The sequence below is a fragment of the Nicotiana sylvestris genome, chromosome 12 (assembly GCF_000393655.2).
Source record: "Nicotiana sylvestris chromosome 12, ASM39365v2, whole genome shotgun sequence".
Lineage (NCBI taxonomy): Eukaryota > Viridiplantae > Streptophyta > Magnoliopsida > Solanales > Solanaceae > Nicotiana > Nicotiana sylvestris.
In genome coordinates this window covers 66,050,333-66,194,511 of record NC_091068.1, presented here as the reverse complement: position 1 = coordinate 66,194,511, position 144,179 = coordinate 66,050,333, and the positions used below count along the sequence as shown (strand labels likewise).

Genomic DNA, 144,179 nt, shown 5'->3' with positions numbered 1-144,179 from the left:
GGCCCATTCCAACAGCGCCTCGCGCACAGACCCTGATGCCAAGCACCAGTGCCCAGCCTCAGGCCAGCACATCAAGTGTCGCGCGCGCCCACAGCAACGCGCGCGCAGACCCTGACCCGCAAGACAAAGATGCTGCCATCGGACTTAGTTTTTCCTTGTAATAATCTAAGTCCTTTTCATTGTAATCATAGGCTAGTTTACATCATTTTCATTTCAGTGTGCTTCTACAGCTTTATTAGGACTAGTCTTGTAATGTTGGTTTATTTTTTTTAAGCATTATTAAGGGGGACCAAACAATCAAACATTTCAATCAGCATTTTCTGGTGTCTCTCCCCCTCGACACCACATCATTGTAATCATCATTTTCAGTCATCAATAAAATCATCATCAGCATTCAAAACCCAATTCTCTCTCAGCTTCCGCAATTGCTCACGACATTGGTTTTCCCGCACGGCACTGACAATCTAGTCTAGCGTGCGGCGAGGACCTCATTGGCGGACAGCAACCGCACTGACATCGGTTGCTTAGCCTTACGTTGCCCTTCCAAAGATCATCAGGAAGGCGTTGCGTAACAGTTGGTATCAGAGCCTAGGCTCGACATCGGACGAGGGAACATTTGCCATCATCACCATTTCTGACCATGGTGAATCATGGGGAGCGTCTAGCATCCCTAGAAGAGACGGTTGACCGATTACGACCCATCGTAGAAACGGTGCCTGATCAAAGCAACAACCTAGTGCAAAGGTTGGACGACCTGGACCGCCGAATGCGGCAGGCCGAAAATGACATTGCAAACATCAGTCGTGACTCCGACGAGGACCGACAAACGGCAGCCATTGAAACTGCCAACATCCATGGCAAATTTGAGGACCTCCAACAGGAGCGTGCCGACGATTTGGCCCATCAGCAACATGAGGCAGACAAACTAACTGCCATGCAGCAAACCATAAACGACTTGACAGACAAGCTCAACGTTGTCAATGCTGCCTTACAGAGCCTACTTCGAGAAGGCGACCATCACATCAGGGGTGCAGCAAACCTCACCCCCATTCCACAAAAGCTTAAGATACCGGAGCCAAAGCCATACGACGGATCCCGGGATGCTAAAGAAGTGGAAAACTTCATCTTCGACATCGAACAATACTTCGATGCCGTGGGCCATTTGGAGGAATCCAAAAAGGTAGCGACTGCTGCCATGTATCTTCAGGGCGATGCCAAACTTTGGTGGCGGGTCAAATACGAAGCCATCAAGGCCGGTGAAGATACTCTTCAGACATGGGACGAATTGAAGGTAGCCATACGCCTGCAGTTCTTTCCCGAAAATGTGGAATACAATGCAAGGAGAAAGCTACGGGACCTCCGCCACACCAGATCAGTGAGGGAGTACGTGCGCGAATTCTCCGCACTCATGCTAAACATACGCGACATGGGGGACAAAGACAAACTCTTCGCATTCATAGAAGGTTTGAAACCTCATGCCCGTATGGAACTACAGCGACAACGGGTAGACACCCTGCCCAAGGCCATTCAAGCTGCAGAATGCCTTGGCGATTATCATTTGGGAACTCAGAACGACAGGCCCCAACCGTCTGTCCGAGGGGGATTCAACGGGCACCATCCCAGCAATAGTGGCCCAAGCAAAAGTGGAGGAGATCGGAGTGCATCCAAAACTAAGACTCCTCCCTCAAACAGCAATAGTGCTGCATCCATCAACAACAATCAGGGGAGAAAGCCTCCATCAGAATGTCATCATTGCGGCGGGGCACATTGGAACAATGAATGCCCAAACATCAAGGTCAATGCTCATCAGACTGTCGAGGATGAGACAGATGCATCAGACACATCCGAAGACGACCAGGTAGGCGCCTTCAATGCAATTGTTGGCTCTATCCCTCATGCCTTAGCGGGGACCAGTGCATGTCCTCCTAAGAAAACATCAGTCCCGATCACCAGGAAAGGGAAAGAAAAGATGGACGAAGGACCTCCTAAGCAAGCGAGGACCCTAATGTTCGTCGAATTGAAAGTGAACGGCAAGCCCCTTCACGCATTGATAGACACGGGTGCCACCCATAACTACTTGTCATCAACGCAAGTAGAGCGCCTAGGTCTTGTGGTACAAAAGAGCAAAGGCCGCGTCAAGGCTATCAACTCACCACCTCAGACATTGGGTGGAACAGCTACAAATGTCCCAGTGAAACTTGGCCCATACAAAGGAAGCATCGACCTGCGCATCGCAATCATAGATGACTTCGACATCATAGTGGGTTTGGAGTTCATGAGGCAAACCAACACCATTCCGGTACCATATGCCAACATGCTCCTGATGATGGGAGAAAAAGGGGCCAAGCCCTGCACCATACCATGCTTTCCCATAAAGATGGCCGCTGAAAACATCTCGGCCATGCAGTTGGAGAAGGTAGTCAACAGACATGAACCCCAGGTTCAGGCTACCCTTCGCAGCAACAATCAGCCATCATGTCATCGGCCTCAAAAGACTGGTGACGCTCATCATCGTGTGAAGACTTGTCAGCCATGCCACAAGGACAAGTCGGATCACTCATCACAGCCGGGACCCTCGCAGCCATTACATGTCCCTCAGAGACCATGGGAAAGTGTTTCCCTCAGATTCATCACGGGATTGCCCCAAGTCGGCAATCTTGCATCCATCATGGTTGTCATAGATCAGTTCTCAGACTATGCAACTTTCATAGCAGCCCCGCAAAACATCTCAGCAGAAGATACAGCTCGACTCTTCTTCTCGCACATTGTCAAACATTGGGGCCTGCCCAAAAACATTGTTAGTAGGCGCGACTCACGCTTCACTAGCAACTTTTGGACCCATCTCTTCAGGTGCTTTGGGTCAACATTGAGTCACAACACAGACATCCATCCACCATCGGATGGCCAGACAGACCGGTTCGATGACATGCTGGAGGAATATCTCCGCAACTTCGCAACCGGATCACAGAAGCATTGGGTGAAGCTCCTGGATGCTGCTCAACTGTGTTTCAATTCTCAAAAGGACCATCATACAAACAAGAGCCCTTTTGAAATTGTTACCGGACAACAACCGCTTCTCCCGCAAACGGTGAATGCCTCAACCATGCCGAAATCTCCTCGAGCTGCCAACTTCTCGAGCGAATGGGAGCGCAACATGGAGATAGTGCGGAGCTATCTCATTAGGGCCCAAGAGCGGGCAAAAAGGTTCACCGAACAAAAGCTTTGCTTTGCCCAACATCAACCAGGGGACGAAGTAATGCTATGCATCCCAAAGCGGTACTTGTTTGCAGAAAGGACCCATGACCCTCGCCTGCAACAAAAATACATCGGGCCCCTGCCCATTGAAAAACGCATTGGGAAGTCCACATACCAGGTCAAAACTCCATCCTGGTGGAAGATCCATCCAGTCTTCCATGTCAGCCGCATGCAATCATTGCTTCGCTACAACAGCAAGCTCAAAGAACAGAGGGGCGCAGACCTCCCATCCAACAACCATCAGAAACATCATCATCATCATCATCATCATAAGGCTCCGAGGACGGCGCCAACTCAGGTGGGGGAGAATGTCATGGGCTGCTTTCCAGACATGCCCCATGACCCCTTGGCCGCGCCCCATGGCGGCCTAGCAAGCCTCACAATGCCTAGCGCCATGGTCGGCCCCGTGGTCTTGGCTGCGCCAAGTGACAAGCGCGCATGTGCCTCTGTCGCCCCACCGATGCCTCTCGCCAGCGCCCAAGGGCTGGCCAATGACAACAGCGCCGCGCGCCCTGACAATGCCGCGCGCGCAGATCCTGATGCCTCGCCAGCGCCCAGCTGCAGGCCCATTCCAACAGCGCCTCGCGCACAGACCCTGATGCCAAGCACCAGTGCCCAGCCTCAGGCCAGCACATCAAGTGTCGCGCGCGCCCACAGCAACGCGCGCGCAGACCCTGACCCGCAAGACAAAGATGCTGCCATCGGACTTAGTTTTTCCTTGTAATAATCTAAGTCCTTTTCATTGTAATCATAGGCTAGTTTACATCATTTTCATTTCAGTGTGTTTCTACAGCTTTATTAGGACTAGTCTTGTAATGTTGGTTTATTTTTTTAAGCATTATTAAGGGGGACCAAACAATCAAACATTTCAATCAGCATTTTCTGGTGTCTCTCCCCTTGACACCACATCATTGTAATCATCATTTTCAGTCATCAATAAAATTATCATCAGCATTCAAAACCCAATTCTCTCTCAGCTTCCGCAATTGCTCACGACATTGGTTTTCCCGCACGGCACTAACAATCTAGTCTAGCGTGCGGCGAGGACCTCATTGGCAGACAACAACCGCACTGACATCGGTTGCTTAGCCTTACGTTGCCCTTCCAAAGATCATCAGGAAGGCGTTGCGTAACAGTACACACTACTCTCCCCAAACCCCACTAGTGAAATTTTACTAGACCGTTATTGTTGTTGTACTATGTGATACGAAATGGGTAAGAGCAGATGAGGGTGGTAGGTCAGGGTCTAGGGGCGGGGTGACGGTGGTGAGGGTAGGGAGTGGCAGGGGGATATGGTGGTGGTGGGATGTGGTGGAAGGTATAGGGGTGGGTAGGTGTGGGTAGGGGTAGGGTGGGATGTATATGGTTGGGAAGGCTGGAAAAGGTTTTCTCTCCTTTTGGTAGAGAAGTTATTTTTCGACAGCTGAAGGAGAATGAGTTCATGGGAAAAATAAATTTCAAAATATTTAAGCCAATCAAAAATGGAAAAATTGAAATTATTCATACCAAGCACACCCTAAGTGTTTCTCTTATTTTGTTTTATATTTATTTGGGTGTTTCCTTCTTTTTTATTTTTTGAAGGGGGAGGGGGAAAGAGATAGGGGTCACACGTAGAGATTGAAGGCCGTAAATTTTTATTCTCCACTAAATCGATCCCTTGGGGCTTGTGCCACAGTTACGAAGCTCCCAAACATGTCAAGAGACTTCAATTCTAAAACATATGTTTTTTTTGTAAATAAAGAATTTATTACCAAATAATGTTATGTACAGAGTTTCAAAACTATAAAAGTAGACAAATTATACCCGCGAGCTGAACATAGTGCCCCAACTGCTAGGTACTTCCTATCTATCTATCTATCTATCTTCTACTTTGCTGCCTATAGATATGAATCTAATTCTTTTTATCTGTTTGCTACTTTTGACTTCTTGTTTTTTCGATAAAATATGTCTTATATTATCAGCCGAAGGATCCCATCAACATTCTTCTTCTTGTCCGGGAACAATTTTGTATTCCTCTCAATCTATATATATATAGTAGACATACCCTGCAAGAGTCATTCTGTAGACCTCTGCAATGGCTTTTTTTCCATTTATTTCTCGGACTATCCATTCAATCTCCTCAATCCCACTTCAATACCGACCTTTGGAATCCCTGCCATTTCAGTAGTCTCTCCCAGATTTCTTTTGACATCCTACATTCAAAAAATAAGTGTGGAATGGTTTCATTTTCTTCATTACACAACTCACATTTTTGGTCTATTGCTTTGCCCCATCTTGCTACCTTATCTTTTATGTGCAACTTCCCTTGGATCGCCAAATTCATTATAAAACTCCACTTGGGAACATCATAGTTGTTGCAAGTTAGACTCTTCCATGGCACCTTTGGGAACTCCCCTCACATCTTATGGTGCATCTTTTTAATAGAGAAGGAGTGTTGGCTCATCAACTCTGTTACCTCCATTCCTGCCCTTTCCAGGTGTGCCTTGGCTTTAAATATTTTGAGTAGTACCCAAGATGCTTGCTTCAATTGGACCTCCCAGATGTTCTTCCCCTTCCCGTAGTATATATGGACCCACCTTACCCATAGTTTATCTTTTTTGGTACATAAATTTCACAGAAGTTTAATTATTGCTGCTTTGTTCCAAGTTTCAATGTGTATTACATTAAAAAAAACATGTTGTTCTGGACCAACAGACCTTTTCCCAAGCCAACAATCCTCTCTTTGATATCTTTGTTGTACCAGTCCAGAAAAAGCTTCTACATGTTTCCTCTATCAGCTTCACAACTTTCTTAGGTAACACAAAGATTTGGAACCAAAACATTTGGACTGAGAATAGCACATTCTTGATCAGTTGAAGTCTTCCGGCATAGGACAAGTATTTTGTGGTCTATGAAGTTATCCTTCCCAATATCTTCTCTATAAGTGGTTGGCATTGTACTAGGGATAGTTTAGAGCTCAGAGGGACCCCCAAGTACCTAATAGGTAACTCCCATTTTGTAAACCCCAGTGTTGTTATAATTTCCTCTTGCACCTCTCTGCTTACCCCTCCAAAATAAATGAAGCTTTTATCTATGTTTGCTATCAGTTCTGAGTATTGTGATAATTCATTAAAATAGTTCATGAGCAATTGAACTAAGATTTCATCTCCCCTGCAGAAGAGAAGTAAATCATCTGCAAAACATAGTTGAATAAGCTGCAGCTTAGAGCATTTATGATGAAAATTAAAATCTGGGGTAGTTTTGTAGTGTCTTGAGTTTTCTATTGAGGTACTCCATGGCAATAACAAAGAGGAATGAGGACAATGGATCCGCCTGCCTTAGTCCCTTCTTGGCTTGAAATGGGGTGTTTGGTGTCCCATTAATGATAACTGAATAAGAGACACTTGTAATACATATCACGATCCATTCTATAAACAACTTTGGGAAGTTCAGAGCATGTAGGATTTGTTCCAAGTAGGGCCATTCCAAGGAGTCATAAGCCTTTTGCATGTCTACATTGATCATACATCGTGGGGACACTCATTTCCTTCCATAACTCGTGACCAATTCATGGCTAATAATAATGTTGTCTAATATAATTCTGCCAGGAACAAAAGCTGATTGGCTTTGGTCTATTATAGTATCCATTACTCCTTGCAGTCTATTTGTAAGAATTTTGGATATCAGTTTATACAAAATTGTGCAGCATAATATGGGCCTAAATTGCTTGATAGTGGAGGGGTTCTTAACTATTGGTATTAATGTAATTGTAGTGCAATTGGCAGACAGATGCATGGTCTTTGTATTAAAGAAGGACAGGACATCATCAATTACCTTATTCCCCATAATGTTCCATGCTTTCTTGAAGAAAAAAGGATTGAAACCATCACGGCGTGGCTAAAACATATGATATTTACAAAGTAAATTGTCAAAATCAGAGTTTCAAGAACAAGAATAGGACAATGGGAATCTTCTTGATAGTGTTCTTCTCGAACTGAAATTTCAAGCTAACACTAATCTTAAATATCCTATGGGTTCTTTGTAGTCTCACAGTGACAAAAAACTCAAAATATTACCACATAGATCTTTCTTTAGGGTAATAACACTTGACATGTCCAAATATATCTCTTCTACTAATTTGACTGATGGAAAAGCAAAAAAACAACTTAGGTGGACCTTTGCATGGATGAATTCCTCTATGGTTAATGACTCCTTCCCGACTGTATTTCAGCGCAAACAGCTGAAATAAAGCTATAACGGAAGGCTCTCATGCTTTAACATAAAGTGTCAGTGACCTTACCAGCAAAAGAACTGAGCACAAGATGCAGACAAAAAGGAAAAAATTAAAATGGAGCAATATCTTCCATGGTAGCTCTTCTAGCAAAGAGAAATCATCCAACATTAATTTTTTGATACTTAGCATAATCTCTTGCAGAAGCTAGCATAAGGGTTCATAACCTACCAGTATACTAGTATCACATGTAGTCTTAAAGCTACTATTACAGATAAACACTAGAAATTTTATTTTTCTGACTATTCAACGCACGAGAATACTCTAGGCAATGCGTTAATTGACTGGAGTTGTTGTGAATAGTTCTAAAAGTATGTATAGAGATATTCTTGTTAGATGAATGATCTTCAACTGCAGGCGCCAGGCGGGTCGTCAAAATTTGAACTTTCAAATGAAATAAAGCTAAGGCAACAGAAATGTGTATATCGTTACGTTGTAATAGACTAGCTGATACTCACGATAAGTTGAGGGACTCATATGAAAGTTAAGTGGGGTTAAGCATTATTTAGTTAGAGGTGGTTAAGTTGGCTCTATAAAAGGACCCACTCACGTGTATCTCATTTTTGAGAATTATCAGACTCATCTTCTCCCTTTCTTCCGATCAATTGCATGTTAGATTAGTCAGTGAATTTTATCGGTGTAGTAGCTTTCGATTGTTACTCTATCAAAGGTATGACAACTCAACAAAGTAATAACGGGGAAACATATAAATTTCGACAACACTACTCCACTCTGCATATAATGATGGTTGGCGTGAGATTCCAAAATGAAAATGCCACAACAATTTCAGCTAAATCGAAGATCTGATTGGTAAGCATCTAACCGTATTGTTGATGTCAAATGGTTTATAGTTTGATGAATGTCACAACCCAAAAATCACCATCCGGTCGTGATGGCGTCTAACTTACTTGCCAGGCAAGCCAAGCAAAACAAAGGCGGAATAGATAATGGAAATAGTACAAGTCTAAAATCAAATGCCATAAATAAACTGCGTCAACAGATAAAATCCTCCATGGAACTAGAAATATGAAATCATGAGCTCTAAAATAGAAGCACAAGTCTAGAAATACAAAATGAAAATAATGTCAGAATAATGACAACAACAACTGAAATGGTACCTCGTCTCTTCGCAACTCACAACAACAATCACAACGGCTCGATCCAATACTTAGATCTGCACAACTAAGTGCAAAGTATAATATGAGTACAACCGACTCCATGTACTCAACAAGTATCATAACTAACCTCGGCGAGGTAATAAAGGAAAGAATTATCAGTATACTCGCTAATAACCTGCTCAATTCATAAATTTCACAAGTACACAGCAGTAATATCATCAAATCATAAAACACAGATAAGTCACCTCGGTGCACAAGAGGTAATGACAAGCACTATATTGACTAACAATCCAACCTATAGAGAAGATATCCATCTATTATCAAGTCTCGGTACACAGGTAGACATATAGAGAATATATATATATATATATGTATATATATATATATATATAATACCCCCACAAATCAAACCAAACAGCATATAGAGAAGATATACATAACGAGGCATGTATTCATTCCAGATCTAGCATATAAAGAAGATATGCTAATAAAATATATATACATCCAAGGAAATTGCAAGTAGAGAAAAAAAATGCAATAACCAAATATTGATTAGTTTTCCCCCATAACGTGTGTATAAACCATCAAGAGAGAAACATGAGAATCTACGCTTGCACAGATAACTCATGTTTTATATATAACAACCACACGGACAACTCGCGTACTATCATAACTCAGAACCGCACAGATCACTCACGTGGTATCAACCTAGTCCATATCATATAAAAAACATATATAAGAATACATGTACATGAAAATGGATATCAAATTACATACTCATGGACTGATATAAGTGACATGCGAAGGTGTAGGCATGTGCAAAGTATACTACCTAGTTCAAATTAGGCGATTGCGCCACAGAAATAGCAATGAGCACCTTTGATCAGGAGATCAACCAATAAATAACCTCTAACATGATTTAATTAGCTCACAAAGGGGTTACAAACATAAGAAACATGATAGCATGAAGCTTAGCAATCAATTCAAGGCATATCATAGTCTAATCGCTATCCCAAGCATGGACGCCACCCATAGCGCGTAGCCAACACTAATAACTCAAGCAACTAGTGTCTTAACCAATTTTAGATAAGATACTTACCTCAAGCAGGCCAATCAATACTATAGAAATTCCTTCCCGCGCGAATCAACCTCTGAACGGCTCGAATCTGACCAAAAATAACTTAATAACATCAACAAAAGACATATGAAACAACCTCAAACAATAAAGCTTGATCTTTAACAAACATACAAAGTCAACCCAAAAGGTCAATCCCGGGCCCGCACCCTCCTCGACAAAACTCAGAATTCCTGAGTGCCCATTCTAGTACGAGTCCAAATATATGTGTTTCAACCAAAGCCGACCTCAAATCGACCCCTAAATCAGCAATTTTCACTCTCCAAAAATCATATCAAAAACCTCAAATTTCTTCTTTAAATCACATAGTCTAGGTATAATAATTCATGGGAAACAAGATCTAACATCAAAATCAAGTGGAGCTTACTTAGCCTTCAATTTGTAGTGAAAAATCCTCCAAAAATTGCGGATAACCGACCTCCACAGCTCCGAATAATGAAAAATAACCAAACCCTCAAATTAAATAATCTGCCATGCATTTGCTGACAAAACACTACTTCTGCTTCTACGAAGAAAATCTCGCTTCTGCGAGTTGAGTCATTCTCCAACCATCCGCATCTGCGGTCCATCGTTATAATAATAGTATAAATTTTGCTAGTCAGTCCTCCAATTTTAAGTTATTATTACATTGCCCACCTAAATAAAAGCTCAAGCCGAATAAGAACCTCGTACAAATCGCCCGCCATTACAGAAACAAAGACAGCTCTCTTCTCTTTCGTTATTTCCAAAGCTTTGTCGAAAACATCGAACTTCTCTTCCCCTCCCCACCCCACCGATCGGCGACCCACAACCACCCGCATTGTGATCTCTCATATACAAAGCAGAACCACTTTTATTGCATTTCATTAATTTCTTGTTTTATTGGAAAATCAATGGCTTTCTCTGCTACAGGATCGGCTCTTAGGGCCCTTAAATCGGAGGGAAGAATCACAACGCCTGAAAACAAAATCTGTAATTTTTTGCAACCATTTAGGCTAATTCAGCTCCAGCCCAGAAATTACTCCAGCTTGCAGTGCAGATCAAACAGCAAAAACTCAATTTCCTCTAGTAATAATATTTCTAAGTTCCATAGATTTTTCTCTTTACTGAGTTTTTTTTATTGGTTGCTTTATATGATTTATATATACACAGATGTCAGACACATACACACGCACATTTGGTTGCCTTTATATGATCTAGTCTCTCACACACACCGAGTCAGAGAGGATCAAGGACAAGATAACATTGAGTTTAACCAAATAAGAAGTGATCGTTCACGAAACATCTGATATGAGTTGTAGCATTTTCTGTAATTAAGTTCTTGAAATAAAGGGAAAGTTGAGATTTTGGACTAGATGTTATATTATGTATATATATATTTTTTTTTTTGCCTCAAGCATTTATCAACTGGAGTGTATGTCATAATGTCTCTGTTTCAATTTAGTACTTGTTATGGGTGTATCAGACGTTTTAAGTAAATGCTAATTTATGCGTATGTTGGAAAGTAGAGAATTCCACCTTAAAAGGAAAGAGCAAGCTCGAGTGGTGGAATACTATACCAGCAAGTATATCGTGAACTATATGGAACGAAAGAAACAGAAGATGTTTTGAAGACTCTGCTAACTCTATCATTGTATACTTTACTTTACTCCTACTGTAGGTTGGAACATGTAAATGAGGCTGAATCAGTGTTAAATGTTAGAAGCCATGCACGATTACTAGGGGCGTACTTTTGATGTTTTGCTTCTGAAAAATTTGTTACCTACAAATTTGCTTTACCTTCTAAAACAAAAAAAAAAAACTAGATAATTTTACTTTATGCAGATTTTATTCATTGCTAATGATTTGTGCAGTTGTAAACGCACAAGCTATCACAGTTGAACAAGCAGCGCCACAAGTCACTTCTAAAACTGAGGCTGCTGTTGTTATTGTTACTGGAGCTTCCAGAGGTATCGGTAAAGCAATTTCATTGGCTCTGGGGAAAGCTGGATGTAAGGTACAAGATATGCTTCACCAAAAATTTCGATCTAAGTTAAATAAAGTTATTCCTACGTGATAGGCCTAATTGGGATTCACATTCTTCTTGAGACTTTTGCTCTGAATTAATTCGATTGTAACTGGTAAAGTCAAGCTGAAGAGCAGAGTCTGAAATGATAAAAAAACTGTAACTGGTTTGTTCAGTAAAATCTACTAAATTTCATATAGTTGGTACTTGGTAAGCATTACCTTTTTTTCTGGAGAGCTTCTTCAAATCATTCTTAGGATGGTTCATATGGAAAAGGTACTTGAACAGATAAGCCGTGAGATTGTAACTACCAAATTATGTGAGCTGAAGCCTGCTGCATTGCTAGGACTAGTTTTCCTTGGGAAGAAATAACATGGCTTTGGTATATGTGGTTCTCTGATAGAAATTTTCATAGACATAGAGTTCATCTTTTCATGTTGCTTTCTCTGCTCCAGATTCATTCTTAACTGCTTCACCATACCTAATGCTTTTATTTAATGTTTGCTTCTGAAAAGGTTGGTCTTGAACTTTTCAGGTTCTTGTTAATTATGCAAGGTCATCAAAGGAGGCTGAAGAAGTTTGTAAAGAGGTGAAGTGCTGCCTCCTAAGTGAATATATTTCCTGATGTGAATGTACTTAATATCACACACCGATAAATACAGTTAGGATTACTGGTGTCTGGTGGTTATCCCCATCTATTGATTGCTGGGGGTTTAACCTTTATCATTGCCAGATTTTGTAGTTGATCTTAACTGTGAGGTTTCTTTCTTAATGGATTAATGGGAGAAATATATGATTTTTATGGATTATGCTTTCAATAGATTGAGGCATGTGGTGGACAGGCTCTTAGTTTTGGCGGAGATGTTTCCAAGGAAGCAGATGTGGAAGCTATGATAAAAACTGTGAGCATATTCAAATGTTGCTTATTGTTTGGAAAATCCAAGTTCTCATTTTGGTTTTGTGAAATTTCTGCAGGCAGTTGATGCATGGGGAACTGTTGATGTTTTGATAAATAATGCAGGTTATTAAAAAGACTCTCCTCTTAGTATATCAGTTCCTATCCTGTAAAACCTCTCTGATAATTTGGTTTCAGGTATTACAAGAGATGGATTATTGATGAGAATGACTACTAAACAGTGGCAAGAGGTTATTGATCTAAATCTAACTGGCGTATACCTTTGTACCCAGGTACCTTTTAGATTATTGACCATTCGCTTTGATAGATTTCAAATTTTAGATTGTGAATCTAACCATCTGTCTATCTATAGGCGGCAGCCAAGATTATGATGAAGAAGAAAAAGGTACTTTTATTCATGTGATGTGAAGCTCTTTGTATGAAACATAATTCAGTAAGGCATTGAGAATGGTCTTATGAGTCATCTGCAAAACCATTTATTTTCCTCAAAATTCGATCTCCAGCACTAATATCACTCGTCTTATGTGAACAGGGTAAGATAATCAATATAGCATCAGTAGTTGGCCTGGTTGGCAATTTTGGGCAAGCTAACTATAGTGCAGCAAAGGCTGGTGTTATTGGCCTGACTAAAACTGTGGCCAAGGAATATGCAAGTAGAAATATTAATGTATGTTGTTGAGACATGCTTAACTTCAGGTTACATTAGTTAGTCTCTGTTTTAATCTAATAAGTCCTCCCGAATAACAGGTGAATGCTGTTGCCCCTGGGTTCATTGCATCTGATATGACTGCTAAGCTAGGGGATGACATCGAGAAAAAGATTTTGGGGCAAGTCCCATTAGGTCAGATCTCTCTCCATGTATATAGCTACTATCTCAGGATAAATTGTTGTTGTTATCATAAATCATGCTTCAATTGACAAAGGGAAAACGAGATGGCGTACAAGGAGTGGTTCCAAGGCATCCTCTCTAGAGTCCAATTAAAGGTCTTGGGATTTTATAAATGGTTTTTTGAGCTTGAGCACTTCTGCAGGGCGAGAGATGCATAAGACAGCACCCAGGGGCAGAGCTAGGAATCAGTAAGGGGGTTCAATTGAAACCCCTTCATCGAAAAATTATATCGTGCAAATAGTACAAAAGCGAACTCATTTTTAGTATATATAAACTGTTGAATCCCCTTGACATAAGGGAAGACTCTAGTGTGTAATGGGGTTCAAAAGATGCTTTAGGTCACAAGTTCAAATCCAAATTATGTCATTCTAATTTTTTTTTTTAATACCTTCAGATGACGTCGAGCTACCTCCAGACGCTTGCGTCACCTTGATTGAATGTGCTCCTAATGAAAACTTAGGTCTTCAATATGAGAGGTTACCTGCCTCACATGTGTTGATCATTGATGAGGAAAAAGAAATACAGTCCTTTACGGATTTCATGATAACATTGGTTAGCTTAGTAATGTGGCTTTGTGTACTAGAGCTCATTCCTACAATTAATATTATGGTGCTACATTCAATTTATCCCAGAATTTATGTGAGAAACTGTGACATCAGTCTTCTAAATTGAAATCAATTTCTCAAATTGTACGAAATCATCTTGAAGTCCATGCAGACCTAGCAAAATTAGGGCACAACGGAAGAAAAAGATCTATGCAGGCAATATCAGTTAGTTGGGATTAAATTTTAGTCATGTTAGTACATTTACTTTAGATCCTATTTTAGGAGTCTTTTAGTCCTATCGAAAATATAGAGAAATTCTAGTAACTTTCATTTTTTGTATAATATATGACCGAGATGACTTTAAATGGAGTGACATGGTCAGTGAGGATTCATATAGTCGACCTGGACGTGCTTGGGGTAAAGCCGTTGCATTATACAAATTAATGCATAAACTTTGAGCTTGACTGCTGTTATTTAATCCCCTCAAGAGTTGATCTTGTTCTTATTTATGATTCTTAAATATGTTTCCAGGAAGGTATGGTCAACCAGAAGAAGTTGCTGGACTGGTGGAATTCTTGGCCATTAATCCAGCAGCAAATTATATGACTGGCCAGGTTTTACATTTTATAGCATTTACCACCTTGTTTATGTTACAAAAAATGCAATGTTTGAGGATCTTATTGTTTCAATTATATGTTCTTGCAGGTTTTAACTATTGATGGTGGTATGGTGATGTGATGTAAGAGGTCTTTGGAAAAGTACAACAATTTCATACTTCTTCTGTTTTTCAGCCAAATGAAGACTAATTACAGTTTTAGGCAAATGAACCAAGAATATTTTGAAATAAATTAATATTGGTTTTGAAATAGCCTTCTTCAGCTATGTGTACTGAAAATGATTGCTGTTGGAACAGTTCTTTATGTAGCTGACATCTGAACTGTCTTTAGTTCAAGTGTCATTTTAAAACACAAAATTATATCTGCCTAATACTGACAACTGATGATGGGCGTATTTGTGTATGTTTTGATATTATCTTACTCGTATAATTGTCATTTTATAATGATTATGCTGTTATTTGGTGAATTAAGGAGATTAAGATATGAAATAGAAGGAATTTGCTAAAAGTTGAAGAAGTCACGCCACTGAAGGTTGAAAATTATACTATGGTGAGAAGTTACAATATAGCATAAAGACAAAATAACATGAAATGAAAGTACAAAGAAGGAAATTACGTGGGAGTTAGGCCAACATCTCGCTACAGCAAAGAAAGCATTAAACATTTGGAATACATGGAGCAGGTGAAAGTGTTTCCTTGCGTCAGCACGGGGTCCTATTTCGAAGTTATTTCTTCTCTATTTTTGGGACTTAATTATTTCGTCCAGGTTTTTTTTCTACACTTATAAATAATTATTAAAAATGATTTTTATACAATTTTTGACGAAGGGAAAGCACAGAGCCGTCGTGGAGGCTGGGTTTCACCTTTTCTTCCACCAAACTTTATAATTTTTATGCCCCTAGTCCTTTGTATGATTTGTTGTTTGGTTACCATGTCTATGTGGAGCTAAACTTCACGTATGATTTGTTGTTTGGTTACCATGTCTATGTGGAGCTAAACTTCACGTTCTAGGGTTGTGGTTCTTCCATGACTATTGTTACTGGAATATTGATTTTGATTCTTGATTTATCATATCTGTTTATTTATTCAATCATGCACTTAATTATTTGATTATTTGATCACCAATTAAATACTATTTACGAGTATAGAATTGAACTCGAAAATGGGAATTCTAGATTGCATCTATGATTGAGTAGATCAAGTTCTAGAACCCGGGCATCGGGAATGGATTCGCGGTTAGAATAAACATATGTTAATTGTCTTGCTTGGTTATTATACGGGAATCATAAATGCATTCTTGGTGATTCTAACTATATAGACATATATATGTTAGATTAGCTTGAATAGGCGAGTAAGAGACTGACAGATTCTTATGAGCAATATTATTTAACCCCGTCCACCACTAAACCAGATAAATTAATTAGTCAATTCAATTGAAAAATACGATAGGATTGTTCGATAGCACATTAACCCTAGATCGTTTTCATTGCATTGATAACATAAAGGTTGATGTTTGTACTTAAGGGGGCGATAAGCAAGGTTATGTGTCGAAATCCCCATGGACAAGCCAATTAAACCTTCTATTTTAATTGGATCCCACAAGTAGGATATCTGTTCCGAGGGAGAAATTTTTTTGTGTAAAAGCTGTGGGAGATTAGGCCATGTTGCCCTACAGTGTCACTACTCCACTTCGGAACCAAATGCAAAGTTCCCTGATAATGAAACCAGTCAAGTTAAGGAGCAGAAGCAAGAACCAATGGAATAGGACTAGAGAACAGTCTCCTTTGCAGATGTTGAATTTGGTAAATCCCACATTGGTGGTTTAGCCATTTGGTAGGGAATTTTTCCCTATAAAAGGAGGCCTAATGTTTAGGATTTAGACACACATCTCATTTGCCTTCTTATCTTCTTAAGGCATTTGTATCTTCTCTCTTTAGTATTGTTTCACTTGTATTTTTGGAGTGGAATAAAATATTGGTTGTGTCCGAGGAAGTAGGCAAAATTGGCCGAACCTCGTAAATTCTGGTGTTCCTTTTATTGTTGTTATATTATCTTATTTATTATTTGGTGGCTGCCATAATTTTTGGTATAGTAATTGTGACTCATTCACACTATATACATTTGGCTTCCGCAACAATTGGTATCAGAGCCAAGGTACTGTCTAAGTATGCTCTGTGGTTGCAGCATAGTCTGATCTTCCACATCAGAAAAGATTTATCTTGGTAACTGAGTCAAGGTTCTGTCTGAGTATGCTCTGTGGTTGCAGCTTAGTCTGATCTTCCACACCAGAAAGGAAATAATCTTGATTTGTGTCGTCAGCTATTAAATAATATTTGTGTCAAAGATGGGAGACAATAAACAAGAAGAATCTACATCAAGTGTCAACAATACGTCATCATTGGCATCTTCGCTTATGACAAGAATTGTGTCAAATGCGAAATTTGCGGTAGAAATTTTTGACGGGTCAGGACATTTTAGGATGTGGCAAGGCGAGGTTCTAGATGTCCTTTTTCAACAAGGGCTAGATCTGGCCATTGAAGAAAAGAAACCAGATGTTATTGGAGAAGAAGATTGGAGAATTATCAACCGTGTTGCTTGCGGTACCATTCGATCCTACCTTGCTAGAGAGCAGAAATATCCATACACAAAGGAAACTTCTGCAAGTAAATTATGGAAAGCACTGGAGGATAAATTTTTGAAGAAAAACAGTCAAAATAAATTGTACATGAAGAAGAGACTGTTTCACTTCACCTATGTTCCTGGTACCACGATGAATGAACATATCACCAGTTTCAATAAGTTGGTCACAGATTTGCAAAATATGGATACAACTTATGATGATGGTGACTTGGCCTTGATGTTGTTGGCGTCACTTCCTGATGAGTACGAGCACCTTGAAACTACTCTACTCCATGGAAATGACGAAGTTTCTCTCAGAGAAGTTTGTTCGGCTTTGTACAGCTATGAACAAAGAAAGCGAGAAAAACAGAAGGGCGGAGAAGGAGAAGCACTATTTGTGAGGGGTCGTCCTCAAAATCAAACGAGGACAAAGAAGGGAAGATCCAAGTCAAGATCCAGACCCAGCAAAGATGAATGTGCCTTTTGTCGAGAAAAAGGGCACTGGAAGAAAGACTGTCCGAAGTTGAAGAATAAGGCCAAACATAACAATGGAAAGGCCATTATGGATTCAAATGTAGCTGATTGTGATGATTCAGACTTCTCATTAGTTACAACAGAGTCATCAACATCATCAGACATATGGTTGATGGACTCGGCTTGTAGCTATCATATGTGTCCCAACAGGGACCGGTTCGTGGATTTTCAAGAAGGAGAACATGGAGTCATCCACACAACGGATAATAGCCCTCTTACATCATATGGCATTAGTTCAATAAGATTAAGAAACCATGATGGAATGATCAGAACATTAACAGATGTTCGATATGTACCGGATTTGAAGAAGAATCTCATCTCTGTGGGAGCCCTAGAATCAAAAGGGTTCAAAATCATTGCAGAAAATGAAGTGATGAGAGTATGCTCCAGTGCACTAGTGGTAATGAAGGCCAATCGGAAGAACAATAACATGTACCGTTATCGCGGTAGTACAGTTATTGGGATAGCGATAGTAACATCCAGTGACGAAAAAGAGGCAGAAGCAACCAGGCTATGGCACATGCGCTTGGGACATGCTGGAGGTAAATCTTTGAAAACTTTATCAGATCAAGGATTGTTAAAAGGAGTAAAGGCTTGCAACTTGGAGTTTTGCGAGCATTGTGTCAAAGGAAAATAGACAAGAGTTAAATTTGGTACAACAATCCATAATACTAAAGGTATTTTGGATTATGTACACTCTGATGTTTGGGGTCCTTCCAAAACACCTTCATTGGGTGGGAAGCACTATTTTGTAATCTTTGTTGATAATTTTTCCCGAAGAGTGTGGGTGTATACAATAAAGAGCAAAGATGAAGTGTTGGGAATTTTTCTCAAATGGAAAATTATGATGGAGAATCAAACAGGCAGGAGGATTAAGTGTATTCGCATAGACAATGGAGGTGAATACAAAAATGATCATTTTAATAAGGTCTGTGAAAATGATGGCATCGTCCGACACTTCAATGTCAGATATACACCACAACAGAATAGAGTGGCAGAACATATGAACCGGACCTTGCTGGAGAAGGTGCGGTGCATGTTGTCCAATGCTGGCTTGGGCAAAGAATTCTGGGCTGAGGCAGTTACATATGCATGTCACCTCATTAATCGTCTACCATCTGCTGCTATTGATGGAAAGACACTGTCACACCTCCTTTTTCCGCCCCCGCGAGGGTACAAGGAGTTTTTCCAATTAAAGGACAATCGAAACGGGATTTGTTTATTTATTTCAGAGTCGCCACTTGGGAGATTTAGGGTGTCCCAAGTCACCAATTCAATCCCGGATCGAGGAAAAGAATGACTCTGTATTACAGTTCGCGAACCAGAAATCCGGATAAGGAATTCTGTTAACCCGGGAGAAGGTGTTAGGCATTCCCGAGTTCATGGTTCTAGCACGGTCGCTCAACTGTCATATTCGGCTTGTTTATCTGATTTTTTATACAATTATGAGCTTATGTGCAGATTTTAACTCTTTACCGCTTTCATTATTATTATTATTGTTATTATTTTACGGAGAATTGCAACATTGTGAAAACGTATTTCAGACCACGTCGCAATCAATGCACCCATGGTTATCGACACATTTCGACTCCGTTGAGATTTGGATTTGGGTTACATAAATGCACACCCATATTTAAGAAAATGATTTGTTAAAGACACGCCTAGAACGACTAGCGTATTGTTGTTTTGGGAAAGACCGTAAAATTTCTCTAGACGGTCAACTCCGATGTTCTAAGTAATTAATGCATACATTTGTGAGGGCCCCACAATCTATACATTTTACTAGGCTCGTCTCGTCTCATTTTTTTATTTTTTTATTTTAAAAAAAATAATCTTAGAATGACTACATTTTTTCTATTAAGTTTAATCTCTAAAATAAAGAAAGAAAATCCTAATTAATTAGGAGTTAGAAAAAATTAAGAACATGTAACATACTAATTGCTAGATTAGGACCAATATTAAATGAAAGAATTTTAAAGAAAAAATTCGAAATTATAAATAAAATAAGAAATTCGACAACTAATATTCAAAAGAAATCAAATATAGCTAGATTGAAACTCGCATTGTTATATAAAAAACAACTATTGGAATTAATTATTCATAACCATTTGAAACTAGATTTAACCACAATTACTAAAGCTTATTAGAAAGATTATTAAACTTAAACATTATCTAGTCTTGTTTGGCTTTAACTAAATTTGACTATCCATTCATGATTGACCTACTGTTGACCGTATTAAAACTTTCATAGCTAGTGAATTAACCCATTTTGCCAAGCTGATTCACTAAAGACCAACTTATGTTATTTTTCTCTTATTCCAATTATTAAACAGTAATACATGAAATAGCCTAAATACAATCAGTAAAAGAAACGAAGAAAAAGCGAAATTAAAACTTCAAAGTTCCATTCTTCATGTATTCATGCTTTCACATTTTTCAGCTTGCAATAGCTAGTATTACAGTCGTGTACCTGGTATTGGAAACAAAAGAAGATGAAGATGAGAATCAGCAGCAGTAGTAATAATACAACACAGCAACAACAGCCCAACAACAGTAACAACCCAGGAACAGAGTTTGCAAACCGGTGGAGTAGTAATCCCAAAAAGAAGCTTCAAGCTTCGATGAAACAACAACAATTAATGCTGATTTCAAACAATGAAGGAAAGTAGAAGATTTTTTTTCAGTTTTTGTTCTCTCCTTTAGTTTTGAAATTTCTCCAATTTCTATCTCTCAAAATTCTTCCAAAATCTCCTCTTTTAAGTGTCAAATGAGTCTCTTATATACCCAAAGCAAGACCCAATCTTCTTCCACTATGTGCACCCTTTAACTTTTATTATTACCCACACTTTTACTTTAGTAAAAGTAGTCAACGTGGGGCCCCCGTGTTCCCTCTTTTTGAAAAGTAGTCAACGTGGACCCCCTTGTTCCCTCTTTTTGAAAAGAAGACATCATTATCCACCTTTTCCTTTTTGCTTTTATCATTACGTCTTGTCCCCCACCATAATTAAATAATCTGCAATTGGTTAATTCCCGTATTACCCCTAAAACTACTGTTACTGCCCTGATTCAAAATCTGTTATAACTTCAAAAATCTGTCCAAATAACAATTATCGCACATTTAAATAGCAATTAACTATAAAAATCACACAATTTAGACGTTAAATGCTAAAAATGCAACGTACATTATTTTTATGATTTTGTAAAACAAACTTAAATAAATACTAAATGCAAATGTGACATATTTTTGTAATTTTTTATTAATTTAACCAATAAACACGCACAGACAGAAATACAAATAATTATCAAAAATGCCACAAAAATTCTAAAATTGCACACAAAGGAAAATTATTTTATTTTGGATTTTTTGGGAGTAATTCTCTCATAGGGAAAAAATCACGTGCTTACAGCTGCCCCTCTTTGCCCGAAGACACGAAGGGTTTTCGTGCAAAGATAAAGTGAGCGATTTTTGCCCATCCGAATACTCCGTGTGAAGCATTTTTTGAAAAAGATTTAACCGAACATTTGCTTCAAAGGTTTCCTACATATCCCTGGCTAAAGGGGAATCAGGTTAATGTAGTTCGGAAAGTTTTGGTAGCTGGGACTACCATGGGACTGCAATGTTACTGCTGTTGCATACTATTACCACTGCTTACCGATCTCCTTGTTACACCGTGCTTAAAAGAAAACAAGAAGCTAGGCTAGACTACGGATCATAAGATCTCATTTATCTTCAACTTGTTCTTGTTGCCTTGCTTTCTTGTCGGCTTGTGTTTCTTCCGGTGCTTTTCTTCCTAGAATTTGGGGATGACACTGGCCTTTTGCTTTTCTGAATACCAGTTTTCATCATTTTGTTCGGTCTACTGGGGATATGGCCTCCTTCATTAAGCTTTTCGGTGGTTCCTCTGGGGATACGGCTTTCTTCATCAGATTTGTTATGCTGGGCATAATTAAATGTTCAGAGGCCGCTTCTTTCAAGACGCGTCTTTCTTCCTTTTGACTCATGCGCTTGAACTTGTGCTGGGACCTCTTGTTGCAACCTTCTGCTTCCCGGTGCTGGGGATTTTTATTGTTTCCTGCTGGGGATTCCTGTTGTAACTTTCTGCCTTCCGGAGGGGTTACTGATTTCAAGACCTGAAGTATAAGACTGAAAAGTATTCCTCTCATTATACAGGTGGGCGCCTGAAACATGAAATGTAAAGACTGAAAAGTATTCCTCTCGTTATATAGGTGGGCGCCTGATACATAAAATGTAAAGACTGAAAAGTATTCCTCTCGTTATGTAGGTGGGCGCCTGAGACATGAAATGTAAAGATTGAAAAGTATTCCTCTCGTTATACAGGTGGGCGCCTGATTTTAACAACAACTTTGAAAAATAAAATGTCATTCCTTTCTTTAGGCTGGCGAGATTTCAACAACTTTTAAAAATAAAACGTCTTTCCTCTCTTCAGGCGGGCTCCTAACTTCAACAACATTTTTGAAAATAAAATGTCATTCCTTTCTTTAGGCTGGCGAGATTTCAACAACAACTTTTAAAAATAAAACGCTTTTCCTCTCTTCAGGCGGGCTCCTGACTTCAACAACTTTGAAAATAAAATGTCATTCCTTTCTTTAGGTTGGCGAGATTTCAACAACTTTTTTTAAAAAAAAAAAAATGCCTTTCCTCTCTTCAGGCGGGCTCCTGACTTCAACAACTTTGAAAAATAAAACGCCTTTCCTCTCTTCAGGCGGGATCCTGACTTCAACGACAACTTTGAAAAATAAAACGTCTTTCCTCTCTTCAGGCAGGCTCCTGAGTTCAACAACTTTGAAAATAAAATGTCATTCCTTTCTTTAGGTTGGCGAGATTTCAACAACTTTTACAAATAAAACGTCTTTCCTCTCTTCAAGCGGGCTCCTGACTTCAACGACAACTTTGAAAAATAAAACGCCTTTCCTCTCTTCAGGCAGGCTCCTGACTTCAACAACTTTGAAAATAAAATGTCATTCATTTCTTTAGGTTGGCGAGATTTCAACAACTTTTACAAATAAAACGCCTTTCCTCTCTTCAGGCAGGCTCCTGACTTCAACAACTTTGAAAAATAAATGCCTTTCCTCTCTTCAGGCGGGCTCCTGATTTCAACAACAACTTTGAAAAATAAAATGCTTTTCCTCTCTTCAGGCGGGCTCCTAACTTCAACAACTTTGAAAATAAAATGTCATTCCTTTCTTTAGGTTGGCGAGATTTCAACAACTTTTACAAATAAAATGCCTTTCCTCTCTTCAGGCGGGCTCCTGACTTCAACAACTTTGAAAAATAAACGTCTTTCCTCTCTTCAGGCGGGCTCCTAATTTCAACAACAACTTTTAAAATAAAGTGTCATTCCTTCCTTTAGGTTGGCGAGATTTAAACAACTTTAAAAATAAAACGCCGTTCCTCTCTTCAGGCGGGCTCCTGACTTCAACAACTTTGAAAAATAAACGTCTTTCCTCTCTTCAGGCGGGCTCCTGATTTCAACAACAACTTTGAAAATAAAGTGTCATTCCTTCCTTTAGGTTGGCGAGATTTAAACAACTTTGAAAAATAAAATGTCTTTCCTCTCTTCAGGCGGGCTCCTGACTTCAACAACAATTTTGAAAATAAAATGTCATTCCTTTCTTTAGGCTGGCGAGATTTCAACAACTTTTACAAATAAAACGCCTTTCCTCTCTTCAGGCGGGCTCCTGACTTCAACAACTTTGAAAAATAAACGTCTTTCCTCTCTTCAGGCGGGCTCCTGATTTCAACAACTTTTGAAAATAAAGTGTCATTCCTTCCTTTAGGTTGGCGAGATTTAAACAACTTTAAAAATAAAACGCCTTTCCTCTCTTCAGGCGGGCTCCTGACTTCAACAACAACTTTGAAAATAAAATGTCATTCCTTTCTTTAGGTTGGCGAGATTTAAACAACTTTAAAAATAAAACGCCTTTCCTCTCTTCAGGCGGGCTCCTGACTTCAACAACTTTGAAAAATAAAACGTCTTTCCTCTCTTCTGGCGGGCTCCTGATTTCAACAACCCAAAATATCCTATTTTGAGGGTGGATGAACCTAAAATATCCTATTCGAGGCGGATGAACCCAAAATATCCTATTCGAGGGCGGATGAACCCAAAATATCCTATTCGAGGGCGCATGAACCCAAAATATCCTATTCGAGGGCGGATGAACCCAAAATATCCTATTCGAGGGCGGAGGAACCCAAAATATCCTATTCGAGGGCGGATGAACCCAAAATATCCTATTCGAGGGCGGATGAACCCAAAATATCCTATTCGAGGGCGGATGAACCCAAAATATCCTATTCGAGGGCGGATGAACCCAAGATATCCTATTTGAGGGCAGATGAACCCAACTAGGAAGTGCGTCTCCTACGAGTAAAACTTGTATGAACCAAAATCAGGAAGTGCGTCTCCTAAAGCAAAATATAACCTGAAAGACCCAGCCTAGGAAGTGCGTCTCCTATGGGTGAAACTTCAATGATTCAAACTAGGAAGTGTGTCTCCTACAAATGAACTTAAATGAACCAGACTAGGAAGTGCGTCTCCTAGAGGTAAAAATAAACTTAGGAAGTGCGTCTCCTATGGGTGAAACTTTAATGATTTTGAACTAGGAAGTGCGTCTCTTATTAATGAAAACTTAATTCAGGAAGTGCGTCTCCTATGCATGAAATAAAACTTAGGAAGTGCGTCTCCTAGGGATAAAAATAAACTTAGGAAGTGCGTCTCCTATTGGTAAAACTAAACTTAGGAAGTGCATCTCCTATTGGTAAAACTAAACTTAGGAAGTGCGTATCCTATTGGTAAAACTAAACTTAAGAAGTGCGTCTCCTATGCGTGAACCATTTCCTTAAAAACTTGTGTTGTCTTCCCTCGTAACTGCTGGGGATAACACTGCTGGGGAATTATTTACTTACCTGTTGGGGGATAAAATGTTATCAGCTGGGGATAATGCTGTCGAGGATAACACTGCTGGGGGATTCTGATTCCTTCAGAACTAGTGCTTCACTCTTCGGAAGGCTGTTGGGAATGATACTGGCCTTTTGCTTTTTCCGAGCACAAGTTTCATCCCTTTGTTCTGTCCGTTGGGGAACAACTTCCTCCATTGAAACTTATTATGTTTGGGGCAACACTGGTTCAAAGACCACTTCCCTTGAGACTGGTGTTATCTTTATTCTTTCCCGAATGGGTACCTGACTTCCAGAAAATTTTCTAAATGGAAGGAAAATTTTCTGCCCTAGTTTGATAATCTCTCTTGTGGCATTCATTTCCGTCATCATTGCCATTTCCTTTACCTGTTTCAAATCAAACAAAATTTGTTAGTTTAAAACACGGTGGTTGGTTGTGATACTCCTACTGGGATGGCTTTTCCCTTCCTCCTTCCTTGCTCTGCGTTCCAAACTTGTTGGGGATGATATTAATTGTTGGGGATAATTCCTTTCTGCTGGGGATATCCCTCTTCATGCTCATTGCTCTCCTTGATTTGTCCACGGGCCTTGGCCTTGAGGTTTATCACCTTTGATTTCGGCAAGGATATCCCTCTTGACACTCGTCAATCCTTTTGTCAATTCCCTTTTGCTGGGGATATCTTTCTTGACACTGGCCTCACGCTTGTTCCTTGCTGACTATACTACTTGGATGTACTAGTCAGATCTTATCTTGCATAATTGGAAAGTTGATGGCATATTTTGAAGTCATTTCTCACTTGTTCTGACCAAACAGACTCTACTGGGGAATTTTTCTATGAAAGAAGAAAGATAAAAAGGAACAGAATAAAAGACAAAGGAAAAAGATGACTCTTTAACAAAAGAAACTATGAATAAAAGCCTATCAAACGCAGATACCGACTCTAATAATCATGACATGCACATGTGGCCTATCCTCTGCCGTCAATCGTCTTTCAAGATCTTCACTTGGCGATTCCCCATCTGATTCTCAATCTTATTCGACTTGTAGTGCCCGAAGGGTTTTCACTATCAAGTCTCTCTCATTTTGGTTTTTCTCTCAGCTTTCATCGCCTTATGGTGTCCGTAAAGATTTTCACCGATAAGACTCTCTCATTTGTATCACTTTCCAGCCGGGGATTTGGAGTGTTGCCGGTATGATTCTCTCTGCTGGGGATTAGAGTCCTTTCTGTTGTGGAACAGAGTGTTATGTTCACCGGTAAGACTCTCATTTGTCTAACTTGACATCTTTTGAAGACTGATCAGAAGGTCTTTCTTTGGACCGTAATGTGGGATTTTGGATAGGCTTAGAAAGAAAGGGTATTAAAGGCTCAAAACAAAATAAACTTGGGGTTCAAAATTACAACCTTCGGAACCATATTTGCTTACAACAAGCGCAACTCTTGCCCCAGTTTCTAGCTTGGGAATTTTTTATTTTTGTTATACTATGTTACATTATGCATACTATGCACATTACGCACATTATGAACCCTATGACCGAGCCGTGAAGTGCCTACGTATCCTCTTTGAGGAATCAGGTCAAACGTAGTTCCCAATTCCTCTGTTTTCTTCTGACTTTCTTTTGTTTTCGTTATCATTTTTCTTTTCTCTTTTTTTTTCTCATTTCTCCTTTCTTTTTTGTCGTTTTTTCTTTCTTCTTTTTTTTCTTCTTTTCTTTTGTTTACCTGCCACGCTTGTGTTTTCTAATCGTTACTACTGATTCCGAACGAGGGGTACGAAAGACAAATAAATAAGGCTCAAAAAGGGGTAACGAAGGATAAAGTGTTTAGGTAGCAGAACAAAATGACTTCGTCATTCCAGTCTTCAAAACATGTCTAGTGCAAATAACACAATTAAACAAAGATTTGTAGCCTCTTCTGATGGTACTGGACTTGACAATTATATTCACACATTTACTTTTTCATTTGTCATTTCTAAAGCACCGTTGGGCAACACTCTCACTCTCATTATCATGAACGACCCTCATGCCAATTTGGCGAATCTTGCTTTTAACGGTTTTCTTTGTGTTTTACTTGCTCTTGTTCCACATGACTCGAGCTCCGAATAATCTCAAACCGTCCTTATTTCCTTTAAATGTTCTGATCACCTTTCCGGGGTTTTATGATTAACTTTTAAGATTAGGCCCAAACTGTGTGCGCATGTCATGTCACGAGAATCGGCGCTGAACAAAAATGATAGAAGGACCAAACAAAAGATGACGAGAAATAATAAAAGACCAGATTTTGCATTATATTACCAGTGAAATGGTTTGAATAACAAAACAAACGAAAACAAACCAGAACAAAATCCTAAAATAACCTGGCCAAAACTTAAACAAACCGCTATGACAAAATGGAAAGATAAGAAAGTTTGACACAAGACAATATCCGGATTACAACCCTAAGAATAATCCGGACAACAGAAATGACAACAAAATAAGCCACCAAAAGCTTCTCTCTTGCTAACCAAGGAACGGAGCGTCCTCCCATTTTATCAAAACTGGCATCTCAGCCACTGAGCTTCGCATCAGTATTGTCCAGACCATTGCCAACTTCAATATCATCAACCTTAGTCAACAAGTCCCAATAGGATTCGAGTGCTTCTGTTATCAGGCCTGATCCCCGCAAAGTGTGCTTCTGGGTCTTGTATTTCCGGCTTACCACAAACCAACCACCTAACTTTCTTTGTGATTCAAAGCAAAACAGGTTAGAATGAACTCAGTCGGTCCTCATTATTAACAACATCTTTTTTTCTTTTTCTTTTTCATTTTTTTTTCTTTTTCTTTTTTTCCATTCTTTTTGTTTTTTTTTTTTTTTTGCTTTTTTGTTGTGGTCGAATCTTATGGAGATTGTCTACGTATCATGACCCCGCATGAATCAGACCTTGCGTAGTTCGGACCAATAAAGATAAATAATAATAAAACATTTTTTTTTTCCAATTTTCATATTAAAACAAACTAGGTTTCAAAGGTTTGAAGGTGACCTACAAACTCGAAAATCAAATAACTCACATATTCTAATCAAAAGATTTACAAACTCCAAAAACAAATGGCCAACTTCCTTTCTCCATTTGACAAATGCAACCGAATGGTTATTTTTTGCAAATGTGGCCCCTTCCAAATTTCACATGAATTTTGAGGCCGGGGAGGATTATTTTATGACACTTTACAAACTTGTCCGTTCTTTTACGAAAATAGCCTTTCGACAACTGAAAGATACTCTAAGGCTATTTCGGCAAGAACGGTTTAAGACACTGCCAAAGCTGGCTCGGCTTATTGTGACCAAAAGCCCAAACGGTATTCACCTGACCGCTGACTCTTTGTTTTTTTTTCAAATTACAATAAAACCTGGTGTTGCAAACACGACCTTTCAGCGCCTCGGGGACGAAGATTTTTAAGGCTGTGTGGGTCAACTGGACAAAAAATACTAAAACAAATGACCCAAAGGTGGCTGTTTATGCAAAGTCAGCCCTCCGGCGTCCCTTTCGGGAACATTCGGCTATGTTTTGACAAAACAGCGTCACCCGACTTCTTTATGACAAAATTAAAATTTTGACATGCTTTTTTTTTATTTATTTGTTTGTTTTTGGTTATTTTAGCAAAAAGGGGAGGTTGGACCCGATGAGGGTTGCCTACGTATCTCACATCCGGTGAGAATCAAACACGCGTAGTTCGGGAATCATGAATAAAGTAAATAAACTAACTTTTTTTTATATATATTTTTTTTGAAGGAAAGACTTATAAAGAAGAAAGGGAGCATTTTTGCAAAGAAGGATTTCTAAAAAAAAAGATTTAATTTTTTTTTTGAATTTCGAAAGAAAAACATCTAAAGAAGAAAGAAAATATTTTTCGAATTTTACTTTCAGTGAAAGAAATGCTTCTAAAAATATTTTTGAATTTTGAATTTTCTTTTCAATTTTGATAGAAGAATGAAAATATTTTCAGACCTTTTTGGAAGAAATTAAAAGAAAATATTTTTTATTTTTTTATTTTTATTATTATTATTATTATTTATATTTTCTTAAAACAATTAAAAAGACTTTCTAAAGAAATCAATAATGGAAAATATTTTTGGATTTCTTTTCTTTTTTTTTTTGAAAATTGGAGGTCTAAAAAAAACTTTTCTAGACTTTTTGGTAAGACAAATACTTTTTGCAACAAATAAAGATATATATATATATATATATATTTTGGAAATAAAGAAGTTTTATTATTTGTTGCAATATATATATATATATATATATATATATATATATATATATATATATATATATATTGCAACAAATAACAAAACCACGTTCAATGTACGACTCTCTTTACTTTTAAATTTGACATTTTCATAAACAAATAAATAAATAAAACCATTTTAAAAACAAGACTCTTTTTCATGGCAAGATAAACTATTTTCCTTTTCTATTTTTTGAAAACAAGACAGAATAACGACTCTTTTTTTCTATTTTTCCTTTGCTTTTAGTAAAACATATTAATAAAATATTTTTTTTCTCAAAATTTTGGCAGAGTTTTGATAGTATTTGGGCATTGGTTTTTTTCAAAAATAAATAATTAATTCCCTAACCGCTATTTCTCTTTTTTTCTTTTTTTTTTTCCAACGTTCCCGAGATTCAAAAACTGGTCAACATGCGGGTTCGGAACAAATAAATGCACAACACAAATAGGATGCATCAGGATGGTCTTTTCATTTCAGGTTGCTAGTCCTAGACGGACCCAACCCCTGTGTTGAGTCCCCTAAGTCAAAATGCAACATGATGCAAATAATCGTTCCTACTAGGGATCCGGCATGAAGTCATGTTATTCTATGTTCAAAACATGAGTCGGTGTTCTAGACTGTGTACCCGAGCGGACAACTCGAATCGAGGAGGGGGCAACTTTCCGGGAACCAAAGGGTCATCCGGCTTAGTAACTTGTTCGGCCTCTTTCTTATTTCAAGGTATGACATTAACAGAATAGGGAGTCTCAACTAGTAAGCACATCCCCGGAGGTAAGAAGAGAAAGGTTTCGGCACAATTATATACAGTTCAGATAATATCAAAGCGGTAAAAGCAGCATTTAGCACATTAGGCTCAAACATGTAAAAATCAGATAAAGCCAAATATAACAATTTATCTAAGCTCGAGTTTCTAACCCTGAACCAGTGGTTCTGGGTTAATAGTCCCCAGCAGAGTCGCCAGAGCTGTCACACCTCCTTTTTCCGCCCCCGCGAGGGTGCCGCAGGGTCGCAGAAGGAGTTTTTCCAGTTAAAGGACAATCGAAACGGGATTTGTTTATTTATTTCAGAGTCGCCACTTGGGAGATTTAGGGTGTCCCAAGTCACCAATTTAATCCTGGATCGAGGAAAAGAATGACTCTGTATTACAGTCCGCGAACCAGAAATCCGGATAAGGAATTCTGTTAACCCGGGAGAAGGTGTTAGGCATTCCCGAGTTCCGTGGTTCTAGCACGGTCGCTCAACTGTCATATTCGGCTTGTTTATCTGATTTTTTATACAATTATGAGCTTATGTGCAGATTTTAACTCTTTACCGCTTTCATTATTATTATTATTATTATTATTTTACGGAGAATTGCAACATTGTGAAAACGTATTTCAGACCACGTCGCAATCAATGCACCCATGGTTATCGACACATTTCGACTCCGTTGAGATTTGGATTTGGGTTACATAAATGCACACCCATATTTAAGAAAATGATTTGTTAAAGACGCGCCTAGAACGACTAGCGTATTGTTGTTTTGGGAAAGGCCGTAAAATTTCTCTAGACGGTCAACTCCGATGTTCTAAGTAATTAATGCATACATTTGTGAGGGCTCCGCAATCAATACATTTTACTAGGCGAGGCTCGTCTCATTATTTTTTTTATTTTTTTTTTAAAAAAAAATCTTAGAATGACTACATTTTTTCTATTAAGTTTAGTCTCTAAAATAAAGAAAGAAAATCCTAATTAATTAGGAGTTAGAAAAAATAAGAACATGTAACTTACTAATTGCTAGATTAGGACCAATATTAAATGAAAGAATTTTAAAGAAAAAATTCGAAATTATAAATAAAATAAGAAATTCGACAACTAATATTCAAAAGAAATCAAATATAGCTAGATTGAAACTCGCATTGTTATATAAAAAAACAACTATTGGAATTAATTATTCATAACCATTTGAAACTAGATTTAACCACAATTACTAAAGCTTATTAGAAAGATTATTAAACTTAAACATTATCTAGTCTTGTTTGGCTTTAACTAAATTTAACTATCCATTCATGATTGACCTACTGTTGACCATATTAAAACTTTCATAGCTAGTGAATTAACCCATTTTGCCAAGCTGATTCACTAAAGACCAACTTATGTTATTTTTCTCTTATTCCAATTATTAAACAGTAATACATGAAATAGCCTAAATACAATCAGTAAAAGAAACGAAGAAAAAGCGAAATTAAAACTTCAAAGTTCCATTCTTCATGTATTCATGCGTTCACATTTTTCAGCTTGCAATAGCTAGTATTACAGTCGTGTACTTGGTATTGGAAACAAAAGAAGATGAAGATGAGAATCAGCAGCAGTAGTAACAATACAGCACAGCAACAACAGCCCAGCAACGGTAACAACCCAGGAACAGAGTTTGCAAATCGGTGGAGTAGTAATCCCAAAAAAGAAGCTTCAAGCTTCGATGAAACAACAACAATTAATGCTGATTTCAAACAATGAAGGAAAGTAGAAGATTTTTTTTTCAGTTTTTGTTCTCTCCTTTAGTTTTGAAATTTCTCCAATTTCTATCTCTCAAAATTCTTCCAAAATCTCCTCTTTTAAGTGTCAAATGAGTCTCTTATATACCCAAAGCAAGACTCAATCTTCTTCCACTATGTGCACCCTTTAACTTTTATTATTACCCACACTTTTACTTTAGTAAAAGTAGTCAACGTGGGCCCCTCGTGTTCCCTTTTTTTGAAAAGTAGTCAAAGTGGACCCCCTTGTTCCCTCTTTTTGAAAAGAAGACATCATTATCCACCTTTTCCTTTTTGCTTTTATCATTACGTCTTGTCCCCCACCATAATTAAATAATCTGCAATTGGTTAATTCCCGTATTACCCCTAAAACTACTGTTACTGCCCTGATTCAAAATCTGTTATAACTTCAAAAATCTGTCCAAATAACAATTATCGCACATTTAAATAGCAATTAACTATAAAAATCACACAATTTAGACGTTAAATGCTAAAAATGCAACGTACATTATTTTTATGATTTTGTAAAACAAACTTAAATAAATACTAAATGCAAATGCGACATATTTTTGTAATTTTTTATTAATTTAACCAATAAACACGCACAGACAGAAATACAAATAATTATCAAAAATGCCACAAAAATTCTAAAATTGCACACAAAGGAAAATTGTTTTATTTTGGATTTTTTGGGAGTAATTCTCTCATAGGGCAAAAATCACGTGCTTACAGACACCATTTGAAAAAAGGTATGGAAAGCCTGCTGTAGATTATGACTCTTTGCACGTATTTGGCTCAACTACATATTATCATGTGACAGAGTCAAAATTGGATCCAAGGGCAAAGAAGGCTATTTTTATGGGGATTACTTCTGGAGTCAAAAGATATCGCTTATGGTGTCCTATGATAAAGAAAGTAATATTCAACAGGGATGTTACCTTTGATGAATCTGCTATGGTAAATAAGGTAACAGAAGATACCAAACAAAATGAGGGTGCTTCTAAGCAGGTGGAGTTTGAGGGAAAATTTATTTTTCCTAAACAAGAAGCAGAGGAGGAAACATATGAAGATTATCCTCTGGAAGAAGAGCCAGTAGAGAGGGAGATTTCAACTCAGGAACCTCAACAACAACTTGAATCAATAGCAACCAGCAGGCCAAAAAGGACAATAACAAAACTTGTTCGTCTTATAGAGACGGTTGCTTGTGCTGCCTCAATTGTAGCAGATTATGTTCCTACCATTTATAAAGACGCAGTCCAAAGTTTAGAAGAAGATAAGTGGAGGATTGCCATGAATGATGAAATACAGTCCCTTCATCAGAATCATACATGGAGATTGGCCAATCTCCCGAAGGAAAAGAAAGCAATTGGGTGCAAATGGGTATTTGCAAATAAAGAAGGATCTCTTAACCAAGAAGATGTTCGCTACAAAGCAAGATTGGGGGCTAAATGATATGCTCAAAAGGAGGGAATTGATTACAATGAAGTGTTTTCTCCAGTTGTAAAACATTCCTCCATTAGAATTATGCTGGCTTTGGTAGCACAGTTGGATTTGGAACTAGTTCAGATGAATGTAAAAACTGCGTTTTTACATAGAAACTTGGAGGAGGAAATCTACATGACTCAGCCAGAAGGATTCAAAGTTGCTGGAAAAGAAAATATGGTATGCAAACTTGAAAAATCATTATACGGATTGAAACAATCTTCTAGACAATGGTACAAGCGATTTGACAAGTTTATGTTGCGGCAAGGGTACAAGAGAAACAAATACGATTATTGTGTGTATTTGTGCAAGCTTGAAGATGGTTCCTTTGTATATCTTCTCCTATATGTTGATGATATGTTGATAGCTTCCAAGAATCCGGAAGAAATTGATAAGTTGAAGATTCAACTGAAGAAGGAGTTCGAGATGAAGGATTTGGGTGAGGCAAAGAAAATTCTTGGCGTGGAGATAATAAGAGATAGACGTTCAAAGAAACTCTGTTTATCTCAGAAAGAATATTTGAAGAGAGTACTACAACGCTTTGGCATAGATGAAAAGACTAAGCCAGTTAGTACTCCACTTGCTCCCCATTTTAAGCTAAGTACTACTATATCGCCAAAATATGAAGCTAAACGAGAGTATATGTCAAAAGTACCATACGCAAATGATGTTGGTAGCTTGATGTATGCAATGGTCTATACGAGACCTGACATTTCATAAGCTGTTGGAGTTATTAGCAGATATATGCATAATCCAGGAAAGGAGCATTGGCAAGCTGTGAAGTGGATTCTACGGTATATTCATAATACTATAGATGTTGGGTTAGTTTTTGAGCAGGAATGCAATCAGTCTGTAGTTGGATATTGTGACCCAAATTTTGCGGGTGATCTGGACAAACGAAGATCAACTACTGGTTATGTGTTTACTTTTGCAAAGGCACCAATTAGTTAGAAGTCTACTTTGCAGTCAACAGTTGCTTTGTCTACAACAGAGGCAGAGTACATGGCTATTACAGAGGCTGTGAAGGAGGCAATTTGACTTTAGGGATTGCTAAAAGAGCTTGGTATTGGACAAAAAAGTATCACAATTTTTTGTGATAGTCAAAGTGCTATTCAATTAGAAAAGAATCAAGTTTATCATGCAAGGACGAAACACATTAATGTTCGGTATCATTTCATATGAGAAATCATAGAAGAAGGTGCAGTCATGGTGAAGAAAATTCATACTACAGAGAATCCTGCTGATATGCTAACAAAAGTGGTGACTGCGGTCAAGTTTCAACATTGTTTGGATTTGATCAACATTGTTGAACACTGAAGATTGAAGATGAAGACACAACACAAATTTGTTATTGAGAGAAAATTGAAGATGTGAAATTTTGCCAAGGTGGAGATTTGTTGAATTTGGCAAATCCCACATCGGTGGTTTAGCCATTTGGTAGGGAATTTTTCCCTATAAAAGGAGGCCTAATGTTTAGGATTTAGACACACCTTTCATTTGCCTTCTTATCTTCTTAAGGCATTTGTATCTTCTCTCTTTAGTATTATTTCACTTGTATTTTTAGAGTGGAATAAAATATTGGTTATGTCCGAGGAAGTAGGCAAAATTGGCCGAACCTCGTAAATTCTGGTGTTTCTTTTACTGTTGCTTTATTATCTTATTTATTATTTGGTGGCTGCCATAATTTTTGGTATATTAGTTGTGACTCATTCACACTATATACATTTGGCTTCCGCAACAACAGAGACAAAAAGGAAAAGCACACGCCCACAAACAGCATCCATTAATGTTCAAGCAGCTCTAGGTATCAATGTCAGAATTTATGATGCTGAAACAGGTAAGTATCTAAATACTCAAAACTTAATTACGTGGAAAAGGTTACTCATGTTCAATCTGAAAAAGTTAAAAAAAAAAAAATGTTATCCACTAATACACCATTGCTTTCTAAAAAACCTGTGATAAGTAATCAATTTTCCACCTTAATGGATGAGCACAAGGTTTTAGAAGAAAATAATAACACAAAACCGAATGTTTTTTCTCCAGTCAATGCACGTTAACTACGCATGACACCTACCAAGGCCACAGCATGTACGTGGCCAAAGGCATGCAATCTACCATACCTAGCTTGCAATCATTAGTTAAAATACCTAATAACCATAGTCTTTTACTTAACCAACACTCCAATAATAGCTTTGAAAATAATCCTGATAATATGAATTTAACACAAAATACGACCATCACTTGTACTAAAAACGACCACAATACTACTACAAAACCTTCCGATAATTCCAACGCTTCTCTAATTCCCATGGCAAATGGGAAATTTGAAGAATGCCAAATGGATATCATACATGACTAAGTGTCACACACAAAATCTCCTAAAGATCTTACCAATTCACTTACACTTCCCTAGTCAGTTCCAATGCAAATAGAAGCTTCCATTATAAAGTCACCTACGGACTCGACCATCATCAATCCCACTCAACCAAAAAATCAGGATATAATCTCTTCCACTTTTAATAATGCCAAGACTTCCATTCTCATCAATGAGAAAGAACAGACTACTCCAAATCCTACATTACCACCATCAACCAACAATGAACAATCTTCCCTCACTACCTCCCCAACTCCCAAATCCAACAGTGTATTACACCTCCCCCCTCCCCACACATTCTCAGAATTACCAACCCCTATCTTGGCTAGAAACAGGGTTGATGGGCCATGCAATTTCCTTCAACATGGACATCAATGGCCAAGACACGGTTCTAATCATCCAGAGCACTCCTTACCTTGCCTAATTGATCTCGGAGGGGATGAGGTTAGCCATGACAAACTACATGAATCAAATGTGGATCAACAATATACTACAACTACTCACCCCAACCATGAACCAAAACCTAATACAAGCCATGCAACACCAACGGAATCTACCTCCCCATGCAAACCTTCAGGTTCCACTGAACCTCCCTTTGGATCTTCCATTCTTCCTACCGGAGGAAATCTCTCAAATCAATCCCATCTTCATACTATGGAACATGCATGCACTGCTAGGACATGCACATGACCAGAACAACAATCCAATACAAATGGGAAACAATCCACATCCCAATGCTTAAGAACCAGTAGGAAATCACCCAAAGGAGGAGGAAGAAATGAATCCTCTAAATATGGAGTCAGAGTGTGAAATTTGCAAACCTAAACGAGGTAAAGGTACTACTATTCAAGGAGATGTTGACTAAGAAATTTATCTTCAACTGTCCTCCCTCAACGTTCAAATGCTCAGTGGACATAAGATCACCTCGGGATCCAACTGTAGGAACCCATGTAGTAATACTAGTCTCATACCAAAGGAGGACCCTCAACTCCAACTTGGAGGAGGAGGAGATGGCTGTCAACCCAAACCATCAAACAAGGATGATTAGATCCACTAGAATAATCTTTTGGAATGTTCGTGGTGCCAATAATGACGATTTTTGTCGTAATTTTAGGAATCTTATTGATACACATAGGCCCTGCCTAGTAGCACTCCTCGAGACTAGGATGAGAGCACATGGTCCACTCCTTAATGACTTTAATTTCACCCAAATGATTGAGGTACCTGCTGAAGGTCAAGCTAGGGGCATGACCATACTATACGATCACGACTTGGTCATGTTAACAACTTCACTAGGAGATATCAGGAGATACATGCAACGATGAAGGTACTCCCCTTTTGATTTCCTTGGTTATTAAGCACTATTTATGCTAGTCCACATAGACATGCAAGAGACATTATGTGGGAAAACCGTATCAATATCTCTAATAGTTATAAAAGGACATGGTTAGTAGGAGGTGATTTTAATGACATTACCATGTCATCCGAAAAATTTGGAGGCAGAACAGTAAGCATCTCTGGAACATCTAGGATTTGGAACTACATTGATAATTATAGGCTTATGGACTTAGGCTATAAAGACAACAAATTTACTTAGTCAAATCATAGAAAAAGGCAAAATAGATTAATTATGGAAAGACTTGATCGTTTCTTTGCCAATGAAGAATGGGCTAACTCATTCCGTAACGCTACTGTGACTCACTTACCCAAAACCTATTCCGATCATAAATCTTTACTCCTAAACTTTAACTCATTTTCCTATCAATCACTTCATAATCCTTTTAGATTGGAAAATATTTGGTGCACGCATCCTAAATTTGTCAATATTGTGAGCAATAACTGGCTTGATTCTAACCTTATAGAAGCCACACATAGGTTCACAATTAATGTCTCCAATTGGAGTAAAGAGACCTTTGGTGACATTTTTAGGAAAAAGAAGAGAATGTTGGATCGACTCAAGGGCATTCAAGATTTTCATTACTACGTGTCTAGCTCCTTTCTCCAAAATCTGGAAATATCTCTAAAGGAGGAATTCAATAATATCTTAAAACTGAAAGAGGATTGCTGGAGACTTAGATCACGAATATCCTGGCTAAATGATGATGATGCTAATACGAGATTTTTTCACGTAACAGCTTCGAGTAGAAGAAGAAGAAACCATGTTAGTTTCATCAAAGATGACCACGGGAATTGATTGATAACCAAAGAAATATCCTTGCACATACCCAAAGCTACTTTGAAAATACCTTCACGACCTCCCACTGCCTCACTAATAAAATTGATGTTATAAATGGTATAGTTAGCTTTGACTCTCTAGACCTATCTCCACTAGACAAGCCTCTTTCGAATAGTGAAATCACCAACACGATTTTTTTCCTTTAAACCTTACAAAGCCCCCGGACCAGATGGTTTACACCCCTTCTTTTATCAAAAATACTGGAAAATTGTTGGGCCAAGTGTTATTTCGTTTTGCCATAAGGTCTTCAGTTTTCATCAAATTCCCCACAGTATTAATAACACCTATTTATGCCTCATTCCCAAATTCCTTAATGCTAATAATCTAAAGAACTTCCGTCCAATAGGCATTGTAATACTATTTACAAAATCATCACAAAGATTCTATTGCCAATAGATTGAAACCCTTTTTAGACAAGATTATCAGTCCATTCCAGTCTAGTTTTTTTAAAAAATAGACGAGCTAGTGACAATGTGATTCTGATTCAAGAAATCATTCACAATTTTAAAAATAGTTCCAGTAAAAAAGAAAAAATAGTTCTAAAAATAGATCTTGAAAAGGCGTTTGATAAACTGGAATGATCTTTCATCTTTAGAACCCTAAACTACTTCAAAATTCCTCCCAACTTTTCAAAATTAATAATGTCTTGTATCACTTTTTCTAGCATGGTTGTCTTTGTAAATGGTTCAAGAAGTGATTTCTTCTATCCTAGTAGAGGAATTAAATAAAGTGATCATATGTTTCCTTATATTTTTCTCCTTTGCGGGGAGATGTTATCAAGATATATCAATTTCCAAGTGGATATAAAAAAGTGGGACCCTGTAGCTATTAGCTCTAATGGTCTTGCCCTCTCCCACATTTTTTTGCGGACGAACTAACCCTAATGAGTCATATTAATCAAAAATCTTCTACTACTATTAAAACTGGCCTTTACATGTTTTGTAAATTATCCGGTCAAAGAATTAATATCGCCAAGTCTAAAATTATTTTCTCTAAGAATTGCTCCAAAGACTAGTACTGCCACCTCCAACTTCTTTGGCACAAAAAATAGTGAATCATTTGGAAAGTACCTTGGATTTCTGTTACACCCCATATTTTCGTACGTGAAAGTACGCCATAAATAAATTGATGAAAACTCGAAAATGAAATGATACCTTACGCATTTTTTTTGTACGTTAAAGTTTCGTCGTAAGTTAATCGACGTAAGCTCGGAAATGAGATTATTTAGGGATTATAAGTATTATGCTATTTATAACAAGCAATAAGTAAGTGTCGTGAAAGATAAAGGATAAATAAATCAAAGAAAATGAATTTTATTGAAGGCTGTTAATTTGGGATAAAATACGGTCTGAACGATAATACCCGATATTTATGGAGTAGTGTCATACAAGGTACTACATGACCATGATAGTAAGGTGTACAAAGTATGTTAAAAGTGAGTAGTATTTTAAGTAAGTTAAGATAATTTTTAATTATGTGGATAATTGATTAATTAATTGGATAATGGAATATTACCTAATTAATTAGGGAATATTGAATAAATATTAAAGGGCATGAGGTGGAATTCCCCCATTCAAATTAAGTGATTCATGATATAAAATGAAAGGTGGCCATTTAAAGTGTAATACACATGACACTTACGTAAAAATATTGGCATGTTGGGCCTCATTTGGCCTTAAAATAATCAAGAGGTAATCTTATAATTTTCTCCATATTACAAACATTCAAAACGAATGTAACCTCAATCCAACAAGATCTCAACAAGATTTCTTGAAACAAAAAAAATTCCAACGAGATTTCTTAGCACCTTAGCAATGTGAGATTTTGTGATTCTAAAGGAGTACAGTATAACCTTTTTCAAAACTATCATACGGATTTTTTTCTCGGGTATGTTAAGGCTATCCCTTCTTTCTTTTTGGCATGATTTATACAACACAAATGAAACGAGCAAATGCACAACTTCCATAAATGGCTCTATGCATGGAAGTATTAGAGGTGCATATGTTCTTAAACTCCCATATGTATTATCATTCTATCGTCTGTTCATGGGTCTCATAAAAATACGTAAGTTGAAAAAACGTTTACTTCATGATATTAATAAGAGGCAGAATGGTCTTATCACACTTCGAAATTTTTTATTGACGTACTTCTCATGCATTGCATTCATGTAAATTGACCCATGACCAGATGGCGTTATATATGCGTATATATGTATATATATGTATATGGGATATGGGAAAAGGTTACGGTATTATATACGCACTACCACCTGATCAGCTAGTATACGTTGATGATTTGCCCATAGTGGCCGAAATGATATGACTGGATACCCTCAGAGACTTGTTGATGTTATGAACGCATATACCCATGCATGGTATGACATTTATATGCATATGCATGACATTATAATATTAAATAATTCACATAGCTATTCAGATATACATGTTGAGTTTTTTACTCTATGTTTCTCTCATGTCTATTGTTTACTGATTTTCATTCCTTACATAGTCGGTACATTATTTGTAATGACGTTCCTTTTGCCTGGGGACGCTGCATTTCATGCCCGCAGGTCCCGGTAGACAGGTTGAGAGTCCCCCATGTAGGTTATCAGCTCAGCGAAAGATGTTGGTGCACTTTATTTGCTCCAGAGTTGCCTATTTGGTCAGTATGATTAGTACATGTATTGATTGGTATGGCGGTGCTCTGTCCCGACCTTTATGATATAATGTATTCTTAGATGCTTGTATACAGATGTTATGTGTACGGATACTTGTATGGCCTTGTCGGCTTATGTTTTGAGTATACAAAGGATCATGCCGGCCTTATAGGCCTGTACGTCATATGTATAAGTTTGGATTACATGTTGGGTCGTCCAATGTCGACTATTTCCCCATGTTTTATTCTACTTATCTCACGACAGCCTCTCTGGCTCATTTACCTATGATAGTATGATACGAAAGATACGTTACGTAGGTACTCGGTTGAGTAAGGTACCGGGTACCCGTTGCGGCCGATTGGTTTGGGTCGTGACAATTCTCTATCCTTGACTCCTCCCCAAAAACCCAAGACTCCCTCTTTATTTTTGATAATATGCATAATCGCCTTGCCGACTGGAAGATTAATTGTTTAAACATGGCTGATAGAGTTACTCTTTCACCATCCACTCTTGCTAGCATTCCTAACTATGTAATGCAATACATTTTTTTACCAGACAAGATTCATAAGACCATAGATAAGATTCAAAGAGACTTTATTTGGGGCTCAAATGACACAAAAAGAAAACTCCATCTCCTAAGCTGGGACATAATTGTCACGATCCAAACCGAAGGGCCACGACGGGCACCCGGTGCCTTACTCAACCGAGTACCAATGTAATATATCTTTCTTATTGTACTATCATTGGTAAATGAGCCAAAAGAGTCGTCGTAAGATAATCAGAATAAAACATAAGGGAATACTAGACATATGATTACCCAACATGATATAGAAACTTATACATGTGACATACGGGCCTATAAGGCTGACATAATCATTTGTAAACTCAAAACGTAGGCCGACAAGTCCATACAAGTATCTATATACCTGACATGTGTCTACAAGCCTCTAAGAGTACATAAACATCATAAAGGTCGGGACAGGTCCCCGCCATACCAGTCAATACATGCCTAAAATCATATTGATCAAATAGGCAACTCCGGAGCAAGTGGAGTGCACCAACACCTTTCGCTGAGCTGAGCGTACTAGGAGAACTATCAACCTATCTTTCAGGACCTGCGGCATGAAATGCAGTGTCCCCGACAAAAGGAACGTTAGTACAAATAATGTACCGAGTATGTAAGGAATGAAAAGTAGTATATAAAAGACATGAAAGAAATATGGAGTAAGTATTCAACCTGTAAGTCTGAGGAGCTCTATGAATCATAAAATATTTATAATGTCATGCATGTACATGTAAATGTTATATCATGCATAGGTATATGCGTACATATCATCATCAAGCCTCTGAGGGCATCTCATCATATCATCTCGGCTTCTGTGGGCAAAATCATCAATGTATACCAGCTGATCAGGTGGTAATGCGTATATAACATTGTAACCTTTTTCCATATCCCATATACATATATATACATATATACGTGTATATAACGCCATCTGAGTCATGGGTAAATGCACATGTAAATAAATGCAATACATGAGAAGTACGTTAATAAAACTTCTCGGAACGTCATAAGACTATTATACCTCTGATTAATATCATGAAATAAAATTTTTTCAACTTACATATTTTTATGAGACCCATGAACAGAAGATGTAATAATAAGACAGATGGAAATTCAAGAGCATAGGCGCCTCTAATACTTCTATAAATAAAGTTATTTACGAAAGCTGTGCGTTTGCTCGTTTTGTTTGTATCATTTGGATCATGCCAAAAAAAATGGATAGCTTTAACATACCTGCATGATATCTTCCTTATTACTCAACCAAGCTCAACACAATGTCTTGAATCTACAACAAGTGAAATGATATTGCTGTTAACATATAATGTCGTACCATCATATTTGGCTAATCGTATGGCTTAAGGAAAATCGGGCAGAACCTCTCCTACTTTTAATACATCCCAAAGACCACTAAGGGTCATCAACAGCCCAACAACAACAACTATAACCAACAATGACAACAACAACAACAACAATGCAATCCAATATGAGTTTCTCCGATTATCTTAACAATCATATTGAGTGCCAAGCTCGTTTTTACTCATAACAAGATATGAATTGAATCCAACTCTTATTTTATAAATTAGTTTACAACCTTCAGAACATCATACTTGTATGTACCATATTATTTCTAGTTTAAAACATCCACAAAACGCCTTCCAAAACAGCCTCATACGTCTAGCACCTTAATTTTTACCGTCAATCACTTGTTGTTCATCTTTTCTTCTTCAATCAATTTAATTAACATCTAGAAAAGCTTAACAACATAAGCTACAACATTATCAAATTATTTTTCATAATTTTTAGCCATCACAAATTATATATTTAGCCACAAAACAGCCCAACCAAAGAGACAACCATATCTCATGTTCTTTCAGGTGCTATCTTATGGTTTTTCACTCAAACAACACAACCAACACAAGATTAGCCTTAGGTACAACCAAGAAGGTGTTATACATACCTTGGACAGAATCTACAACTAGAAACCCTATCTCAGCTTAGCTTACAATAGGCCTCAGTCACACCACAACATCATAAAAGTATTCTCTTGTAGTCTTTAATACCTTTGATGATGATTTGAGTTGATTTCCCTTTAGTTTAGTTCTTGGGATCTTGGACCAGCTCTTAGAGAGAATTGAGAGTGTTTTGGTATAAGTTTTATGTGTATAATGAAGAGATATACAAGGGAGAAGATAAATTATAAGCCCACCGCCTCAATTCTCCAAGTAGGTGGGTAAGCTGCCTGCTTGGCAGCTTGAGCGGTGCAATTTCGGACGCTTGTATCTCTCTAATCCGATATCGTATTGACAAACGGTTTTCAGTGTTGGAAACTAGACACATAGGGATTTAATTCCATATAAATATATTCATGTAACTCTCAATAGATTAGGAGAAAACTGCATCGCAACTGGCCTATAAAACTACCAGTTTCTCCGAAGTGTGGAGACGTGACTTGGCGACCCTACTATATAAATTTATATTTCTCTACCCCAATGTCGTATGAATAAATGGTTTAGACCGTTGGAAACTAGGTTCCAAGACCTTCATTTTGGTATATAATATGTTCCAAAACAACCTCATATAACACATGAAATATATTGCTCAAAATGCTTCATTACAAAGCAAATCCTTAGTCGGTTTTTCCGCAACTTAAATCCAATTTTTCCCAAACTTTATATTTCATATCCAAACATCGTATATAGTCATATCTTGACTTTAAACTCTTTTAAATCATGATTAACAAGTCTCATATTCATCTTAACTTGCTTAAGACTTCAGTAAATCTTTCTTATCGTTGTAGAAAGATTTCGTCCTTTTTGAGTTTACATTAGATAATCCTATAACGACAGTGACGTCTGAAGTACGGGGTGTAATAATATTAAGTCACTTTATATACTTTCAAAGAAGATCTCATTTTTGAGCTTACATTAATTGACTTACGACATACTTTCACGTACAAAAACATGGGGTGTAACAATAATCACCCTTGATAAAAACAAAGGCGGCCTTGGACGTAGAAAAGCCAAATCAAAAAATTTATCTCTCCTTACAAGCTTAGCATGGAGACTATTAAATTTTCCCCAAGCCCCATGGGCAAAAGTTCTCATGCAATCCTACATCTTTTCTTCTAGGAAGCGCCAATCTTTTTGTTGGAAGAGTATACTCAAGGGTTGGGATTACTGCAATAAAGGACCCATGTAGTACATTGGTCATAACTCCTTCCTAGGCATCTGGGATAAAAGATGGATCCCTAATAGTCCTTGCCTAAGAAATGCGACCCCTAACGAAAAAATATTCTTCATTAACTATTAAGGACCTTATTGACCACAACAATTGGACCTTGAATAATATTTCGATGATTTTGCCGGAAAATATAGTTGAATTTTTTTTCTCTATTAATCTACCAATAGACAGAGGCCACGACTGTCTGATTTGGGAACCTAATAGCAATGGTTTATTCTCTACAGCTTCATGCTATAATCTAATTGAAACAGATATGATACCGACCAAAAGCTTTAGATGGATTTGGGAAGTATATTGTCCCAATAAATTAAAAATCCTTCTATGAAAATGTTACCATAATAGAATCCCTTGTACTATTTGCCGTAATGATATTGAGGATATCCCCCATAATTTCCTTCATTGTTATGTAGCAAAAAAAATTTGGCACTCCCTAGATCTAAGCATCAAATGGTCAAAGTCTGATAACCACCACTGGCTTGATAGATTAAGATTTTGTAGTCCTACCATAGCCTCTAAAATAATTACTTGGTCTCAACTTTTCCCTTGTGCTATTTGGAACCTTTGGCTTAATTAATAGGAATAAAAATATTGAAAACAACGCCTCTAATTACGTTACTATTCCCTTAATCATCAAACAAGCTACAGAATTTGTTCTCCTGGCCAGCAGAGAAAGTAGTCCTTTAAGGAAGATTACCTGTAACACTAATTGGCATAAACCATGTGCTGGATGGTTTAAGCTTAATGTGGATGAAGCTTTCCAAAAAAACCATGGTGGCATAGGAAGAGTCATACGAAACAGTATTGGTGACTGGATTTTGGGATTCCATGATGAAATACAGGCATTAACATGTATGCATGCATGCGGAAATCCTGGCCTTAAAAAAAGGTCTAGAACTGATTCTTCAACATAACCTATGGTCGTATGAAATAGAAACCGACTCAACCCAGGTAATTGAACTATTACAGGAAGGCAACACCTCTTACGACTATCACTTACAATTTTGCATGTGGTTGATATCCAGGAAGGGGAAGGAGCTGGTGATCTGGCATAACTTTCGACAAGGAAATGAAGTAGCTCACCCGTTGGCACAGGAAGGAGCTGGTGATCTGGCATAACTTTCGACAAGAAAATGAAGTAGCTCACCCGTTGAGGCAATCGAATCATGATAGCTTAGTTTGCTATGTAGTAACCCCTACCTTCGTTGAGCCCAGGATGCTGGCGGACAAGGAGGGTCTTTCATCTACTAATAAGTTAGTTAGTGAAAGTAACTGTAGGAAGCTAGCCAAACTTGGCAACATTAATGCCATGCAAGGCCTTTTAGCTGTTTGTAACCATCCTATGGATCTTTTGTCAGACTCTACGTAGTTCGATTAAATAAATTGTTCCAGTTTCTCAACAAAAAAAAAACTTGATGGTGTGAATTTTTTTATAAAATGTAAAAATTAAACAATAAGTGATTTTTTGGCCTTTTTTTTGTGGTCCAAAATAAGTAATTTTTCCAAATTTCAAGAATGAATTAATTATTTTTTTCCTACATTGCCCTTGGAGTAAATAGTGTTGGAGTATGTGTTAGGAGTATTTATGTGAAGAGATAGTAAATGTTAATATGGCCAATTTCATTGTTAATTAATGTTAAAAGCTAGATTTTTTAATCTGTGTGAAAACATCTAAAAAATCACTTATTTTGGACCGGATGGGTACAAAATATTCTCTCAGCACAAAGTATAACGTGTGGGAATTGGTTGTACGGAAGAAAGAGGATGCTTCCTTTCTTGGAAAGAATTTATTATTCACAGTACCAATAATTGACGAGTAGTAGCTATTGGCAAAACTGTTACCTTTGTACAAAATTAGATTCTCACCAGTCATCAAGTCTTTCCCTTTCTTTTTCCTCAACACCCAGAGCCTTCTCCACTCCAATAATTTAAACATCGATCTGTGTTGCTTATTAGATTCTAATACCACTTTCTATCTAGTTAGAAAATTTTCAATTATTTAAAAGAGCATTTTGCTGCATCTTATACCATCACTAAAACTGTATCTCTTCATCTTTTCTGTTATATAATATAATCTTTCTTTGATATCCTGATGGAAATCTTGGAGCCAAATCTTGTTGGATTCACTCTTGTATTTTCTATAATCTATCTGTTTGGATACTTGATCATATTCAAAGATTGGAAAGAAAAAGTGAGGCCTGATGCATCAAGTTGTATAATGTCTTTAGCTCATGGTACCCCTGCAGTAATCTTATCAATATACTCAATGTTACAAACTTCATTCCAAAATCTTGATATTTCCATCCAAAACTCACCATTCCAAGAAGTGATACTTGAATACAGCATTGCTTACTTCTTAGTTGACCTTTTACATTATTTGGTCTTTTATCCAAGTGATGTGCTTTTCATTGCTCATCATTTAGCTACCCTTTATGTATTTTTAACTTGTCGATTCGTCGTTCATCATGGTGGAGCTACTCTTCTTGGCCTTCTTTTTCTAGCTGAGATCACAAGTCCTTGCCAGAACACATGGAGTCTTGCTAGATATCGAAAGAACAAAGTCCCTATGGCTGCTAAATTTTATGAAAAATTGTCACCACTTTTTTATATGTTTTATAGTTTGGTTAGGGGGGTTCTTGGACCCTTATTTGTTTACAAGATGGGTTTGGCTTTTGCAAGTGGAAAAGCAGATGGTGTGATTTCTAGGCCTATGTGGATTTCTTGGATGGTTGTGATTGTAAGTGCAATCTTTATTAGTATTTTGTGGATTTCTAATCTTTGGATAGACTTTTTTAGAGAAAGACTGAGGAAGGAGTTGAAGAAATGTAATTAGGAGTAATTGATACAGAGGTTGTTGAGTTCAGATTCAAGGATTGAAATTGAAGAATTTGAAAGTTGAATTTGTCTGCAGCTATAATTGGTGGTGAACTTATTATCTCATTAACTTGTGTAAATTATATTGTTAAATAACAAATCTTTTGTTTTCATCTTTCTCATTTGATTGTTCAAGTTCTTCGATGTCAATAAAACAGAGGAATCAAAGCCAAAAGGGAAGAAAATTCTAGTACATTTCTTAGTTTTTTTTTCTTTTCCTCCTTTACTTTTTCTTTAGTTTGCTTTTTGATTGTTCCGATCTTGGGGGTTTGTAGAGGTTTCTTTTTTTTTTTTTTTTTGGGGGGGGGGAGGGGGGAGGAGGAGATTTAATTTACTTGGAAGTGTCTGTAATAACCATGGAGATAAAGTGAACGCGTATTAATGGCATATATTCCCTCAGTTGGATCATTGTTATCTTTAGCATATTGCTGAAAATGATGTAATTGATTGATACAGGCAGGCTTGGCTTGTGAATTGAAAAAAATCTGGTAGCATTTGTTTTGATGTTTTCCAAAAATTGAATTTTTGAGAAAAAATTACTCCCTCCATTTCAATTTAGATAATGCATTTTACTTATTAGTTTATTCCAAAATGAATTACACATTTCTATAATTGAAAATAATTAAACTTTAAACCCTTCATTTTACCCTTAATAAAAAAAATTTACAACCACACAAATGTCATGACCTCACAAAGCCTTTACCTCTTAAGCTTTTAAGACTACAAATTTTAGAAGTCTTTTTTTTAAACTCCTTACCGAGTCAAATTACCTCATCTAAGAAACATACGGTAGTTGTTTGACCTATTTATGACTATGACAAAGAAACATACGGTTGAACTTTTCTTTGATAATTTTTCAGATACTCAAAAAGTCTTCTTTTTTTTCCGCCAAAAAGACTGGAGTTTGGATTATTTTTTGCATAAAAGCGCTAATAATTACTTTCCAAAAAAAAAAAAAACTGGGTTGCAAACTGAAGTCTTGGAAAAAATTCAAACAAGCACGTAAAATCTTTCTTATACGCAGCCATTGACTCATTGCAAAAAGGAATCTTATATGGGGCTGGTTGACCACTTGAACTCAAAAGAGTTGAGCTTCCTCTCTCCTGCATCTCATAGCAGACAACCTTAGCAAATTTGTATTTCACCATATAGAAAAGGATTCCGCCAGAAGATAATTACCTACAACTAACAGACCGTGACAGTAGTTTTATGTTATATATTCTCTAACCCCCACGGACAAGGTAGCAGAACTTCTCCGAGTAGCTGAGATGCTATAATGAGCCAGACAGAAAATTTAACTTCCTAAATATTGACCTCAGACAGCAGCTGAACTTGTAAGGTTGCGTAAGATGCTCTGACCAGCTATAACGACTTCCTTAATATCTAGACACTTGCTTCTGAGTAATGGAGCTGAACATACCAACGGAGTAGATTCAGCCACAGCACACTTGTTTCTTGTGTTAGTATCCATGAGAAGCCTTCAAGAGTGCAGTGTGCCCAAGTTCTTCATAGTCGTGGTGATTTAGTTCATGAGTTTCTGGCTGCTAAATTATAGAGTGCAAGAAGATTCCAAGTCTTAGTTCTATATACGAATAACTGAAGCACTTGACAAATCACAGCTTCCGTGGTAATTAAGCTCCACAAAGAAACCTCCTCCTTCTCCCCTTGAAAGTCGTCCAGGATTCACACAAATGCACTTTACTTCTTCCTCTTCACTTCTTTCCCCAAGGGAGATCACCTGCAGGCAGATGAAATTCTTAATAAATTGATTGTGTGAATATCTTCATGATCAAGCGCATTCATGTCTGCTCAACAGAGTTAGTTGCATTAGTTCCATATTGCTGAAATAATAGAAGCAAAGTTTTGATGTGGAAATTAGCAAGTCATACTACCCTAACAAAATGAGCCAAGTCCGAGGGTAAGATGAGTATATCTGGGACAGTTGACATCTGAAGAGCTTCTGGAGCAAGAGAATAATCAATGGGTATGCCTTCAGCTGGTGGATATAGAGGATAGAAGCTGTTGCATTTAGTTTGCAAAAAGAGAAAAACATTCAGCATAAATAGGGTTAATTGAGCTTTCTGCATTAACAAGAGGAATTGCAAACAGTGCCAACTGAAACATGCCTGTGCTGGTTTAATATATGGTTTGCAAGAGTTGTCATTCGTTGCTTTGATCCCCCTTGTGGATTTCGTGAAATCTCCTCCGCACTAAGCTGTTTAAGAACATCCACCGTACAGCAAGCCACTTTCACCTGAAATAAAAATATCAAGAGCTGTCGTAGCATGGAGAAATTCCCTTCCACTGGGGGCAAGGCCGCAAGAGGTAAAAAAAATCTTAGAACTGCTTTCTACGATTAACGTTTAGTATTGGTGAGTCCCAACTTTTATTTTCACGTCATCCACAATTCAATCTGTACAGTCTACACACTTGCAGTCAGCAGCGACAGATAAAACATTCCACCGAGTTTTCCAAGACCTTTTCAGCTTAATTATCAGTGAAGACGAGAAGAAAAGCATGTAATAGTTGAGAAAACACAAGGAATAAAGTTGCTGGACATATCATCAGCTTCTACCTCATTTGCACAGAATACTCCAGGATTTGTAATGCTATTTATCTGGTAACATACAAAATCGTTGTCAGTAATAGTACATGATCATGCCAGACTAAGCCTTCTCTAGTAATAATTTGACATATGGCAGTACACTGCATACCTGATATTCTAGATCGGGTGAGTGAATGTCGAAGGCTGGCTGTAAGCAACAAAATAATGTATCAATACTGTATATGACATAACAGCACCAAAAAAAGGATGATTAAGCTGATGGAAATGTTCACCTGAGGGTAAACAAAGTCATGGTTAGCATCTCGAACAGATGGAACAAGAATCACCCGAGCAGCAGAACCCATATATTCTCCATAATCTCTCAACTGGAAAACAGCCAATTGAAGGAAATTGAATAAACATATAAAAGCCAGAACTTTATTGGAAAAAGAGAAAAAGTTTTATATACAGATACCCTCGCAAGAATTTCATCCTCAAAGATTTCATCAAATGTCCTATTCACGGTTCCTTTCTTGATCTCGGGATGATCCGAATCTATAAATGGTCCTAGCTGTCAAGAGAATTTACGAAGGTACAATGAAACTTCTATATAAAAAGGGCAACCCAGTGCACTAAGCTCCCGCTATGCGCGGGGTTCGGGGAAGGGCCGGACCACAAGGGTCTATTGTACGCAGCCTTACCCTGCATTTCTGCAAGAGGCTGTTTCCACGGCGTGAACCCGTGACCTCCTGGTCACATGGCAGCAAACTTCTATATCAGTTAATAAAAAAGAGTTACAACTTTTGCATGAGGGCTGTAAACTCATTACCAGGATGATCAATTGAGGCTGCTTGCGACGTGCATATGATAGAAGCTCGGTAAGAGGTTCGAAGAATAAGTTATCAACAGTTGTAAAAGGACCTGCAGCTATAATCTGTACAAGAACGTAAAATGTTGACAAGGCGCCAAAACAAAGTAAGAAAAAATACAGAAAGGATGGTACAATCCTTTGCTGCAGAAAAGAGATTGGTTGCACATCCAAAAGGCAGAACCGAAGGATAATGCCCTTCTCTTCATGTATGTATGCTCAGAGCTTCTAATTACACTCAAGTAAATAAACATATAAAAAAAAGAAAAAAAGGGGCAAAATGAAGAACACACACCAAATTAAATGGATAAGGAGCGCAGCAAAATCTGCAAACCAGAAGGCCACCTTATGGAAGGTAATATTCATCATATGACATACATAATAAATATGTCCAGAATTCATTTACAAAAGCTGCACGGGTTACCACCAGTAATAAGGCAACAAATGTCTCTGAAAAACATTGTTTGTTGTCAAAAGGGGCCAACTCCAGCAAAGGATATTTCATGTAATTACATAAAAGGTAAACAGAGTTGAAATGAAGTGTCCGTATCCTCAAGTTTTTCGAACTGAGAAAGACAGGCATGAGAGATAAAATCCAAAACCAAGGATACTTCTTAGTAAAACAGGCATTTCATATAAATAATAAACAGATTTCTACCATTAGTAAGCCAAATACATGTATCTCACTCACTCTTATGTTTAATTTTGTGGTAGACTTATATGGAGTACAAGCTTACCCACCAATGACAGCTCTGGCATAGCACATGAGGCGTTGGTTGACTGAAGATCTTGATCCATTGCTTGCTTCTTAGAAGGTGCGGGATTTCCCGTGGAAGAAACCGACAAAGGAATGTGATCAACAATTTTTGATGCAATTAGACAGTGGCCACTTGGGTTATGCCCTTCAACACCAACCACCTGAGTATGAATTTTTGAGGTTCATTCTTTGTTCAACATTTTAAAGTACTAATAAAACAATACATGCAGTCTCTTTACAATACCTGGCCAGGGAAAATAGAGAAGTGGTTCAAGTTTTGCAAGTCAAGGCGCACACGCTGACCTCCAGAATGCTCAACGCTGTTAGCAACTAGATATCATCAACCATAGAGACAGCATACCCATGGAAAGACAAATTTACATAGGTGCTTAATGGTACCAAGATAGATGGAAAATTCTCTAGGTTCTTCTGACATCTATCAATCATGTCAATAGTGTGTAAATAATGATTAATGTCAAAGCTAGTCAAGATAACAACGCCAATATTTTCAAAAAGGAAGTGTTTGCAGCAATTTGGAGTGCCATGATCTACCATACTTGGAGAATAAGGAATTGGAGATTGTTTAGAGGAATATATGTAAATAGTGAGTTAGTGGTAACACAGATAAAGAAGGAAGTGATAGATAGAATTAGTACACCGAAAATGTCCAGGAAGATACATCGTTGTACAGGTTATTTACAACATTTACTGTGTAATTAGTCTGTGCTGGGGCCTTGATTTCTTAAACACGCTTCCTAGAAGGTTGGTTTTGGAACTAGGTGCCCATTAGCTTGTTATTCTTTTTGTTATCAATGGTAATATTCACAGTTGTTACCAACAATGCCAATATTCTTAATATGCTTCTAATAATATGAATGTAACTAATAATCTATCATACTTCAGCTACTGCTGACTGAATTGATCTAGAGGAATAGAAGAGCACAGAATCCTCTAAATAATGGAATACTTAAGAAGTGACTTGGTGAAAAATGCAACCAAGGTGGACCATCTGTAAACTGCAGAAAAACTTTGAGACCAACTCAATCCAAAATAAAGAGCTGATTTCTTGCAGGAAGCAAAAGACTAATTATATATGCAGACAGCAGCTTCTTACCTGCTTTGCAGTAAAATAGGCTTTTCCTTCAAACGCCCTTCTTCCTCACAACAAATCATTCCAACAGCAAATACAGATCTCTGAAACAACAAGATCCATAAAAGAGTTAAAATTATGTCCCCTTGTCAAAATGGAAATCAAGATAATAATTGGAAAAGCACTTAAATGTCAAACTTTTAATACATAAATTTGCACTTGCATTATAGTGGAAAAACAGCGGAATGCCAGTGCAAATATGTGGAGTGGGAATCTCATACTTCAGAAGCAAAGATGTTACCTGTGAAGCAACAGTAGGATCAGTTGGTTCCTCATGCAATCCAGAGGCTACAAGTGCTGTTGCATGATCTTTTATTCGGCTTTCAAGAAAATTAAACTGATAAAAATAAAAATTAGCAAGAACTTCGTAGTGGAAAAACCTAGGTATTCTACCTCTGTGACATAGGATGTACCTTATTTTCCATCCTGTCATACATGAACTTGCACCCTGGCTCAGGTTGAGAGCTAATGATTTGCAAAGAACATCTTTTGCTTGGTTGGACCCTCTTTATGATGTCATCATTGGGGTTCTCCTGATCATGTTCTATTTTCATGCTTTCTCCATTGGCCTTCTCATTGAGAGAAAACTGCACCACAAACTTGTTCCTTCTTTGTCCGAAGGGTGTAATTGTTTCTAGATGCTTTCTGGAGGTGGAAATGCTCCCATTAGTTTTTTGTGCTGAAGCAGTTGTTTCTGCTTGTGATGACTTTCGTTTATCTGTTGGGGTACCTAGAATGATTTCCTTGGTATCCTCGTATTCATCATTCAATATCCTGTGTTGATATTTTTCAGCGTCAAGCATTGAGAAGTCACATATTTCAGTAACCTAGAGGAAATATCTAAAGTTCACATTAGTGGCCACTTAGCTAGACTCGCCTTTGTTTTTAGGGTTAGTTAATAAAGTATAGAATCTTTGTTTTTTTTTCCCACTTCATAACAATTTGAAAGGGGACAGATAGAGTTCAAAAAAGGTGGATAATAGCAGCTATTTCTACATCTAATATGAGCAAAACCAGTGTTATCGAAGGGGAAAAGCGCAAAAAAGCTCTAAGGTCCATTGGGGGTTTAAGCGCAAAGCGAGGCGAAGCGCTCAACATATTTTGAGCCTCGCTTCAGGGCTTAAGCGCGCTTTAAGCGCGCCTTTTGACAACACTGAGCAAAACTATTTTTGTAAGAGTTCCAGAATCACAGGCGCAAGAGATATAAAGGACAGCCCGGTGCACTAAGCTCCCGCTATGCGCAGGGTCCGGGGAATGGCCGGACCACAAGGCTATAGTACGCAGCCTTACCCTACATTTCTACAAGAGGCTGTTTCCACGGCTTGAACCCGTGACCTCCTGATCACATGGCAACAACTTTACCAGTTACGCCAAGGCTCCCCTCGCAAGAGATATAAAATGTGAAAAGATTTTCCTGAAACAACAAAATGAGATATATTTGACCCCTGATCCGAAAAAGGCAAACTGCACATTTGCCAGAAGGTTACTAATCATTATAAGTCAGCCCAGTTGAGACATGGAAATGGGAGGTTCAAGGATACTAAATTCAAAAAAATTAAATATACTCAGAAGGCTGAACTAGAGAATACACTCACATAGAAATATCACTGGAGTAGAAATGTAAACCAGGTTCCTTTTTAACAATGTCCTCTCTCCGTTCATTCTGTAATTGTTGTAGAAATGCACCCATATGTGAACTCTGCACCATCAATTCCAGCCCCCTGAAACAAATGGCCATCAAGTGGAACTCCAGGTTTGGTCCGTTTGGATTTCAATTAAAATTCAGAGGAGTAAAATGCAATGCCACTTCAGTTCTTATCCAGAGGTGAAAAGAATATCAAAGATTCAAACTTTAGGTATATCTAAAATAACAGAAAGAAAAATCAGGCTGGTTCAAGTTATTTGACCATCTATTTGTTGCTCCACAATATAAGTGTTTTTCCATTCTGCTTTTACTTTTCTTCAACATGGCCACCAACCAACTTACCAAAGGACTTTTTATTTCCAAATTAAGTCATATCTGTAGGCCTAAGTAGTTACCAAGAAAATACTGACTTTGCAATTTTAGCAGCATCTGATCTAATCAAAGATGCTTCAATAGTATCTTTTAATGAATACAAGTATGGAATTTTACTATATTCTAACTAATTAATTTTAGAAGCTGAAAAACTGGAAGCCCAAAGTGTCTTAGCAATTTGAATATTCTAAAAAGAAATGGTTTTTTGTTTTTTGTTTTTTCATCCACTTAAACCTCCAAGTTTTTCACCATAGCTCAAGAAAGAGTCTTGGTTTCACTAGTATATGGCCACATATTTGACTTAGCTCTCATTTACTTAGCACAACAAAACAAAGCGAAAAAGGAAATGTGAACTCGTTTGAGGCTAAGTCTTTAATCTAATCACGCTTCAGTAACAGGTGGAGTTAATTAACAAGCAATGGGTTCTGATACGTAAATGTCCATTAGAATTGGTATATATACTACATACAAGAAAACTGGATACCACTGCTTCAAGAGGGCAGCAGGTGAACTCCGAACCCACTAACTCTACGTCCTGGATCTTCCCTATTCAGTAACTTTATTTAATAAATATTCAGTACTTATTATATTGTTTTCGTCTAGATTACTAATTCGCTTGAGAAGCACAATAAACTGAAATTTACACAAACACAAAAAAGAAAATTAGGACTTTTTTTTCACTAAAATTAGAATTAAGTGAAGTCTGACCTGTTGAGAGAGTAAACGTCCCAGCTAGAAACGAGATCGGAAGGGCTTAGGTTGTATTGTATACAGAATGTAAGACCTAATTATGACAGAAAACAAATCACGAAATTAACCCTAATTCTCCATATATATAGGGAAAGAAAAACAAGAAAAAATCATATTTGTTTACTTACATTTGTTAAGAATTTCTGCTTCATCATCGAGAGCGAAGCCATTTTTCAGGAATTCAGCTTTGATTTGCTCTTCCATGGCTGTCGCTGGCTGGCCTAGGGTTAGGGTTTTCTTTTCTTCTCTTTTGCAAGAGGAAGAACAGTTTTAGCTAAGACGGAAATGGCGGGAAAATCTTCCCTCCACTTCTACACTTGGTTAATTTATAGAGAGAGGAGAGGCTCATTTATTTCTTTTTTCTTTCTCAAATGAAATCTAACCAATTTATCAAAATAGAAATTTTTTGTGCGTCCGAATTATTAATATGACACTAGTAAATTTTTTTTTTTTTTTTTGGTAATTATAAATTTTTTATTACCAAGGAAATATTTACAATTTGTTTCAAATCTCTAGAGTTGGACATAAGCCCCAACTTCAGTATAAGCATCTTCTATGCATACAAAAAATAAAGGCTATACATTATGCTATATCTTCTAAACCCTCTAGCTAGGATAGTAATCTAACTACTTCAACACTTAGCATCAATTTCTTCCTCCTTTTTCCCTTTGCAGTGTATGTCTTGAATAATCTGTCTTACTATAATTGTTGCTGGCTTCGTTTTCTGTTGGAAGATTTTGTTATTCCTATCTAACCACACATAGTACACACTACCTACTAGGGCCATGCGATATATTTCTGCTCATGCACTATTTCCAGACGCATTTTTCCCAGCCCATTCAACTTCTTCCTTCCATCCCATAGTTTGTCTCTGAATTCCTTGCCAGTCCAGTATTTTTTGCCATACTTGAGAAGTATTTGGACATTTAAAGAGCAAATGTTGAATGTCTTCTTCCTCACTATCACATAGTGCACATGTTGTGTCATACCCCGTGTTCCATTTCTTCAATCTCATCTTAGTGTATAGCCTATCATGTAGTGTAAGGTACAATATGAATAACCATTTAGGACAACCCTGGTTATTACAGATCAGTTTCCTCCATTGCACTTTGGGATGTTTGTCTCTCATCTTGTTATACACTGTCTTGATAGCATATTTCTCACCTTTTAGGAATTCATCTGTAGTTACCCCTGCTTCCTCCAAATACTACTTAGCTTTTAAGATTTTCTGTATTAGCCATGATGCTTGTGGAGCATGGTTGTCCCATACTTGAGCCCCTTTTATATAGTAGCTATGTACCCATTGAACCCACAGCCTATCTTTCTTTTTGCATAAGTTCCAGAGATGTTTAAGAATAGCAGCCTTATTCCATGTATATATATCAACTATGTTGAGCCCCCCTGCTGATTTTGGCAAACAAATTTTATCCCATGTTATTAAAGCCTTCTTTGAGCATTCATTATTCCCATTCCATAAGAACCTTCTGCATAACTGTTCGATCTTTTGCATCACCTTCTTTGGAAATATGAAAATTTGCTACCAGAATTGCTGAATAGCTATGAGTACACTTCTAATCAACTGTAATCTCCCTGCATAAGATAGCATTTTTGCTATCCATGAGGTCACTCTTCCCACCATCCTTTCCAGAAGTGGGTGGCATTGCCCAATAGTTAGCCTTTTTGAACTTAATGGCACTCCCAAGTATCTGAAAGGTAGAGTTCCAACAGAGAATACTAGCTCCTTTATAATTTGCTCTTGTATCTGTTCTGTTACTCCTCCAAAATATATAGCACTCTTTCCTTGATTTGCAATTAATCTATAAGCCATAGAGAATTGCTGGAATTGTTTGTATAATAGTTGAGTAGATACTACACCCCCTCTACAGAACAACAATAAACCATCTGCAAACCCCAGTTATATAATATCCAGCTTAGCACATCTAGGATAATAGTTGAAATCTGGATTCCCTACCAAAGTCTTTAAAGATCTGCTAAGGTATTCCATGGCTATCACAAATAAGAAAGGTGATAGGGGATCACCTTGCCTTAGTCCTCTCTTAGCAGAGAATGGAATACTTGTTTTACCATTTATAATGACAGAGTATGATACTGTTGATAGACACACCATGATCCATTTCACAAATATATTTGGGAAGTTAAGTGCATGCAAGACTTGCTCTAAAAACACCCATTCAATAGAGTCATAGGTTTTTTGCATGTCAATTTTGATCATGCATCTTGGTGACACCCATTTCCTCCCATATCCTTTCACTAGTTCATGACTTAGGATTATATTATCTGTTATAAGTCTGCCAGGGACAAAAGCAGCTTGACTCTTATCAATGATGCTATCCATGACTCCCTGTAGTCTACTAGTAAGCATTTTGGATATGATTTTGTATAATGTGGAGCAACAAGAAATGGGTCTATACTGTTTCACTGATGTAGGGTTCTTGATTTTAGGCACCAATGTTATAGCTGTATAGTTTATTGGTTGATAAAGCTTTTGAGTATCAAAAAACTCCAGAACAACTTCAGTTACCTCTTCTCCAATCGTGGCCCATGCTTTCTTGAAGAATACTGAATTGAATCCATCTATCCCTGGAGCTTTATTATCATTTATCCCCTGAAGTGCTTGCCACACTTCTTCTCTACTAAATGGATGAATAAGCTGCATTTGTTGCTTCCTTGAAAGCACAGGTCCTCTCCTCATATCATTCAAATTTACAGCAGGTAGTATAGGATTGGCTGCCCCAAGTAATCCCTGATAGAAGTTTATTATCTCCTATTCTATTCCTTTATCTGTTTGGACAATATCTCCTGCTGCATTTGTAAGTGCTTTGATCTGGTTCTGAGCTCTTATGTTCTTAGAAAAATAAGTTGAGTTAGAGTCTCTTAGATTACGCCATTGAACTCTAGACTTATGTTTATAAATGTTTTCCTCTACTGCATCCCATTTCTCCAGCTGTAATCTTAGCTCTTTTTCCATTTCAAAGTGATGTGGATCCTGAGTAGGAGTTCTCATTTGTTGTTGTATTGTTTGAAGCTCATTCCTGATGCCTTTAATTCTGTCAGCAATTCTAGAATACTCTTTTGCAGTTAGGCCCTTCATTGCTTGTTTTGTATGCTTCAGCTTCAGCCAGATTTTTTTCATGTATCCTGCATTGGTATTTATCTGCCAATTGTCTGCTACTATCTTCTCAAAGTTAGGGTCATCAGCCAAATAATTCATAAATCTAAATGGTCTAGGTGCTGCCTTTTGTTGACTTCCCAATTCAATACATAAGGGAGAGTGATCAGAGAAATATGGGTCTAGAACATGAACTTGAATAGGAGGCATCTTGCTCATCCACTCTCCATTTACTATTGCCCTGTTAATTTTGCTAAAGACATGACTATTTGTCCATGTAAATGACCTCCCTATTGCTTTTAGTTCAGTCATACCAGCATCTTCTACAAATTCTCTAAAATCCCTTATCTCATGGTCTTGCACCATAGTTCCATGTATTCTGTCCTCTACCTCAAAAATGGCATTGAAGTCTCCCATTACTAGCCATGGTTCTTGTTGCTTGTTTTCTATCTCTCGAAGTTTCCTCCATAATTCCTTTCTATCCTGCACTATATGGAGGCCATATACAGCAATAAAATGATAGGTCATTGCATTGGTAGCACATTTTATTTCAGCTTGTATGTATTGACTATGTATATTAATTTCCTTCACTATAGCAACTTTTGGATCCCATAGTAGCCATATTCTCCCCTTATTATTCAAAGAAATGTTTGAGATCCCTTCCCAATTAGGTACTATTTTGTTTATCACTTGCCTCTCTTTACATTCCTTTACTCTATGTTCAATAATAGCTATGACATTTACTTTATTTACCTTGATAAACTCCATTAACTCCTTTTGCTTATACACCTTGTTCACCCCCCTCACATTCCAAGTGATGACTTTCATCTTAGTAATGGAGGGAAATGGTCTTGGATTCCTTCAACCCCTTGGCTACTTTGTCCCCTTTCACAGTGTTTATCTTGCTATATTCCTATGACTTGGCCTTCTTCAACCCACCTTGCTAATGAGCTAAAGCCATTTGTTGTATCTACCTCTCTATCTGTGTTACCTCCATTTTTTGCCATTTTGCTAGCTGATTTTGTTTTCACTATTGTCCATCCTTCTGCTTGTGGTACTGTTGCATTAGCCTGTTCCTTGTTCTCAGCATCTTTCCCACCATTTGCTTGCCCATTTGTTTCATGTATTTGTTCATTCTTTTTGTCACTTGTCTTCACTTGATTAGCTCTCCTCCAGATTTGCATAGGCTTTACTTGTTTTCCTCTCTACTTCTTCATATTTGTACTCTTACAATTGTGGCCTATTTGCAAACATGATGCACAATACTCAGGCTGCCAATCATATTACACTTCCTGTTCAAATACCCCTCCCTTAGGGTCCTGCACAGTAATGCTCGTAGGAAGTGGTCTAGTAATATCCATTTCAATAAGGACTCTTGCATATGATATGCGTGCAATATTGGTAGTACACTCATCTGCATATACAGGGGTACCTAATCCATTGCTAATTTTACTTAATGACTTCATACCCCAGCAGCTTAGAGGAAGTTTAGGAAACTTCACCCAAATTGGTATGGTTTTGAGCACTTCTCTAAAAATTAAAGTCTGCCGACCATTCCTTCATTATCACTGGTCTGTTGTTGATTGTATTTGGTTCTGATAGCAACACCTTCTCTTTGTCCTCTATGCTTTTGAATCGGATGACAAAATAATCATCATTATGATAGTAAACTTGATGTTTCTCTGCAAATCTCCACTGTGTTACTAAAAATCTCTCCGCTGCTCCCATCGATGGAGAGTCTCCAATAACATACATGATTATAGCCATTTTCCATTTCTCGCTCTCCTCTTCTATATCCTCCTGCTCCAATTTCACAATTGTCTTCCCTTTCTGGATGCTTGGTGGAATATATCTCAGATTCATGCCTTTTGAAGCCATCTTACTTCCTGTAACTACACTTGCCTAGGTTTGCATATTTCCATTCTCCTTTGGCCGATTTCCATTTTCTACAACCTTTTGAGTATCTTCCTTCTCCTTGTTGTTAGATCCATTGTTGCCAAAACCATTACTCTGATTTAGCATGTCTTTCACCCCAAAGGTACCCCCTGCATGGCAGTTAGTACCATCTCCATTGTTAGCCCTCCTGCATGTGCTTAATTCATCCATAGCCACAATTGATTTCCCCTTCCCAGCTGTAGGCGTGACCTCCAGCTCCTGCTTGCTCGATTGATTTTCCTGTTCCATTGTTTGCTTCACAGCAGATCCATGGAGGTTTCCTCCACCTGGTGATTTTCCACTTCCTGTTCCGATCTTCAGTTCCTCGAGCAACTTGAGATCTGTAATCAGTACCTTATTGACTCGCTTCCATGGTCTTCCTCGCCCTCCCATTCCGGTGAGCAGTGCACGTTAGTAGATCACCTAATCGAGCGCCGAGAGAAGCGGTTATAGAGAGAGAAAGTACATCTCTTATCTTTTTCAAAATTGTTTTTAATTATTTATTGAATTGTACAAACACTAGTAAAATTATGCGCGCTTCGCTCGGTGCGTAAAACTTCATTAAATTTTAGAAATAATATTTTAAAAATTTTAGTTGAGAAAAAAAATTCAGGTAATTACATATAAAAAGTATTATATTGAAAGGTCAAAACTGCCCCTAACCTATTTGCTTTGGTTTAAAAGTACTCCTCATCCACCTATTTTGATAAAATTGTCCTACCGTTAAAATGTGGCACATATATGCCGTTATTTCTAATGGACCTTCAGGTAATTAAAAAAATATTTTATTAAACATAACGTGGCCATTTCTGATTGGTTAATTAAAATGCATGCTAACTCAGATTTCATCCCACCCATGACGCATCTTTACCGACCTATCAGATACCCTTTTAGCCCCTCAAAACATTCAATTTTCATTCATTCTAAATCCAAACTCAATCCAAATCCTTTAGTCCTAAATATCAAATATATCATGCGCCTATTTTTTTTTTTCAAATTTCTCATTTTGTCCATTTAACTTTATCTTCTTAATGCACTTCATCTCACCGTCCCCCAATCAAATTCGGATTACTCCTAACAGATATAAAGGAACTTTAAGGCATGAGATCCTAGATTCATAAGATGTTGTTCGATCCTTCATCCTTGTTTTGGTGAAGGACCTGAAGGCATTCAAAAGAGAATTTGTTTTTCAAAAGAAAAAAGAAGAATATTTTTTCTGAAAATTTTATATAAAGGAATACTTGAGGGAAAATTTAATAGTTCCAAAAAAATACTATATAGAAGGATAAGTTCGGTCTAAGGCCAGAGATTTAATTAGGGAGATATCATGAGTTCTTTAAAGCATGGTTCATGTAACAAACTAAAAAACAAATCAAAGTTAGAGCCCCTTTGTGAAAGACGATAATAGTTTATTAATTATAATTAATAAAACGGTATACTTAAAAAGCTCAATATAATTATTAAGCAAGAAAAATAATTAAGAATATTTTATTTTTATTGTCCTATAATATTTTGAAGAGGAGCCTTGGAGTAATGGCAAACTTGTCTCAGTATGACCCGTGACCCATAGGTCACAAGTTCAAGTCGTGAAAGCAGTCATTAATGCGAGATTTTTTGTGCGGGCCCTTCCCCAGACCCAGCGTGAATGCGAGATTTTTTGTGCATCGTTCTTTTTTAATATTTAGGTTTTAGCTTATAGTGATCTTTGAATTCAACTAGAGTTGTGTCCACTTAAAATTTTGATAAATCAGTAATGAACTATGTCTCTTAATATTTAAATTAATTATGGTATTCTTGTGAGATGCGAAGAAAGAAATTATGGGTTGATCAAAATCTAGGCTAAATGTATGTATTGTTTGGATTTATATTTACATCAATATTTTATTTTAGAATTTTCTCCGACCACTATTTGCATTGTATGTGTGAAAAATTATGCCTAGCAAGATTCTATCTAAATACAATCGACATTAATCATTTTCAAGAACTCACACCTTTTTAGCTTTATTTTGTAACTCAAATATGTTATCTAATAATATATTTTTAATTGTATATTTATTGATATAGGCACACGCATAAGGCTCATTACAAAATATTATTCACCTTTTTAAATTCAAATATAATTTTTATAAAATGAAAATTATAGTTACGGAAATAAAGTAACCACACAATGCCTATCCTAAGACTTAATATAGTTAAGAGTAAATTTTACTGATGGTCATTCAACTTTTGTGTTTGTTACCCAAAAGTCATTTTTCTTTTTTTTGTTACGTAAAAATCATTTATCTTTGTATTCATTACTCAAAAGTCACTTTTCTTTCTTTTGTTACACAAAAATTATTTTACTTTGCTCAAGTTATCACAAAAGTTACATTTGCAAGATTTTAAATATTTTTGCTAGAAAAGGTCTATTATGCCATTGATATTAGATAAATCTTCATATTTATGTAATACCTTCTATATGATATACTATATAATATATTTTTATCTAGGTATTTTATTTATAACTAAAATAACTTAATACTATTTTATTTATTATTTTTATAATATTAGTTTTTTCTTAACTGATTTTATTTTTAATTTTTACCGGTGTTTTATAAAACTTTGTCAAAGTGATCATCTTGTTAAAGTGATTATCGTGCCAAATAAAATCTTTTCTTTATTTTTTTATACAAAAATTATTTTACTATGCTCTAGTTATCACGATAATCACTTTGACAAAATTTTATAAAACTTTCACCTGAAAAGTCTATAATGCCTTTGACATTATAAATCCTCTAATTTATGTGCTCAATTATATTATATTATATATATATATATATATATATATATATATATATATATATATATATTATATCTTTACCTAGGAATTTTACTTATAATTAAAATAATTTTATATTATTGTATTTATTATTTTATAATATATTAGTACGTTTAATTTTCCCACGATACTGAATTTGTTTAATCATATTTGAGAATGAACATATTTTCAAATATGAAAACGACAAAAAAAATTACTTGAAATAAAAAAACAAATTTGTTTAACAAATGATAGTTTTTTATAGTCAGTAAAACTTTTAATTTTTTTAAAAGATATTTGAGTTTAATATTAAATCTTAAGCTTTATCTCTTGATATTATTTATTTGAAACTGTTAATCTGATGTGTGAGTTTACTAAATGTTGGTATTTTATTTATTGGATTAACGAATATGGCTTGATTGATAAATCTGTGAGCTTTGATTTTATAATTATTACTAAAAATATTTCATTAGGAGTGGTTAAGAACGTTGACTTGAGATTTGTTCATAGTAAAGTTACTGACAAATTTAATAACGCTATCAATATATCTTGAAAATTAACGTTAAGAAAAATAAATATATGGATATATTATAAAAATCCTAAATAAAATAATATTAAGTTATTTTAATCATAAATAAAATACCTAGGTAAAATATATTATATAGTATATAATATAGAAGGTATTACATAAATATGAAGATTTATATAATATCAAGGGCATAATAGACTTTTCAAGTAAAAATATTATAAAATCATGCAAATGTGACTTTTGTGATAACTAGAGCAACGTAAAATGATTTTGGAATTTTTACCTCCTATAGCAAAGGTTAACACCTTATTTATTTTAAATAAATACCATTTAAATAAATTATATTCTATAGATATCTTTTAAGGTTTATAGCAAAATATTTAATTTTGGTTACCTCCTAGCCCTAAGCCACTAAATACGCTAATCAGTTACAATATTTTCTTTCTCTCTCTACTTTGATACATCCCATTCTCTTCTCCATCCCATTAAAATTTCCGATTCTCTTCCTCTTCTCTGTCTAGCCAACGATTCTTTCCCTTTCATAAAACAACCAAAATCCTTACGAAATATTCGAAGACCAAGAGGTGTAAACGAAATTTTTGACAGATGGAATATGGAGAACCCAATGGCCATAAACGGAGAACCTCCCCTGGATAAAGAAAGTGAGGTTTGTGGGCCCACGATTTGACTTTGAAGGATCACTATATGATGATTATGACTTAATTGAGCCTCCTACCAACTTTGATTTGGATGATGATGTTGCTAAGAAGACAGAAGAGCTCATACGTGATATGAACGGGAAGATCATTGCTCTACTTAGGCAGCACGATGCGACAGTGGCGGTGGGGATTATAACCTAAAGAAGATATGCAGATGCTCATCATGAATTTGAAGTATTTGAAACGCAAGACCCATCGCCTCCACCAGATTGTTATCTAAAAAATTTCTATTTCTTATTCATCATTTTTTTTCTTTTACTGTTCAAAATCATGCTCTAAGATTTTTTTTTCATTGTAATTCAATGTATCTCGTTGTATTTCATTGTATTCACTGTCTTTTTTTCTCATTGTATTTCAATGTATCCCCACTGTATTCTATGTATTTCATTGTATTCACTGTCTCGCTATATGCCATGAATGTATTCATAAGTTTTTTTTTAATTAATATAATTTATGTATCCAGATGTATTATATAATTTCTCTGAAGATTGCTATGTTTTTGGAGTATTTTTTCGGTTGAGAATCTTTTTTATAACTGATAATACAAATTTTGTGTGTTATAATTGAGTTTGTTGAGTTATATTAGGAGTCTATTATGTTAATTGATTCACTTTCCCTTTTAAAAACAGTGTAATCCCCTATTTCACGCCGTTAATACAGTCGAATGCAATAATTTATCCAGATGTAATCCCATATTTCACTCCATTAATACAGTCGAATACACTCGAATACAACAACTGATTAGCTGGACTTCCCTGATTCACGCCTATTTTTGCTACTGTATTCATGAATACAATAGCTTAAATACATCAAATACATCTTATAACTACATAAAATGTATCTATAATCTGTAATATAGCAAATGGTATCTAAAGATGACTAATTACTAGTAAAAGATAGTGCTTTATGAAAATTTCCCAATAATTTTTGTGTAACAAAAGAAAGAAAAATGACTTTTGAGTAATAAACACAAAGTTAAATAATTTTTACGTAACAAAAAAAAAGGTGACTTTTAGGTGACAAATACAAAAGTTCAAAGAGCATCAATAAAATTATCCTATATAGTTAAAAAACAATTTGAGGAAAAAGCAGATCTAATTTCCAAAATCCGAATCCCAATAGACATATAATTCCCAATCCGAATCACAATAGAAATTTCCTTTTTGCAGATCATATATGTATGTCGCTGTCTTCATATATGTGTGCCTGTGTAAATCGCCTTCCGCCGTTCTATTCACTGTCCAACTCCTCAAGCATTCATCAAACCGTAAGTTTTTCTTGTCTTTTCCTTTTGAATGGTAAATAGGATGATTTTTCAACAAAGTTAACTTATCTGTTTCTTACTTAGTGATATGGACCCAAAAGCTTTAACATTTATTTCGATGAAGTCCAAAAAAACTGTAATTTTTTTATGTCTGTAAAATTTTTTTTATCTACCAAAGCTGTAATTACCATTTTGTGTAGCCCAAAATTATTGTTTAGCTTTTGGATGCTTTGATTATCTGTTTCTTATTAGCCTCCCCTCCCCTGCGGCCGTTAGTGTTCTCGAAATATGTGAAAATTTCAACAAATATGAAATCTGAAGTCGGTCTTTGTTGTTTAGGAGTTATTCTAGTCATAGATTCATGGAATTATTGTGGTAGAAATGAGTCATATGCAGCATATTGAAGCATGTCCTCGCTTACTTCTTTGTTTCCCCCCCCAAAATAATCAGGACTGAGAATCACAATGATTTGCTGTAAGAGACTTAAAGTTGAAGGGGACAAACTTAAACTTGATAGACTTACAGATCTTCCCATCAATGTCAAACACCAGATTCAGGAGCACTTGTCTATTGAGGATGCTGCAAAAATGAGTGTTTTGTCTAGACCGTGGAGACATGTTTGGGCTTCAATCCCCAAGTTTGTATTTTCTGCTCAGTTTTGCCTAAGCAAGCCACCAGACATATTAGTAGATGTCATTAATACAATTCTGTCGCAGCACGTTAGAGCCATTAAGACATTCCTCCTCAATATTTCATCATTTCCTTCTTCCCAGCACCCTGATATAGATCAATGGATGCTTTTGTTGTCAAGAAATGGTATCGTGGATCTTACCCTTCAGAATCTACACAATGCTCCTTATAAATTGCCTTCCTACATGTACAGTGTAGCACTGGAAAGTTTGAAACTGTCCAACTGCATTTTTAGGCCGCCATGCAGCCTTAGGGGTTTCTGTAAGCTCAAAAAGCTTTCTGTTTACCTCGAAAATACGAGTAACAATTAAACTTGTTTATGATTTTAAAGATATACGATTTAGTTCAATACTAATTAATAACCAAGAAGTCTAATACATAAATAAAAGAAGTAAGTTGAATCAAACCAATACTAAAGTAAGTTTTGACCTCGAGCTATGGTGGCCTCGAGGTTGGTCAATAAAAACAGTAAAGTAAAGACAATAAATTTAAGAGACAATTTTGATGAGTAATGAGTAAGAAAGTAAGAGAGTATTTTGCCAATGATTCATGATAGTTACAAATGATTGGGGTCCCCTTTATATAGTAGAGAAACCCCTAAATAAGGTACACTTCTATTTTTAGTAAGGAATCTTATTAGGACAACTGTCCAACTACCTAGTACATATCCGTACAAACTCGTACAAATTTATTCCGGAATTTATGCCATGATCTTAGGGACGTTGCGGGAATCTTGCTCTTCTGTTACAAACCCATAATGGCATCATCTCGGGGTTGGTGATACTCGACCTTGGTGTTCATTGCATACCTCGATCTTCGATTCTTGTACTCCGCCATCGGGCTCGAACTCGGTCCATTCTGAACTCGGGTTTGAAGCGACTCTTCGAGCCCATTAAATCGGGCATACCTGATTTTGACCGTATACAGATAGTCCCCGCATTTCTTAAAGTAAGATGATAAGAAACGATTTGATCCTTGCTCCCTCGATGCCTCGATCATGACGACAATCTCGTGATGTTAGCGACTAAAGTGATTGAAAGGTCACATCTGTATAGTTCCCAAAGCCATTAATTGAAGGCAGCTGATGGTCAGCCATTGGCTTCCCCAAATCGTTAAAGTGGCCAATATAAAATAGATCAATTTCACAACTTTTACAACTCAAATCTTTCTCAAAACCTCACTAGGTTCTTTATCCTCTCTGAGTTCACCCTTTCTTCATTTGTTCTAGCTACAACATCAACTCCTTCTCTTCTTTTGAATTTCTCATCAACAATGGCTAAAACATATAAAACTGTTCCTCAGAAAGAAAAAGCCTCCTCATCATCACGATCGGCTGGTGGTAGAATGACGGCGACACCTTGTATCGAGGAATGCATTTTTGGGCCATGCGAGCTATCCTCCGATTTCAAGATCGATAGGCCTCCGTCAGTTACAAGCCGATGCGAGCCCATGTCCCGATGCATCTGCTCGATATCTAAAGCCGATCTCAAGCAAGTGAAAGAGGACTCCGGTTGGCAGAACAAGGAAGTGGTGATTCCTTCCTCAGGGGAGGATATCACTACCCATGTGAAGGATACCTAAGTGTGTATACTTATCCTTTCACACTAGATCCCGTAGATCCAGTACTGGGTCCTGTAGATCCAGTCATTCTCGATTTCTGTCACCAGTATCGGGTGACCTTTGGTCAGATCTACCCTTCTTTTCGGCGTATCGTCAAATTGCTAAGGTTATTCCCGGGCAAGGTCAAATAGGGGTTGCCTTTTACACTTGACCATCTGATCAGGCTATATAGACCTCGCCTCTATCGAGGTGGTTTCATAAAGCTCCAGTGCCAGTCTTCGAAGTTGCTATTCTCCATTATCGATGAGGACAAAGACCGAGGATGGATGTGCCGATTGTCCGAATCAAGACTTCCGACTTAATACCTGCCAAAAGGATGCCATTCCCCGAGGAATGGAACATGAAACGTAAGTGCAACCCTACTGATGATATTTACTACTCTCCTTTTCCTGTACTTCCTTGATCTAATTACTTTTTGATGGTGCAACTTCCTCTTGGTTTCCAGGTGCGATCCCAGACCTCATAGGTTGGGTCCAACAACTGGCCTTCACTTCTTCACACGCAGAACAATGTTGGCATGATTTGGCCAAGGGTCGGTAGGAAGCCAAAAACCATGATGAGTTCCCTTGTTCATATGGCGACGCTTTCCTGTATAATACTTACTTTCCCCTTACGCAGGCCTTGAAGATATTTGCTATGAGGCCTCCCCCGCCCGGTGAAGAGGAAATCCCGAAGCCAACCAAGGAGAAGAAAAGGAAAAGGGCTTTGCCAGCAAGTTCCCCGATGCCCAAGAAAAACAAGGCTCGAAAACCTAGGGCCGATCTTGCAGCCCTATTTGCGGAAGCGGTCCAACACCTTCGGGATGGCGAGAAGAGGGAAAAGATGGCGACTGCCCGTTAATGACTCGAAAGAGGGGGAGCACTGAGGCTTCGAAGGCCACCAACCCGACGGTGGCTGATGCAGTTAAATCTCAAACCGAAGAAATCTCGGAGGGGAGCTCGAGCAGAGTCCCCGAGCCATCGGGTGGTAAAAGTGCTCCTCGCCTAGGAGGATATCTGACCGGCTATTGCGCCCTTTTTTTCCCTCCACGGATATAGAGAAGTCCGGGTTTCGACATTCATGGGGGTAATAACTCATTTCCTTTTGGGAATTTAGGTTTTTGAAGAGTCGCCACCTAACGAATTATGATGCGTTAGGGCACCTAGAGCGATTAACTCTTAGACTAGTTTGCATTACCAGAGATTTAGGGTAAGAGCTCGAAATAACCTTGAGGGGAAGGTGTAAGGCACCCCTCTCGGTCCACAACGGTGGGTCCCGACCGAACTTATACTTATGAATTAGTCCTTTTAACAAATAAATAGTTTAAACACATACTTGCAAATAAAGGTATATTCTAAGTACATGTATGGTTCAAGTAATGAAAACAAGGGAAAAAGTTTGAACATGTATAAAGAGAAGTAAATTTGTTTAAAACATATAAGATTTGGAAAAGAGGGGTCCTAGGTTGGTTAGCCTATAGGATCACCCCACATAATTCCCGGTAAACACTCCTTAATGAGGGGCTACACGTGACATTAGCGCGTAGTCATCATATCCTTACTACCCAATTCCCTCTTCTTGGTCATACCCTAAAGCGTTCTAATAACCTTGACAGATGTCCTATGCGTGCACTACCCGTCCCTTCCTTGTGACCCCGGAGGTATTTAGGACCTCTAACTAGGGTATTTCTAGAACTTCCTAAGGTTTTAAAGGATAAAAATTCTAGGCGTCAATCAAGAACAATTAAGACTGCATTTAAAGGGAACAAATTATAGGCTCACAGTCACCTCCACAAATATAACAAGTAAATGCACGTCTTCAAACAACAGTCAAGTATTAAGAGATAATCCTAGAACATGATATCTAGGTGAGCAGGGATTATACAGTATTGAATTAGGACAAAGTGTAAAAATCCTATTTAGCTTGCCTACTGATTTAGACCTATGAAATCTGAACAGTTTTGAATAACAAAACACAGTTTCATAGTTGCAGAATTTAAATCGCTCTAGAGGCTTGCCTAAGCGCATAACAGTGATGTCCTAAAAGCATGGTATCTACATGGATTAAGGAATGTAGTAAAACAGTGAACAGTTTTTAAACGGACACTCGAGATCCTATAGACATGCTTTCTTGCGGTAGTAAATTAAGGCAGTGTTTGAAAAACTCATTTAAAGAAGCGGACAATTGATTAAGCCAATTCAGAATGAATTAAACTGATTTTAAGTTCTATAGGCAGTATTTCTAATTTTTAATTCCTATAGGTATGGTATCTAATTGTTAAGAGCTGATTTTTGAACTTATAGGCATGATTTCTAGTGAGACGAATGTAAATACATGTTGTAACAGAAACTGAACTCAATCACTTTATTTCTATAGGCATGATATCTAATTATAAAGTTAATTTTAATCCTATAGACATGATTTCTATTAACGAAGCCATTTAGATCCTATATGCATGATTTCTGATATTGTGAAAGTATAGCAAGCATAACAAATACATTATCACAAATCCTATAGGCATGGTATCTACCCTGATTTACCCAATATATATAACTACCCACCCTTTTTTACTAATCACCCAAATATTGTTTACAAATAATTATTACAGACCGATTAAATAAATTACATAAACAAATAAAGAAAAAAGAAGAAGTTAACTATAGAGAGCCTCAAGCAGGCCCAAGTGACTTCCCAAGCCTCCAATAGCCTCAAATGCCAAAGTTCCATAGATAAGATCATGTCTAGGTATGTCAGAGTTCCTTAAGGACCTCAAGAATACCGGACAGTTCTCACACCTAGACCTTTTCTCAAACATTAACTGATTTAGGTGCAGTGTGGAAAGGCCAGCTCTGACATGCCAGAGTTTAGAGAGATCTCAAGGGTCTCATGACAGTACACATATCAGAAGGGCAGAACCTAATATCCTAAGAGTAAAGTGAGAGTGCTTGACATAGTTTTGTTTTGAAAATAGTATAGAGATGACTTTAGAAGTAAAAGAGATTTTTCAGAAAACAAGAAATAGTTTTGTGATAAAAGACAGTTTGAGAAGAGTGCCAAAATAGCAGACAATCGATTGGTCATATGAGACATTCAGAACACTTAACAAACAGAACTTCACATGGGGATAAAGGGATTGTGGTATATAAGAATCACCTTAGGGTACAAGGATAGGGTAGTGGAAACATATTGTCACAAACTGCATGCAACACTTAGGATCTTAGAGACTCGGTAAATATTTAGGACATAAATGATAGTTGGCTTGTCTTGAACATGATTAAACCTATAGTTTGGACATGCTAGGTAAAGAAGTAGGCATGAAAGAGTGCAGAGTGTAAAGAAATGCATTGAACATGACAGAATTTTAGACATGCTAGACGAAGAAGTAAGCAAGAAAGAGTGCAGAATTAAAGAATACATTGAACATGCAGATTTTAGACATGCTGAGCAAAGAAGTAGATAGGAATACAAGTTGACCTCATAACCGATGAACTAATGCGGGAATAAAAAACACATAGGGTTTGGATTCCAAAACTTAACTAGAGACATACTAGTTGAAGAAAAGGGTGCAGAATATAAAGCAAATGAAGTTCCAATATCTATCCTTGGCTTTCAACCGGCTAGATCAACAAGTATCACAAGTAGCAGTAGAGAAAGAGAACCTAAGAAGCAATGATTTTTTGAACTAATGTTCGTTGTTTAGAACTTAAAAGAAGAGGAGGTTTATATAGTAATCAAAAGCTTGACACACAAGGTAAGAGATCAATTAAGTAGTAAATCGAGGAAGTCACATGTAAATTAGCAAGTTCTTCTCTTAATCAAGGGACAATTAGATCAACGGTAAAATCATGCTACGTATTTAAGGAAAAGAATCAAATAAGGCTTAGTATAGAGTAGGTAATTAAGGATAAATGAACAACAGTTTAATTAAGGAAACAAATTAGTAATAATCAACGAAATAGAAACAAGGCATGGAAAAACAATTAAGGCAAGCAATTCAATTAAATCGAATAGAGAGGTAAGAATCAAGAGTTAAATGGAAAGTGTTCAAATTAAACTAGGAAATAAGGGATTCAGAGTAATCAAGGTTTCAAAAAGTCATGAAAGAGTCAGCATGTTTAGCATATAAAATAAGGTAGAACATGAATAGTCAGGATTTCACATAGCTTTAACAAAACACGTAGTTAAGCGACACTGATTCAAGGAGAAATACACAAGTCTTAACATGAATGGTCAGAATGAACACAAGCCCATAAAATTAATGAAAGGTCAAGCTAAGAAATTCAGTAGAAGCATATTAGGACAACAAAATCACGGGAAATCACAAGAACCTAAAGCAAGAACACAATCAGATATACTAATATTCAGAAACCAAATGAAGAACCCCTAAAAATTAGGGCTTTTGGTACAAGTGAGTTAGGGTTATAGCAGACTCATAAAAATTAGTCAAAATATATGGGAAGTAGACGTTTAAACACAAAAAATCATCAAACAAATTTTAAAAAGAAATTCCGGAAACCCTAGTTTTAGGAAAAGATGAAAATCACTTGAAAATCATACGATTCTCCTAAAGAATCTTAAGGCTGTTGTAAAACTCACAAGAAACAAACTCAAATCATTTTAGATATGTACAGATTTAGGAGGTTTAGAAAAGAAATTAGGATTTCGGAGAGAACCATACAGAGATGAAGAAGCATACTGAGAAACCCATAGATCGTATCTAATATAGGACGATCTTACTCGGAATCTCACTGGAGTGGCCTGAAATAGGCGAGAAAATACCATAGATGCAAGTTACTAGCCCTGATCCTTTGAGGGCCCTGGAGATGACAAGAATAACATGAGAGAGGCCATTGGAGGCCTGAAAGATGGTGATAAACCACCGGGGATAGCCATAGATGAGGGTCAGTGAGATGGGATTAGGTGACAGCGGTGTAAAGTGTAAAATGAATTAGGTTAGAGGGGTATAGGTTGGTTTAATTAAGGAAAAGGGAAACCTGGACCATTGAACAAAATGATCAACAACCAGGATTTGGCTGGGTATTTGGGTTGGGCAGATGGGTATTGGGCCTGGGTAGGTTTAGGTTTTAAAAAATTGAACTGGGTATTGGGGATGAAATTGAAATGAAATTAGGCCAGATTTTAAATAGCCATTTTCAATACTATATAATTTATAAAAATAACAAATGATGTCCAAAAAATATTTTAGTGTACTATAATGATTAAAAATAGTCGTTCAACATTTTAAAAATACAAAAGATCATTTTATGCATAAATAATGTAATTATACATTAGTAGGGCTATTATTGCAAAGATATGCAATTTAGCTTAAAAATGTAAAATGCAATTATAAAAAATGCACCAAAAATATTTAAACTGTTTTGGCATAAATAAAGAATTTAGATGGCTACATCACCAAAAAATAATAATTTAAAGGATAATTATTGAAAATTTTATAAATAAAAAGGGAAGAAATAAATCAATTTGGAGCTTTTAAAAATTATAAAAATTGCATAAAAAATTATAAAAAATGCTCATGCATGCTTATAACTGCATATATACTATTCTGAAAGTATATATATGTATTAAAAAATATATAAGGAAAAAATGGTTATCAACAACCGCCCTTCTTTACCCGAGAAGGATGAAAGAGTTTTCGGGTAAAGAAATGATGGCCAATTTTGATCGGATGGGATGTTTTGAAATGCAGAGGCAGGACTCTGGTCTTTGAGTTGCCTACATATCCCTGTTCTTACAGGAATCAGACCATGTGTAGTTCTGAATTCATTGGCGATATAAACCGATGAAGTCATTGCAAGAACAGACACGAGATGCAAAAGTGGCTATGGTGAGCGGTTAGGGTTCGAGACAGTTGAAGGAACTGGAGCGAGGTCGCTCCTGCTACGATAGCGGTTTCTTGTTGGTCACCTGCAGATGAAAAGATGTTGCCGACATGTATTTGTGCGGAAAATTAAACATGATGCAGGTTCCTTTTGGAGCATGAAAGTTGTTTTGGACGGTTAAGGATGACGTCCTTGGACCATGATGTCCTGGGCTATGAATTGTTTAGTGAGGGATTCGCAGGCCATGAAATGGTATTCTCGGGCCATGAAGATGGTGCCTCCGAACCATGACACTTTTGAGTAATGATATACAAATTTGAGGGATCCTCAGGCCATGGCATGGTGTCTTCTGGCTATGAGGATGATGCCTTGTAGGCTATGACGCCTTTGGATATATTAGCAATATTTCAGCCCATGATATGCAATAATATGATGTTAACAAGACAAGGCTTAGTCTTATGAAATGGAGGGCAGAGCTTAGCCCGATCGACAAACAAATAGATAATGCTAGAAATAGAGCAATATTTGTGCAGAAAGGGACATTGCTTAGTCCCATGTAGATGGGGATGCAAGGATTAGCCTTATACAAATATGGAGGCAAGGATTAATCTCATGCAAATATGAAGGCAAGGATTAGCCTCATGCAAGTAAGGAGGCAAGGATTAGCCTCACACAAGTAGGGAGGCAGGGATTAGCCTCATGCAAGTAGGGAGGCAGGGATTAACCTCATGCAAATATGGAGACAGGGATTAGCCTCAGGCAAATATGGAGGCAAAGATTAACCTAATGTAGGTATAAAAGCAAGGATTAGCCTCATGCAAATATGGAGACAATGATTAGTCTCATGCAAATATGGAGGCAAGGATTAGCCTCATGCAAGTATGGAGACAGGGATTAGCCTCATGCAAATAGGAAGGCAAGAATTAGCGTCATGCAAGTAGGGAGGCAAGGATTAGCCTCATGCCAGTAGGGAGGCAAGGATTAGCCTCATGCCAATATGGAGGCAAGGATTAGCCTCATGCAATTATGGAGGCATGGATTAACCTCATGCAAATAGGGAGGCAAGGATAAGCCTCATGCAGGTATGGAGGCAAGGATTAGCTGTAATAACCCGAAATAATTGTTTATAAATTTATTAACTAAAATGGAAGAATTATTTGTATTATAGCTATTGGATCAAACAATAACCTAGGGAAGACTATTTATTATAGTATATAGGAAAAAAAAGGGAAGATAATTTATTATTATATAACATATTGTATTAAATAAGTGGCTAGTGGCTAATTTTACAACTTTACTTAAGTTTTCCCTAAACAAAATGGAGTGGGCCTTAAGCCCATATCTTGTGCTGCTAGGATTTAGGGGTATATTTACAGCTAGGTTATTAAAAAGAAAAGTAGCGCAGACTATATTGGAAAAAAAAAACAGTTTGTCTTCGTGACTGCGTTGGAAACCAAATCACTTTTATAAATCACTATCCAAAAATCTTTATAGAGGAATCCAATTTACAAGTATGTTATATATACTAATTCTTACCTACAGTAACGTTTTCAAGGTAATTGGGATGAAGGGATATTAATTCTAATTATTAGCTAATGATTATGAGGAGAATTATTTGGCAATGATTGATAGAAATTACAAAGCTAATGCTATAAAATATATTGGATGTAGTTTCGGTTGCCACTACTTTAAAGAGGAAATATATGATTAACTAATTTGGTTGTTATTAATGAAAAGTGAAAATTTTAGTAGCTTAATAATTATGTAATGATGATTGAATATAAATTGGTTTAATGAAATAAAGTAACCAATTTTGTTAGCATGAGAAATCTGGATTTCGGAACTGGTGGTGTAAATGCGAGACCACTGTTTCGGCAATTTTTTTTAATCATTGAAAATGCCGCGTTTGATATTAATCGTGTACAAATTTTTATTAATTAGATTGGGGGTTGACTTTGATTTTGGCTCGCCCTAAGATTAAAAATAATAATTGTTAGACTAATTAGGAAGTGTTATTCAATATTTTTGATAGATTGAAGACATTGGATGCCATTTGGTTGGTGTTCTAGACGTTACAAGGTTGAGAAACTTCTCGTTGGCAAGGTAAGTGAGACTTTAAGCTTTGATACTTGCTTTTCTAAAACCCGTTTTGAAAGTGTGTTTTCTCTGTCTGGTCCATGTGTTGGGACAAGCGTGCGCTTGGCAGAGGGTCTTAGACTAGCCGCAAATATATTATTTTATGAAAGAATAAAAAAAAATATATTATTTTATAAGTTGTTTGATAGTGTGATACGGTTGTGCGCCATGAGGTTGAGTTTTATAGTTTGATATGGCTGTGCGCCATGATATCGAGTTTGATACGGCTGTGCGCCATGATATTGAGTTTGATACGGCTGTGCGCCATGATGTTGAGTTTGATACGGCTGTGCGCCATGATATTGAGTTTGATACGGCCGTGCGCCATAATGTTGAGTTTGATACGGCTGTGCGCCATCATGTTGGGGCATTGTGTATGCCTTTGTACATTACCTGAGCATTGTGTATGCTCTGCTATATATTTAAGGCATTGTGGTGCCGTTGTGGACTCCTGATGTATTGGTAAATTTCTTTCACTACAATTATGATAAGTCCTTAGTGAGTATCCTTGTTGGTTAATTCTTAATGACTCTGTTGATACACATATATTGAGTTGTTGTATAATTAACATATTTACTACATCATTCGCGTTGTAGTGTGTTTGTATTTTCTAACACTTGTTCCATAGGTATTTAAAGTGGCGGGTCGAGGATCTTACTGTGTTATATTTACGTATAACTCACTCCTTACCTGCATCTCTATGCAGATACCGTTGCGGAAGATAGAGCTAGTGGCTGACGAGTCTGTTTGAGTGGATCCTATTGCTGAGGTGAGCCACCGCATCGTTCGGGGAGGCTTTCGTTTCAGACTTGCTTAGTCCGTGTTAGTTATTTTTTTTGGGGTTTTCATACCCATTAGTAAATCTCATATTACTCTGTTAGATGCTCCATGGTCTTAGTGTGAGATTTGGGCTAGAGTTTTATTATTTAAGTGATTGTTGGTTTTTTTATCAATTGACTAAGGTATTGAGCGATAATCGTTACATATTTAACTATTAATAATACTTTAGGCCTGCACTTTTTTTCTCAATGTTTGTGTAAATAGTTAAACGTTAGAGAAAGGGGTTCGCCTGGTAGGTAGTGTTAGCTGGGTGCCAGTCACGTCTAGGGGTAGTTTGGGATGTGACAAAGTTGGTATAAGAGCCTAGGCTTTAAGTCCCAGGTCATGAAGCAGTGTTTAGTAGAGTCTTGTTCATGAGTATGTTGGCGCCCATACTTATGATCTTGAGGCTGCTAAGCATTTAGGATGTTTTCCCTTCTTTCATTCCTTGTTCGTGCGTTGGGATAACATGAGTTTGACTTTGGATTGTTTGTTTCGCCGATGGCTAGGACACACACACCTTCATCTGCTAGACGTGGTGCTGGACGGGGTACTACTCGAGGTGGTGGTCAAGTTGGGGCTCATCAAACTAGAGCTCAGACTAGTAGACAGGCCGCTCCTTAGCCAGAAGTTGTAAATACGGGTCAATCCCAAGCTATTATGCCAAATCGAGTGCAAGAACAAATGGTTCATGATGCTCCACCATCAGTCACAGTTGATGTGCCTACGGTTACCTTACCTGTAGATGCAGTGGTGAGGTTGTTGAATGTGTTGGAGGCGTTAGTGCCTACTCAGGGTGGACTTCCAGCTCCCCAGACTACTTCGCAGGCGCAAACACAGGTTCAGCTGAATGTTGCAGCTCCTCAGATAGCCCCTCAGCAGGTCGTTCAGCCAGTTGCAAATACAGGGCAGTCTAAGGATCTTAAGAATTTCATAGATCTTAAGCCACTAGAGTTCGATGCTACACAGGTTTCTATTGAGCCCCAGAAGTTCATTCAGCGTTGTGAGAAAATACTATCTACTTTGGGGTTGAAGGAGACTCGAGGGGTGGAATTTGCCACTTTTCTATTTTCAGGATTTGCAGAGTCATGGTGGAATTCAGTTAAGAGAGGTAGATGAGCAGGTTTGCCACCTATTACTTGGTCAGAGTTTTCAGCTATGTTTATGGATAGGTTCGTTCCACTGAGCAAGCGAGATGACATGAGACGTCAGTTCGAGCAACTGCGCCAGGGCAGTATGATAGTTACAGAGTATGAGGCTAAATTCACTAACTTAGCCAGTTATGCACCTTTTCTAGTTGCAGATGAGCATGAGAAGGTGAGGAGGTTCGTGGATGGGCTTGAGCATCGTTATCGAGGTTCTGTGGTTAGGGATGTTCGAGATGGTTCGTACGAAGAGGTAATGGATACTGCTCTCCATTATGAGTCTTATTAAGAGAGGGACAGGACCGAGCGAGAAAGCAAAAGGGCTCGTAGCGCCGACGGGTTTAGTGGAGCTCCATATGGGGCAAGAGTGGTTTTAATCGTGGGCAGTCCAGACCTACTCAGTCAGAGTCAGTGGTGCAGTCTTCTAGGAGTACTTATCCAGCTAGACAGGGGCAGCAACAGACACAAAGGAAGGATAATGACTCATATCAGCCAGGTCAACATCCGAGGTGTTCCAATTGTGGTAGAAATCACAGTGGTCGTTGTTTTGGAACATATGGGGCTTGTTTTACTTGTGGTCAAAAAGGACATATTGCTAAATATTGTCCTAGAGGATATTCTGCTACTAGCCATGCTACTCCACAGCCGCAGAGAACGTTTACGGGTACACAGGCTCAGACTCAACCAACTAGAGCTGCTCCGCAGGTTGCTCGTGGATAGGGTCGACAGGGTACACATACTGCTCAAGAAGTGGGTGGACCGCCGAGATTCTTTGCTATGGCCAGACAGGATTCCGAGGCATCTAATGCAGTCGTCACAGGTATTATCACTATCGGTTCTTATGGAGCTTACGCTCTTATTGATCCTAGTTCTACGTATTCATATGTATCTCCATCTTTTTCCATATACTTAGAGCGAGGAGTTGAGTCTCTTAATGTGCCTTATATTGTGGTGACCCCAGTGGGGGAGACTATATCTGTGGATAGAGTCTATAGAGACTGTGTGATATTTATTCAGGGCAGGGACACCGTAGTCGATCTACTAGTATTGCCTATGTCTGACCTTGATGTAATTATGGGTATGGATTGGTTAGCTTCATGTTATGCTTCAATTGATTGTCATTCCAAGCTTATACGTTTTGATTTTCCTGGAGAACCATGTTTAGTGTGGAAAGGAATAACTGCTCTGACTCAGGGAAAGATAATATCATATGTAAAAGCACGTCGAATGATTAATAATGGGTGTTTGGGTTTTATTGCTACCGTTCATGATACGCGCTTGGAGGATGTTACTATTGATAGTGTTCTAGTGGTTCGAGAATTTGCTGATGTGTTTTCAGAAGATTTACCCGGGCTGCCTCCGACAAGAGAAATTGAGTTCAATATTGATTTGGTGCCAGGAACTCAACCTATCTCTATTCCTCCATACCGTATGGCTCCAACGGAGTTGAGAGAATTAAAGGTTCAGCTTCAAGAGCTACTTGATAAGGGATTGATCAGGCCTAGTGTGTCGCTTTGGGGTGCACCTGTGTTATTTGTTAAAAAGAAAGATGGCACGATGAGAATGTGTATTGATTACAGGCAGCTGAATAAGGTGACGATCAAGAATAAATATCCATTACCACGTATTGATGATCTATTCGACCAGCTACAAGGTGCAACTCACTTTTCAAAGATTGACCTGAGATCGGGTTACCATCAACTAAGAATTAAGACCGAGGATATATCCAAGACAGCGTTTCGGACCAGGTACGGGATTTTTGAATTTTTGATGATGTCCTTCGGGCTTACTAATGCCCCCGCAACATTTATAGACCTCATGAATTGGGTGTTCAAGCCATTCCTAGATCATTTTGTGATTTTATTTATTGATGAAATTTTGGTCTACTCTCGAAGTGAGGCAGAACATGAACAACACTTGAGAGTTGTGCTACAGACACTTAGGGAGCGAAAGCTTTATGCCAAGTTCTCAAAGTGTGAATTTTGGTTGGATACAGTTTCCTTTTTGGGATATGTGGTGTCATGAGATGGGATTCAAGTTGATCCAAAGAAGATAGAGGCAGTCCGAGATTGGCCTCGACCCACTACTCCTACAGAGATACGTAGTTTCTTAGGCCTAGCCGGATATTATAGAAGGTTTGTTGAGGGTTTCTCAAAGATAGCTACTCCATTGACTCGATTAACTCAGAAAGGTGTTGCATTTCAGTGGTCAAATGAGTGTGAAGAAAGTTTTCAGAAATTGAAGATCGCGTTGACTAAGGCTTCGATTTTGACACTCCCTACAGGTGCATGGGGTTTTACTATTTATTGTGATGCGTCTCGAGTCGGTTTGGGTTGTGTGCTGATGCAAAATGGCAAAGTAGTAGCTTATGCTTCTCGACAACTAAAGAACCATGAAAAGAATTATCCAACTCATGACTTGGAATTGGCTGCGATCGTATTTGCATTAAAAATCTGGCGTCACTATCTTTATGGTGAGCCATGTGAAATCTATACAGATCATAAGAGTCTGCAATATATATTCAAGCAAAGAGATCTGAATCTGAGGCAAAGACGGTGGTTAGAGTTACTTAAAGATTATGATCTTACTATTTTATATCATCCCGGAAAGGTGAATGTGGTGGCAGACGCCTTGAGTAGAAAGTCTATGGGTATCTTGGCCCGATTTACTGCTGAAGAACGACCTATGGTTATAGATATTCAAGCGTTGGCCAATCGGGGAGTGCGTATTGATCATACATTGCCGGGAAGATTACTTGCGGGTTTGGTAGCACAATCATCCTTGGTTGGACAGGTCAAGGCTCGTCAATTTGAAGATTCCCATCTTGCTAAACTTAGAGATCGAGTGCAGAATGGGGATGTTAAATCATTTGCTAGTGACAATGAAGGTGTGTTACGTCGACATGGTAGATTGTGTATCCCCATGGTAGGTGATGTGCAACAGTTTATTCTCGAAGAGGCTCATAACTCCCGCTACTCTATTCATCCAGGTGCTACTAAAATGTATCAAGACTTGCGTGAATTGTACTGGTGGAAAGGTATGAAGTATGATATTTTGAAACATGTGACTAGTTGCTTAAATTGTCAGCAGGTGAAATATGAACACCAAAAACCAGGCGGCGTGATGCAGAATTTAATTATCCCGGAGTGGAAGTGGGAAAGGATTACTATGGATTTTGTAGTTGGGTTGCCATGTACTTTTAGAAAACATGATTAAGTATGGGTGATCGTGGATAGACTCACAAAGTCCGCGCATTTTATACCAGTTCGAGTTACTCACACTGCAGAATAGTTAGCAGATATTTACCTCCGTGAAATTGTTCGACTTCATGATGTGCCTATTTCTATAATATCGGATCGGGGTGCACGGTTTACTGCTGAGTTTTAGAAGTCTTTTCAGAAGTCATTGGGTTCTCAGGTTGAATTGAGCACAACTTTCCATCCACAGACGGACGGATAATCTGAACGGGTTATTCAGATCTTGGAGGACATGCTTAGAGCTTGTGTAATTGACTTTGGTAGTTATTGGGACGATCAGTTGCCGTTGGCAGAGTTTGCTTATAATAACAGCTATCAGTCGAATATACAAATGGCGCCGTTTGAAGCTCTATATGGTCGTAAATGTCGTTCACCAGTTGGATGGTTTGAACCTGGTGAAGCACAACTATTGGGTCCGGATTTGGTTCAGCAAGCTTTGGAGAAAGTTGCATTGATACGTGAACGACTTCGGATAGCTCAAAGTAGACAAAAATTCTACGCAGATAAGAGAGTTCGTGATTTGGAGTTCATGAAAGGAGAAAAAGTCTTTTTGAAGGTGTCCCATATAAAAGAAGTCATGAGATTTGGGCGCAAAGGTAAGTTAAGTCTGAGGTATATTGGTCCGTATGGGATTTTAAATCGAATCGGGTCGGTGGCGTATAAACTTGCCCTGCCTCCGAGGTTATCTGCGGTTCATCCCGTATTTCATGTGTCTATGCTTAGACGATATGTTCGTGATGATAGTCATAAGATTCATCTAGAGGATGTGGAGCTTGATGAGAACTTAACTTGTGAAGAAGGTCCGATATCTATTCTTGATAGGCAAATGCGGCAATTGAGGTCGAAAAAGATTGATTCAGTGAAAGTATTATGGCGTAACCATCCCACAGAGGAAGCAACGTGGGAGTCTGAAGCAGACATGTGAAGCAAGTACCCCCAGTTGTTTGAGATATCAGGTACACTTTCAAACTCGTTCGAGGACGAACGAGACTTTAAGTGGGGGAGAATGTAATAACCCGAAATAATTGTTTATAAATTTATTAACTAAAATGGAAGAATTATTTGTATTATAGCTATTGGATCAAACAATAACCTAGTGGAAGACTATTTATTATAGTATATAGGAAAAAAAAGGGAAGATAATTTATTATTATATAACATATTGTATTAAATAAGTGGCTAGTGGCTAATTTTACAACTTTACTTAAGTTTTCCCTAAACAAAATGGAGTGGGCCTTAAGCCCATATCTTGTGCTGCTAGGATTTAGGGGTATATTTACAGCTAGGTTATTAAAAAGAAAAGTAGCGCAGACTATATTGGGAAAAAAAAAACAATTTGTCTTCGTGACTGCGTTGGAAACCAAATCACTTTTATAAATCACTATCCAGAAATCTTTATAGAGGAATCCAATTTACAAGTATGTTATATATAATAATTCTTACCTACAGTAACGTTTTCAAGGTAATTGGGATGAAGGGATATTAATTCTAATTATTAGCTAATGATTATGAGGAGAATTATTTGGCAATGATTGATAGAAATTACAAAGCTAATGATAAAAGCCACTACTTTAAAGAGGAAATATATGATTAACTAATTGGTTGTTATTAATGAAAAGTGAAAATTTTAGTAGCTTAATAATTATGTAATGATGATTGAATATAAATTGGTTTAATGAAATAAAGTAACCAATTTTGTTAGCATGAGAAATCTGGATTTCGGAACTGGTGGTTTAAATGCGAGACCACTGTTTCGGCAATTTTTTTTTATCATTGAAAATGCCGCGTTTGATATTAATCGTGTACAGATTTTTATTAATTAGATTGGGGGTTGACTTTGATTTTGGCTCGCCCTAAGATCAAAAATAATAATTGTTAGACTAATTAGGAAGTGTTATTCAATATTTTTGATAGATTGAAGACATTGGATGTCATTTGGTTGGTGTTCTAGACGTTACAAGGTTGAGAAACTTCTCGTTGGCAAGGTAAGTGAGACTTTAAGCTTTGATACTTGCTTTTCTAAAACCCATTTTGAAAGTGTGTTTTCTCTGTCTGGTCCATGTATTGGGACAAGCGTGCGCTTGGCAGAGGGTCTTAGACTAGCCGCAAATATATTATTTTATGAAAGAATAAAAAAATATATATATTATTTTATAAGTTGTTTGATAGTGTGATACGGTTGTGCGCCATGAGGTTGAGTTTTATAGTTTGATATGGCTGTGCACCATGATATCGAGTTTGATACGGCTGTGCGCCATGATATTGAGTTTGATACGGCTGTGCGCCATGATGTTGAGTTTGATACGGCTGTGCGCCATGGTATTGAGTTTGATACGGCTGTGCGCCATAATGTTGAGTTTGATACGGCTGTGCGCCATCATGTTGGGGCATTGTGTATGCCTTTGTACATTACCCGAGCATTGTGTATGCTCTGCTATATATTTGAAGCATTGTGGTGCCGTTGTGGACTCCTGATGTATTGGTAAATTTCTTTCACTATAATTATGATAAGTCCTTAGTGAGTATCCTTGTTGGTTAATTCTTAATGACTCTGTTGATACACATATATTGAGTTGTTGTATAATTAACATATTTACTACATCATTCGCGTTGTAGTGTGTTTGTATTTTCTAACACTTGTTCCAGAGGTATTTAAAGTGGCGGGTCGAGGATCTTACTGAGTTATATTTACGTATAACTCACTCCTTACCTGCATCTCTATGCAGATACCGTTGCGGAAGATAGAGCTAGTGGCTGACGAGTCTGTTTGAGTGGATCCTATTGCTGAGGTGAGCCACCGCATCATTCGGGGAGGCTTTCGTTTCAGACTTGCTTAGTCCGTGTTAGTTATTTTTTTTTGGGTTTTCATACCCATTAGTAAATCTCATATTACTATGTTAGATGCTCCATGGTCTTAGCGTGGGATTTGGGCTAGAGTTTTATTATTTAAGTGATTGTTGATTTTTTTATCAATTGACTAAGGTATTGAGCGATAATCGTTATATATTTAACTATTAATAACACTTTAGGCCTGCACTTTTTTTCTCAGTGTTTGTGTAAATAGTTAAACGTTAGAGAAAGGGGTTCGCCTGGCAGGTGGTGTTAGCTGGGTGCCAGTCACGTCTAGGGGGTAGTTTGGGATGTGACAAAGTTGGTATAAGAGCCTAGGCTTTAAGTCCCGGGTCATGGAACAGTGTTTAGTAGAGTCTTGTTCATGAGTATGTTGGCGCCCATACTTATGATCTTGAGGCTGCTAAGCATTTAGGATGTTTTCCCTTCTTTCATTCCTTGTTCGTGCGTTGGGATAACATGAGTTTGACTTTGGATTGTTTGTTTCGCCGATGGCTAGGACACACACACCTTCATCTGCTAGATGTGGTGCTGGACGGGGTACTACTCGAGGTGGTGGTCAAGTTGGGGCTCATCAAACTAGAGCTCAGACTGGTAGACAGGCTGCTCCTCAGCCAGAAGTTGTAAACACGGGTCAATCCCAAGCTATTATGCCAAATCGAGTGCAAGAACAAATGGTTCATGATGCTCCACCATCAGTCACAGTTGATGTGCCTACGGTTACCTTACCTGTAGATGCAGTGGTGAGGTTGTTGAATGTGTTGGAGGCGTTAGTGCCTACTCAGGGTGGACTTCCAGCTCCCCAGACTACTTCGCAGGAGCAAGCACAGGTTCAGCTGAATGTTGCAGCTCCTCAGATAGCCCCTCAGCAGGTCGTTCAGCCAGTTGCAAATACAGGGCAGTCTAAGGATCTTAAGAATTTCATAGATCTTAAGCCACTAGAGTTCGATGCTACACAGGTTTCTATTGAGCCCCAGAAGTTCATTCAGCGTTGTGAGAAAATACTATCTACTTTGGGGTTGAAGGAGACTCGAGGGGTGGAATTTGCCACTTTTCTATTTTCAGGATCTGCAGAGTCATGGTGGAATTCAGTTAAGAGAGGTAGACGAGCAGGTTTGCCACCTATTACTTGGTCAGAGTTTTCAGCTATGTTTATGGATAGGTTCGTTCCACTGAGCAAGCGAGATGACATGAGACGTCAGTTCGAGCAACTGCGCCAGGGCAGTATGACAGTTACAGAGTATAAGGCTAAATTCACTGACTTAGCTAGTTATGCACCTTTTCTAGTTGCAGATGAGCATGAGAAGGTGAGGAGGTTCGTGGATGGGCTTGAGCATCGTTATTGAGGTTCTGTGGTTAGGGATGTTCGAGATGGTTCGTACGAAGAGGTAGTGGATACTGCTCTCCGTAGCAAATAGGGAGATATATTCGGGGTATCTGATGGCCTGATTGATGGTAATCTTGCTACGTGTATATATTTGCGGATGTTATTGTTACGTCGGATGTGCCTGTATTCAAAGAAAAATTGTAAGTTTTGTGAGGGTAGGTTGGTTTGTACCTTCGTCTGCTGGCCTTGCTTTGCTCCGTTCTGGAGGCCCTTTCGAGTTCCCCTAGGTAACACCTGACTGTTACGGAAATAGAGTTTTCGAAAATATGCAATTACTAATAAAAATAGAGTTATTTTAGAAATATATTGATACATTTTAGATAAACTAGTGACTGTAACACATCTCAAAGGCATTGCAACTCTCTTATATTGGAATTTTGAGGGTCCTCCTCAAAATTCTGCCCCAATTTGATAGATGATCTGTTGACCGTTTGTGAATAATAGGCCTCGCTGATACTTCTTCGGAATTTTGAGAATCCTTCTCAAAATTCTGCCCCAATTTCTGACTTTCTAGTATGCGACGGTGTCGGCTAGACTTGCTCCGGAATTTTGAGGGTCATTCTCAAAATTATACCCCAGTTTCTGATCTTGGGGAAATAGAAATTTTATTATGATATGACCGAACCCATAAGGCTGCCTACATATCCCCTCTTAAATGGGAATCAGGTTAAGCGTAGTTCAATTACATCAGGTGAGTAAATGATCTAAGCATAGTATCTTTTGACTGCGTCTAAATTGATTGGTTTTGGCCAGATTTCTCTATCCATTTCTACAAGTATGAGTGCTCCTCCTGTCAGCACCCTGTGAACCATGTATGAACCTTGCCAATTGGGAGAGAATTTCCCTTTAGCTTCATCTTGATGTGGGAAGATCTTCTTCAACACTAACTGACCTGGTGCAAATCGCCTTGGTTTGACCCTTTTGTTGAAAGATCTGGACATTCTGCTCTAATAAAGTTGGCTGTGACATACTGGTTCATCCTCTTTCCATCGATAAGGGACAATTGTTCATAGCGACTCCTTATCCACTCTACATCGCTGAGTTTCGCTTCCTGTATGATTCTTAAAGAAGGAATCTCTACCTCGGCTGGGATGACAGCCTTGGTACCATAAACCATAAGGAGTTGCCCCGGTTGATGTGCGAACCGTAGTGTGGTATCCCAATAAAGCGAAAGATAGCTCCTCGTGCCATTGTTTGTGGTTCTCTACCATCTTCCTTAGTATCTTCTTGATGTTTTTGTTGGCGGCTTCTATAGCTCCATTCATCTAAGGTCTGTAGGCTGTGGAATTCTTGTGCTTGATTTTGAAAGTTTCACACATGACTTTCATCAAATCACTGTTGAGATTGGTGGCATTATTAGTAATAATGGACTCGGGAACTCCGAATCGGCATACAATACGATCTTTGACAAAATCTGCTATGGCTTTCTTGGTTACAACTTTGTAGGATGCAACCTCTACCCATTTTATGAAGTAATCAATGGCTACCAGAATAAACCTGTATCCGTTTGAAGCAGTGGGCTCAATCGGACCAATAACATCCATTCCCCAAGTGGCGAATGGCCAAGGTGAGCTTGTTGCATTGAGCTCGTTTGGCGGCACTTTTATCATATCGGCATGCACTTGGCATTGAAAGCATTTGCGGACATACTGGACGCAATCCGTCTCCATGGTCATCCAAAAGTAACCGGCCCTAAGTATCTTCTTAGCCAAGACAAAACCATTCATGTGTGAGCCGCAGGTCCCTGCATGTATCTCCTCAAGTAGCTTAGAAGCTTCCTTTGCGTCGACACATCTTAGCACTCCCAAATCAGGAGTTCTTCTGTACAAGTTTTCTCCGCTGTGAAAGAAGTGATTGGAAAATCTCCGGAGTGTGCGTTTCTGAGTGTGGTTTGCATGCTCCGAATATTCTCCCTTTGACAAATACTCCTTGATGTCATGGAACCAAGGCTTTCCATCTGTTTCTTCTTTAACATGAGCACAATATGCCGGCTGATTATGGATCCACACCGGAATGAGATCAATATAATTCTTATCTGGATGTTGTATCATAAATGGCAAGGTGGCCAATGTATCGGCAAACTCATTCTGAATTCTAGGCACATGTCGGAATTCTATCTTCATGAACCTCTTTCTTAATTCCTGCACATGGTGTAGATATAGTAGTATCTTGGAATTCTTGGTGGACCACTCTCCTTGTACCTGGTGCACAAGCAAATCTGAATCACCGATTACCAGCAGCTTCTGAATGTTCATGACAAGGTGGCTAATGCGTCAGCAAACTCATTCTGAATTCTGGGCACATGTCGGAATTCTATCTCGTGAACCTCTTTCTCAATTCATGCACATGGTGTAGATATGGCAGTATCTTGGAATTCTTGGTGGCCCACTCTCCTTGTACCTGGTGCACAAGCAATTCTGAATTACCGATTACCAGCAGCTCCTGAATGTTCATGTCGATCGCCATGTTGAGCCCTTGTATGCAGGCTTCATATTTCGCCATGTTGTTAGTGTAGGGAAATCTGAGTTTAGCAGATACCGGATAATGTTTACCCATTTCTGATTCCAAAACTGCTCCAATACCCACTCCTTTGAAATTTACAGCTCCGTCAAAGAACATCCTCCAATCGTTGTATGCTTCGACAATGTCTTCTCCTACGAACGATACTTCTTCATCAGGAAAATACGTTTTCAAGGGTTCGTATTGTCCTCCTATCGGATTTTCAGCAAGATGATCTGCCAGTGCTTGTCTTTTGACCGCTTTTTGAGTTGCATAGACGATATCGAACTCACTTAACAGTATCTGCCACTTGGCTAACTTCCCAGTCAGCATGGGCTTCTAGAATATATACTTTAGAGGGTCCATCCTAGATATAAACTATGTAGTATAGGCACAGAAGTAATGCCTCAATTTCTAAGCTGTCCAGGTCAAAGCACAACTAGTGCGTTCCAATAGAGTGTACCGTGCTTCGTAAGGTATGAACTTCTTACTTATGTAGTATATGACCTGCTCCTTTCTTCCTGTCTCGTCGTGTTGTCCCAAAACACATCTGAAGGCTCCATCCAATATAGATAGATAGAGTAGCAAAGGTCGTCCTAGCTTTGGCGGGACCAGAACTGGTGGTGTGGACAAGTACTCTCTGATTTTGTCGAAGGCCTTATGACAATCCTCTGTCCAGCTTGTTTCGGCATCTTTCCTCAACATTTTGAAGATGGGTTCACATATAACTATGGACTATGCTATGAATCGACTGATGTAGTTGAGACGTCCTAGGAAGCTCATTACATCCTTTTTGCTCTTAGGTGGTGGTAACTACTGAATAGCCTTGACTTTAGACGGATCCAGCTCGATCCCTCGACGACTGACAATGAATCCTAGTAGCTTTCCTGCGGGAACCCCGAATGCAGATTTTGCAGGGTTTAGTTTCAAGTTGTACCTCCTTAATTTGTCAAAGAACTTTCTGAAGTTTGCTATGTGGTTTGCGGCTCTCTTGGATTTGATAATTACGTCGTCCACATACGCCTATATTTCCTTGTGTATCATATCATGAATGATAGTTGTCATGGATCTCATGTAAGTAGCCCCAACATTCTTCAGAACGAATGGCATCATCTTGTAACAGTATACACCCCAAGGTGTAATAAAGCTGTCTTCTCTGCATCTTCTTCGTCCATCCAGATCTGATGATAACCTGTGAAACAATCTAAAAAGAATTGGAGTTCATGCTTGGTGCAATTACCGATCAAGATGTGTATATTTGGCAGTGAGAAGTCGTCCTTGGGACATGCTCTATTTAAATCCCGATAGTCAACACATACTGTGACTTTCCCATCCTTCTTCGGAACTGGCACAATGTTAGCTAACCAGGTTGGGTACTCGACCACCCTGAGAACTTTGGCTTTGATCTGCTTGGTAACTTCCTCCTTGATTTTCAAGCTCATGTATGGTTTGAACTTTCTGAGTTTCTGCTTTACTGGCGGACACATGAGATTAGTAGGCAACATGTGAGCCACTATTGACGTGCTCAAGCTGGTCATGTCATCATATGACCATGCAAAAATATCCTCATATTCCTTTAGAAAATGAATGTATTCTTCCTTTTCTGTTGGTGACAAGTGAATGCTGATGCTGGTCTCCTTGACGGTCTCGACATCCTCCAAATTTATTGCTTCGATTTCGTTCAGGTTGGACTTAGGCTTATTCTCAAAGTTTTCAACCTCCCTGACAACTTCCTCGAGTATCTCATCTTCTTCATATGAATCACTATCCTCATGTTGCATTGCCTCATTACATGTCACAGTCACTGGTTCATCAGAAAAAGTAATAATAATGTTATAAAAAGAAAAAGTGTAGAAATAGTAATGAATAATAAAGAGCAAATGCATTTGATTAAACCGAAAAATCATTTAGACAAGTACATCTCGATAAATCGAGCATTTATTTTAAAACAAGTAAATCTTAAAACAAAATTACTGGAAATCTTAAATGCCTAGAATGGCTATAGAAGTAAAATCTGCCAAGCTACCCAGGGACTCGGCGGGCTCGGGATGGTGTGGCGGTCCAGTTCCTGAGAACAACTCCCTTCTTTACTATCTGAATGGTGAGGCCTTATTCCTCCTCCTTAATTACGGTGCTGCAGTCCATGTCTTCATCCTCCAAGAACAAATTCTTCAACCCAGCTAGTGCTTCCTCTTCTGCAGTCCCCCATATCGTATCAGCTTGGTAAAAAGCTTGTTCTAGGCGTGGCACTGGTTGCTCGAGAGGGTAATATTGTCTGCGCCATGGAGGTGACCGATCATGTATTCTTGCCATGTGTACTGATATTCGAGCCCAAAGGTGGTACCATGATTCTTCAGTCGTATCAGTTTTGTGATACCTTGGAGGTTCTTCCCCAACCCTTTGCCGGGTTCATATCCAGACCAGGCCAATATGCTTTCTATTTTACTACTCCACCATTTATCCTTCTCGACGACATTAACCTGTTCAATGTGATGATAGGTTTCCCCTCCTAGCCTTCTTCTATGTCCAATAGCCAGGATGGTTTGACTAATGTAAATGGGGTTACTCCCATCTCCATGATTGATCACCTCCTGATGATTCCATTCGAACTTCACAGCTTGATATAGTGTGGAAGGCACGTCTCCAGTGGCATGGATCCATGGTCAGCCCAATAGAAGATTATATGAGGCTGGTATGTCAAGCACCTGAAACTCGACGTCGAACCAAGTTGGCCCCATATGCAAGCAAATGTTGATTTCCCCTATTGTGGCTCTTTGGGACCCATCAAAAGCTTTCATGTTCATGCTTCCTACCCTTATTTCATGAAAACCTTTGTCCAACCTTTTCAGAGCATCCAACAGACAAATATTAAGGCTTGAACCTCCGTCAACCAAGACTCTGGCAATGAATTTGTCTTCAAATTGCATTGTGATATGCAATGATCGGTTGTGATTCAACCCCTCAGGTGGTAGCTCATCTTCATGGAAGATGATATTATGACTTTCCAGTACTTTCCCTACCATATTGGCCATTTCTCTGCTGGTGATATTATTGGGTAAATAAGCCTCGCTCAACACCTTTATTAAAGCGTTCTTATGTGCCTCTGAGTTTTGCAACAGTGATAGGATAGATATCTGAGTAGGGTTTTGTTCAAATGATCAACGACAAAATACTTCTTTGCTTGTACTTTCCTCCACAGGTCATCTGGCCTTGTCTCAATAATAGGATGCCTAGTAGTGACATCCTTACTCGATCCTCCCAAGTGTTTAGGTGGATAGACTCTTCCAGTCCTAGTCATTCCTTGTGCAGCGTCAGATTCTTCTACCTTGGCCTTCCCTTTTCGCCGATCCTCAACCACGTAATCCTAGGGTATTGCTTTCGAGTCGAATGGAGGTGTGGTTGATATTGTCATAGTGAAAGGTGTGACCACTTCTACTTCAAATGGAATGGGGGTGGCCGCATGTGGAGCTACCTCTACCTTAAATGGAACCGGTGCAGCTATCTCGACCTCGATTGGCGACTGAGTCTATACCACAATAGGAGTGAGCATGACTGCAACTTTAAAGTCATCGCCTTCTCGAATAAGCCCAATCGACCCCTCAGGGTCCCATTCTTCATTCGTCTCTATCACATGTACTCCGCCACCTCTCTATGATCAGGGAGGGGGTTGCTGCGGACATTAGGTGCAGCCTCTTTTGCCTGTATGACCTTATTGTCGATTAGCGTCTGGATCTTATCCTTCAATGTACGACACTCATCAGTGGTGTGCCCTTTCATACCGGAATGGTACGCACAAGTCTTGTTTGGATTGACCCATTGGGATGGATCTTCTAATGCCTCAGCAAGAATGGGGGTGACATAACCAACGACTTTCAACCTCTCATACAGTTGGTCGATGGGTTCAGCAATGGCGGTGTATTGTCTGGGTGGCTTGAGGTCGAAATTGGGTCTTGGTCTTGGAAAGTTTTGGCGAGTTGGAGGTGACTGGAAATGGGATGAATGGGAGTTATAAGTGTGATGGACAATGACTGGTTGGGAATATCTGGGAGATGAGGGCTGATATGTGGGCGGTGGTGCTTGGTATGTGGGTGGAAGTGCTTGATATGTGGGTGGAGGTATTTGATAGGTAAGTGGAGATTTCGGGCCCTAGGCCACCATTACTGCCCCAACATCTCTCTTCTTCGATATGCTACCTGATTCTAATGTCTTAATTGTAGCATGTAGTGCCTCAAAATTCGTTACCATCCCGCTATTGGTTCCTTCTTCGATTCTTTCTTCGAGTTTGATGATATCAGAGAATTTATGATTTTCGATAACCATCAACCTTTCATAATATTGTGGATCCTGTGCCCTGACGAAGAACTTGTTCATCTGTTCCTTGTCCAAAGATGGCCTAACCTTGGCCGGGTCCGACCTCCAACGAGTAGCGTACTTGTGGAAAGTCTCGATACGTTTCTTCTTAAGATTTTAAATGTAGAAAACATCTGGTGCATTCTCTGTATTAAACCTGAACTGGTCCATGAAATCCGACGCCATACTTACCCAATTGGACCATTTCTTGGGATCTTGGCTGATGTACTAGGACAAAGCATCCCCAGTAAGACTCCTCATAAAGAGTTTCATTTGGATCTTTTCGTCTTTCTCGACCCCGAAAAGTTTGTCGCAATAGGTCCTCAGATGAACTCTAGGATCACCTATGCCGTCAAACATCTCAAACTTGGGAGGTTTGTATCCCTCTAGCAGTTCTACGTCTGGCTGTATGCATAGGTCTTCATAGTTCAACTTTCTATTCCTTTGCCTCATTCGACACCTTGAACTCGGCTTGTCAACTTCTTGAGTTCTTCAGCCATGTTTTTTATGAGCAGGTCCTTTTCGGAGGATTCCGGTGTATAGGAGATTGGTTGGATAGAGTGAGGTTCGGTTTCTACGTATATAGGGTTGCTTTGATGGGTACCAAGAACTTGGGTGTAATGATGGTCATTAGTTGAGTTTTGGGGATCGGGAATAGGCGGTGGTGTGTTTTGGGGAGTGTGGTAAGTGGTGGTTGGCGGGTACTGAATTGGTTGATGCCGATGTTATGACTGAGTTGGTATTGGCAATGGATTGAGATTTTGGGGTGGAGTTGTGTGTTGATTCGGTGCGGGAGGATTTTGTGGGTGTCGATTTTGTGTGTTTTGGGGAGGTGCTGGGTTCTTTGTGTTTTGTTGGTGGATGTCGGAGACATTTAGGGTGAGTGATAAGTTTGCCAAGTTGCGAACCTGCTCAAGTTCTCCTTGCAGTTCCAGTATCTTTTGTTCCAGTCTCAAGACTAGATCATTTGGGACCGAAGTACTATGGCCATCTGAAGTTTCTGCGTTCTCAATATTCTCCTTTCGGATACCACTTAAGTCGTCCATTTTTGTTTTTCCTCCGCCTTTTGTATTGCTTGGGGGAGGAGGAGGTGGAGGGCCTCTAGATCTGGTATGATACGCTGATGAGGCCAGTATGACCAACCTAAGGGGATGTGAATAATCAAAATAAGGAAAAACAAAAAAAGGAAACAAGTTAGTGAGGATTCTGAAGTGTTTGCAGTATTTAAACACATATTGCGGAAACGTAAATTTGTGTCCTAATTTGGGAGCCTCGTTGATGCCAATAAATACTTCATTTCATAATGTAAAAATAGACGAATCCCAAAACGACACTAAGATAATAGAAAAAATAAGTCACTACTGCCCCTTGGCCTTTTTACATTTGGAAAGCGAGTAAACCTAATCTATTTGGTCTCGGAAGGACCTTCCTCAGACTGAATGCTCTTGTCGATCAAATCCTCCAGTTCGCGTAGGTTCATCAGTAAGAATGCCTTTGCCAAATGTCCTCCTTCGTTTCCCTCAGCGTTCTGGCAGTCGGTGACTCTCTTCCTCACTTTTCCTTCCAATTCCATCAGACTATATTCCAGATATTCCAGCTCTTTGCTAGATTTGACGGCCCTCTCTTTCCATTCGTTGATTTGGTCACTTGATGGAAGATTCCTCCACCAGTCTAACAAGAGTGAGGGTGTGTTAACCATACCAAATCTAGGGACCTCGTTCCTCATTTTCTGCAAGACAAAAGGGTTAGGCCCTTTGATCGAAGCCTACTCTACACTACTATTAAGTAGCAAGAGAGGGTCGAAGAGCTTTTACCTGATTTAGGGTCGGGATCAATTTCCACAGAGAGCTAGAATTTGGAATCGGGTATCTATCTAGTTTAGAGTTGCGTATGTGTTCCAAATTACACTTCTATACATTTTGAGGTTTTTGTTTTACTTCTACTTTTATCAAACTACAATGGTAAATGAAACTAGATTAAACTAAGAGTTAAACTAAAATGGGTTGTTCGAATGGTTTAAAAGGCACTAGGATAGTGACTTTCGCCTAGGTGGTCAATTGACGGATACTTGAGTCTAAGTCATGATTGACATGTTTGGGGAGTATGATATAACCGTTGCACGATTTTACCCACTCTACAACTCTCGGTAGTTCTAGTAAATTAACCGAATTGATTTTCTCAAGACCAATTGGGTATGCAAATTTGCACAAGCAATCAAGGTTCAAGTCGGGTATTACTCTCTCGAGGTTTAACCCTTTAATTGGGGCTGTCAATCTCTTAAGTACGCCCCAATTCCTTGTCAGACCAATTTCAGAGACTTGGGCTCTCTTTCTCAAGAAGAGCTCAAGTCAACTAAACACAAACTAGTATTTGCAACCACTAATTCAACCATTAAACATGAAATTAGCCCAAATATCAAACACCCATAGTCAATCTAGCCTTAAAACGCAAGACCCATCAATTATCCACACTAGGGTTGAGCCACAACCCTAGCTTATAGGTTTAGCTACTCATAATTAAAGAAGAAAAACAAGAAATAGATGAAGAACAACTCATATTAATTAATTACTAAGATAAATAATAAGATTCAATGTTGAAATGTAAATAAAATTGCCCAAAATAGCTAAAGACTTCGAACCCACGAGCGCAACTACAGCTAAAAACTATATGATACCCTAACAATGGGAAAAAAAGCTATTTATACTAAGCTAAAAAATCTGGACAAAAATACCCTTGCGAGGCTAGTGCGGACCGCACAAAATGATGTGCGGCCGCACTAAGGCTTTGCACTTGAAAATCCATCTCTCTGAACTCAGGCACTGGGGACCGCAGAGAATGGACTGCTGTCGCGGAGGCTTCTAGTGCGGTCTACATGAAATGGAGAGCGGACTGCATTAGCTTGAAACTCGGAAGTTGGCACTCTCTGATCCTTCTTACTGCGGACCGCACTAAATCGAGTGTGGCCGCATTGATCCTAGTGCGGACCGCACTAAATCGATATGCCCAAAGAACCTCGGGCAGAACTTCTCTCCATTTCCTTTTAGCGTTGTTCAACCTTTTCTTCAAGTTTTGGATGATAGCCTTGTTTGTCGATTCGGCCTGCCCGTTTCTGCTTGGATGATATGGCATTGACAAAATCCTTTTTATTTTGTGTGCTTCAAGGACCTCTGTTACCTTGTTGCCGATGAATTGTTTGCCATTATTGCATACAATTTCAGGAGGTATCCCGAATCAACACTGATGTGGTCCCAGATAAAGTCAATAACTTCTTTTTCTCTGACCTTCTCGAAGGCCTGTGCTTCCACCCATTTAGAAAAGTAGTCAGTCATAAACAAAATGAATTTAGCTTTACCTGGGGTTGTTGGTAGAGGGCCGACGATGTCCATTCCCCATTTCATGAAAGGCCACGGGGACAGGACTAAGTGAAGTTGCTCTCCGGGCTGATGAATCATCAGTGCAAACCTTTGACATTTATCAAATTTTCTAACAAACTCCTTAGTGTGTTTTCCATGTTATCCCAGTAATACCCCGCTCTAATAATTTTGCGAATCAAAGACTAGGCGCCGGAGTGATTGTCATAAGTCCCTTCATGGATTTCTTGTAAAATATAATCGGTGTCCCCCGATCCTAAATATACCGCCAATGGTCCATCGAACGTCCTCCTGTATAATGTTCCATCGTCATCCAATGTGAACCTAGCAGCCTTGGTTCGTAGAGCCCTCGACTCTTTATGATTCGATAGGAGCTTTCCATTTTTCAAATATTTGATATACTTATTCCTCCAATCCCAAGTCAAACTTGTAGATTTATCTTGGCATGCCCCTCCTCGACCACTAATCTCGATAATTGGACAACAGTCCCCGGGACAATATCATCTTCCTCGACTGATGACCCCAAATTTGCAAGTGCATCTACCTCACTGTTTTGCTGTCGTGGTACATGGGCTAGGGTCCATTCCTTGAAGCGATGCAAGGTTACTTGTAGCTTGTCCAAATATCTTTGCATTCTATCCTCGGACTTCGAAGCTTTTATTTACTTGGTTTACCACCAACAAGGAATTGCACTTGGCTTCAACGACTTTTACCCCCAAGCTCTTAGCTAGCTCGAGACCTGTAATTATGGCCTCATACTCGGCCTCATTATTAGTCAACCTAGAAGTTTTGATAGATTGTCAAATAGTGTTACCTGTAGGTGACTTCAAAATGATGCCAAGCCCAGACCCTTTCACATTCGAGGCGCCGTCCGTGAAGAGGGTACATACCCCCGATGATGTACCCAATCTTAGCAGAAGTTCTTTCTCCACTTCGGGTACGAGGGTAGATGTAAATTGGCCACGGAGTCAGCTAAGATTTGATACTTGATGGCCGTTTGGAGTTGATACTCGGTATCGTACTCGTCAAGTTCGACTATCCATTTGGCCAATCAGCCTGATAACTCGGGCTTATGCAAAACATTTCGGAGAGGATAAGTGGTTAACACACATATTGTGTGACACTGGAAATATGGTTTTAGCTTCCTAGATGCGCTTATTAATGCAAGTGCTAATTTTTCTAAGTGTGGATATCTAGTTTCATCATCTCCTAGAGTTCGACTTACGTAATAAACAGGGAATTGCGTATCTTGCTCTTTTTGAACTAGTACCCCACTTACCGCTATCTCGGACAATGCCAGATATAAGTAAAGCTTTTCATCTACCTTCGGAGTGTGAAACAGAGGTGGGCTCGATAAGTATCGCTTCAATTCCTCCAATGCTTGTTGGCATTACGGGGTCCATGCGAAATCCTTTTTCTTTTTGAGTAAGGAAAAGAACTTGTGGCTTAGATTTGATGACCTCGAAATGAATCGGCCCAAGGTGGCTATCCGTCATGTTAGCCTTTGTATGACTTTCACACTGTCTATGATAGTGATATATTCGATGGCCTTGATCTTGTCGGGGTTGCTTTCAATTTCCTAATTTGATACCATGAAGTCGAGGAACTTTCCCGAACCGACCTCGAAGGCACATTTTTCCGGGTTAAGCTTCATGTTGTACTTCCTTAAGATTCTGAATGTCTTCTGCAAATGAGTTAAATAGTCCTCTGCACGCAGGGAATTAACCAACATATAGTCAATGTAAACTTTCATTGATTTACCTATCTGTTCCTCGAACATTTTGTTAACTAGGCGTTGGTATGTAGCTCCAGCATTTTTATCCCGAAGGGCATTACATTGTAATAGTATGTTTCAAACGTAGTGATAAACGAGGTCTTCTATTGGTCCTCTGGGTTCATCTGAATTTGATTGTACCCGGAGTAGGCATCGAGAAAGGTAAGGATCTCGTGGCTGGCCGTGGTATCGATCATACGATCGATATTAGGCAGTGGAAAGGCGTCTTTAGGGAATGCCTTGTTTAAATCTTTATAATCTATGCACATTCTAAGTTTGTTCCCTTTCTTAGGGACTACAACTACGTTGGCTAACCACTCAGTGTATTTTACCTCCTGAATGGACCCAATTTTAAGAAGTTTTGTAACCTCATCCTTTATGAATGCATGATTCACCTCGGACTGGTGCCTCCTCTTTTGCTTTACTGGTTTGAACCTGGGTTGAGGCTTAGCCGGTGTGTCGTTATTTTCGGTAGGAGCCTTGTCATGTCTAAATGGGATCAAGCGAAACAATCCATGTTATCGATAATAAATTGAATGAGTTTTTTTCTGCGTTCAGGGGTTAACACCGTTCCCAAGTATACCTTTCTCTCGGGCATATACTCGATCAGTATGACCTGTTCCAGCTCTTCGACCATTGACTTAGTTGCATCTGACTCTTCGGGAACAATGAAAGTTCGAGGGGTAAGGAAATGCTCTTCTTCTTCTTCGATTACATGTTTCTCCGATTCGGTTGAGGCTGGGGATGGTGATTGCTATTTGGCCGTCTGCTTATCTTTGGTGCTCGAGTTTTCTGAGATCGAAGGAACCGGTATCGGTGTCACCTCATCGACTACAAACATTTCCTTTGCAGCGTGTTGTTCCCCGTAAACTGTTTTCACATCATCCACTGTTGGGAATTTCATCATCTGATGAAGGATTGAAGGTACTTCCCTCATGTTGTGGATCCATGGCCTCCCTAGTAGTGCATTATATCTCATGTCGCCTTCGATGACATGGAATTTTGTATTTTGGATGGTCCCAGCCGCGCTTAGTGGTAGGATTATCTCCCCCTTCGTTATTTTGCTCGCCATGTTAAAGCCATTTAGGACTCGAGATGCAGGTACAATTTGGTCATCTAGGACGAGCTGCTCTACGACCTTTGATCTGATTATGTTTGTCGAGCAACCTGGATCCACTAGAACATGTTTAACTTGAATTTTATTTAACAAAATAGAAATTATCTGGGCGTCATTATGCGGTTGAGATATTCCTTCCACTTTCTCGTCATTGAACGATAGGACGCCCTCGGGTACATAACTCTGAGTCCGTTTTTCTCTAGTGATCGACACCTTGGTGCATTTGAACATAGGCCCTTGTGGAACATCGACACCGCCAACGATCATATGAATTTCATGTGTTCTTCTTGCTCATTTTTTCTGTTTACATCTCTTTCTCTGAAGTGATTCTTAGCTCGATCACTGAGAAACTCTCGAAGATGACCCTCGTTGAACAATCGAGCTACCTCCTCCCTTAGCTGCCTGCAGTCTTCGGTCCTATGGCCATGTGTGCCATGATATTTACACATCAAGTTTGGATTTCTTTGAAAATGATCGATTTGTATAGGCTTGGGCCACCTAGTGTCTTTGATCCTTCCAATAGCCGATACAATCCCCGATGCATCAACACTGAAATTATACTCCGACAATCGAGGTGCTTCTGCGGGATCGATATGTTTACCAAAACCATTCTTACTCATAAGTTCCCGAGAATTCCATCCTCGATCATTCCGAGGAGGATTGTTCCCCGAGCCGTTGGTTCTTCGATCTGCGACATATGGCTGATACCATTCCCTATTTGATCTTAGTTGCCTGTCTGTATGCCTCGGGGCCTTAACTGCCAATATATTTGGATGAATTGAGCCCGATGGGGCTCCTAGATGGTCGTCCTCGACCCTGATCTTTGACTGATAACGATTATATACATCTGCCCAAGTCACAACTGGATACTCGATCAGATTTTACTTCAACTATCGTGATGCGATCAAACTAAAAACTTTCATGGCCCAATCATCCGATACCGATAGTAATTCCATTCGCTCCATTTGAAATTGGGATACGAACTCCCTTAGAATCTCATCACTCCTTTGTCTTATCTTGAAAATGTCCGATTTCCTTATTGCAACCTTTATGGGCCCCGCATGTGCCTTTATGAAGGCGTTTTCTAACATAGCAAACGAATCGATAGAATTTGGTGGCAAGTTATGATACCAAATCATTGCTCCTTTTGACAAACTTTTCCCAAATGTTTTCAACAATACGGGCTCGATCTCATCATCAGTTAAGTCGTTTCCTTTAATCCTGCAAGTGTATGAGATAATATGTTCATTAGGATCGCTCATCCCGTTGTATTTAGGTATATCAGGCATACTGAACTTTTTAGGAATAGGTTTTGGGGCCGCACTCTGAGGAAACGAATTCTGTTCGAACTTTTTGGCATCCAAACCTTTTAAGACCGGGGGTTCCCCCGATATTCGATCAACACGGGAGTTGTACATCTTTATTTTTTTGTCATTATCCTCAATCTATTTCTCTCCCGACTCGATTCTTTTGGTGAGTTCCTCGATCATCCTCATAATCGTAGGATCAGTCCCCGAGCCATTACCGTTTGATATTACAAGCACCGGCTCAGTACGACGAGTGATTTCTGGTTCGACCTCACTTGGAGTTTTGTGCTGACTTGAAGCTGAGCGACAACAACCTGTTGAGCTTGTAACATATCGAATATTACTTGGAGGCTAACTCCCCCGTCTCCTATTCCCCGTGTTCCTTGACCACCAGATCGAACTTCCCTGCGTACACTTCCTCCAGGGTCTGCACCTAAATCTGCATTCAAAGCTATGTGTGAACTAACATCGACTTGTTCCACATTTGGCACTTCCCCAGGGTTAATCGGTGGTACACCAGCTCCCGGAGTAGCTACATTGTTGTTTTCCCCATGAAATCCAAGACCATCATCACCTTGTACGAGTGCGTTTTATGAGTTTGACATGATTTAACCTTAGAACAAAAATTCTTGACAAGAACAAGTGTGAAAATAATATGTGTTATCAGAATCAGTACTGAAATAAGCACTATTATCTTTAGCCCCACGGTGGACGCCAAACTGTTTACCTCGAAAATATGAGTTACAATTAAACTTGTTTATGGTTTTAAAGATATGCGATTTAATTCAATACTAATTAATAACCAAGAAGTCTAACGTATAAATGAAAGAAGTAAGTTGAATCAAAATAGTACTAAAGCAAGTCTTGACCTCTAGCTATGGTGGCCTCGAGGTTGGTCAATAAGAACAGTAAAGTAAAGACAATAAATTTAAGAGACAATTCTGATGAGTATTGAGCAAGAAAATGAGAGAGTATATTCTTTTGCCAATGATTGATGATGGTTACAAATGATTGGGGTCCCCTTTATATAGTAGTGGAAACCCTAAATAAGGTACACTTCCATTTTTAGTAAGGAATCTTATTAGGACAACTGTCCAACTACCTAGTACAAATCCGTACAAACTCGTACAAATCTATTCCGGAATTTACGCCATGATCTTAGGGACGTTGTGGGAATCTTGCTCCTCTATTACAAACCCAGAACGACATCATCTCGGGGTTGGTCATACTTGACCTCGGACCTTGATGTCCGTCGCGTACCTCGATCTTCGAGCATTGTACTCCGCCATCGGGCTCGAACTCGGTCCATTCTGAACTCGGGATTGAAGCTACACTTCGAGTCTATTAAATCGGGCATACCTGATTTCGACCGTATACACTTTCACTACTTGAAGTCGCCTTAGAATTTGACGTTTCAACTTCTTGCTTGTGGATGCCAAACCTTTTAAGTCTGCAGGTTAGGGTGTGCGGTGATCTTCCAAAAATATATGCTTCAGATCTTTTGCATATATTTTTCTTTACAAGGAACACCAAAACTCTCGTGTTAGGTCATTTCATGGACTGTCGGAAGCTGAAAACAGTTATACTTGCAAAATCAGAAAAAAATCGAGATAAACCGATGAACTCGACTTATCTTCTCAACTGCTGGCCTGTGATAAAGCGTCTTTCTTTGGATGGCTACTACCTCAAGTGTTTTGCTTATGGTACTGAAGAAGAGAGGCTATCCACATGCCTCAATAGGTTGAAGGCACTTTTTTTATTTAACTTCAATTTTAATGATGAAAATCAATTATTTTATCTTCTAAGATTGTTTGGAAGTTCTCCCAATTTAGAGGACCTTCTACTTTTGTTGATCTGGAAGAAGAAGAAAGGAGGCATGGAAGCCAATGTAAATCATTTTGAACGACCAGCGTACATGACACTAAGACTCAACAAGCTTAAAAAATTTAAAATAGAAAATTTCCATCGTTCAAGAACCAAAATGCTCTTTATAATGTTTATACTTGCATCTGCACCTTTACTCCAGAAGGCCATCCTTCTGGAAGATGCAGAAAGAGTTCATGAAAGCCAATGCTTGGAGATCTTAAAGGAGTTGGTGGGGTTCACTCGGGCATCTCCTAATTTGGACATAATATGTAAACCATCAAAAAATACGTAAGGAAGTGCTTTATTTGAGATGGCGGGACCCCCTTTCTCACTCTTTATCATCATCTTGTCTCTTGTCTGTACGAGTGACTAGTCTAGAGGATCCTATATTATTTATCTTGAATTGCATGTTAACCTTGGATATTTATATTTCTGGTTCCTTAGTGACTAGTGTAGAGGATCCTATATTTATCTATCTGAATTGCATGTTAGACTTGGAAATTCTATAATTCTGGTTCCTTATCCAGATTTTTTAATGTTGGTTCTTGGTATTCGACTAACATTATTTGATCATCAATTAATTGAATATGCTCCTTTGATCATCTCTTCTATGCTAAGAGAGCTAGTTTGTGTGTGCATTTACTCCCTATTTTAAGTTAATAATTTGTTGATTTGCATTTAATTTGAGCAAGATAATCACTTGATTAATTTCAGGTGGTGACTGATTCAATGAAGCACAACTCTTAATTATATATATATATATATATATATATATATGTATGTATACACACACATTAAATAAAGGTAAAAATTGGCAAAAGTAATGGTAAATCGTGTTAAGTACACTTCATTAATCGATCTTTGACAATTGCCTTAACAAAAATTAAATCGGTCTTCTAATTGAGCCACCTGCGATGCCTCAAATTAAGGTCCCTCTGCTTAAATAAATGATGCAAAACTGCGGTGATTAGTGTTAACCTCACCGGACACCCCATAAAGATAATGCCTCCAGATCTTGAGAACATGACTATCGCGGCCAACTCCAAATCATGTACGTGGTAATTCTTCTCGTGGGGCTTCAGCTGACATGAAACATATGCAATAACTCGCCCCTCCTACATCAATACACAACCCAAGCCAACGTGCAAAGCGTCACAATACACGGTATACATCCCTGAACCGGAGGACAACACTAACACCAGTGCTGTAGTCAAAGCGGTCTTGAGCTTCTGGAAACTCACCTCGCAATCATTGGACCATCTGAACGGAGCACCCTTCTAGGTCAATATAGTCAAAGGTGCCGCAATAGACGAGAAGCCCTCCATGAACCAACAAAAATAACCTGCTAACCCCAAGAAACTCCTAATATCGGTCGGTGTAGTTGGACGAGGCCAACTGTAGTCTGCCTCGATATTCCTAAGATCCACCTTAATACCCTCACATGATACCACATGCCCCAAGAAAGCCACGAAATCCAACTAGAACTCGTACTTGGAGAACTTAGCATATAACTTCTATTCCCCCAAGTTCTGAAGCACTAACCTCAAATGCTGCTCATGTTCCTACATACTACGCGAGTAGATCAATATTTCATCAATGAAGACAATGACAAATGAGTCGAGATACGGCCTGAACACCCGATTCATCAAATCCATAAATATCATCGGGTCATTAGTCAAGCCGAATGAAATCACTAAAAACTCATCGCGCCCATACCTGGTCTGAATAGTCGTCTTCGGAGCATCCGAATCATGAATTTTCAACTGATGATACCCAGATCTCAAGTCAATCTTAGAAAACACCCTAAAACCCTGTAACTGGTCAAACAAGTCATCAATGCGCGACAACGAATACTTGTTCTTGATGGTGACTTTGTTCAACTAGCGGTAATTAATGCACATCCGCATACTCCCATCCTTTTCTTCACAAATAACACAGGTGCGCCCCAAGGCGACACACTGATTACGTCCAAATGCACACCTCAAAAGAGATATGACACGGTCATATGCAACAATAAAATCCAACGAAGAGTCGGGGTCGAATCCATAGGGAGCTAAGATGGGAGCTAGGAGTATATATTCAGAATGAGCAAATGAAGTATCTAGATTGCACTTCCACAATGAGATTTTTATTTCTATATCTAATATTAATCTAATGATTGCAAAATAAAGACAGAAGACTAGAGATAATTGTTTTTAAGATTTTTTCAAATATATAAAAAGCCCAGGGTTGTGACCATGACCTAGGTGTTTGCCTAATGGGATAAAGACTTTAATGCTCCTTTTGTTGATTGGGGTATATTATAGCTCACAACTTTATGTTGCCCACTCAATACCTCTCGGTCAGAGAGTAGTTTTACCCAATTTAGCTTTCTCAAGACCAAATGAGTATCAACCAAAATAGTTGATAAGAGCTCAAGTCGGGTTGCTACTATCTTTAGGTTGAACCTTTTAATTGGGTTAATCAATCTCTCAATTGACCCAATTCCTTGTGAGCTAAGTTATCTTAGACTAGGTCCCTTTTTTCTCAAGTAGAGACTAAGTCAAGTGGGCATGTATAAATATTTGCAACCATTAATTCTACAATTGAAGCATGAACTAGCTAAATAATAAACACACAATCATAAACAAACATAAAATTAATCACCCATAAGGTTTACACACTAGGGTTGGGTTATAACCCTAGTAAAAATTTAGCTACTCATAATGGGTATTGAAGAAAACAAAGAAGAAAAGCTAATAAAACTCATATTAGAAGATTAAAATAAAGAAATCTAATGTTAAAATACCAAAATAAGCTAAAACTTCCTAAAGAGGCAAAGAAAAACAGCTACAGTACTTTTAGATGTTCAAACTTGACCTAATTTCATGAAACTCGTCTATTTATACAAAACTAAAAGTTGCAGACAAAAATGCCCCTTAGGAGGTTCTACGGCCGCACAATTCCATGTGCAGTCCGCAGATTTCTTCATTTGTCAGGAATTGGAGGTTTGCTGCTACATATTTCTGAACTGCGGCCACGAGGAGACTCTTCTGCGGTCCGCATAATTAGGACTACGGCCGCATAATTCTTGAGCGGTTCACAATTTATAGAGGCTTCTGGACTTGGTCTTTTTGCATACTCTCTGATCTTCGACTCTTAGCTCAGCTTTACGGCCGCACAATTCATGTGCAGTCCGCAATTTGCGCAAATGTTTGATAATTTTTCCTTCTTTGTTTGCGGTCGCAGATGGAAATTGGGTCCGCACTTTCTTTTGCGGCCGCAAAATTCCTTCTGCGGACCGCACTTTTTAAGCTTATGTGCCTTTTTATTTCCTTGTACCTCGGATTACTCTTTTTTGAGTCAAATTTCATCTTGGAGATCAACTTCCATCATTCCCCCAATTTTGCTCAATTTCATAAATTTCGGGAATATAGTTCAATGCTTTTAGGCTAAAACAAAAGCTAAAAGGCGCTAATAAGCAGGCAAAATCCCCACTTGTCAACTCTCCCAAACTTAAGTCTTTTCTTGTCCTCAAACAAATAAATTAGTTCTCACCTCCAGTAGTTGAGGTTCACTACAGCTAGCCACGGGGTGAGCCATTCACACCTCAGTTGGGACCATTACCCACACCACTCATACATTATTGACAAGGCGACACGTAAAATATTTATGCACATGTAATTCCAATGTGACATTCGAGCATTAAGAGTTGACTTTACTCATCAAGGACCCTCGCTCTATCTTATAGGTCATGGTGGACTCCAAACTCTTCCTCATCTACTTTCCATTTGCCAAGCTCACTTAAGAATTTAGCACTTAATTCAAAGATTCATTAAAGGTTCACTCATTTCTCTCAAGAGAATGTCACAAGTACGGTTTCAAGTACCATAGGCTTGCCCCTCGTGTAGATCTCCACTAATGTAAGTTCACTCGATCAAAATCAAGTGGGACTTCTTTCATGATGTAATGAAGGCTTTTGGATCAGGGTTTGATACAATATGGGTAAGTGGTTATACCTTCCTTAAGCACTTCATCTTTTCATTCCTCAGCTCGCACTTTGCCAATTCCTTGAGGTACTTTCTCTTCCTTGGGGGACTAGAGAGACTTAACGTCACCCTTTCTTGATCATTACATTCATTTTTCTCCATGTTTGGGATCATTACCTCTCTTTGAATCCCTTCAATTCTTCCACTTATGCACTTTTTTTTGCATTTTTCTTTTTGTTCTTTTCTTTTCTTTTAATCATTTATTTTCTCTTTTTATGCCTCGATACCTTTTTCAATTTCCTCTTCTATCCCCCAAACTTACGTTTTTAGCCATTTGTTTCACATGAGTGTCACGGAAAGCTTGAGTGCCAAGAAAGGGTCACAATTAAATAGGTAAATGCTTGTAACATTGTTTTCAAATGAGAAAGGCTAAATGTTCGAAGGGGTTGACTAGGGATGACATCATTGGTAGGCAATAGAAAACTCAAACGTGCCAAGGAAAGCCTACAATCATTTCTCAAGCCAAGCAAAACTTAGGATTTTGCCTTAAAACACATTCGGGCCAAGTTCTAGACTTTTCGCACGGGTACTTGGACTAGCAACAAAGCATCTCACTCCTCACACACTAGATTGTTAAAGAGAGTAGGGTCGAGGGTCCACAATGACAACTTTCAAGATTGAAGATAACTATGGTCCAATTAGACCACCCCATAGTACCAAAGTCAACACAAGAGTCACAAAGACACTGACTAGAGCTATATCCTTTTAAAAAACTTGTCTCTAACCATACGCACTAGTTAAATGTGTTAGTTCCAAATGAAGCATGTTTGACTCTTCGAGTTTGACTTAATCATGTCTTTTTATTCATTACTACTACTATAATTACCTAAACATAAAACGGACTCATTCCCTTAAGAAGGTTGTCACGCCATATATCCATCGTTGGGACGAGTCACCCGGTTAACACAATAACTACCTTTGGAAAGAACTGTGGTATTAAGAAAATCAAAGGCTTATTATCTACTGAAATATAAAAAGAAGCTACTAAATCAAACACTAACTAATAAGGAAACAAACATAAATAAGCTACTAAGCGAAAATTATTAAAAGCAGAACGAATATACATAATGAGAGAAGAAAGAGAATATATACATAATGAGTAAGAAAATGAAAAAAAGTATCAAGTTAGTTACAAGCCAAATGTATCAGAATTATCAAATAAGATCAAATAAACTCCACCCCTTCCCCCCAATAAAAACAAGCATTTTCCTCAATGCTTAACAAAATAAGAGTAAAGGAAGGGAAAGAGTGAAGAAGACTCCCTATGGCTCCTTGGACATCTTTGTGTCCCCAGCAATGTCACCGCCCTCAGGCTCATCCAACTGGATCTCATCATCCTTAACTCTGGGAGTGGCTGGGTTGGTGAACATCTGACGCTCTACCTCGGCAGTGTCGGCAGCTAGGTCTGGAACTGGCCAGCTGGTGCCAATGATGCTGATGGTGTTGTAGGACCTAGGTCAATCAACAAGTTAGAGGGAAGATCTCCGGTTGCTGCAATCTTGGTCACCTATCTCCGGAGCTTGTTAACTGACTTCTTGGTAGCCTGGGACTTTATCTTTTTCTTTACTTCTTTTTCTAGCCCTTCGATCACGACCCATGTTGTACCAAAGTTGCCATAATAGTAGTCTGGTTCTCCAGGAGCTTCTTCAATGTCTCTTTAACTGGTAGGGGAATCTGAGGTGCTTGAATAGAGGACTGCACTGCAATAGTACTGATGGATATCTGCATCCAGTTATTGAGACTCGCCAATATTTGGGAGATTCGCAGCCCAAAAAGTGGGGCAGTAGGCATGAGCACCGACCTCAAGGCCGAGGTGGAACTTGTGACAGGGACTGCAGTAGGAACTGAAGATGATAGGGAAGGCATAGCTGTGGCACTAGATAAAGGCTCGATCGAAATGGATGGAACATCAACTACCTCCGTAACTACCACCGCTGGCTCATCAGCCTGGCTTGTGGTTGTAGATGACTAACCTTTTCTCTTAGGGTTTTTTGCATCCATCAATGAGTACCATGAGAAAAGGATTCTTCCGCCGCACCTTTGTATCATAATCCTTTGGCTCCACCCTCTCATCTGTGAGATACTCTGTAATAGTGTTAGGATACGGGTAAGATGAGTCTTCTTGCCGAGCAATCACTCAGATGTTAGCAGATATCATGGCACCCACATTGATAGGATACCTAGACATACTTTCCGAGGAATCGGAAGATAGGTCTCATTCTGGCTGGGGTGTAGTCTGCTGCAGACAAAGGTTTGCCACCCCGTTGCCTCGAAACTTAGAGTGCTCCTATGGATAGGCACCCATGTTGTGATCCATGGTATTGGTGGTCCTAGTGCAGCTAGAATGTCCGCTAACCAAGGACGAGTTGCATCCCCAAGTGCACACTTCTCTAAGTACTTTGTGGGCTCGACATCATCAAATCCCAAGTACGTGTTTAATGTGTGCTGATCAAATCGCACTTTGAGGTTTCTCACTTTGGTTACCTTTGTCCCCTTTTTGATATGAGCCACATTGGCATAGATTCCCCGGATAAGGTACTCCTTAGCATCCACCACACTCTGGGTAAACCACATCCACCCTTTGCATTCTCTAAACTATCTTAGAACTGCAGGGTTATACATCTCTAGAACTTTCAACTGAAATTGTCACTCAAGAGTGAGTGACCTCACTGGCCACCAAGTGTGAAAGGCTAGTGAAGGCAGTCAAACTAACAAAATGGTCCTCCCAGACCTCTTTTTTCTTCGACCTTTCACGGCCGACAGTTGTAGCATCTCCCCCTCTGCCATCATCGGGGATGTCCTGAACTGTTGTATCTGGTGCCTTAGGGACAAGTGAAATGGATGGCTCAGAAACCTAACTAGCACTTTTCGAACCCTCGGAAGTGCTATGAGATATGGATGACTCATCCCTGAGTTGATATCTCCCTGGCGCTTTAACTGGACAGCCGACTGCTCTTGAACTGAGGCTGGGTTGCCCTCTGATGCTTCCCTAGATGGGACATAAGAGCTTGACTCAGAGAGATCTGCACCTCTCCCTCTGCCGACTGTAGCTTTCTTTGTAATTATATTTTGTAGGCCGAGGGGTAAAGCACTCTTGGATCGACCCCTGGAAGGTTCACCCCTCCCTTTTGAAGTATCACCTCAGCCTCTAGATTGAACTATTTTCTGTATCAAGCAAAGGTAATTGTTAGTTGTAATTCAAATTCATACATACAGAGAGATATGTAAAGACACACCAAAAAACACAATGAGGAACACAGTGGAAACATGCTTGTAGGATAAGGATCTACGATCCACATATTTTTCCTTGCGGCCGCAAATTGGGCCTTACGAACCGCACAATTCTCTCTTGCGGCCATATTTGTGGATTACGGTCCGCACATTTTTTCTTGCGGCCACAACTCAGAAATAAAAAATATGCCAAATCTATGATAACAGAGAATTGGTTGATATGCGGTCCGCATAATTTGTCTTGCGGCCACGCATGTGAGTCGCAAATTTGTAAACTCCCTGATAACAGGAAAATGGCTATTCTACGGCCGCAATGGGATTTCTGCGGTCCGCACAATTTTCTTGCAGTTTTCAGACCCATTCTTTACTAAGGTTTCCCTAGACTCACTTCTATGGACTGCACAATTTCAAGTGCGGCCGCAGAATTTAAACAATTACGAATAGTCCAGTATGACTAACAAGGTTTTGCAAATTTTGTGCAATTTTTGACATGGCAATAACATAGAAGCATGAAATTATGTTTGCCCAGTCCCCAATAAGCAAGTATTAGATAACCCACTATAGATTTACCCTCACATGGTTGTACAATTGAGTCCTACTGACAAATGGCCTAAAACTGATTAAAAAGCTATAAATTAAACTAAAAAAATGCAAAAGTCTAACAAGTAATTGAAGCATACCAGATATGAATGAGTTCAAGGAATGAGTGATCTACAATTGTTAGGTGTGTGGGCAGATGATTCACCAGAAGATTTCAATTTTAGTATTGCGTATGCTCAAAGAGGGAAAAGTGTAACATTAGCCCTAACCCTCTTATTTATACTCATCGATTTTCGAATGGAAAGAGGAGCGAGTGTGGCCGTAAAATTTCAGTTGCGGACCGCACTCTATTACTTTGTGAGCTTAAACCATCATTTTATCTGTAGTCCATAGAATTTTGTGTGCGACCGCAAATCCCTTGTTGCGGACCACAATTTTTTTGTTGCAGCTGCAGATCGACTATTTTTCTGAAAGACCAACTTCAGAGAGTTATCATTTTTCATCCTCCATTTGTGCGGTCCGCAAGTTAATTGTGCGGCCGCATAACACTTTTGTTACAGCAATCATGATTGGGCGGTCCGCACAATGCACTTGTGGTCCGCAATTCTTTGAACACTTAACCAGATTTTATGTCCACAATTCTTGTAAGGCACACTCATCCCTGCAACACACTTCAAATCAAGTTAGCATAAAAATAACACCTAGTTACAAAAGTAACAAAGAAATAAAAAGAAACATGGTTTGCCTCCCACAAAGCGCCTAATTTAAAGTCGCGACACGTTGCAGAATACCATCAATTGAAATGAATGACCGAAATGACGTGGCCATCTACAACTTTTCCCAAATAGTGCTGACACGCATTTAATGTCGTTTTGATGTGGCTGACGAGATATTTCGAATGTTTTGTCGTTTCTATCACGACGTATCGAAGTAGGACTCAGGAGCTTATGTCGTTTCTCGTCGTTTACTCTCCGAGAAATGAAGGGACTATCTGTATACGGGTAAAATTGGTCTCGTGATACACCCCGATCTCCGACATGATAATCCAAGCTCAAGATATGATCACAAGGGGCCGAGACTGAGGTACATGCCTTTATCGATTCGGAGTTCGGGACCATAACGCCCACCCTCGAGAATATCGGGGTCATGGTTTGGGATCGTTCCTAACCTCGATTAACTTCGAAGGAGTTGTCAGGTAATCAAGCACGACCAATAGAGGGTCGTGATATCCGTGACCGACCAGATATCACAGAGGGGATCTCGGCACGTATCGATAGGAAATCGACAATCAGTTAATTAGAAATTTTTTTCTTTTTGTAAGAAGTGTACATAGGATGAGACTTTCCTACTATATAAAGGGGGTCTAATGTTTCATAACACAGGTTGTAACACACATTCCAAGGCAATATATTATTATTTTTCTCTGTCATTAGCTCTTATCTTGTTCATCAGTGCTGGTTACAGTGACACCGGATGAAGGGGGAAGATTTCACTAAGGCTGAAACTATCCTACGTGTGCGATCTGAATTTATTTTTACCTTTACTTATTTAATTTAATCCAATTTACCGCTTTATGTCAAATTGATCCACGTATCCTTAAAACTACTTATAAATTTAATTGTTATCCGATTTTGAAGGTAAACAGTACTCCTACCTCATAAGGTAAATCTGCCCCTGGTAAGAAGGCTTGATGACTAAATATGCTTGAAGGTTATAGTGGGAAAGAGGTTATGGAGATGTTGGTCATGTAGGTATCTTATATGTAACTTTCTTTTGAGAGCTAATGGGGTAGGGGTGGTCTTTGTAGGTCTGCAATGGCAGTTTGAAGAATTCTAAATTGTGGGAAATAGGATAATTAGTGAACCATTAAGAATTTTAAAAGTAGACATGTTAAACTAGGTAAGCCAAACCCAAGTATTTCCATAGGAAATGGGTTATAGCAGTTTTTCAGATTTTAGGGTAAGTTAGTGAACTATTTTTTGTCTCATAGACGCCTTAACTACTAAATATTTAAGTATTAATTTCTTAAATATGTTAACAAGTTTTGATAAACTAACTTCATATAGTTACTTTGATTTTTGATGGTATAATATTACTTCCACCCAACTTCATATTGATACTTAAAGTAAGTCATTTATAACAATACATTTTATGAAATTCTTATTGTCAACGAAATCTCAAAGAAGTGCATGTATCACGTGTTAGTTACTCTTTTTTTCCTAGTTAGAAAAATATAATATCGTTTCCATATTACTTAAACTCTTGTCCCCGAACTTAAACATGTTACGTCGAAGGTATTAAGGCATGTTCGGAGTCGGGTTATTACAAAGATCTTCAAATTTTACATGCTAATTTTTCACAATGGGAATTTGCTTTACTATGCTGAATTCACCAATAATGTTTATAAGTCTGGAGTTCCCAAATCTTAGAAGGATTCCCAATATACTAACCCCCCATCCCCACCCCACCCTCATGATTTCACAGTGGGTTTTTTCTGTCTTGCTTGCTGGTTCTTGAAAAATAGTCGAGAGACATGAATATTTCTTGATAATGTTTAATTTAGTTGGACAAGCTTTATATTACGGTTCTTAAACTGTCTCCTTTTAAGAGAAAGCTTGCAATAATTGAAAGCTTTTTCTTTTTGCTTACCATAATATCTCATTGCCTTCTCCGGTGATATGCATGCAGCTCCCAACGAAGGCAATGGTCTTCATCTTGCAGACTATTTATGAGGTCAATCCTTGCTAGAAGTCAATTGTCAATATACTCGTACCTTATTCAACAAAAAAAATTTATTCGTTGTAATATATTAAAGGATCATAACGGCCAATCATTGATGTGAGTATTTGTTCCAATTTGACAGACTTTCAAAAATGTTGTTTGCTAAATTTTCATGGTTATATATTAACTTTTACTCACTAAGGGATGCAAGGAAAGTTTTATCAAAAAGTGAAAGTTTTTTTGGATCTTAGGTAAGTTGCTCCCATGTTTTTCTTTTTTGGGGACAAATTTTGGATAACTCAGACATTTACCCAAAAACTCAAATAGAAAAGTACAAGCAAGAAAGGCCAAACTTTACCTTACTAATCATAAAGAAATAACAAACTCATCTATCTAATAAGCAGTACTAAAATACGACCTAGAAAGGACTAAAGGCATAAAGTTCTAAAGTCAAATTTTAATAAGAATTTAATGTTTTTACGCCTACACAAATATAAGCAAAAAATTTAATGTTGACTTTTTTGTTTATACTTATTTATATTATAGTATTCTTACAAGATATATGACTTTTATCTTTACTTAGTAATATTATTATTTATATTATCAAGGGTTAATTCAAGTTAATAAGATGTTAGTCATATTTTTGCAATACATTACCTTGGATCTTGTTTTAAGAAACTTTATTTGCTAATATTAAAATCTGAGGATACTTCATTCGTTTTAATTTATGTAAACTTTTTCGGAGTATGAGGATCAAATGAATTAATTTTTTAGAATTTTCAAATATTTTGAAACAAAACTTAAATATTTAGAAACTACATAAAAATTATAAGTCACAAAGATTTGAAAAAAAAGAAGTAATAAAATACTTTATTTGACTCTCCAAATAATAATAGGATCATATAAATTGAAACGGAAGGAATATAGTATAGTCCCTTTCAAATTAGGAGCACAAGAATTAAGGTTCTAGGAATAAGTTAAAGTGCTTTTTAAGAACATATTAACAGAAATTGTATCACGTCACGAAATGTCGAAAGTTCCATCCTCCTCTTATGTCATTTGTTTTTATTTGTAGCACTTTAATTAACACATCCAAAGTTCGAAAACAATTTAGCTAATAAGTTTACATAATCTTTAGCAGTTCGCTGCTCATTAATGTCCATAACTTTTTTTTTTTTTAATATACAATTCATTCTAAAAATTCCACTTTTTCTTTTTATGCTATTAGAAAACAAGCTTTGGATCTTTTAAAAGAGATCAAGTGAAAACAGTTCAATTGTTAAAAAAAATTATAATTCAAACTTTAGCAAACATCCTTATTATCGTAAAACTCTGCATCTCTGCCTTACAATAAATTAACAGGCAGAATAGGGCACATAATTTAACATCTAAAAAGAAAAATACAAAGAAAATCAGATTGGCCGTATCGATCAGGTGTAGAAGCGATAAGTCTTGGCAGATTTGATGATACTCCATAATCCACCAATGGGAGATGTAAGAGTCAAAAGTACACCCACTATGATGCACAGCTGCAACATGAACAAAAACAGATAGGGCTAAGTAGCACGAATATTAATTTATCATAGTTAAGTAATATATTGATGTGAGAATATTATTTAATTTTTAACTGCTAAGTTCTAATTATTTAATTTAATGTAAACATTGAGTGCGAGTAAATATTATTTAATTTTTGGTAAACTTACCCAGTTCGTACACCATGACAAGCCAAACCGTCTGGGCTTTTTTATAATAAGCCAGATGATGCATGGAAGCTGTAGGTAGAAATTAAAAACATAGTAAATGTTAAATATCTTTTTCATACGAGTATAATATAGTCGTAACTTCTGATTTAATGAGTTATCTATGAAATGAATATACTTACATAATATGAGGTTGGTGCCAGAGCAAAACCTCCAAAGAATCCCATCAAACCACCAAAGAATGGTATTGTCATGCCCACCACCAATGTAAATGCTACAATAACAGAAGACCATAGCAAGAATTTAAAAAAAAAAATACATAAAAAAGAGCAATTAAACAACTTTTTCAGTTTATTTTCTAATTGTGCGAAAATATTTTCTAATAAACAAGTAAATAACTTACCGACAAAAACCGTGCGCACACAAACACGTAGAATAGTGGAAGGTTTATATCTCAATGACTTCACCGCGTATGTCTCTATCATATCAAACACTGGCATTGCATAAACCTGAAATAAAAATTAAGTAATATACAAGAGATTAATTAGGTAACATACTAGCATCTAAGTTGGTCATAATATATTATCAATTGAGGCACATCAATTGAGGGAAGTAGTTTCCCTCAATTATAGATAAAGGATTAAATTTATATATATGCACGGACATTTTATTATACTAACTATTTTAGTCTGCTAAAACAAGTTATATACTCTTTTTTTAGGTTGACATATTTTATTTGTATTGAGTAATTACTTGTTATTATTGTAGACAGTGGAGTGCAGAGACATCCCTTAGTATGGAACTTTTCGAGCTAGTATATATGAAAATGACCATTTGAAAATTATGCCTGTTTGGCCAAGTTACAAAATAAATTTATTTTAAAAAGTGTTTTTTCTTAAAAGTGATTTTCTCAAAAGTATTTTTGATGAGAAACAGTTAGTGTTTGACTAATTAATTAGAAAGACACTTCTGAACATCAATTAATGTTTGGCCGATCTTTTCAAAACTGTTTCTAAGTGTATTTTTGTCAAAAATGCTTTTCAAAAAAGTGCTTTTGGAGAGAAACTACTTTTTCTGCTTCTCCAAAATTGCTTATGCTTTTCCTTAAAAGCACCTTTTTTTTCTTCCAATAGCTTGGCCAAACACTTCAACTTTGGAAAAAAATCGTTTTTTCGAAAGAGAAAAAAATATTTCTAGGATTGGAGAAGGTTGGCCAAACGGGCTATAGACACTTAAAAGAACCACAATGCTATTGTGGCAATAGACCAATACTACTTGCATAAAATCTTACGTAGGTAATTTAACTAGATAATATGAAATAACTAGTAATAATTATATAAACTTGAGTACAGAAATAATAATAATAGTGAAACTAAGATACCTGGTAACTCCCAATGACATGAGCGACAACAAAAATGTTAGCAGTTGCAATAAGCCATGTAGGTGTATGTAGTGTGAGCAAGATGTTATCATCAACTCCATTACCAAAAGCCCAATATCCAATGAAAGCCACAGGCAAATAACACAAGGCCACTATAATATAAGCTGTTAATACACCTTTCCACATTGCTTTTTTGGATGGTGCATCTTCTGTCGAAGGAATTGTTGCTTGAATTTCAAGTACTACATTATGTCCAGCATATGCAAATGCTACATTTCCTAATGCACTCAGAAACATAAACACATTATCTGATGTTTTTTCACTTGTTGGACCATAACTAACTTCTCTCCCACTTTCCTTTAGTGAAACAGTCCATGCTATAGCTGAGTAAGTCATGGACAAAATCGCCGCGACGAAGGAGACGGAGGAGATGGAGTTGAAATTTGGCAAGTGAGAGAGGATAAATTGGAAAGAGGAGAAAATCAAGATGAAATAAGTGAGTTTGATAGGTTTGGCATTTGGGAAAAGGATTTCTTGGAATTTTTTCAAGGATTTGCCACCAGTGACCATGTAAATAATACAAGTGCTAACTTCAACTACAATTTGTTGGGGTACAACAATCCAGAGACCAAGTTTTTCACCAAAAGCATATTGGCCAAGCTCATGGTACCTGTCAAATCTCTTGCCTGGTATCATTTCATGCATTTCCACCATTTGCCAGATTGTGTAGAATGTTATAATCCATGACAGTAACATTACCGTTACACCAGCTCCCCTGCAACATTTATATCACATGCATATTTGATTTGATCTTTTCAGATAATAACACATTTGTATAACAAGCTATAATTACCAAAATTGAAAAAGAAACAAAAGGAATAGGATAAAATGATAATACATATATTAATATTAATATTAATTAATAAGAAAGGTCTATGTGCAAAAAACATATCATACATCTATTAGTTCGATCTAAACAATACCTCATGATGTTGATTATATTCAAATATTGATTAATTAAAATGAATCATTTTTATTCAAGAAATAGGCCGACATGATTTTATCTTACACTAAATAAATAAAAAAAATAGTAACTATAGTTTTTTATTTTTATTTTTTATAACCGTAGTGTTCAGATTAATTTGTACACACCGTTATTTAGAATCATATAGTGCACCGATGGCGCTTAAATTAAGCGATGATGAATATTTTAGATGCAATTTTAATGGACTATTATGGGTATCAATTCAATGCGTAAAGTATATATCGTGGAAAACATTAAATGAGTAAAGAAAATTCGTTTCCAATAATTATATGCAACAGTAGACGCTAAGATAAGATCAAGCAGTTAAAATATCTTATAATTTTTCCAAATTGGATCGTACTCTCAAGGCAAAACATTAAATGCGATTAATGAAGAAAAACGCGATCTAGTAGTATCAATAATTCTTTGAAACTGTAAACCTGGCAATTAGTACAATATTTTCCACAAATTAAAATCAAGATTTCCATACTCAGTTTTTTTTTAAAAATAACGAGATTTCCAAAATCAGTTATTAAAATTTTTCAAAAATTATAAAACTAGTTTAGAAAAACTGATAATTAGATGATATCAACCAGTTAGTTATATTAAACCGGAATTTGAGTATATCTAAATTTTAAAATATTCATACTCAAGACAATTCCTTGTAGAATTTGATTTGATAACGAAGAATAACAACAAATCCCAAAGAAAAAGGAAGAATACCGCAACAACAACACAACAAATAATAACTACGACTCATGCACCCAAACTAATTTGTGGTCAGAGATATGATTTCAAGCTTAGGTTCGGAATTCTAACTCTTTTAAGTTACTGAGTTCTACGTTAATATTTGTACATACTTAACAATAATTGTGGTTGAATCCTAATTAACTTGTTTGTTTAAACTAAACTCATATAAAAAAAAAAAAGAGAAATAATAAAATTACCATCCCATCTGAGACATGGCATAAGGTAGACTAAGAACACCAGCACCAACCATGGCAGTAACATTGTGCATGGTTGAATACCACCATTTTGCATTCCGGTCCGAGGTTATCGGTAGCCATTCATCTATTGCTTTCTCCTCCTCCCTCCTCTTATCTTCATTATCTCCTCCTTTTTCCATATTAATTAATTAAACTAACTATATATTCTTATGATGGAGGCAACAGAATAAGAATGAAAAGTTTGTGAGACAAAGAGTAAGGCAAAAAACAAAGGAGATGTAACATGAATTTTGACTCCTTCAAATTGACAAAGAGAAACTCTTCTTTTTTTCTCATTATGCCTTTTCCTATCTATATATATAGGTGATTGCCATAAAACCTAAATCTAGTCTAGTAGTAATGACCCTAATATTTCCTAATCCTTTTTGATATATGCAATATGTTAAGTTTTTAAGGAAAATATGTCTTATCTCCTCGCTAGTGTAAACTACTTTCTATACTTACTCTGTACCTGTTATCCAAGAATATTTGGGATTTTTTAAAAAGTTTTTTTTGTATATTAGTGCTTAAATAAAACTGAAATTAATTAGTACCATTTATAATTTATACAAAAAAGTGGGTACACTATTATATATATATATATATATATATATATATAGTATGAATTTGATAGTTTGGTCACTATTATAAGATAATTATATGTAAATAGTTATAATAAGCATAAATGATAATAAATTTGATATTACAAATTAGTAAACTATCATGATAGTGTAAAAAGATTTCCTATTATTCATATGTATACTTAAATTTTCATCCTATTCTATGCACTTGTCCTTTCCAAATGCTCTACGTGTGAAATATATGTGGATATACATAAATAACATCATATCTCTGTTAAAACTACTGCATCATATGAAAATTATTGAGAATAATTCCTTAAGTGTCTCACAGCCTTTTTTGCTAATCGATCGAACAATAGAAAAGGTGATGATATTGACAATTTAAACCAATTCTACTAAAAGAAATAACGAATTTATGTGTTTTTACTTTTTATCATGCACTAATATTATACACCATTGATTTCTCAAGATTTACATTTCTTTAGTTTTTTTTCTTTTTCTTTTCTTTTCTACTGGTGAACCGAAAAAAAATAATTAAGAAGCACACTGATATTTCAGGTTGAAAAATTTAAAAACAAAATTCAGTAAAGACGCAAAAGAAGTGATTTTTTTTTACAAGCAAAAGAAGTGCTAATTATTGTAGATATATTCATTTATTTCTACTCTAATTCTGTCATAATAGTATACGTTAAGATGATGGAAAAAAAGATTATGTTAAGACTATCTCCACTGATAATTAAGTATAATTTTTCAGAATTAAAGAAACAATTAGTATGTCCACTCCGTAATACATACACATATATGAACACACATAAACTTTTTCTCTTTTTTATATAATGAGAAATTTTCAGAAACCACTATTGTGTCGTGGCTATTAACTTCCTATAGCTATCATATATATAATTACTTCTTATAGCTATTATTTAGTTGTTACACTGACTGTATTTGCTGTATTCGCGCTATGTATTCATGAATACAGTAGCAGAAATCGCCTAAAAAAGGGGAGTCCAGTTGTTTCAAAATGGAAAGAGGATCAATTAACGTGTATCCCTCCTAATTTAACTCGACAAATCAATTCTAACACACCTCATTATCAACCCAATCAATTAATCAGACGCTAAACACAAAACCGAGCATTGTATTCAGCTTCAACAAAACACAATCTGTAGAGCTTCAGAGAGACAAACAATTTTTTTTTTCTTGAGTGTGTTTGAGGTTTTGATTTGACATTCCTTGATAGGATTTTTTTCCCGTCTGGCATTGATACAAGTATTCACAGAATATTTAGTAATTGAATTTACTAGATGGCAAGCTTAACCGTGCTAATTCGTCATTTTAGGAAGTGGAACAATGAAAATTATTTTGTCGATTATTCAATAGAAGGGATATTGATAAAGGAGTATGCTTCGTACAGTGATTTAATTACTTCAATTTCGAAGAAACTTGATATAGATTTGAGTTCCAAGTCAATTAAAATTGAATACAACGACATGGATTTCAGGGTGTATGTAGAGTTGAAAAAGGACAACATGGAATTTGGGATGTATTCATTGTGTATAACTACATTGGATAAAAAAATTATAGAAGGAGGAAGTGTAATTCAAAGTGACCTAATGAAACTTGACTCTACAGATGGTGTGCATACAATTGATACACTTGCACTTGCCAGTTAAACACAAGTGAACCTAAAAAATAGGTTTTACCAAATAGTTTGTACTGCTGCGTACTAAGCTTTTCTTTGACGTCGGAGATTATGTTGGTGTTAGTGTAGGAATTGATATGCATTGATGAAATAGGCAGGTGTTTAACAAAGAATTTTATTTCCTGCATACAAACCCCACAAAAAAGAAGAAGATAAATATATGCTTGAAAATACAGATAAATACAACTTGGTTGGTACATTACTTTATTGTGTTTAATATAGGTGGTTTATGAGATCAAATACAGATAAATACATGTATATATGAATATTTTTTTTCATTATATCCAAAATACAGTACAAACAAAATACAAGTTTGAATTATGACAATAATGACAGAATTGTTGGTGTATTTAAAATTGTTATTTTTTCAACTCAAATACGTATAAATACAATTAAATATAAAAAATAAAAAATATTGTACGAACTAAAATCAGTGTATGAGGATGAATAAACATAAATACATGTATAATAAAAAGCATGGAGGTTATAGAAATATATAGAATACATGTATAAAACAAAACAAAACAAAAGAAATTAAATCACCTTGTCCTTCCGTGTTTTCGAGCTACTTCCTTTAGCGACCTCTTTTCCCTTGCTCCTAGAAACAACATCGATAATTTTTCTTCTCTTTTTCACATTTAAGTTGTGCATCGAAACTTGAAAAATATTAGAAACTGTGGCTCTTTTCGAAGATTCCGCATATTGATCTTTTTTATAGGGCCACTGCGTATTTTTGTTCGCCTCTCGGCTTTCATGGTTGCTGATGAACCTGCAAATACAGTTTCCTCTTGAGTTTCACAAATCGAAAAATGGCCTATCAAAATTGAGTGCTTTAGTGGGTATACCTCGTGTAACCCTCTTTGGAGTTGTTGAATCAACCATTAAAGACGAAATTTGAAGTTTCTTCCTCAAAACCTAACAATGGCGAAAATTTTAAAAATAAAGAGTGAAGAGAAAAATAAGAATGGCAGAGTAGTAAGCCATGAACCGGCCAAAAGCTTTATCATTATCACGAATTTTAGGAGCAAAAATGTTGAGGATCAATTATGAGAAATTTGCTCCTACAATCTTGCTATGTGAGAGAGAGATCATGGAGAGAGAAAGAAGAAAAATCTTGTTGTGTGCGTGTGTGTGTGAGAGAGAGATCGTATATTAACTGAAAGAAAGAGAGAGAAAAAATATAAATAGCGTATTTCATGCCTCAACAGAAGTGTATACAATAAATATCTATTTTGCTATAAAATATAAAAGGTAACTATAAATAATAATATTTTAAAATAATTTTGGTTTATAATAAACAGGGTGTAATAGTTTGCTATATGAGGTAAAATTTTCTTAAAGTATCATGTGTGTGCATATTACATAGATGAGACCTTAGGTGGCTAGGTGCACATAACCTACATGATAAAAATAGAGAAATTAATACATGCTCTTCTTTTTAATATTAGAGAACTAACCTATCCAGACCTAGTTGTGTACTGATGAATATAGGTGTATATGGACCAGGTTGGTTAGTTTTTTTTTATCAAAATCAAATAAACTAACTACATCAGTTTGGATTGGTTCGGTCTTGTCAGGTTTTTTAGATTTTTTGTTACGTGAATATTATTTCAATCTTACTTTGTTAAAGTTTTTTTTTGGTTAAATGGGCTATTCTAATATGTATTAAACATTACCTGTTAGGGTATAAACAGTAGCATTGTTTACCGGGGGGTATAAGTGTTTTCCCGCGCTATGAACAAAAGTAATAATATTACAATCCAAAATTTATCTTGAGAAGACAGTTCCTGTGATGTCTGCCCAAAAAGCATGATTAGCAAACACCGAAGGAACTGTTGTTACATAAAGTCTATCAAAAAAATCCTTTTTGGCACCCTCATTTGCCAACAGATCAGCTACTTTATTCGTCTCCCTGTAGTTATGATTCACCACTACGTCTCCTAGCCTTTGGATGATTGACATGCATTCAAAAATAATTGAGTCAAATACATGGTTTCCGTTGTTGAGCATTCTTATTACCTCAGTAGAATCTGTGTTGATTTCCATAGGTGTTAACCGTCTTTCTTCAGCAATCTGCAATCCTCTCAGCACCGCAAAAAGTTGTGCATGTGTACTAGTAGTGTGTTGCACACTACCCATAAAGCCTAGTACCTAGTTTTCGCTTGCGTCTCTGAAAACTCCTCCCACTCCTCCCTTGCCCGAATTTCCAATGAATGCCCCATCAGTGTTGAGCTTATAGTGGTTTCTTGGTGGGGGAATCCATTTGACCCAGATAGCTTTCTCTTATGTGGCTGTTTTGTCAACTGAGATAGTGATATAGTCAGTCGCTTTTTCCAATGCTTTTGCAGGGACCATGTCCTTATTTTTGTTGAAGAGGTTATTATTCCTAGTGATCCAACTTTGCCATAAGCTAAAGGGAAAAAGACCTTCCCAAGCATTGATGTTATTGCAAGGCTTTCTTTTGAGAGTGGAGGACTGGAGGTATGGAGGCAGGCTCTAGAGTCTAAAGGTTTCAAGTTGAGTAGGACTAAGACGGAATATGTGGAATGTAAGTTCAACGACGTGACGGGGGAAGCAGATGTGGAAGTCAGGCTTGACTCACAGGTCATCCTCAAGAGAGAAAGTTTTAAGTACTTAGGGTCAATTATCCAGGGAGATGGGTATATCGACAGGGATGTTACGCACCGTATTGGAGTGGGGTGGATGAAATAGAGGTTAGTATCTGGAGTCCTGTGTGACAAGAATGTGCCACCGAAACTCAAAGGTAAGTTCTATAAAGCGGTGGTTAGACCGGTCATGTTGTATGGAGCTGAGTGTTGGCCAATCAAGAATTCACATATCTAGAAGATGAAAGTAGCAGAAATGAGGATGTTAAGATGGATGTGTGGGTACACTAGACTGGATAAGATTCGGAATGAAGATATTCGAGAGAGGGTGGGTGCAGCTCCCGTGGACGACAAGATGCGGGAAGCGCGAATTAGATGGTTCGGACACATGCGGAGGAGAAGCCTAGATACACCGGTTAGGAGGTGTGAGTGGTTGACTTTGGTAGGTACGAGAAGAGGCAGAGGGCGGCCTAAGAAGTATTTGGGCGAGGTGATCAGGCAGGACATGGCACGACTTCAGATTTCCGAGGACATGGCTCTTGATAGGAACATGTGGAGGTCGAGCATTAGGGTGATAGGCCAGGGGGTAGTCGAGAGTTCTTCCCTCTTTGTATCGGGTAGTCTGATAGAGTTTCATTTAGGTTTGTTAGTGGTCTTTATTGTATTCACATTGTTGTTTTGCATAGTTTTGTGTTATTGTCCTTTCACTTATTTGTTGTGGTTATTTTCTTTCTGGTATCTTTTGTTGTTACATGTCTTTTTTCTTATTTATTTTTTGATATTATTGCCTCTCCTGTTGAGCCGAGAGTCTCTTGGAAACAGCTTCTCTTCCCTTTTCGGGCTAGGGGTAAGGTCTGCGTACACTCTACTCTCCCCAGACCCCAATAGTGGGATTTTACTAGGTATGTTGTTGTTGTTGTTGTTTCTTTTGAGAGTGGACCATGTGGTAGGCCAATCCCGTCTATTAAAGGAGATATTCTGATTTTGTGCTTGAAAAGTACTCTTTGAGATTAAATTTCCCCAGAAAGATTTTGTGTTGGGGCACTCAAAAAATATGTGGGCAGAGGTCTCAATGGTCTGGTTACAGAAAAAACACATTGGGTTCAATTGTACCCTAATGTGGTAGAGGAAGGCCCTAGTAGGGAGCCTTTCATGATAGAGGAGCCATATGAAGGATTTGATCTTGTTTGGTGCTCTCAGTTTCCATATCCACGAGTAGTTATTGCATGTATTTGTTCCCTCCGATGAGGCAAAATTGGCAACAAGAGAGTAGGCTGACTTAGTGCTGAAGAAGCCATTGACGGTGTTTCCCTTGATCATCCTATCCTTTTTTATGGGATTGGGTGGGATGAATGTATTTAGGAGGATGTTTCTGATACTTGTGGGGATGTTTAGGGAGATGGAGGAGGTATCCCATGTCCTATTGTTGTAGACTGTAGTGATTGTTGTTTGACGGATCTGCTTGGGTAAGGGGACCTTCAATCATGGTCCTAATGGATGGGTGGTTAGGGATTCAGGAGTCATTGATGAAGCTGACTCTGTTCCCTGTGTGGACTACCCATCTCTTGGCTTATAAACATGTTTCCCACCCTTTGATAATGCATTGCCACGTGGCAGATTTTGCTTTTTTTGGTGGGTTACTCCAGTTCAAGTTCTTAGCAATAAGGTTTTTTGCCTAGAGGGAGGATATGATATGATAGAGCCTCTAGGATAGTATAGAGTGGATGGTTTTGTTCTTTATTTCAACCTTTTGGATTCCTAGGCCTCCCTGGGACTTAGGCTTTGTGATAGTGTCCCAGGCCACACGATGCATCTTCTTTTTGTTTGGTGTGGTGCTCCACATGAAGTTTCTTTGAATTTGATCAATTTCCTCAGAAAGTTTTTAGGGGAGTTTGATGTATTGCATGACATGGTTAAGGATACTGTTCAGAGAGTCTTTTGCTAGAGTAGTCCTCTCGGTCATGTTTAGAACGTTTGTTTTCGGACCAGCCATTTTGCTGTACATGTTATCTATGATAAATTGGAAATCACTATTAACAGGCTTTTTGTGAAAGATAGGGAACCCCAAATATTTGCCAAAGTTGGCTATGGTCTGGATGGAAAGGCTGTTGGATTTAGACTCCATTTGGTGGGGTTGGCAGTTGGTAGAGAAGAAGACTCTTGATTTGCCAAGATTGATTTTTCGGCCCGATGCCTAATTGAAAGAGTTAAGAGTGTTGATGATTGTGGTGCAATTTTTCTGGTCAGCTGTAGCAAAAAGAGTTAGATCATCAGCAAAGAACAAGTGGAATATTTTAGGGCCAGGCCTGCTTATCCTAATTGGGTACCACTCCTTATTTTGGACATTTCTCACAATAGCCTTGGAGAGTCTTTCCATACACATAATGAAAAGGTAGGAGGATAGTGGATCACCCTGCCTAATGCCTCTGGTAGGGTTGAATGGTTTGGTCTGGGCCCCATTCACTAGGACAGAAATAGAGGATGAGCTAACACATAACATGATGAGATTAATGGTGTCAGTAGGAAAGTTGAAAACTTGGAGGGTCTCTTTAATGAAGGAGCATTCAATTCTATCAAAAGCTTTCTCTAAGTGAATCTTTAGGATCATGTGAGGTATTTTGCCTCTCATTTTCCCAAAGTAAGTGATGTATTCTTGGACTATGATAGCATTATCAGAGGCTCTCATGTTGGAGAGGAAGCTTGCTTGACTAGGACCAATAATGTGGGCTAGGTATTGTTTAATTCTGTTGACTAGGATTTTAGTCACAGTTTTATAGACAGTATTGGATAAACCTATGGGACTGAAGTTTTTTTTTATCATGGAGGCCTGAGGGCATTTTGGGATTAAACATAGAAGGATCTCATTCATCATTGGGTGCATTGTTTCTGTTGAGAAGCAAGTTTTGCAGAATTGGATGACATCTTTTCCCATAATGTCCCAGTACTTTTGGTAAAAAAAAGGGTGCAGACCATCAGGGCCTGGGGCTTTGAAGGGTTTGAAAGAGAAGATAGCACTTTTTGATTTCACTATCCCTGAGGGGGAGGGTGTCACAGCCCTAAACCCAGACCCGATCGTGATGACGCCTATCGTGAAATAAGGCCAGCCGACACAAGACCCAATTTATTTAAATAGATATAATAATTCAATTTAAGTCATTAACATGATTAAACCCATAAAGAATAGTGAAATAATACAATTTGCGGAAATAAACACAACCCGACATCGGGGTGTTGTCAGTCATGAACATCTAACATAAGTCTAAGAGTATGAAAAAAGACTAATAATCTACTACAATTCAGTACAAAAGAAGATAAAGATATGAAGGAGAAGCACCGGGCTGCGAACGTCGAGCAACTACCAAATGATCTCCGCACGGTCTGCTGGAAGCAATCAAGCCTCGCTAGCAGGGCCCAAAGCTCCTGAATCTGTACACAGGGTGCAGGGAGTAATGTAAGTACTCCAACTCAGTGATTAATAAAAATAAATGAAGGCTGAGCGATAAGAAAACACGTAAAATTACAGCAAAATGCTATAAAGAGACAGCGAAAAACCTTTGCAAAGCAACAAAATAGTGAAATCTCATAAAACACCTTAGTTCAGTATAAGATTCTTTAAAACATCTTTTAACAGTTAAACAAGTGAATGAAAAGCAACGAGAAAGGATAAACACATAAAATCAGCCCCTCGGGCACAATATCAACAGAATCAGCCCCTCGAGCAATAACTTGGAACCATATCAGCCCCTCAGGCTATATCACATATCACACTAGGTACCCGCGCTCACTGGGGGTGTAAAGACTCCAGGAGGGGCCCCTTACGGCCCAAGCGCAATATCAAGCCATCTCGTGGCATAACCAATAGGCTCTCCGCCTCATATCAAGCCACCTTGTGGCGTACAACTCAGGCCCTTGGCCTCATAATCATGAATCAACTCAATATCGCTGCGGCACGCAGCCCGATCCCATAATAACCTCACAACAAAGGCCCTCGACCCTACTCAGTAAGAAATCTCTAAAAGCCACTCGGGCACAGTAAATATGATGTTCAGCTCAAAATATCATTTAAGATGTCAAAACAGTATAAACATGGCTTAGTTATGAAAACAGTGGAATATAGCATGACTTAGTACAAGTATAAAGTTAAAATAGTGAGGAATAGTAGTAAAAATCCCCTAAGAGTCCAAAACAGTTGGCACGAGGCCCGATATGGCATTTAGCCCAAAACATGATGATAGCAAACATTTTTCATTCAAATACGTAGTAAAACAGTCATTCGGGACGGACTAAGTTACAATCCCCAATAGTGTACGCCTCCACGCTCGTCATCTAGCGTATGCGTCACCTCAATATAGCACAACGATGTGAAATTCGGGGTTTCATACCCTCAAGACAATATTTACAATCATTACTCACCTCTATCCGGTCCAAACTCTAGCCCGCAATGCCTTTGCCTCTCGAATCGGCCTACGGATGCTCGAAATCTAACCAAAATCAGTGCAAAACCATCAATATATGCTTAGGGAACAAAGCCCACTCGAAAGAAATCAAATTACAACACAAATCCCGAAATTGGCCAAACCCGATCCCCGAGCCCACGTCTCGGAATTCGATAAAAATTACATCAATGGACTCCTTATCACTTCCCGAGTTCATTCATATCAAAATCACCAAAATTCAACCACAAACGACCCCTCAAATTCCAAATTCTAGGTCTCCAATTACAAGCCCTAGTTCTTCAATATTTATGCTTAAATTCTACAAATTCCATGATTAATTAGGTAGAAATCACATCAGGATTGAGTATTAAGTCCATAAAGCTTACCTCCAAGTGTTCCCCCTTGATTCCCTCTTCAATCCCCTTCAAAAAGCTTCAAAATCTCCCAAAAATGGAGGAACCTAGACCCAAAATCGCGGAAATGGGTCTTTTAAACATTCTGCTCAACACTTAAATTCTCTTCTTCGCGAACGCGGTCAACGCCTCGCATTCACGAAGCACAAACTCATGTTGACCATTTTTCCCTTCATCGCGATCGCGACTCCCCGTACGCGAACGCGAAGTCTTGGCTTCCCAAATCATCGCGAACGCGACTCCCCACCCGCGAAAGCGAAGAACAAATCGACCTAGACCCAGTTGCTCACATTTCCACTCCGCGAACGCGATGACCACGAGCCTCTGTCCTTCGCGAACGCGGGACCACCTTCGTGAATACGGGACCACCTTCGCGAACGTGAAGGCTAATTCCACTGCCTCTCATCCTAACCCTTCGCGATCGCGGGACATCCATCGCGAATGCGAAGGTCAAAAACCTGCAACACCAACAACAATTTTTCTGCAATTTCCTTCAACACAAAATGATCTGTTTAACCACCCGAAACTCACCCGAGGCCCTCGGGACCTCAACCAAACATGCCAACATATCCCATAACATCATTCAAACTTGTTCCAACCTTCGGAATGCTCAAAACAACATCAAAACACCAAATGTGCATCAGATTCAAGCCTAAGAATTCCAAAATCTTTCAAATTCCGCTTTAGATCAAAACGTCTATCAAACCACGTCCGAATGACCTAAAATTTTGCACACACATCCCAAATGACCCAACGGACCTACTGTAACTCCTGAAATTCCATTCCAACCCCTAAATGAAAATTTCACCTACCAAGCGGATAACGCAAAAATTTTAATTTTGCCAATTCAAGCCTAAATCTACTCCGCACCTCCAAAACACATTCCAATCACGCTCCTAAGTCCCAAATCACCTCTCGAAGCTATCCGAACCATCAGAAATCACATCCAAGCCATTTTTCACATAAGTCAACATTCAGTTGACTTTTCCAACTTAAGCTTCCTCAATAGGGACTAAATGTCTCAAACCTTACCAAAACCTCTTCGAACCCGAGCCAACCAACCCGATAACATAAAATACAGCTGAACAAGGCAATAAGATGTAGAAATGGGGGAAACGGAGCGGTAACTCATGAAATGACCAGTCGGGTCGTTACATCCTCCCCCTCTTAAACAAACGTTCGTCCTTGAACGAGTCAAGAAACATACGCGAAGCCTCAAATAGGTGAGGATATCTGCTCTGTATCACCCACTTAGTCTCCCAGGTGGCCTCCTCCACGGGCCGACCTCTCCACTGCACTTTCACTTAAGCTATATCCTTTGACCTCAACTTTCGAACCTGACGCTGCAAAATAGCCACTAGCTCCACATCATAAGTCAAATCATCATCTAATTGAACCGTGATGAAGTCCAAAATATGAGACGGATCCCAAATATACTTCCAGAGCATAGAAATATGAAATATAGGATGCACACTCGACAATCTGGGTGGCAAAGCAAGCTCATAATCCACCTCCCCAATCCTCCGAAGCACCTCAAAAGGCCCAATGAACCGAGGACTCAATTTACCTTTCTTCCCAAATCTCATAACACCCTTCTTGGGTGAAACCTTCAATAGAACCTTCTCACCAACCATGTAGGACACATCCCGAACCTTCTGGTCAGCATAACTCTTTTATCTCGACTGCGCTGTACGAAGCCTCTCCTGAATCACCTTCACCTTGTCTAAAGCATCCTGCATCAAGTCTGTACCCAATAGCCTAGCCTCACCCGGCTCAAACCAACCAACTGGAGATCTACACCGCCTCTCATACAAAGCCTCATATGGAGCCATCTGAATACTCGACTGGTAACTATTATTATAAGCAAACTCTGCGAGCGGTAGATACTGATCCCACGACTCTCCGAAATTAATGACACAAGCATGCAACATGTCCTCCAATATCTGAATAGTGCGCTCGGACTACCCGTCCCTCTGAGGGTGGAAAACTGTGCTCAACTCAACATGAGTACCCAACTCTCGCTGCATAGACCTCCAAAACTACGAAGTAAATTGAGTGCCCCTATCTGAAATAATGGAAATTAGGGCACCATGCAAACGAACAATCTCCCGGATATAGATCTCTGCCAATAGCTCTGAAGAATAGGTAGTACACACAGGAATGAAGTGTGTAGACTTGGTCAGTCGATCCACAATCACCGAAATAGCATCGAACTTCTTCAAAGTCCATGGGAGCCCAACTACAAAGTCCATAGTGATCCACTCCCACTTCCACTCTGGAATATCCATTTGCTGAAGCAAGCCACCCGGTCTCTGATGCTCATATTTCACCTGCTGACAATTGAGACACCGAACTACAGATCCCACAATGTCCTTCTTCATTCTCCTTCACCAATATTGTTGTCTCAGATCCTGATACATCTTCGTGACACCTGGATGAATGAAATACCGCAAGCTATGGGCCTCCTCTAGAATCAACTCCCAAAGCCCATCTACATTGGGCACACATATCCGGCCCTCCATCCTCAACACCCCATCATTACCAATAGTCACATCTCTGGAATCATCGTGCTAGACTCTATCCTTAAGGACAAGCAAATGAGGATCATCATACTAGCGCTCTCTGATGCAATCATATAAGGAAGACCGAGAAATCACACAAGCCAATACCCGACTGGACTCCGAAATATCCAACCTCATGAACCGATTGGCCAAGACCTGAACATCAACTGCAAGAGGTATCTCCCCAATTGGAATATATGCCAAACTCCCCATACTCACCGTCTTCCTACTTAAGGCATCGACCACCACATTGGCCTTCCCCGGATGGTACAAAATAGTAATATCATAATCCTTTAGCAACTCCAACCATCTTCGCTGCCTCAAATTGAGATCCTTCTGCTTGAACAAGTGCTGGAGGCTATGATGATCAGTAAACACCTCACAAGACACACCATACAAATAATGCCTCCAAATCTTCAACACGTGAACAATGGCAGCCAACTCCAAATCATGAACAGGGTAGTTCTTCTCATGGGGCTTTAACTAACGAGAAGCATAAGCAATAACTCTACCCTCCTACATCAATACACACCCAATACCAACTCTCAAAGAATCACAATACACGGTATATGAACCTGAAGCTGATGGCAAAACTAACATTGGAGTTGTGGTCAAGGCTGTCTTGAGCTTCTGAAAACTCTCCTCACACTCATCCGACCACCTGAATAGAGCACCCTTTTGAGTCAAATTGGTCAAGGGCGATGCGATAGATGAGAATCCCTGAACAAACCGGCGGTAATAACCCACCAAACCCAGAAAAGGTGCGAATCTCTATGGCTGAGGACGGTTTGGGCCAACTCTGAACCGCCTCTATCTTCTTTGGATCAACCTGAATACCCTCGTTGGACACCACGTGCCCCAATAAAGCCACTAAACTAAGCCAAAACTGACACTTGGAGAACTTTGCATAACGTTTCTCCTCCCTCAATCTCTGCAACACAACTCTCAAATGCTCCGCGTGCTCCTCCTAACTACGCAAACACACTAGAATGTCATCAATGAAAACTATGACAAACGAGTCGAGATAGGGCCGAAACACGCTGTTCATCAAATGCATGAACGATGTTGGGGCATTGGTCAGCCCAAAAGACATCACCAAGAAATCATAATGACCATATTAGGGACATAAATCTGTCTTGAGAATATCCGAGTCCCTGATCTTCAATTGGTGATAACCTGAACGAAGATCAATCTTAGAGAGCACTCTCTCTCCCTGAAGCTGGTCAAACAAATCATCGATACGAGGCAAATGATACTTATTCTTGATTGTTACTTTGATCAACTACCTGTAATCAATGCACATTCTCATCATGCCATCCTTCTTCTTCACAAATAGAACAGGCGCACCCCAAGGAGGTACACTAGGCCGAATAAACCCCTTATCAAGGAGTTCGTGAAGTTGTTCCTTCAACTCCCTCAATTCCGCTCGTGCCATACGATACGATGGAATAGAAATGGCTGAGTGCCCGATACCAAATCAATACCAAAATCAATCTCCCTGTCCGGTGGCATGCCCAACAGGTCTGCAGGAAACACATCGGGAAACTCCTTCACAACAGGAACAAAATCAATACTATGAGTCTCTGCACTGACATCCCTCACAAAGGCTAGATATGAAAGACAACCCTTCCTAACCATATGTTGGGCCTTCAAGAATGAAATTACTCTACTGGGAACATAATCAGTCAAACCTCGCCACTCAATCTGTGGCACACCCGGTATAGCCAATGTTACTGTCTTAGCATGACAGTCCAAAATAGCGCGACATGGGGATAGCCAATCCATGCCCAATATTACATCTAAGTCTACCATATATAACAACAAAACATCCACTCAGGTCTCTAAACCCCCAATAGTCACCACACATGACTGGTATATACGGTCTACAATAATAGTATCGCCTACTGGAGTAGATACACGAACAGATGAAACAAGAGACTCACGGGGCGTATCCAAATAACGAGCAAAGTATGATGACACATAAGAATAAGTGGAACTGGGATCAAATAATATAGAGGCATCTCTGTGGCAGACTAAGACAATACTTGTGATCACGGCGTCTGAAGCAATAACATCGGGGTCTAGCTGGGAGTGCATAGAAATGGGTCTGACCGCCACCTGGTTGACCTCCCCCTCTAAAACGACCCCTAGCTGACTGACCTCCACCCCTAGCTGGGTGGGTGGTTGGTGGTGAAGTAATTGGTGCTGAAGCCGATGGCTGACTCTTTTGCTGAGATGAACCCCAAAATGATGAGAACACTGCCTCTACATATGACCCATCTCTCTACACTCATAGCAACTCCCAGGTGCTGGAGACGGGGATTGAAGGGAACCCCTACCAGAATGACTAGCAGATGCACCTGGCATAGAAGATCCCTAAACTGATGGAGCACGGGACAAACTCTGAGCTGGAAGGGTACTAAGTGATAACTGGCCCTGATGAGAACTGTGAGAACCATGACCCGATGACGCCCCATGATAACTTGGGCGGGCTGACTGAGCATGTCTGAATGGATGACCTCTGTCGTGCTGAAACTGACCTCTCGAAGGAGCTCCACCATAACTACCAAATCCCGGAGGCCTTTTGGCCTCCCTTTCATCTCGTTCCTAGCGACGAACTGACTCAATCTCACGGGCAATGTCAACAACCTCCTCAAAAGTAGCACCAGACACCCTCTCCATGGTCATAAGAATCCGAAGCTGATACATGAGGCCATCAACGAACCTCTTAATCCTATATCTCTCTGTAGGAACCAACCAAACAGCGTGACGAGCTAACTCTGAGAACTTCATCTCAGACAGTGTCAAAGTCATCTCTCCCTGACGCAACCACTCGAACTGCCTGTGCAACTTCTCTCTATGAGACTGTGGCACATACTTCTCTAAAAAGAGAACGGAGAACTACTGCCAGGTAAGGGTTGCTGCACCAACAGGCCTGCGCCTCTCATAAGCCTCCCACCAAGTGAAGGTAGCTTCAGAAAACTAAAAAGTAGTGAAAGCGACCCCGCTGGCCTCCAAAATACCCGCTGTATGAAGAATCCTCTGACACTTGTCCAAGAAACCCTGGGCATCCTCACCCTCTGTACCACTGAAAGTCGGAGGCTGAAGTCTACCAAACCTCTCCAACCTGCGCTACTCGTCCTCTGGCATGGTAGGAGCTATATAGTCCTGAGCAGCTGTAACCGGCTAGGCTGGATGTGCCCCCGGTATCTGAAGTCCCTGCACGACCTGCTCAGGTGTGCGAGCAGCGGGAGTCTTAGTGCCTTCCCCAGCTTGATAAGTAATTGCTTGAGCTAGACCAGTGCATACTAATAGAATCTGAGCCAGGGCCTCCTGAAGACCCGGGATCACAATGGGCACAACTGGTGCCTGAGCTGGTGCTGTTGGAGTGTCCACAACTGGGACCTGATCCTGGACTGGAGCAGCTAGTGGATCTGCAGGTGCTGCCTTAGCTGCTATGCAGGCTACACCCCTACCCCTACCGCGATCTCGGCCTCTAGTGGCTACAGTTGGTGGTACAGGTGGTCGTCCATCCTGACCGGTCGCTCGTGTCCTCACCATCTGTGAGAGAATAGAATAACAAAAGTTTAGTACTCGGATCAACAAATTCGCACGACAAGAATTTCAAGAATATGAAGTTTTTCCTAAATGTTCTGCAGCTTCTCGAGGATAAATATAGACGTCTCCATACCGATCTGCGAGACTCTACTAAACCTGCTCACGACTCGTGAGACCTATGTAACCTAGGCTCTGGTACCAACTTGTCACAACCCTAAACTCAGACCCAGTCGTGATGGCGCCTATCGTAAAACAAGGCCAGCTGATGCAACACCCAATTTATTTAAACAGATATAATAATTCAATTTAAGTCATTAACATGATTAAACCCATAAAGAACAGTGAAATAGTACAATTTGTGGAAACAAACACAGCTCGACATTAGGGTGTCACCAGTTATGAGCATGTAACATAAGTCTAAGAGTATGAAAAAAAGACTAAATAGTCTACTACAATTCAGTACAAAAGAAGATAAAGATATGAAGGAGAAGCACTGTGCTGCGAAACGCCGAACAACTACCTAATGATCTCTGCACGGTCTGCCGGAAGCAATCAACCCTCGCTAGCAGGGCCCAAAGCTCCTGAATCTGCACACAGAGTGCAGGGAGTAATGTGAGTACTCCAACTCAGTGAGTAATAAAAATAAACGAAGGCTGAGCGATAAGAAAACACGTAAAATCACAGCAAAATGCTATAAAAAGACAGCGAAAAACCTTTGCAAAGCAACAAAATAGTGAAATCTCATAAAACACCTTAGTTCAGTATAATATTCTTTAAAACAACTTTTAATAGTTAAACAAGTGAATGAAAAGCAGCGAGAAAAGGATAAACACATAAAATCAGCCCCTCGGGCACAATATCAACAGAATCAGCCCCTCGAGCAATAACCTAGAACCATATCATCCCTCTCGGTCTATATCACATATTACACTGGGTACCCGCGCTCACTGGGGGTGTACAGACTCCGGGAGAGGCCCCTTACGGCCCAAGCGCAATATCAAGCCATCTCGTGGCATAATCAATAGGCTCTCGGCCTCATATCAAGCCACTTTGTGGTGTAAAACTCAGGCCATCGGCCTCATATCATGAATAAACTCAATATCGCTACGGCTCGCAACCCAATCCCATAATAACCTCAAAATACAGGCCCTCCGCCCTACTCAGTCAGAAACCTCTAAAGCCACCCGGGCACAGTAAATATGATGTCAACTCAAAATATCATTTAAGATGTCAAAATAGTATAAACATGGTCGAGTTATGAAAACAGTGGAATATAGCATGACTGAGTACAAATATAAATTCAAAACAGTGAGGAATAGGAGTAAAAATCCCCTAAGGGTTCAAAACAGTTGGCACGAGGCCCAAATATGGCATTCAGCCCAAAACATGATGATAACAAACAGTTTTCAATCAAATACGCAGTAAAACAGTCATTCGGGACGGACAAAGTCACAATCCCCAACAGTGTATGACTCCACGCTCGTCATCTAGCGTGTGCGTCACCTCAATATAGCACAACGATATGGAATCCGGGGTTTCATACCCTCAGGACAACATTTACAATCATTACACACCTCTATCCGGTCCAAACTCTAGCCCGCGATGCCTTTGCCTCTCGAATCGGCCTCCGGATGCTCCAAATCTAACCAAAATCAGTGCAAAGCCATCAATATATGCTAGGGGAACAAACCCACTCGAAAGAAATCAAATTACAACACAAATCCCGAAATTGGCCAAACCCGACCCCTGGGCCTACGTCTCGGAATCCGATAAAGATTACATCAATGGACTCCTTATCACTCCCCAAGTTCATTCATATCAAAATTACCAAAATCTAACCACAAACGACCCCTCAAATCCCAAATTCTAGGTCTCCAATTACAAGCCCTAGTTCTTCAATATTTAGGCTTAAATTCTACAAATTTCATGATGAATTAGGTACAAATCACATTAAGATTGAGTATTAAGTCCATAAATCTTACCTCCAAGTGTTCCCCCTTGATTCCCTCTTCAATCCCCTTCAAAAAGCTTCAAAATCGCCCAAAAATGGAGGAACTTAGACCCAAAATCGCGGAAATAGGTCTTTTAAACATTCTGCTCAGCACTTAAATTCTCTTCTTCGTGAATGCGGTCAACGCCTCGCGTTCGCGAAGCACAAACTCATGTTGACCATTTTTCCTTCATTGCAATCGCAACTCCCCGTGCGCGAAAACGAAGGCTTGGTTCCAAAATCATCGCGAACGTGATTCCCTACCCACAAACGCGAAGAACAAATCGACCTGGACCCAACTGCTCACTTTTCCTCTACGCGAACGCGATGACCACGAGCCCCAGCCCATCGCGAATACGGGACCATCTTCACAAATGCGAAGGCCAATTCCACTACCTCACGTCCTACCCCTTTGCGATCGCGGGACATCCATCGCAAACGCGAAGGTCAAAAACCTACAACACCGACAATAGTTTTTCTGCAATTTCCTTTAACACGAAATGATCCGTTTAACCACCCGAAACTCACCTATGGCCGTCGGGACCTCAACCAAACATTCCAACATATCCTTTAACATCATTCAAACTTGTTCCAACCTTCGGAACGCTCAAAACAACATCAAAACACCAAATTTCCATTAGATTCAAGCCTAAGAATTCCAAAATCTTCCAAATTCCGCTTTCGATCAAAACGTCTATCAAACCACGTCTGAATGACCTAAAATTTTGCACACACATCCCAAATGACACAACGGACCTACTGCAACTTCTGAAATTCTATTCCGACCCCTAAATCAAAATTTCACCTACCAACCGGATAATGCCAAAATTTCAATTTCGCCAATTCAAGCCTAAATCTACTCCACACCTCCAAAACACATTCCAATCACGCTCCTAAGTCCCAAATCACCTCTCGAAGCTATCCGAACCATCAGAATTCACATCCGAGCCCTTTTTCACATAAGTCAACATTCAGTTGACTTTTCTAACTTAAGCTTCCTCAAAAGAGACTAAGTGTCTCAAACCTTACCAAAACCTCTTCGAACCCGAGCCAACCAACCCGGTAACATAAAATACAGCTGAACAAGGCAATAAGAAGTAGAAATGGGGAAAATAGAGCGGTAACTCATGAAACGACCGGTCGGCTCGTTATAGAGGGAAATGATGGCTTTTTGCACATTGGATAGTGATGGGTTTTGGGGGCTAGGTGTGATAGTAGAGATGGGTTATTGCGAGTGAGAAGAAGAGTAGAGCTCCTTGAAATATTTGACTATTGCGTCTTTGATTTCCAGGGGTTCATACTGCCAATTTCCTGCCTCATCCATGAGGGAGAGGATTTTGTTTCTCCTTCTTCTATTAAGGGTTGAGATTTGGAAGAATCTGGTGTTGGCATCACCATTAGAAAGCCAATTTATTCTAGCTTTCAACTTCCAGAAGTCTTCCTCATTTTTCAGGATTGAGTCAAGATCCTCGATGATAGTGTTTTCTAAGTTTTGGAGGAAATAACTAAATTGGTAGTTTGGAGATTTTTGGATCTTAGCAATCCTGGCCAGTAATCTCTTTTTTTTGTATAATATGTTCCTAAATGTATTCTTGTTCCAATTGGCACACATACTTTTTCCCGAAGGAGATAGAAGAGTTTTTCCAATTAAAGTGACAATAATCAAAATGGAATTATTTATTGAAATTCAGAGTCGCCACTTGGGATAATTATACGGTGTCCCAAGACACCAGTTTATTTTAAATCCTAAATCGAGGAAAATTGACTCTGTTTTAAAGGTCTCCGAAACCAGAAGATCGAGTAAAGAATTTTGTTAACCTAGGAGAAGGTGTTAGGCATTCTCGAGTTCCGTGGTTTTAGAACGATCACTTTAATCATGCCTAGCTTAATTAAATTGTTTAATTACATGTTTTAGAACCTATATGTGTTTTACCTGTTACCGCTTTTAATTGTTTGATTATTCGTAATTATGAAATTATCTTGAAACGAGTCACGCGTACGTGTACTCATTTTGTTTGACGCATCAAGAATCATGTCACGCGTACGTGTACACAATTAATCATGCTTTGTTAATATTAAGAAAATTCGGCCGAAGTTGCGCGAAGACATACTTTGGTTTATTTTTAGGAGTCATAATCATGTCACGTGAAAGTGTACACAATTACGATAATTTTTTAGGAGTCAAATCCAACCCATATACCTGGCAACCTAGCATTATAGGATTCATCATTAGTTAAAAGACTTTAATGCAACTCAAACAACAGATAATCTTATACTATGATATCACTAAGTGTATTAAGCCAAGAAAAGAATTCAAACATATTCATCACATTAAGCACCCAAAAACGTGACAACAATCAGAGACCCGCATATAGTGTTATCAAACTAAAACAAAAGAGAAGAAAGAATGGACCTCAAGTAGCCGCACTTTCCAATACACAAGATCTCGAGTTCTGATTACAAAGAAAATTGAGCATTTGTTCCGAAAAAACAACAACATTTGACCAGAGATTTGAACGGAAAATAGGGACAATAAAACTGGAAATGAAGCCACGATCGACAACACTCAACGGACAACCTCACTGACTCAAACTCCCAAAAGCAAACGAGAAGGTGATGAGAATAAGAAAGTAGAGCAGCAATGGCATGGAGCAGTATCTGTCGTCAAACGCCAGCCAACCAGTCATCACCTCTGGAGGCGGCGAGGTAGCGAGAACTGAAAAAGAGGCGAAGAGGGGATGACGACAACAGTGGTCGTGGTGGCTGTTAGCTCTAGAAAGGAGGAGTTAGTCGGCTGTCTCTTTCTTTCATGGTGTTCGGCAGCGGCAAGAAGGTGATGAAGGATGGTCTGGTGGCTGGAATTGGAGGTCTGGTCGCTTGTGTTTTGGGAGTTGCGGCTGGAATTTTGAAGAGAGGTGGGGGTGCGATTGGGTTCTTTTTGTGTGTGTTAGCTGTTGATCTTTTGAATTAGGTTAGCTTTATATAGAGGGAATTATGGTATATTTTAGAGATGGGGGATATTAGGTAGTGGGCTTGGCCGAATTTGGGCCAAGTCAAGCTCAAAATAATAGTCTTCTCACATAAAAACAAAACAAAATTAGTCCAAAATTTTTTTCTTATCTTTTTCTGGAAAAATATAATATCAATACTATTTTTTGTATTTTTTAATTTTACGAAAGGAAATGTGTAAAATCTCGGGGAAGGCAAAAAATTACATGTCTACAGATGCCCCTCTTTGACTGGAAACATAAAGAGTTTTCAGACAAAGAACGACGAGACATGATTTTTGACCCGACCTTTATTTAGAGAGACCAAACACTAAAAGAAAAGAGAATGTGACCGAGCCCTGGTATCTGAGCTACCTACATATCCTTCACTATAAAGGAATCAGGCCACGTGTAGTTCAGAAGTGAATAAGGTGATGGAGTATGTGGAGAGGATGAGAGAGTCGAGTGAGGTTCCATTCCGTTGAGGTTACAAGATTCCTATTCATAAGTCTTCTGAAGCTTGATCTTGAGTCTTGAACGGTTCTTCGTGCATACTTTGATTTGAACCTTGATGCTTGCTAGCTGCAGGTGCTGATTCACTCTTCCACAGCTACTTCGGATCAGAACTGGACATGCCGTGCTCTTGACTTCAGCCACGTCTTGAGCAGTTCACATCTTTCTATACTTCTGCATTTTGGATTCACTTTTTTTTCCTTTATTGAGACTTCTTTTTTTTTTCATCTCGAACTGTTGACTCGCATTCTTGAGGTGAGCTTCTGCTACTTCTAACTTGAATTGAAATCTGAAATGACTTCCCTCGTTCTCTAGGTGGGTACCTGCTATTGACTTGAAACTTGAAATAATTTCAAAACGAAGTTCTCCAGGTGGGTGCCTGCAATCAAAACAACAAAACAAACAAAATTTTCTGCCCCAGTTTGCACTCGGAAGATTTGTGAGTTGTTAGCAAAACTATAAACCACATATGCTATTGATGCAATGATGAGAGTAAACTAAATACTCGACTAGGATGTGCGTCTCCTATGAGTAAAACCAAGAAACTTTGACTAGCAAATATGTCTGCTAAAAATAAAAACCTGAATGACCCAAACTAGGAAGTGCGTCTCCTAGGCATGAAACTTCAACGACTTAAATTAGAAAGTGCGTCTCCTAGGGGTGAAATCTCAATTTAGGAAGTGCGTCTCCTAAAAGTGTATCCTGAAAGACCCTGATTAGGAAGTGCGTCTCCTATGGGTGAAACTGGAATGAACCAAACTAGGAAGTGTGTATCCTAGGGCTGAACTTAAATAACCCAAACTAGGAAGTGCGTCTCCTAGGGGTGAAACATCAATGACTCAAACTAGGAAGTACGTCTCCTAGGAATGAAATTAAATGACACAAACTAGGAAGTGCGTCTCCTATGGGTGAAATCTCAATTTAGGAAGTGCGTCTCCTAAAATAAAATATATCTTGAAAGACCCAGACTAGGAAGTGCATCTCCTAAGGTAAAATCTCAATTTAGGAAATGTGTCTCCTAAAACAAAATATAACTTGAAAGACCCAGACTAAGAAGTGCGTCTCCTAGGAATGAATTTAAATGACCAAAGCTAGGAAGTGCGTCTCCTAAAAAGTATAATCTGAAAGACCCCTGCTAGGAAGTGCGTCTCCTAACAGGTAAAACTTTAATGATTCCAACTAGTTTTAAATGACCAAAACTGGAAGTGCATCTCCTAGGGGTGGAATTTCAATTTAGGAAGTGTATCTCATATAACAAAATATAACTTGAAAGACCCAGACTAGGAAGTGCTTCTCCTAGGAGTGATGTGTGATCTTCTCAATAGCCTTTGCGTAAGCAGAATTGGGGCATTACACCTGAAAAATTCAAGCTTCCAAGCTTTGATATGAACATAGCTTTTATCCCTGTTTCAGACAAAGAAAACTTGTGAGTTTAAAACACGGTGGTTAGTTTGTGGCCTTGACCTTGAAGGCGGATGCTTCTACACTTGCCATGATAACTTTGATTTCAACTTGGAAGACCTTGCCTGTTATCGACTAACCATTTTCTTTCAACCCTTATCACATAAAACACCTCCGATCCATTAGAGCCCAATATCCTCTATTTGTTGCATTTTGCTCATGAATTGACATTTACCGAACCTTTACATTTCACATGAATCCCAAAGCACGTTGATTGTTACCAACTCAGTGCGCATACTGTTCTTTCCTGACTTATGCCACTTTGATGTGCTAGCCAAATTCCGTTTTGTGCAATTGAAAAGCTGGTAGCAAATTTTGAAGTCATTTCTCACTTGTTTTGACCAAAGAGACTCAAGAAAAGGAAGTAAACAAAACAAAAAGAACAGAGTAAGGGACAACGGAAAGAGATGATACCTAACAAGAAAATTACAAAGTAGAAACTTATCAGATGTGGATACCAACTCTAATGACCCAGACATGCATTTTTGGATTAAGTGGCCTAAACTGTCAAGCAAGTCTAATATTTAACTCTTGTTGTACCTCTTCGCCGTGAAACTGGGCTTCAATGCTTCGATTATCCTATCTGATTCACGATCCTTATTCGACTTGTAGTGCCCGAAGGGTTTTTACCATCAAGCCTCTCTCATTTTTTCTTTCTCTCAACTCCCTACCGCCTTATGGTGCCTGTGAAGGTTTTCACCGATAAGACTCTCTCATTTATTCTTTCTTATTATTTCCTCTGATTCTGCAGATGGCAAGGCATTAACCGCGATAGAAATATCACATTCTCCTGGCATGTCTGACTCGGCACTCTTAAAGATTATCTGGGAGGTCTTTTGGACTGTAATGTGGCTTTTGGACAGGGTTAGAAAGAATGGATATAATAAAGGCTCGAAATAACTAAGACAACATGGTTAATTTATCTACAACTTTTGGATCTAAAAACTTTGCCCCAATTTCTAAAACAAGAGAATTTGATTTTTTTTTAAGATGGAGTTTCTAAGAAAGACTGTCTCACTCTCGACTTCATGGGATTATGAAATATTTTATTTGGTGTGACTGAACCTTAAGGATTCCTACGTATCTCGTGGTGACAAGAATCAGGTCGAACGTAGTTCAAAAGAATACTTTTTGTTACTATTTTTCTTTTTTCTTTTTCCCCTTTTGTTTTCTTTATCTCTATTTTTCTTTTTTTTCTTTTGAATTTTCCTTTTAGAATGAACTTTCTAAAACAAACCTATGGGGACACGAACTTTTTTTTCCATATGACTCTAACTTGATTCCAAAAGAGGGAAGGTCAAAGAAATCAGTACATGCTCAAAAGGGTATCGAAGGGTATAAAGTGTTGGGGTAGCTAAAAGAGGACCTCCCAATCTCTGAAAATGTCAAGTACAATACCGGCAATTGAGGATGAAAATTGAAGATCATGCACGATATTTCTTTTGCAGCTTCGGCATTGATATCACTGATATGCTCTCCACTTTTTTTAGTGCCTTGTCACGTACAAAACTCTTGTTGGGATTCTCTCTTCACAATGGATATTCTCCGTCAATACGGAGCAAACTTTCTTGACTTTATTTTGTAAATTGAGGTGCACTTGAACTTAAAACCACTCGCTTCAAATTTTCTGGGATGCACTCTCTTGTAGTAATTTTGTGTCATCCTATTAACTTCCCAAACTATCTGCCCCAGTTTCACATAATTTGGGCTTTAATGATCTCGAGATATCCAAATCTTTACTTATTTTCCTCAAATGTCTCGATGATCTTCAAAATTATTTAATTACTTCATGATTAGACTAACTTTTAAGACCAGGTTACGAATTACGCGTGCATGTCATATCACTAGAATCAACATGAAAAGACTAACAAAGGAAAAGAGAACTAAACAAAAACTGCCTAGAAATAACAGAAAACTGGAAATCGCATTAGACAGACAGTGAAAGGGTTTGAACAACAAAACTAGCAAAATACACTAGGGTTACAACCCTGGAAAAACATAAATAACACTAAAAGGGGTACTACGACTAAATGAACTAGGCAAAATAAAAGGATAGAAGGGTTTGAGTCACAAGACAATATCTGGATTACAACCCTGAAATAACTTGGATAATAGAAATGACAACAAAATAAACCACCAAGACTCCTCCCAGGGTAACCAAGAAAGGAGCGTCTTTCTAATTACCAAGCTCGACATCTTAGCCACTGAGTCGCACATCAACATGACTAGAACTTTCGCAAGTCTCCATCACGTTGACCTTAGCAAATAGCTTTTGTGTCCCTTTTGCCAACTTGGTCTTAAGATCAACTTCTAGAACCGAGACTGATAGCCTTGAAAATTGCGTGGCAAGTATCCCTCTGAGGGATCCAGAAGAGTTCTCATACTCCTTTTCAACACAAATCATGCCCACCATATGCGTCTCATTATGAACAGACAATGGAATTTGGCTAGTATCTGCTGCATCTGGATTTTGCGCGGTAATGTCACCTGCATCAATAAGCTTCTGGACTGCTCTTTTCAGATGCCAACACTTTTCTATATTGTGCCCTGGGGCATTAGAGCAATATGCGCACCTTTGAGAAAAATCAAATTTTCTTGGTAGGGGGTTTGGCATTTTTATTTGAATTGACTTCAACATGTCCAATTGCCTTAACCTTTGGAACAGACTGGCATAAGATTCTTCAATAGGAGTGAAAGACTTTTCTCTTTGTTGTTGCCTTCTCATTTTGAACTCCGGTCTTGGTTGGAACTTGTTTCGGGTAGGTAGTTGATATGCTTGAGGAGGCGGGTAAGACATTTGTGGAGGTGGTGCAGTCCATTGCGGGTCTCGTGGGTGTGGAGCATATGGCGGTGCATTGTCGATAAAGTACTGGGAAGGTGAGGTATGATTTTGGGGATTTTGTAGAGGAAAGTAGCACTGAGAAGGATTATCTGGAGTACGAGGATATTCATGGGGTTGGTATTGAGGCTGAAAGCATTTAGCAGGGAATGCCCACTAGATCCTGTCATTGGCGGGACTCAGCAACATCTTTTCTATCAATCGGAGGACTGACCCGAGCAACTTGTTCATTCCATCTGAGCCAAAACTCCCTAAAACTTTCCTTGGGTTTCTTTTTCATCTGAGATAGGGAAGAGCAGTCTGGGATAATGTCTACATTGTACTGATAGTTCTGAACAAAATCGTGAGCCATGTCACCCCATACATGCCATTTACTGACATATTGACGACTATACCACTCCAAGGTTTCCCCACGCAAACTCTCACTGAAATATGCTATCAACAATTCATCAGCAGGTAGTTGGATGTCAGGAAACAAGCACAATTCTTTGTAAGGCATGCTCACCTGGCTCTCTATCCCTTGCATATTTCTTAAAGACTGCTCTAAGATTTTCACCTTCATGGATATCTCATCTTACTCAACTGTCTTAGCAGGCTTTTCAGTTTCACTGGGAGGTTCAAATTTAGGAGCGTAAGAGTATGGATTCGAGACCTTCAAAGTTGGTTCTAGAGCATAGTGTTGGGCATCAGAGACTTTGAACACAGTCTCACTAGAGGATCGAGCAAGAATAGCTGGTGGAGGAGCTACAAAAACATGAGTGGTCAAAGGAGCGGGATATGAAGTGGTTCTAGGGGTGGAGTGTGAAAAGGTTGTGGGGAGATATCAGCAACAATGAGAATCTGGATTTATGATAGTGGCGGAATGGTGACAAGGCTTTCAGTGTAGTTATCGGGAACTAATGGTGGAGGACGCCCACTAATCCAGGCTTGGTATATTTTGGCCATCTGTCCTTTCAACCTTAAGACTTCTTTTTTCAACTCAGATTCGGATTCAACAATCTTCTTAGATGGATCAATAACACATGTGTCCAAGTCTTTGCTAGACATGGCTATCTTGCTCTTTGACCTTGTGTTGTATGGAAGAGTTACCAGTTTAAGAACCACAAACCAACCACCCTTTTGCTATAATGAAGATAACAAAGAGGAACAAAATGAAGTCATCATGTTAGTGTTAGGGCATTTAACAACTAAGAATATCACATTGAGTGCAATGCACCTAGCAACAATTAACGGTTCTAGAATGACTTTGAGGGTCACAAGGTCACTTGGCATCATCCCAATTTTGTTCATTTCAATATTCTTCTTTTTTCTTTTCTAGCACTTCTTGGCTTGCTCATTTTTCTTCATTTTTTTAAATTATCACTCTTTTCTTTCCTCTCATTTCTCACATCTCATAATTTTATCTCTTTTTTCCCCTTCTTTTTTTTCAAAAACGATTCGATCAAACCCTATGT

General features: G+C 38.5%; 8 protein-coding genes across 13 annotated transcripts; 3 read left to right on the top strand and 5 right to left on the bottom strand.

Moving 5' to 3' along the window:
- The first annotated feature begins 10,454 nt into the window (after positions 1-10,454).
- LOC104222811 (3-oxoacyl-[acyl-carrier-protein] reductase 4-like) lies at positions 10,455-15,131 on the top strand. The gene is made up of 11 exons (XM_009774116.2): positions 10,455-10,825; positions 11,611-11,753; positions 12,298-12,351; positions 12,584-12,664; positions 12,738-12,783; positions 12,856-12,950; positions 13,031-13,063; positions 13,211-13,345; positions 13,426-13,519; positions 14,644-14,726; positions 14,818-15,131. The coding sequence occupies exons 1-11, from the start codon at positions 10,651-10,653 to the stop codon at positions 14,848-14,850; spliced, it is 972 nt and encodes a 323-aa protein (XP_009772418.1). The 5' UTR covers positions 10,455-10,650; the 3' UTR covers positions 14,851-15,131.
- Positions 15,132-46,217: 31,086 nt separating this feature from the next.
- LOC104243803 (TLC domain-containing protein At5g14285-like) lies at positions 46,218-46,958 on the top strand. Its single transcript, XM_009799059.2, has one exon. The coding sequence runs from the start codon at positions 46,218-46,220 to the stop codon at positions 46,956-46,958; it is 741 nt and encodes a 246-aa protein (XP_009797361.1).
- Positions 46,959-47,988: 1,030 nt separating this feature from the next.
- LOC104243802 (uncharacterized) lies at positions 47,989-55,444 on the bottom strand. The gene is made up of 16 exons (XM_009799058.2): positions 55,215-55,444; positions 55,045-55,120; positions 53,915-54,040; positions 52,733-53,093; positions 52,561-52,656; positions 52,284-52,363; positions 51,414-51,489; positions 51,154-51,330; positions 50,374-50,478; positions 50,020-50,115; positions 49,838-49,930; positions 49,714-49,752; positions 49,575-49,616; positions 49,126-49,253; positions 48,892-49,018; positions 47,989-48,737 (listed from the first exon to the last, which is right to left on the bottom strand). The coding sequence occupies exons 1-16, from the start codon at positions 55,288-55,290 to the stop codon at positions 48,582-48,584; spliced, it is 1,854 nt and encodes a 617-aa protein (XP_009797360.1). The 5' UTR covers positions 55,291-55,444; the 3' UTR covers positions 47,989-48,581.
- A 444-nt stretch (positions 55,445-55,888) lies between these two features.
- Positions 55,889-56,596, bottom strand: LOC138883169 (uncharacterized). Its single transcript, XM_070163832.1, has 2 exons — positions 56,387-56,596; positions 55,889-56,293 (listed from the first exon to the last, which is right to left on the bottom strand). Exons 1-2 carry the CDS (start codon positions 56,594-56,596, stop codon positions 55,889-55,891), a joined length of 615 nt encoding a protein of 204 aa, XP_070019933.1.
- Positions 56,597-57,871: 1,275 nt separating this feature from the next.
- LOC138883168 (uncharacterized) lies at positions 57,872-59,044 on the bottom strand. Its single transcript, XM_070163831.1, has one exon. It carries the CDS (start codon positions 59,042-59,044, stop codon positions 57,872-57,874), a length of 1,173 nt encoding a protein of 390 aa, XP_070019932.1.
- Positions 59,045-65,289: 6,245 nt separating this feature from the next.
- Positions 65,290-112,031, top strand: LOC104243806 (F-box/FBD/LRR-repeat protein At1g13570-like). 6 transcript variants are annotated; one of them, XR_011404503.1, is made up of 6 exons: positions 65,290-65,463; positions 65,911-66,276; positions 76,432-76,494; positions 82,861-82,931; positions 83,673-83,735; positions 111,955-112,031. XR_011404503.1 is itself a non-coding variant. In XM_070165472.1 (4 exons), the coding sequence occupies exons 1-3, from the start codon at positions 65,373-65,375 to the stop codon at positions 76,461-76,463; spliced, it is 489 nt and encodes a 162-aa protein (XP_070021573.1). In that variant the 5' UTR covers positions 65,290-65,372; the 3' UTR covers positions 76,464-76,494; positions 77,054-77,124. The 6 variants fall into 6 exon arrangements, 2 of the variants coding, with proteins under 2 accessions (XP_070021573.1, XP_070021572.1); XR_011404504.1 differs by lacking the exons at positions 65,911-66,276; positions 111,955-112,031 and adding an exon at positions 75,622-75,692 and having other exon boundaries at positions 83,673-83,806; XR_011404505.1 differs by lacking the exon at positions 111,955-112,031 and having other exon boundaries at positions 66,012-66,276; positions 83,673-83,806.
- On the bottom strand, positions 85,290-88,015 carry LOC138883167 (uncharacterized). Its single transcript, XM_070163830.1, has 4 exons — positions 87,584-88,015; positions 87,011-87,384; positions 85,355-85,421; positions 85,290-85,304 (listed from the first exon to the last, which is right to left on the bottom strand). Exons 1-4 carry the CDS (start codon positions 88,013-88,015, stop codon positions 85,290-85,292), a joined length of 888 nt encoding a protein of 295 aa, XP_070019931.1.
- Positions 112,032-113,417: 1,386 nt separating the features above from the next.
- LOC104213322 (lysine histidine transporter-like 2) lies at positions 113,418-117,193 on the bottom strand. The gene is made up of 6 exons (XM_009762805.2): positions 117,040-117,193; positions 115,069-115,843; positions 114,091-114,196; positions 113,870-113,961; positions 113,691-113,759; positions 113,418-113,516 (listed from the first exon to the last, which is right to left on the bottom strand). Exons 1-6 carry the CDS (start codon positions 117,108-117,110, stop codon positions 113,418-113,420), a joined length of 1,212 nt encoding a protein of 403 aa, XP_009761107.2. The 5' UTR covers positions 117,111-117,193.
- Positions 117,194-144,179: the final 26,986 nt, after the last annotated feature.

Bases quoted from the DNA above. Each gene is read 5' to 3' on its own strand.
- LOC138883167 (XM_070163830.1), bottom strand. From the start codon at position 88,015: ATGCTGACTGGGAAGTTAGCCAAGTGGCAGATACTGTTAAGTGAGTTC. The intron at 87,385-87,583 runs GTACAAGGAGAG...CTTGTGCACCAG, and splicing joins CAGAATTGCTTGTGCACCAG to GTACAAGGAGAGTGGTCCAC. The intron at 85,422-87,010 runs GTACAGAAGAAC...TTTCCGTAACAG, and splicing joins TTTCACAGCGGAGAAAACTT to TCAGGTGTTACCTAGGGGAA.
- LOC138883169 (XM_070163832.1), bottom strand. From the start codon at position 56,596: ATGCAAAAGATCGAACAGTTATGCAGAAGGTTCTTATGGAATGGGAAT. The intron at 56,294-56,386 runs GTACATAGCTAC...AAAGCTAAGTAG, and splicing joins ATAGGCTGTGGGTTCAATGG to TATTTGGAGGAAGCAGGGGT.
- LOC104243802 (XM_009799058.2), bottom strand. From the start codon at position 55,290: ATGGAAGAGCAAATCAAAGCTGAATTCCTGAAAAATGGCTTCGCTCTC. The intron at 52,364-52,560 runs GTAACATCTTTG...TTGTTGTTTCAG, and splicing joins ATCCTACTGTTGCTTCACAG to AGATCTGTATTTGCTGTTGG. The intron at 50,116-50,373 runs GTAATGAGTTTA...TTCTCTTGACAG, and splicing joins AGCCTCAATTGATCATCCTG to CTAGGACCATTTATAGATTC.
- LOC104243806 (XM_070165472.1), top strand. From the start codon at position 65,373: ATGTATGTCGCTGTCTTCATATATGTGTGCCTGTGTAAATCGCCTTCC. The intron at 65,464-65,910 runs GTAAGTTTTTCT...CAAAATAATCAG, and splicing joins CCTCAAGCATTCATCAAACC to GACTGAGAATCACAATGATT. The intron at 66,277-76,431 runs GTATCGTGGATC...ATCTCTATGCAG, and splicing joins GCTTTTGTTGTCAAGAAATG to ATACCGTTGCGGAAGATAGA.
- LOC104213322 (XM_009762805.2), bottom strand. From the start codon at position 117,110: ATGCACAATGTTACTGCCATGGTTGGTGCTGGTGTTCTTAGTCTACCT. The intron at 114,197-115,068 runs GTATCTTAGTTT...TTTTTATTTCAG, and splicing joins ATGTCATTGGGAGTTACCAG to GTTTATGCAATGCCAGTGTT. The intron at 113,962-114,090 runs GTAAGTTATTTA...CTGTTATTGTAG, and splicing joins TGTGCGCACGGTTTTTGTCG to CATTTACATTGGTGGTGGGC.
- LOC104243803 (XM_009799059.2), top strand. From the start codon at position 46,218: ATGGAAATCTTGGAGCCAAATCTTGTTGGATTCACTCTTGTATTTTCT.
- LOC138883168 (XM_070163831.1), bottom strand. From the start codon at position 59,044: ATGAAAGTCATCACTTGGAATGTGAGGGGGGTGAACAAGGTGTATAAG.
- LOC104222811 (XM_009774116.2), top strand. From the start codon at position 10,651: ATGGCTTTCTCTGCTACAGGATCGGCTCTTAGGGCCCTTAAATCGGAG. The intron at 10,826-11,610 runs GTAATAATATTT...TGATTTGTGCAG, and splicing joins CAAAAACTCAATTTCCTCTA to TTGTAAACGCACAAGCTATC. The intron at 14,727-14,817 runs GTTTTACATTTT...ATGTTCTTGCAG, and splicing joins CAAATTATATGACTGGCCAG to GTTTTAACTATTGATGGTGG.